This window comes from Lichenostomus cassidix, chromosome 1 (genome assembly GCF_008360975.1).
Source record: "Lichenostomus cassidix isolate B80296 chromosome 1, HeHo_3.0, whole genome shotgun sequence".
Lineage (NCBI taxonomy): Eukaryota > Metazoa > Chordata > Aves > Passeriformes > Meliphagidae > Lichenostomus > Lichenostomus cassidix.
In genome coordinates, this window is record NC_139479.1 from 4,342,550 (window position 1) to 4,466,958 (window position 124,409).

Sequence of the window (124,409 nt, forward strand, 5' to 3'; positions counted from 1 at the left end):
CTTGATGTCTTCAAGGATTGCATTGGCGAAACAGTGCTGTGAGAGCTCTTCACAAGCTGAAGGTGTTTTGGGATGGAGCAGACAGAGAGCAAGAGAGGTCTCTGCCACCTCAACAAAAAGCTGCTTGCAACAGTTCCTGGAAGGGAAAACCCATCTGGGCTTTTAAAACCCCCAAAATATCACACTTGGTTCATGAATTCCGAGTCTGGAACAGCCAGCAGCTGGGAGAACACTTGAAGTGGACACTTGCCCTCTTCTGGTGGCCAGGGCTGTCCAGGGCTTAGCTTTGCCCTTCCACACTTGCCAAGGAGGTGGCACTGGCTCAACCTTCCCCACTTTCATACCAAGTCCTATCTCAGATCTTCAGGGCAAAGTGAGAGCTAAAGCCAGACAAACCCTTTGGTAATGAGAACATAAAGCCAGTTCAGTGTAAATAGGAAAGCAATCAAATTTGGATGATGGAAGGTTTTGTTCACATTTTCTGTATATGTCACACAGACAGTGCAGTAGCCCAAGAGGGCTCTCATGCTCAATCACTGGTTTAAATCTGTCATTTGTAGCACAATAAAGTGAATTGTCAAACATATTTCTGTCCACAGTAGCAAAACAGCAATTAATCCATGCCCATAAATACAGAGGGGGAAATGCTAATATTGCAGTAAATCAAGCTGCTTCCCTCTCTAACATATTTTGCTTTTCATAAATGAGACCTGAATTCTCAATGTCTCTCTGCTAATGGGAAAATTCTTAACACCTAATTAAAAAGTCTCTATTCAATGGGCTGTGGAGAATTTATAGCAGTGAAACTGCCTGTGTCAGACAGATAGGCTACTGATAGTCCTGTGGGAGCTAATGATGAAGGGACTGCAAACAAGAAGGGAGAGAAAAAGGAAAAAGGAAAGAAAAAGGAACTGGGCAGCAGGCTGGCATTGTTTCAGACAGCTGTGGTGGTGTGTGGGGAGGCTGGGGAAGGGACAGGGCTGGGGACAGGCTGGTGTCAGCCCCAAAAAAGTGCTGGTGAGATCCAGTGACTGTGGGAAAAGCCACTGGAGCTTCTGGAAGGGCAACTGCAACAACACCTGTGAGGGAAAACACTTGTGCTGAGAGCAGGCTTTGCCACTGATGGACTCCATGCAAACCTGATGGATTTCAGGGGGAGCTCATGGTGCTTCTCATTCCACCAGCAACAGAACCAACACTGCTTTTCTCCCAAAGTAAAACCAGTTTGGCTGAAGCAGGAACAAGCTTTTGCCCAGCATTACAGGCATGTTCCTGCCAGGCAGGTAAATAAAGGAGAGCAGCTTAGTTCTCTCACCAGCCCTGCCCCTCAAAAACGCTGAATTGGTGGCAAATGTCCCCATGCTGCACCTTTAGAGACACACAGGGTCACAGCCTGAGGCACAGAGCACTTTGCAGGCAAGGGTCTCTCACTGGAGATATTCCAGAAGCTTCTGGACACAATGCTGTGCTCTGGGATGGCCCTGCTGGGGCAGGGAGGCGGCACCAGATGACCCAGGGTGATCCCTTCCAGCCTGAGCCATCCTGTGAAGGGCTTTGCAGTGGCAGCACCCATTGCTGAAGGGAGGCTAAATTGTGGTTAAATTGGTTATAAAATGAACTATGAATTTCTGGAACCCACTGCTCCTCTGTTCCACAAATGCTGTTTCTGGGTTTTAGTCCCAGCCTGGTTGGACTTTGTTTGGAGAGGTTCAAAACCTCTTTATTCACCTCCTCGATAACAAAGGAGAGGTTTGGAAATGTGGAGAACATGAGGCCCCTGTGCAAAAGGGACTGAGTTCTGAAGAACCCAGGCACCCTTCCCTGCCTGCCAAATATCCTCCTCATTAGGCAACAGGAGCAGCCACTTTCCCCTAATGCCCATTTAATTGTTTGCATTAAGAAGGGCCACATGCAAGGGGAGAAGCTGAGAGGGGAATTATGTGAGTCAGAAGGAAGTTGGGAGCCCCAGCCAGGTGCCTTCACCTGAAGGTTTCAGGGTTGAGGCTTTTCCTCTCATTCTCTCCTCCAGCCTGGACTGGAGGTAAATCCCTGGCTCAGTCACTTTGCCCCTTAAAATACTTTTACTTAGTGAAATTGTGTTAGCAGTGAGAAAAAACTCCTGCCAACAGTTTAATTTAAATTATTTGTTGCCAACTTTACAGGCCCTGCTGTTTGTGCTGGGATCTGTTCAGGGTAGCTGTTATTTAGTAAATGCTTTGTTTGCTATTCCTAAGAGTAGTTTTATACAAACTCTGATTAAACTGTTCCCTACCAGTTATGGGAGTGAACACACTGGTCAGGAATTTTCAGGAACTAAACTTGGCCATTGTAACTGCATGAGGTAACAAAACGATTGTGACTGCAAAGCCTAATTTGGTGAATTTTTCAGTATGACATATTTCACGTGGAAAGCAAATAATCCCTAATCCTGGCCTTTGGGAAACAGAGAGCTGCAGATAGTGTGAAATTATTAGATACCCTCAGCTGAAATGCTCCTGAAAAATAGCTGTCAAACAGATTTCAGGTGAGAGGACAGCTGGGAAGTTCTTTAAAGGGCAACCTTGGCAATGAGGTTCTCTCCCTTTTCGAAGAAGCCTGAGCAGACATGGGAAGGTGAAATTCATTTTTAGATGTCACTGAGCTCAGGGCTTCAGCCTGGCATGAACTTTATGCTCCCATTCACACTGGATGGGTCATCCTAATGCCAACAGGACTTTTTGGGACTGTCCTGACCTCGTTGACATCACCTTTTAGCAGAAAGAAAGAAAGAAAACAAGTTTCCTTGTGTCCCTGAAGAAACCAATTCCTGTGCCATGATCACAGCCAAATGGGTGAATGGGGACAGGATGAGGACAAATGGCTTTGTGTGCTCCAACTGTCATCTTTGTGCTCCTCTAGGATATATAAAAATGAGTCATCTATCTGTAGGACTGATAGGGAGAAAATAAACTCTTAAATATTCTCTTTCTCTTCCTCTCTTTCTCCCTCTTTTTAGTTGGTTAAATCAAAGAGGCTCTGTGCATAGACCTCTACAGAGCAGATGTGCTTTAAATCCTGTGCTTTACAAATGTTTGGGCCATTCCTGTCCTTTTTCCTCACAGGACAGAGTCAGCAATCCCTCTCCTCATAAAGGAGCAGGATGAAGGCAAGTTCAGCAGGTTCTTTGCTTCTCCCCCTTCCCATCCAGCTAAACTTAGGTGTCTTTCCCCTCAGGTCCTCCATAACAAGCATCCTGGCACAAAAGTTAGCAAAACTGGTTTTGAAATCACCAATCAATTAGGTTGGAAAAGTCCTCTGAGGTCATGGAGTCCAAAAAACTCTCTTCCACGTGCTGTGGGGTGTGGTTGATTATTCAGAGTTGAAGTCATGGGAGTAAAACCTGCCTGAAATGCAAGATCCCTGCAGGAGATGGGGAGGGATGAAGTCACAGCCCAGCACTTTTTGCCCCACTTTCCCTGAAATCCCAAGTATTCAGGGATAAAGCAGCAGGAATTCAGCTTTAACTGGGCCACAGGGAGGGCAGAAGCTGCACCAGCCATGGCTGGATCCTGCTTGTCCCTGAGCTCATCCCTGACCCCAGGGAGCCTCACTGCCAGTCCTGAGGGCTGCCTGGGAAGGGCTGGAGATTGCAAACAACATGTTTTCCTCCAGCTTTTCTTCAGCAATATTGGGACAGGAAATAAAGAGGGACTCATGTTTTTTATTTTTTCTTTACAAATTGAGCATGTTTGGGCGTGCCAGAGTCCCAGAGTGCTCTTCCTCAGGGCTCAGTTTGGTTTTCTGCCCCCTCAGCCCCACTTGCAATAGCCCATGGCATCTGCAGCACTCCTGAGAGATGGGGAATTTGCGCTGGGGCACCCAAATTCCTGCTGTGAGCATCCCAATCCACCTCTCAGCCTCTCTTCCCTGCCATGGCTCCTGTGCACTGACAATCCTGTGCTGCTTGTCTAAAAGATTCCCACAATCCAGGGATGCTGAGGGGTGCTGTTCCTCCTTTCCCTCCCTTCCTCCACCAGGAGCTGAGCACATCCAGGCCTGAGCTGCTGCAGGAGAAAGGAATCGATTGTTCCTGGTTAATTTATGTACTTAATGACCTCAAGATAGAGTTTTCCTTTGGCTCTAGCCAGCAGCAGGATTACCCTGAGCTCCTCCTAGCCCTTGTTCTTGTTCCCTAGTTGTGCTCAGAGGAGGAGATCTCTGCTATCAGCACACAGCAGCATTTGCCTCCCTGGTAATTCCCAAGTGCCACAGAATCATGCATTGGTTTGGGTTGGAAAGAACCTTAGGGATCATCCAGATCCAACCCCTGCCATGTCCCAGGGTCCTGTGTCAGCCCCTCCTTGGTCCCTCCATTCATGTCAGGGCCACACCTGCCCTTCTAAAATAGCCACAAGCTCAAGACTGCACTTCCACTATAAATAGCCCTGGCACAGGTCAGTCCTCTAAGCAAAGGGCTGCTGAGAAGTAGGTTATGGTGCTGGCCTGCTGTCAGAGCAGAATATGTTAATCTTCTCATTTTAAATTGTTTTTTTTCCTAGTCATATCAGTCCCTGGCCCCTCTCTGTGCCTGCAGCCACAAAGTTGCTGTGCAGGCTGGTGTGGCCCTGAACACCACCCAGAGGAGCCTCTGAGGGGTGACACTGCCTTTCCCTGGGGGAGCAGAGTGCTGGCAGAGCTGGGAGCTGCCAACGTCAGCTGTTCAAAGGTGTAAACACAGGGGATGGCTTTGGTGTGGTGTGAGTGATGCCAGGAGACTGTGGGCAGTGCCAGGGATGCTCTGTGTGACAAGGGATGCTCTGTGTGACAAAGGGATGCTCCAGTGACAAGCAGAGGGCTCCAGCCAAACCCCTCAGCTCCAGTGGGGCAGTGAGGATGGCTTTGATCAGTAGGGTGGCTTCCTTCAGATTTTTCCCAGGCAAAAGCAGGTCTTTTCCCTCCATCCTCTGGGAATGCTGTGCCACAACCCCCTCGGTGAGGATGCTCCAGAGTTCTGCAGTGTCACAGCTTGTCCCACCCTGCCTGGGCACAACCACCCTCAGCACAAATCCTTCATCCTGTCTGGTGGAGTTTTGCCCAAACAACACCTGAGAGACTCTGGCTGACCCTGTGCCTCTCCTACTCCTCCTTTTCCAGGGCAGTTAAAGGCACCTCCATCAGGAACATTTCTGAGCTTTGTACAGCAAGGATTATACAGGATGATGCCATAGAAACTTACTTAAATAAATCTTACACTATTAGCAGATTAACTAAACATTTAGAAAATCTCTTTTCCTTTCTGAATGTTAGCTTATTTTTGTTCATTTATCTTGGAGAATGAAAATGGATTATATCTTTTGTAACACAGTCCTTGGGGTGTGTCCTCATTGCCACTTTATTTTTCCTGGTGGCACGCACACAGCAGAGTGAGAGGCACCCCTACAAAATCTGTGACACAGCTTTACTCCCCGATTCTCTGCTGGTAGAATGGGGCTGCTCCCTTTGAGCTGCTGAATGGCTTAAGTCCAAAGTAAAATCAGCTTTTCAGCAACTCAAGGAAGAAAGAAAGAAGCTGCAATAATTCCTGATCTGATTCAGAAAAATGTTATTTTTGAGCTGCTCAAAAAGCAGCGCTGCTGGGAAAGCAGATCTGTGTGTGTGACTGTGCTGTCACAGCTAAGAGAAACAAATTATTGGTATCCCAACCTTTACCTTCCCTCCTTTTCACAGGAACAATGCTGAATATGTCTTTATTTGTTGTGTCCATCATGTCCATCATGACCTCCCAGCGAGTTATATTTTACCTCTGCACATAACTTTATACCTATGAACATAATATTCACTTAATATTTAGTAATTCTTGATAGTGAAACAAGCTCCCTTTGAGGGGCTATGTAGCAGCCCAGGCTAGTTTCAGATGGTGCATTTGACAGTTTCTGGATGCTGATAGAGAAATTGCTGAGCTTTGTGTCTGGGTCACTGCTGCCCCACAGCAGGGAGGTGATCAGGACTCAGGATAATGTCTGTCTGCAGGCTTTAGGCAGGATGTGTCTCCAGAGGAAACAGTCCCTTTTCAGGCTTTTATTTCACATTGGTTGTGTTTATTTAAACACACTGATTTTTACTGTGGAGCTTCTTGACTGTTTCAATTCTTTTACTCACTATTGATTAACGTGTTTTTAGCACATTTGAAGCAGGCAGGTGGCTGATCCTGGCCCAAGGGAAGTTCAACCATCAAACTGGGCATTCCCACCAGCCTGGCTCTCCTTAATCACTGGGTGTGTGTTCTGCCAGTTGCTAAATAAGTTATCCTCAACACAGTGAATCACCAAGTCAATGCTTTTATATGTGTGTCCTGCAATATTTTATATTTACTTCTTAAATTATGCAGGTGATGAGGAGCCTTCAAGCCATTCTCAGTCCAAGGAACAAAATTAAGAAGTGCTGGGAAATAAAGGTAGAAATGGGTTTTTTTCTTTAGTGAGGCAGTAGATGCAGACCCAAATGAGACAGGATGTGCAGAGGGGCTGTTCTTATTCCTCCTTTCTTTTATCAGTGTTTGGTAGGTTTGTGCTTCCAGGCAAAAGCCAGGGCAGTGGTGCAATCCCTCCACTCCAGGCTCTCACTGCTTTGCTGGATAATGTGCACAGGTTGGGGAGAACTGGGGAAATTTGGATTATGGGGCTGGTGGAGCTGTACTTCTTCCTGCTGCAAAATCATAGCTGGCAAAAAAGTCTGGAAGAAGTCAGGTTTCTGTGTGTGCCTCTGGTTTCTGCTGCTTCCCAGGAACTTCCACTAAAGAGAGGTCATGAAATGTTACACTCATTGCAGCAATTGCTATCCATAAGGACTGATAAAGGCTCAGCCAACATTGCAGAGCTGGTGACGTCAGTGGGGTACAAAAGGTGACACTGCTGCCTGCCAAGCTTTGGGGTGGAGGGGTTACCAGGCAGGCACCAGCTGGGTGCAGGCAGCCCTTGGGAACAGTCAGCCTTGGGGATCAGGCAGCTCTTGGGATCAGGCAGCCCTCAGGAGCAGAGAGCCCTTGCAGGATTTCAGGAGCCCTTCCTGGGGAGAAGGATGCCATGTGGGATGGGATCACTCCCCTATGACTCCCCTATCCCCTGGGATGGCTCTGGCTCTGTCCCTGCACTGCTGCAGTCCTCACACTTCAGTTGTGTGTGTGATTTGTGTGATTTATGTGATTGATATGATTTGTGTGATTCATGTGATTCTCAGGAGTGACAAATCCCCCGTGCCATGCAGGTCCCTGTGAGCACAGCTATCACAATGACACCCTTGGTGTCTCACAATGTGATGCTGGCAGCACCCAGATGGCTGTCAGGAGCAGCAGTCACCACCCTCCTCTCCAGCAAATCCATAGCTCAGGCAGGGACCAGGAATTTTGGGTCCCAGAGTCAGCATTTGCAATGGGGAGGGGATTAATTAGTCATCTGGAGCAACATTTCTGAGTCTCCAGTCCCAATCTGTCAGTGCCCAGAGCTGTTGCTGCTCAGCTGCCAAAAAATGAAAAGAAACAGAAAGAACTTTATAAATATGAACACATGTCCATGCATTCAGGTGGGTGAACATGAAAAGGGAAGTCACATAAATAAAGAAGCATCTCTAGTTGTAAATAAAAAGTCATTTGGTTTCATGGTGGAGGATGGTCCCTGACTGTTAAAAATGACTGTGGCCCTGGAATTGAGAAAGCTGGGAAGGGCTGATCCCAGTGCAGCACATCTGGCACTGCACAGCAGGCTGGGCTGCCAGGGGTAAAGTCCTGGCATTTGTCAGCACTTAAACTGGGATGCTCCCAGTTTGCTCTCCCTGCTGCTGGCACAGAGGGAAACAGCTCTGAGTCCCCACAGCCCCCAAGGGGGTGAGATGTGCTCTGCAGCCCCTGACCTGGGCTTGAATTTCTCTGTGGAGCCCAATCTGCACCAAACACACCCTTTTGAGTACTCCTGGACTGTGAAAGAAGGGTAGCAGGTCCTGGAGAGATATTGGTAATGAACCACAAATGTAAAACACTTTAACTTTTCCAAGACACTTTTTCTTTTTTTTTTTTTTTTGCTTTCTGGTTTATGTTTCTTTTCAAGCCCATCTGCATTTTGAGGTTTCATCCCTTTCTCTGCACCATTCCTTTCTCTGCAAACACCCAGGGGTGAGGAGTTGAGGAAGAGGAGAGGCTGCTGCCTTTGGAAGGGAATGAAGGCTTAAAGTTATACCTGTGAGGTTCTGCCTGTTTCTTGCAAGCAGGAAGCACATCTGCCCTCCTCCCTCTTGGCTTCCCAGTTCCCTAATTACTCCTTGCCCTGGTTTTGGCTGGGATAGAGTTAACTTTCTTCTCAGTAGCTGGTACAGTGCTGTGGTTTGGGTTTAGCAGGAGAATAATGTTGATAACACACGGATGTTTTGGTTGTTGCTAAGTAGTGCTCACCTTAAAACAAGGACTTTTCAGTCTCCCATGCTCTGCCAGTGAGAAGCTGCACAAGAAGCCACAAGGGACAGGAGAGGTGACCTGAAATGGCCAAAGGGATATTCCATACCATGGAACATCATCCTCAGTGGATAAACTGGGGGAAGATATCTGTGAGGGGCTGGGCTGGGCATTGGTCAGTGGGTGCTGAGCATTGGGCATCACTAATTTGTCTTGGGTTTTATTTCTCTCCCTCTCTCCTTTTCACTGTTGTTGTTATTTTTTATTATTTTCAGTTATTAAACTGTCCTTATCTCAACCCACAAGGTTCACCTTTTCTTTCTGGTTCTCCCCACTGTGGCAGGGAGGGGAATGAGGCAGCTGTGTGGGATTGGAGTTAAACCTCAACACTGCTGAACCTGTTGGACAGAATTTCAGGGAGAAACTACAGGAGAAACCATTGAAACAGTCGTACCAACTTCTGACAAGTTCTGTGCAAATTTGTGAATGTTCCCACTTGAGGGAAAAGCAGGGATGTTCCAGGCTTTGGCTGGGCTGAATTTTTGGTGCTGTCCTGCCTCCTGGCCAGCCAAATGCCATGGGCGGGGGACAGGAGGGACAGCCAGGGGAGTTGGCTATTTAGTTGGGTATTTAGGGATATAGACGTGTGGAGAAAGCAAAAGGGCTTGTGAGGCAAGAAGGACTTTGAGAGGCGGAGAGGATCTGGGGTATTGCAGAGGAGGAACTATAAAAATCAGGGATTATCGTGGCGTGGGTGGATGTGGGGATGCAGAGCCACGAGGGGCAGGGAAACAGAGCATCTCCAGCTGCCATGGACGTGTTTGTTTTCTTCCTTCTGCAGGGAGAAGCAGGAGGAGGAGGTGAAGGAAATCTGAAATTGGTGTCACCTTTCTCTTCCCTCTTCACTCCAGCCATGGTGTGATGAAGTATTTTGTTTATGGAGAAGTTTAGCTTCCACTTCCCTACCAGCTTTAAGAGTTTCTTAAAATTATCTGTACATGGCTGGGAGTGTCTAGCACTGGGTACCTGTACAGAAATATTTTTATGTGATGGTCTTATTTTTGCCCTGAGGGCTGTAAGCTGTGATCCCATCCTAGTCCTAGTAAAAGTGCTTATAAAAAGGAATATTGCTAAACCTCTAAATAAACTTTTCTTTTCTTTCTTCCATTGGTGAGTGGCAAAATAATTTGTAAGGAGAAGGTTCATTTTTGCTGTTAATGTCCAATTATAAATTCAGTCTCTGCTGGGAATAGACAGGTATTTAGGGACATGGATTACAAATTGCTCAACAAATCTCTTTGGATCAAAGCCAGCTCTGCAGTGACATCTATTCCACTGCCATTTTCTAGTATTTAAAAATAACAGCATATCAAGGCATGAGGAATCCTGAGGCTGTGATTTCCAGGGCATCCCACAGCATGAGGAGCCAGCAGCACTAGCGGACAGCAGTCACCCAATTTGGGGATTTAGGACCAGCAGCCACCAGAGGAGACCTGGGCAGGTTGGTGGATGCTCTGAGCTCATTCCTCCTCTACTAGGGGAGCTGCATCTCCTCAGGAACAGCCAAGAATGTGACAAGTGCTGTAACTGCATTTGCAGTGTCCACTTCTGGACAGTGGCACAAACTGTTCAGTGTTTATTTATTTATTTTTCTGCAGAGGATGGAGGCAAAACTTTGCTGTATGCTGCCATCTGCTGTGGGCTTCATGTGATTATGAGCATTTCAGATTTGTTTCTGGTAGAGATAATGCTGCTTAGAGTAAAGGTGACCAAATGAATGACACGTGGAGTTGTATGAAAAGGATCTAAAACCCCCTTCCACTTGACCCTCTGTGCAAAATGTCCTTCAAACAGTGAGAAACCTGTAGGAAGGAATTATGATTTACTGATTATTTTAAAGTGCAAATATTTTCCTCTCTGTGCTTCATGCTGTGGTGCTTCAAGACATTCTCGTTCCTTTCCCTTCTCATTTTTCCCTCCTTCTCTCACCTGGAAGCTCCAGGGGGACAATATTTATATTTATGGCTGGCAGCCTCAGAGCAGAGCTCTGATGTGAGTTCCTGTGGCAAGGCCATGTTCCTCTCCCAGCTGCCAGCCCTGTGCCTGCATTTACCTTGTGTAAATACACTCAATTAGGAGGTGGGAAAACCATTATTTTTTTCCACTTGCCCATTGCATTTTACAATTACAGTCCTCACGCTGGCAGCTACCAAAGCTCTCTTCAGGGAAATGGACTGGTGATGGATTTTTCCAGTTTTCTTTTGATCTGGAAATTTGGTCTGGTGATATTTTGACAACCCAAAAGATTGGTGCATTTTTACCTCTCCCCTGCCAAAAAATGATGCAAACTATTCAAAAACTTACCTCATGTACCTGGTGTGGGTACTGGGGCCACAACCTGCTGTCCTCTACTGGGGCTGGAGCTCCAGCAGCAAGAAAACGTGTGACAAAAGCAACAAAACAAACTTGGAAGCCTCTGCTCGTGTTAAATACATCAAAAGAGAGATTAAAGGCAATGATCGAGTGTGCTCTTTCAGCCCAGATAAGAAACACTTCCTTTTACCTTCCCTAAAGTCAAACACACCTAGCAAGCTCCTTTCTTACTGTGCTTTATGTAATCTCAGGCTCTTGGTGCCCATAATTCTGATACTGCTGCTCACAGAGCTTTTTGTTGAAGGAAGCAAATTTGGCCTGCAGATCTTAAATCAGCTCTGCACTCACAGAGATGCTGAAGTGATTCCTTTTCATAGATCAAACCAGGCTGGAACCAGGACCAGCAGGATGCACAGTGCAGCACTTAGAATAAAAGCTTTCAACCTGCTGTGTTTGGGTACTGAAGACACCCTAAAAAGTGAAGAGCCAGACCTGATTTGTTTTTTAAAGCCTGATGTACAGTTCTTAAATTTGCATTTACAGATTTACTTGAATCTTGCCCTAAGAGCAGAGCTGGGCAGATCCCCATTATTTTGATTTAGCATGTCAAAAGCATGTTAAATGCATGTCACCTCTCAGAAGGCACTTTGGCTTCCTCAGACACTAAGCTTATGCACTTGTTTTTAGTCTTATCTCTGCCTCTTTACAGAAATTTCCTGGTAATTTGTACCTCTCAAGAGAGGAGGGAAAAAAGTTTGGATTGGCCAAAGGAGGGTTCATCCATGTGATGTTTCTCAGAAGGTCTGGGAAAACTGCATGATGAATAAAAGTCACTTGTGGTTCATCCAAACTTACCAGCTTTGTCTCAATTTCCACACTAAACCGCCAGGGTGACAAGAACAGATGATGAATGACAAAGGAATTTTTCTTCACATGCTGGAATTTTCTTGCAAAGTCCAGCATGTGAAGAACATTGGATTAATTTCCACTGCTGCTGCAAGGCTGTGCCCACAGCAGGTTGTGTTCCTAAGGGAACCATGGTTGTAATTTAACCCTTAATTTAAGCTTCACCAGTGATCTGAGCTCACAAACCTGAGGCTGTTTCATCAGCCTCTTTAATAACCTGGCAAATATACACACCCCTAATATAAAGGTGTTAAACACTCCCGAGGTGTTTGCTATGAAACCCCTAATCAGGATTAGTTAAACCAGAGCTGCCTTCAGCCCCACCTGGTTTGGCAGCACCCTGTTGCTGCACATGTGGTGTAGAAAATTATTGTCATTGAATAAAGAGAAAAAATCCCAGGGAAAATAAGGGTTTGGTAACCTGCCTTAAAAAACTCTTTGAAAAGTTATTTTTTCTGAGCACCAGTTCATCCCAGCTGTAATACTGGTGACCAGTTCATCAGCCTCACCTCTCTGAATAAAACACAACACCCATCTCTGTACAAAACACCTCCCACAGCAAATGTCCTAAACCCCCAGGTATCTTCACCTGGCTTAACATCAAGAATTATGCTAATATTGTGATTATATTAATTTTTAAAACCTCTAGCATGAAGGTTAATGGGATAAGACTGGGGAGGAAAATCCAGCTTTAGGGAGTGACTCTTTTATATGGCAAAGGGGTTGGAGCTGGATGATATAAAGTAGCTTCCAACCCAAATCATTCCATGATTCTATGATTCTATATCCTGCCTGTGCATAATTCAGACACCACAGCAAGGGGTCTAACAGAAATGAGAAGGAAGGCAGAAGGAAGATTTGCAGGCTCACTGGCTAGTTCTACCCAAAAGTGACATTGATCTGGAGGTCAATGTGGCTTCTGGTTGGCTGGGTTTCAGCAGCTTTCCACATTTTACACTGGATTTCTCATTCATATCAAACCAGACCACAATGGATACTTATCATACAGTCTTTTTATGGGAGCAGAAGGGTTCAAAAGGAATTTCCAGGGCTCCTTTCAGAAATATGGAATCACAGCACTGTCAGCTCCAAGAGCAGCACCCTCATCTCCAGACTGCTGATTGTACCAAAATATCAGCCATGTTGGGCTGTGAAGATGTCATGATAACAAGCAATGAACGTTAAAACTCTTCTGAAAATGTCTCAGCTACACAAGGGTTCAACATGCTTTGTTGTAATTCTGTCATGATTCTGTCAGTTGAAATTAATTCCAGTTTTGGTGTCAGCTTTGCAATGATTCCCTTTTCTTTTTAACAACATGCTGGCCTGGGAAGTGCTGTTTCCATTGCAGTGCAGTTTCTTCAGTCAGGGTGAAAGGTTTTGGTGCAGTGTCCTGTGGTATCAAGGTTTGTATCCACAGAACAATGTGGAAGTTGACAGTTTATGAGGTTTTGCTGTTTTCTCTCAAATTTGACCTGATACGTTGCAGCAAAAATTAAGTTTTGATTCTGCCAGCTCATTCTTACAGCAGTGGTGATGCAAATATTGATTTAGAAGCACACAGCCTGCATCCAAAACCACATCTCAGGCAGATCACCAGCACTTGATCAGATGATAAGATTAATTTTGGCTGATATTGGAAAGCTCTGACAATATTATCCATTATTCAGCCCACACCATCCTCGGTGATCAATTTTAGAACTGATGACTTTCAACCACAGGATTTTTACAAAGGGCAAATGTCAAACAATCAGGCATTTTCCAGCCTAAAAATAGCTGAGACTGTTGTATTAAAATGGAAATCAGGAAACCACAGCAGCACTTCAGATGCTTTGTCCCTTGTCTGGCTGGCATCAGTCCATCCACACACTGATGTCACCAAGAGGCTCAAAAATGAGGGACCTATCTTGTCCCATCAGCAGGGAAAGGGAGGGAAAGCAGGGCAGAAAGAAGCTCCTCTTCCACTGAAGTTCAGTAATCTCAGCTCTTTCCAGTCAAGTTACAGCTTGTTGCTGTTTCAGAGCCATTTACTCTGGGAAAACACCTAAGAATTCAATTTTAAGGAACTTCGTTCGCAGCCACATGATAATATATTTGAATCCAGACATTATTTTTTCTGAAGTTGAACATACTTGTCAAAAGTGCCAACTTTCTGCCTCCTGCTTGCTTTATGGCTTCAAAGAAAGCTGCTGCTGCCTGTGCAACAGAGCATGGACCTCTTGTGGATCTATATGAACACTTTCAGGAAAAGAGAAGTATTTTTGTAGTGTGGTTCTTAGAAGGTAAGTACTAAAATGACAGTAAGCAACCTGATCTAAAGTTGTTCTAGTCTTTTTCTGCAACACTTTATCATGACAGCATTCAGGGTTATCAGTCTTAGCTTTTTTTCCACGTGTAAAATTTGTGGCTGACAGCAAAAACACATTCTCATCATCCATCATCCATCTACCTCTTCCATCCAAAACAGGCTGAACATGCAGCAGTTTGCATCAAGCACAGTTGCCAGCAACAAAATTAAATGGTGAAAGGTGTTCTGTGAAGGTCCAGAGCTCAGAGGAGCAGGATGGGTCCTTCTGCAGGGCTGCAGTGTGGTGTGGGTTTCCAGGAGCCCAGAGCACAGCCACTCTCCTCAGGTCTGCAGTTCTCTCTGGGGAAAAAACCAGTTATGCACCTGTTGGAAATATTCACTGAACTCTGGAAGGGTTTTCCCACTGCACTCAGGTCACCAAGGGGGCTGAGGGGCTGCTGGAGCCAGTCCTGCCCATGGAATTGTAGAAACATGGAATGGCTTGGGTTGGCAGAGACCTTAAAGAGCATCTTGTTCCAACCCTCTGCCCTGGGCAGGGACATCTTCCACTGTCCCAGGTTGCTCAGAGCCTCAGCCTGCCTGGCCATGGATACTTCCAGGGATCCAGGGGCATCCACAGCTTCTCTGGGCACCCTGGATCAGGGCCTCACCACCCTCACAGGGAACAATTCCTTCCTAATATCCAATCTAAACCTACTCTCTTTCAATCTGTGCCCATTGCCCCTGTCCTGTCACTACAGGTCCTGACGAAAAGTCCCTCTCCAGCTTCACAGGTCCCTTCAAATTCTGGAAGGTGCTGTGAGGTCTCCACACAACCTTCACTTCTCCAGGCTGAACACCCCAACTTTCTCAGCTTTGTGGAGGTTCTCCAGTCCTCTTAGCAGCTTTGCCCTTCTCTGGACTTGCTCCAACAGTCCCTTCTCCTCCCTATATTGGAGCACCAGAACTGTGCGCAGTATTGTCCCCTATAATCCCTTTCCTTGAGCCCCATCTCCTGACTCAGCCCTTCCACACCTCCCTGCTCTGCTCCAGTCCCCCTCCCCAGTGATTCCCACTCACATGGATGTGCTGTCCTCTCCTCTCTGCCCCTGTGGGGTTCTCCCAGCCCCTCACCAAACCCCTGCACCCTGCTCTGCCCCAGGACATTCCCTGATCCCCAAACACCCCCTCGAGTTTCTCATGTCCATCCAACACAACTCAGCTCTGAACCCTGCGTGGCACAGCAGGAGCAAAGTGACAGCCAGAGGAGAAGGAACAGGGCAAAGCCAGACCTCCATCTGCTCGTGGATCCAGTCCAGGAAGGAAGTGGTTCTGCTGTAGACACCTGGCTTGTTCTTCTCTGCACAGCCCACGCCAAAGCTGGTGGTCCCCACCAGCTTCCAGATACTCATATCTTCACATGCCAAAGGCCCCCCGCTGTCTCCCTGAGGGACAAAGGATTAAAACTAATGTCAGTGTCCCAGAAAAGGCGGGAAATGTCTTTTTGGGAAGGTAGGGGGAGAGGCATAATCCAGTAAATCAAGATCTCTTGATTCTGCTCTGGGAAAAGCATGTTACAGCAGGACTTGGAGACTTAAGAGATGTGTATTAGATATTTTTCTTTCCCTGTCTCCTGACTTGGAGACTTAAGAGATGTGTATTAGATATTTTTCTTTCCCTGTCTCCTGGCTATTGAGCTGAGCTGAACCCAAGGCTGTAACACCAAACTCACATCTCACCTCCTTCCCTGCCTGCTCCTGCCTGCTTTTCCAATCCTTCCCAGACACTTTGCTAAGCAGATTCAACTCAATGGACTCACATTTAAGTACTGAAAACTCTCCATTTCTTTTTTGCTGGGGCAGCTTCCTGCCCTACGACCATCAGAGCCAGCACAGCAACTGGAAACAAGGGAATTTGGAATAAGCCTGTCCTGCTGGTGAGCAGAGCTCCTCCTGTCACGTGGAGCTGTGTGCTGAGCACGCTGCCTTCGGGTAGCTCTCCCAGGCAGGTGCCTTGTTGGGGGACTGGTGTGCAAAAAAGGGATGAAATGCAGATATGTGCATCCCCTGCCTTTGCTTTATTTTGTCCCAGGTGTGGCTGGAATGGAGCAAACCTGGAAATCATGAAGTTCACAGAATCATGGAGATGTTTGGGTTGGAAGGGATGCTGAAGTTCATGTAGTTCCAAGCCCCCTGCTATGGGCAGGGACACCTTCCTCTAGGAATTCCTCCCCAGCCCTATTTGACTGCTTTTCACCATGGGTTTTCTGCTCCTTGCAGATCTCTGGAGCTGCTCACAGTGCAGGGAGCTGCAGTTCAGTGCAGTGCTGAGGCCACAGCCAAGGTACGGGAAGGATGGCACCGTGCTGAAGCACATGCAGCAAATCAAAATATGTCTTAAGCAAATTTGGCTTCAGAAGTAACAGATAAGGCCCAGGGATGAAGTATAAAAAGGAAATTGTAGCGTGTGAATGCACATGGTCAGTGAGTGATAATCGTGGTGAGCAGAATAAATGGCACAAACCCAAATGTTTGACCAAGAAAAGCCTGGGAGTGCCTTCTGATAACTTATCACTCATGTTTTTCCATTTCCAATGAGCACAGTTGCAGTTTGGAAACTTCCATACCTGGCAGGTGTCCACCCCTCCCTTTAGGAAACCAGCACAGAGCATTGAAGAGGTTATGATCCCACCATAGACATCCCTGTGGTTGCAAATTGCATTGGAAATCAGAGGAACACCTGCATAATTCATGGTGTCGGATGTGTCACCTGTTAAAGAAACAGCAAAAAACAGGAAAAACCTTCCTGTCCTTGAAAATAATCTCCATTTATGAACAGGGAATGTTTTATACACAAAGAACTGGCAAGGAAGGATGAAAGAAATATGGTTAAATGGCAACACACAGGTAAGGCAACTTGGTGTCTCATCATTTACAGAATAATTATCCATTCTGTAGAGATGTGTATTAACACAGGGCATAAAATAACAATAAAATCTGGACATTGTATGTCTCTAAACTAGACAATCAATGACACCAATGAACTAAAAAACTGGTTGAACATTGTGTTCAGTACTAGTGCCAAAACCTGTTCTGAATTTATCACCCGTTCTGTTAGTCAACAAAGCATCTGCAAACATCTGATTTGCTGTATAAATATTTACTTTATTTCATTCTGAGCCTGAACGGATCCTTTCTACAAGTGGGAGTATTTGCACACTGCTATTGTCAATTTAGAGCTGACTTTTTCATGTGGCAACCCTTGCTTTTATTTTCTCCCTGCCTTTGGCTGTTATCTGTGGGTCAGGTAATGTTCTGTTCTTGTTCTCTGTATAGCAGGAACACGTTCAAAGACATGAATGAGGGGTGATAAAAAACAATTACCTGACAATTCACACATTTTCACTGAAGGTGGTTCAGTTTATATTATTGATTAACATGACCTGTGAGTCACGGTAAAAAAAAAAAAAAAAAGGTAAAAAAAGTTCCCTTTTCTTTCTGACATTGTTTCATCCCATTTCTACATCACCCAGCCTGCCTGAAAATACATGTGTACTTTCTCTAAAAAAAGGGATGGTTGATTCTTGCATTCATGCTGTACTTTCTGTGCTTGGAGTTCTTAAGGGCACAGCTTGTTTGACTGAGGCTGAGTACAACACTGGACATTTTATATGTATCATTTTCAACTGTTTCAGAGGATATCCATCCATTCCTTGTGATAAGAGTTTGTACAGCACTTTTGCAGTTCAGGGTCTGCATAAAATTTAAGAATATATCTTCTCCCACCCCCCATCAAATATTCCAGAAAATTTAGTGTTTAACAGCACCCCAACCAAAGCCTGTATTTACTGTAAGTAAGATGTGTGCCTGTAGTGAAATCATCAGCAGACCATTTAAAATACCTCCTTCCACTGTTGCTCCCCATCCTGATACCCAACACATTTTCCCTGCTGGGAAATGTTCACCAAAATTGGGCAGACAGATCGGTTCAATGTGACCTATTTAAAAAAAAAAAAAAAAGGGAGAGAGAGAAGAGAGAATCAAAATTTAGCAAAAAAAAGTTTCTGTGTTTTGGAAAAACTTGAAGATTTGGCTTGCAGTGAACTTGTGATGAACACCACCCACTCCCCACATAAATAGCCTGGCAGTTTTCTGCAGGTTTTTTGTCTTTTGGGCGGCAGGATGGGTTTGAGACAAACACCCACAGCAGCCCAAATGAGTTCTGGGTATGAAGCAAGAGAAGGAGGTGTCAGCAGGTCAATAAATTGAAGAAAGAGCAAACAAGAAGTGCAGCTGATGGGCAGATCAGAGGTCTTGGGGCTGCTGGGGTGAGACAAGGGGCTGGCTGTGCTCATCTCTGGAAGGGCAAAAAGGATTCCTGGAGGGCTCTAGGCTTCTCACCCATCAGTTCAGAGTTTCAGTGCCTCTGTGCTCTGGGACATGGAATTTCATGTGATAAAGTCAGTGCTTGATGCTTGCAGGGACAAAAAGGTGCTGAGTAAAGGGAGGGAAAATACAAAATAGAACTGGGGAGCTCCCAGTGGTTCAGTTCTCCACAGTGCATCAAGCTCCAAGCACGGAACACAGTGTGTGTCTCACTCAGGTTCAGAGCTGTTCCTGACAGTCTTCCAAAGCTATTCCTGAGCGAAAGAAATCAGCAGTAGCTGGGATGCAAAACAGAACAATGTCAAGTTTAAATCTCATTAAAAGGGAGTTTAAATCATTACAAGAGAATTGATTTCAGAAATGCCAATCTAGATTGAGTGTGAGAGTGCCAGCTGCCCTTTGCAGAGAGCTCACAGTGATTAGGAGGTATTGGCAGGCGAGAATTTAAATTCACACAATATTATTATATATTATTTCAACTCATTGGGTTAGCTGCATGTAGAATCCTGCCAAGAAAATAAAAGTATTTTAATTTGGAAAATCATTATATTCAAATTGCCTTTCCTTCTGTTTGAAATTGAAGCTTGATTTTCAGCTTTAGACACCTCTAGATGCCCTGATACTCAAGAAATGACATGATAAAAATCTCTGTGACCTCCAAGTAGAACGAGGTAGGTCGTTTATTTTAGATACGAAGAATATTTAGAAAGAATAAAGTTAATGTTTGCCTGTTAGTAAATGCTTCCAGTAAATCAATACCAGAGCCACTGGGAACATTCTGCTGCACGTTGTCACTGTCCATGCCTGGATATGGAGTGCAAACATCTGATTTACTTTATAAATATTTATATATTTCTATATAAATTAATATATAGAAAAATATATTTATATGTTAATTTATATATAAATATGTAATTATATTATATATTTTATATATTTATATTATTATAAATATATATATATTTTTATATATATATATATAAGGAGCTCACACTGAGGCTAGGGTTTTCTGCTAGTGTTGGGTGCACAGAGATGCTTTTAGCTGGGAAGGTGAGAAAATCAAGCAAAAACTTTTGGAGATAATTACCATTGAGAGCAAGAGGTGCTGCCAGTTTCATCAGCGCTATGTCATTCCCCATGGTCTTGGGTTTATAATTCCGATGGTAAATGATTTTTTCCACGGAATATGGATGCACCTGGGTGTCCTGCTGAGTCACAAAACCCACCTGAACACTCCAGGAGCTCGGCAGGTACAGACTGGAACAGAGAGGTAGAAAAGAGTTCAAACCTCCAGGAAAACCCTCAGATTTTTCTAATTGCCCTTTGAACTTACAGACCACATGAACTCAACAGGTAAATAACTCCAGTCTGCTGTACTGGTTTACCTCTCTATCAATATTGGCAAAATTTTGCACCTAATTTTTAAAAAATGTAGGAAGGGTGACCAATCTTATTAACACATTGGATCACTGATATATGATCTGTGCAATTATCTGTGTCTTTCTACAAATAGATGAGATTTTTGCATCAGCCCAGCTGTCTGTGCTCCTGTGAGACCCACAGCTGCTGCCTGGCACTCCTGCACTCAGCCAGACCTCAGTGGCACTCGAGGCAAGGCATTTTCAAGGAGAAGCTTCCCTTCTGGATGGCGTTTCTGCCCCCAAGGACAAAAGTTCTAAAATGCTGAATCCCTAAGTAATTCTTTTGTAGCAACACATGGCTCTAAATAGGAAGCAGTAATGGGATTTGTCTGTCCCATCTCTTCTCTCTGCTGGGTATAAAAGCATCCTACAAAAACTTAGGCAACCATGTTGCAGGTGCTTAAAAGTGGTCAGACAAATCCCATTTTAGCTGTATAAATGTCTGGTGAAAGTGGCCTGGAGTTTGTAAGAGCAAGAAGAGCTCCCCTGCTCTATTACCATCAAACAAGACTGCAGAAGCAGGCAGCTCATTATAAATATGAGAGAGGGCTGTGTTTGTAATTACACAAAGAAGAAGAGTTCAAATAACTATTTAGCATCTACTTACAGCTCGAAGACCTCCTCAACTGCATAAAAAGGAGGAGTGAGTATGTGGCAAAGGGCTTTAAGTAAAGCTGACTAACAACCACTGATTTATTCTGTCAGCCTGAAAAGGATCCTGTAATTTATTCTGGAGCTCCAGCAGAGCCAAATACAGATTCTGTATATGCAGGTTGGGATGCCTAAAATCTAACACTTAAATGTTGTTATAAGGTGATTCCCCAGGGAGCTGGGAGTGGCCAGAACATCTGGAAACTGGGACTGTGTCTTTGGGCCACCTCTTGGGGAGGCTTTTTTCCAATAAAAACTCATGCAAAGAGAGAGAAAAACAGCTCAAATACGGGTGAGGCAGCCTGCCCTGCAGTTTATTTTCCAGAGCAAAGCAGAGTGGAGAGGAGCTGACACTGAGGCAGGGGGATTTGGGGACTCACTCGTAGACGCAGTGGGCGGCAGTGACGATCCAGCGGGGGGTGATGACAGAGCCCCCGCACAGGTGGTGGCCCTGGAACTGCAGGCTGACCTGCCAGGGCCACTGCCGGGGGGACGAGGCGTTGCCCCCCACGATCCTTGGCCCGTAGCTGGCCCGAGTGCCACACGCTGCCAGGAAGCAAAGGTTACTCTCCAGAGAGAAACACAGCCCTGGTTGGGTCATGTAAATCCCTTTTCTCCCTGATTTCTCCCAGCTGGACCATCCCCATCCCCATGGTCACATCCCAGGGGTTTCTCCTTCTCCCTCCCATCCCTGCAGCATCACTGGGTCTCTGGGGGCTGTGGGGCTCATGTTTCTCCCCTGCAGGTGTTCAGCTGAGCTGTAAAATCCCCTGCTCTGCCCTCCTTCCATGCCCAGGGTACCACACAGGCAGGTTCAAGCATCTCCTCTCCCCTCCTGATGGCTCTGCTGTTGTATTTTGATTTTTCATATCCCGGTCTGAAAACCAGCTGGCATGGAGAAGTGTGACATGAAAATTGAATTAAGGCAGAATTTCCCTTTCCCTTCAAAGATGCCAAGGAGTTGGAATTACAGTATGACTCCATGGGCTCCACATACAGTCCTTAAATATCTACTTCCTACTGGGATTCTCACTGAAATGCTCTTGCTATCTGACAGTCCCTATCTGCCCTCCCAGCCTATTTTCACTTTCTGAAATTCTTTCAACTTTTACATAGAAAAATACCATTTTTCTTTGGTGTGATAAACTGATAGTATAGTATGCCCTGAGTGCACAATTCCTCCCAGATCTTGCCATGCAGTGAATAAAGGATTGTTTCTGAATTTATTTTCGCTTTTTCTGATTCTTACCCAAACACTTCAAGATGATCACATTGCCAGAAGTGCATTCCTCCCTGAGATGAGAAGACAGTGCAGAATTAGTTCCAATTCACAAATACTGATTGGTGGGGGCTTTCTTTCAATATTTTGCCATTTTTCCATGCACATAAATACAAGTAATTCATATGTTGAAAGAGGTGCAAAGACATGAACTCATCCAATCTAATTAGGGCATTTAGCTGAAGTAGTGAAGTCAGGAGCTTACTTCCTTCTCAGTGGAAGGCAACTAAGAAAAATGAGCATTCATCAGGAGGAAGGAATGGACCATAAAGGGTTCATAAACCCACTGGGAAATGGATAAGGATCTGCAAACCGAAACAAACTGCTTCATAATGGAAAAAAAGATAAGTGCCTGGTGCCTATCCATTTGCAAAAATGGCATCATGGGACAAACAGCTATTTCAAACAGCTCATTTGAAAGCCTTTGTTGATTTTAATGGGTCTTGGATCAGACTCTTAATTCATATTCCAGCAAGACTGATGCTGAACCTCAGTCTGGGATACCACCAATCAATGATTGTACTACTACACACCTAAAAAACCAGCAACAATCCCAAACAATCAGTAATTCCCCTTCCAGAGATTGCTCTCCTTCTGTCAGGATGCAGCAGCTGAGGCATACCTGAGGTAGGTGGCATTGTGCAGGGATGTCACTTGATCAGCTGAGAACCAGTGGCTGAGGGACACGAAGTGTCTTTGGAACTGTTTTTCGACTGCATCCACGGGGAGGTAACCTGAGCTCACATAACTGCAAATAAACCATAAACACAGCTTCCCCAGACAGCGCTGCAGCAAGCTGCTTAAATAATTCAGCACTTCTGCTAATGAAAACCACAATAATCAGATTCTGACACTCGATAAAGGAATTCTATCCTCCCCCCTATGCTTCTTACCACACTTGTGTATTTTTGACATAACTGTGTGTGGAAGCCACATATGCTGAGAGGCATTTTACTGGCAGAGAAAGTAAATTTTAATTGTAGTATTACAATAAGGCTTTTCATTTTAAGTGGTTGGCACAATTCCTGAGTCACTAACAAGCTCATTGTCTCCTTTTTCTAGAGTTAAGTTTTGCAGCAGGGAGGATGAATAATTTTAAATTTTTTCTTGTCTTCTTTGTTGAACAATTGAGATGTATTTTATCCTATCTTGTTGCCTAAAGGCAACAAGAATTTATTCAAAAAGGCTTTATACTGCTAACGGTAATGTTCAGAAATCAGAATGATGCCATTTTAAGAAATAACAGAGCATCATGGCAAATCACAACTTCAAATTCTTTATCAATTTTGTGTAAATTTGTGAAAGAAATGGTGCTTTTTCAGGAATGGGATCAATCCAATAAGAACTTCCTTGCTGTGTTCTTCTCTCATTGTGAGGTGGATACCTCAAATCCCAACAGATGTCATGACATTAATTGTATATACAGTTTACCTACAGAGGAAGTAAAAGAAATGGGAAATACTGTTTTTAGTGCCTCTCTGATAGGCTATTAGAGTGACAAATAGGATCTGGGCATCTGCACTCTGTAGGGAAGATTTAGCCAAGCCATTCTATTCAGCCAGCATGCAGCATTTGTAGCAGTAATAAAAGGTATTTACCATGTACAAGTACTCAGGACTATTTCCCACCTCATCTCAAATCTCCTCCATCATATCACTCACAAACGTGGATTGTTAAGTCATTTTTAAAGCCCAAACTAACACAATGTTTCACTGAAAACCTCCGAGTTTGTTCAAAGTGCCAAATAAATTTCAGGTGTTCGGTGTGCATACCTGGAGAAGCCCAGGTGCTTGCAGGTGGTGTTGCCATACTCTGCTCTCCAGTCATCAGAGCAGACTGTTCTCCAGGAGCCAGAGGTGAACACTTGCAGCACTGCCCTCTTCCCACTCAGCCTGACTTTGAGATTCAGGGGGAGAAAAGCCTCAGTGAGTCGGGAGGATGAACATCAGGACCACAACAGCCACAGAACAGTGCCAAGGCACCACTGTGCTGTCTGTGATTTCTGGCTTGCTGAGTTTTTACTGCTTGTCTTTTTCATACTTGGATTCTTTGACAGAATTTTTCTGTGCTTTTTCCCCCCCTCCCACTATTAAAGAAGGGAACAAAGGTACTCTGAGATAGGACAGCCAGGAGAAAAAATCTTTTGGGAATGTCAGCTCTAATACAGGTGGAGGAGCTGCCTGGCTCTCCAGCCAGCTTTAAACAAGTCCTGCTGATTGCAGTGGGTTGGAGCTGCAGATGCTTTGCCCCCAGGACAGCTGTGGTCAGGTAAGGCAGGGAAGGTGGTTGGCACCTCCTGTGTCAGAGCTGGATGCACTTGTGCCCAGCTGCCCTGGCCCTGGGAAAGGCACATCTGAGTGGTTTTTCAAGGGAGAAAGGAGGCCATGCATGTGGTCACTGCTGAACTAGCCTTTCCCACATGTGCCCACAAGCCAGGGGTATGGAATTGCACAGGAAGACAGGGAGAGCAGAGGTATTGCCAGAGGCCTTATCTCCCTGGGGAAAACACTCCAAAGTTGGACATATTGTGCAGGGTTAGCTGGGACCAAAAGCTTGTGGTTCTTGTCATTCCTCATATTGCACAGGTGGAAAGCTGTGCTGCCTCCTCTCCTGTAGGTACAGGAGCCAGGGTTACAAGTTATTCTGTTTATTAATATCAGAGTCCTTTCCCTCCAGTGGCTGTGAACACCACAGTCACCTTCCACAGCACAGAACGGGGAGGGACCATTTAAAATATCCCTGTGATTCCCAAAACCCCCACAAAGGGAAAATCAGACAGAGGTTATACATCTCACACGTGAAGCAGCGAGCTCTGTAGCACTGAATGCTGATTTCTGGCTGATTTCTCCCATTCCCACATCTTTTAAGATAATATCAGGCTTTTGCAATCTTCAAAACTGACACAGTGCAATGGTGTGCCAGTGAGAGTTCTGTATTTACACACCATAATGCAGAGAGGTTATACCTTGCAGGCAGAGGAAATGAGAACAGTCAAAAAGCATCTGGACTTTTAATAGAGAAAGATGAATGAAATGGCAGTAGCAATATTCAGCAATCATCACATTTATCTTAAGAGCAGTTTGATTTTTCATAAACTGTAAATCAGCACCTCAGAGATATTGTTCTTCTGAAGTGGTGATTTAGATATTCCATTGGTCTCTATCTTTCTTGTCTCACCCAAACTCTTTACAAGAAGCATTCCTTGATAACGTGCCAATTCTACAGGAGGAGGTAGGAGGGATTTAAAATCAAATTTAAATTACCACATCTGTACTCATCCTCCCCTTCTTTGCAGTTGAAGACACCATTGCACCTGGCTGATTTCTGGATACACTTAAAGGACGATCGACAGCGAAACTTCCCAATGCAGTTGTACTGGACTAAAAAGAATGAAAGAAAACAAGGCAATGAAAACACATTTGGATATTAATTTAACAGTTCTGAATTCCGTCATCTGTCCAGATTTCAGTCTTGCTAAGGAAAAGCCAACTCCTGTACTCTAGGAACTTTTGAAATACAACCTGGAGGTGGCTACATGGCACTGTTAAACTCATTTATTAGTAATGACTCACAGGAGGGTCAGCCCTGCTGTGTGTGCTGTGTGTGCTGACTCCTTCCCAGCTCCTTCTACCCAGTTTAATTTCACTCAAGGGTGAGTTCCTGCCTGGTGCCTCAGACCCTCAGCAGCAAATTAGGGAGACTCTTGAAAAACACATCCAGTGCTCTCTCTTCCCAAGGGGATGCCTCAGTCTCCCAGGGGTAGAGACACATCATTTTTGGCACCTCAGCCTGGGCAGGTTACACTTCCCAGCCACAACTAAAATGATTCTGAATTTTCTTTTCATTTGTAGAAGTTGTTTTTGATAGGGGAAAGTTCTTTAATTCTTTGTAAGCAAACTTGAGAAGTGAATTAAAAGACAAAAATATGGTGTGGGCTACCTGCAGGGTTTTATTTTTATCCCCAGTCTCTAAACTCAGCTCATTGCCAGAGGGGAGCTGGCAAAATTTTACTAGAGAAAGGTTTCCTGAAGCTGCAGTTTCCCCAGTATTGTAAATATTACACCAATTCTCTCAGGAGTGCCAGACCTATTTTATCCCTACATGTAAATAAAATTTAAAGCCATCACATCAACACGATTTTTTACTTCCGCAAACAAGCCACAGTAGCAGTTTAATTCCATTCTCAGTAAAAGGCTCATGAAAAATTAAGCATTTGAATGGTTAAGTGAGAACTTAATGAATAACTAATGGTACTCACCACCCAGGCCAATGGCAACTGCTAGGATTACTGCAAGGAATAAACCAAAGACATATGGGAAGTATTTTAGGGAGACAAGAGCATGGCACATTGAAGGTGGTTCAATATCTCCTGGAAAACAAACAGAGGGAACAGCTTTGTGAGGTTAAATCAGCTGAGTTTGCAATGAAAAGGATTTATCTAACACTAACCTAGAAGTCATCAGCAACTCCTGCATATACTTTATGAGCTGACCTCACCTGGAGGGGTTTGGATCTGCTGTTTCAGGGACTGGGAAAGTTCCAGTTGCTTTGGAATTGTGTCCCTGCAGAGCACCTGGCCTGTCCTCAATGCAATCAACAATACAAACTCCAAATTTTCATTTTCATGGGCTACTTCACACCGTGATCTTTTCAAGTATATGAACACATCTGCTGAAAACATGAGTCCCTGGATGAAAATGAAATTCAGACCTGTTTTGTCTGTGTAAACAAACCTGAGTGCAGCTCATAAACAGAAGTTCAAGACAAGAAGGAGGGAAGTCACTGGTCCTTCTGGACTTGGAAGCAAGGTTAACTGAAATGATAGAAAGCCAAATTTGCAAAAAAGCAGGAGCCCCTAACTAGTCTTGAAAACTGTGAAAAAGTGATCTGTTCAATATTTGGCTATAAGGGCAAGCAGAGAACTGAGTGATGGCTCAAGGCTGACTCTTGAGTTTTCAAGTACCAAAGATGCATCTAAAGTTAAAATATACATCAGTGGTTATTGCAGAACACATTTCATGAGCTGGACCTGTTCACCAACCACTGACCTCCAGAGCTGACCTCAGGTTAGTGGTATTGCCAGTCTGGAAGATAACAAGAGATTCTGCTGAAAATAATGAATGGTTCACTTGTTTCAAATTTATTCTGATACACCAAGGGCAAACTGTGGGGAAGCAGCAAACACAGCTGGGTCATGGGTGCACACAGGAACTGGCAGAACCTTGTCTTTAATTTTAGTTCATACAGCTCTTCATTTCCCCATTCCTCAGGCTTTGAAATTGAGATTGGCAGACACAATCAGTCAAGGACAAGGAGTGTCTCCAAGGGTGTTTAGACTCTCTAGTAAATCCCAGCTTCCTCAGACTTTCTCAGCAGCACATGAATAACTAGTTTGGCGATGGAGTTGGTGTCTGGTATGCCAAAAATCTTAGAGAGCTGTAGCAGCTAATGGACTAGAAAATTAAATTGCTCTGTTTTCATTCTGGAAGCTCAGCCTGCCTTTCCTGAAGCCAGTGGTTATTTCGAAACCTTTGGGAAGCAGCAAACAGACATGCAAATCCTCTAAGGCTGCTGCATTGTATATTCCAGTTTTTTAATGGCCCTGTTTCCAGGCTGGCAAAATTCCAAACAAGCCATTCAAAAACCTGTCTGAAAAGTGTGGGGAAATGTTTTCTTGTGTGTGAATAATCTGGCTGGGAAAAAAGTTTGTGTGTGCAAGTCGACACAAGATGTCATCACAGTACTGAGGTGGCAAACCTCACACCTGGGGGAGGCAGGTGGTGCTCCTTCCTCCTCTGTGTGATTTCCTGCTCTGAGTGGGAAACACAGTTTTGCACACAGTGGCCATTTGGATTGCACAGGTCAGACAGGATGGTCCCTACCTGATCCATCTGCGCTCGGGTCCACTCTTGCTTGTGGTATGAAGAAAAATCTTTTGAAGGTAAACTGAATTTGTGGTACTGGCGGCTCGTCTTCTGTGACGGAGATGATTTCAAGACTTCCAGCAGTGGGATTTGTCTCTTGAGCCTGACTCCACAGGAGAAAAGAAAAGAAAAAAGGAAGAAAATCATCAGAATAATGTTGTCATGCCACAGAATGGTTTGGGGTTGGAAGGGACCTTAAAGATCATTCCACCTCCTGCCATGGCAGGGACACCTTCCCCTGTCCCAGGTTGCTCCAAACCCTGTCCAGCCTGGCCTTGGAGACTGCCAGGGATCCAGGGGCAGCCACAGCTTCTCTGGGCACCCTGTGCCAGGGCCTCACACCCTCACAGTCAAGAGTTTCTTCAAAATACCTTATCTAAACCTTCTTGTAGCTCCCTCTAGATGCTGGAAGGTCACAATAGTGTCTCTGGAGCCTTCTCCAGAATGAACAACCTCAACTCTCCCAGCCTTTTCTCCAGCCTTTCCTCCTTTCTTCCTGATTTCCTCTGGACTCTCTCCAGCAGGGTCCATGTCCTTCCCATGCTGAGGACTCCAGAGCTGGACACAATACATTGTTATGCACTTAATTTTCATGAGAGGAGCACTTATAATTAATTTACCAGCAAACTACTGAGGTTATTTTTTGTTCAGATTTGTCTAAGCACTGTATCTACTTCTAATAACTTGCTCTGGGGGTGTGAATCCATCCCCTGCTCTGTAATTGCAACAGGAAACAAGAGAAAGACTAAAATGCATGGGACACCAGCACAGCACCTGACAGGATCCTTGTTCAGGGGAATTTTACTCCACTAAACTTTTGATGACTTATTACACAGTGAAAAAACAATTAAAGTTAGCTACACTATAATTCTGGCTAAATAAATTTGAGATGCTAATTTATTACTCTGGTTCTGCACAATAGCAAAAGGAATCAGATTTTTTAACTCAGAGTGGTGTGAAATAGGCCCAGGTTTGTTAAAGACAGTGGAGGTGGTAAGCTGTAAAAGCAGCATATTTGCAGCATTTTGTCACTCCCAGAAAATGCTTACAATCACACATTTTAGGCAAAGAATACATGTTTTATCTGTGGCACTACATTTTTAAGTCACCTGGAATATTTTTCCTCCTTTCAGCATAAGGTTTATGCTCTTTCATTTGGTAAAATTTCACCTATGTTTCAATGAACACAAATTAAACTTTGTAGATAACCTGCTAACATAACTGTTAAATATTAAAACCAAAAAGCCTTCTAGCTGGTGCATAATTTGCCCATCAGGAAACAAAACAGCTCTGTAAAGCAAATTACACGCAAGCTGAACACTGACATATCTCTTATTTAGAGGCTATCACATGCTCCCAAAACCTCACTCACCTCTTCCTGAGAAGTCATAGTTAAAAGCAAAACTGTTTTCCTTCTTCATCATCAAAAGCAACCCACAGGAGGTTGGGAGTTTGCTGAGCTGCTCTGCTCCAGGAGGGTTTCCAGCCGGCCGTGGCTCGCGGCATCGCGGCTGCAGCCTGTGTAACCCAACCTGGACAGAGGTATCGGGTGGCCCCGGATGGCATGGCTACGGAAAGGGGGAGATAAAAATTCAGCAGGCTTTTTAATTAGCCTAAGGACACCAGGCAGTGCTGTAGTATTTGTAAACCTTCCCGTAACCCCTTAGCAAATGAGTCCCATGAATGCCACATGAGCGTTTGCTCATTCTTGGTCAGAGTGTCACCAAAACTGCGGGAAAAACAAAAACCCTCCAACAACATTTTTAATGCTAGAGAGTCAAGGCATTACTTTATTATCTGGCCAGGATGTTGTTCTGGCCAGGATGTACCACAGAAATCATCTCATCCACACATAGCCCGGGTGTGCAGGGAGAATCATTCCATGACACATGACTTTTACTAGATTCTTTAGATATTTTACACAGTAAAAATATATAGACAAGTATTGGGTCAGTGTTCATCAGTCCAAAGTTGAGCAAACCCCTAGTTTCCCATCCGTTTCCCATTGGATCTGAATCTCTTTGCCTCTGATGTTAATTCGATTTTTCATTCTTCAATTTTCCTATCAGTCCTTTCCAGACCAGATGTCTTCACCCCGTCTGGAGGTGGTCTGGGGTAGCTGTTTGTAGATAGCCACTGATGTCCTGCTGATGTTCTGCTGATAGCTCTTTATCTTTTGGGTTACTCCCAGTCTGTTGATATGTTGAGTTTATCAGACCTCACCTGGTAGAACAATGCCCTGGAAAGAAACCTAAAATTCCTTTTCTCGGGGTAAAGACAAACAGAACCCTTTGACTAAAGTTATACAAAATTTTTTAACTCGTATATTTTCTAACCAGAGGATGTCAGAGGGCAGCAGGCCCAGGGCTTCATCTCTTCAGCACACAAAGCTCAAGGACTCACCTTGCTCTTCCTTCACTTGGTTTAGCCTTTGAGAAATAGTTTTTTAAAAAAGCAACGTCTTGTGTTTCTGAAGGATTGACTCAGTTGTGCTCTGGGATTTGGAAAATGGAAATGTGAGTTCAGCTGCAATGAATGCTCACAAGAAGTAATAATTTGGCTTGGTTGTTTTCAGGAAGAAGAGAGATTCATGATAGAGGAAAGGGTGGAGAGAAGAAGGAGGAGAAAAGACGACATGAAAAGCCACAGGAGTGTAAGTGAAACAAGGCTCCTGAGAGGCCAGGAAGGAAATTAAAGCTTTCCATGATAAACCCATGTCCCTGGAGCATGGCTGAGATGAAAGGAGCTGTTCAGTCCCTTTGCTGTGCATGATGGAAACTGGCACTTCCAAAGGAGAGGATGCCATGTCACAGTCTTGTTAACTTAAGCCATGACATCAAGAATCCTTTGTCATCTCCTCTGTCACTCTTTCAACAGCCTTCCCTGGAAATGGGGACATTCTCCCCACCAGGCTCCAGATAGTTCAGATGGTTCTCCAAATGGTTGGAGGACCAGCTCAACCTGGCCAGGTGTCCCAAAGGGACTTTAGCCAAGGTGGGGAAAACATGAGGGCTCATTTCAGGAGATCAGCAGCTCAGGTGATCATTTCAGTCCACAGTCCACGGGGTGAGGTGTCCTGTCCTCCACAGGGAACACTGATCCCTGCAATGAGGACAGAAAAAACTGTCTCCAACCAATTCACCCACTCTGGCCATGATGGAAAGTCTGGGTGATGCCTTAAATGCTGGTAAAAATATGAGGCAGACACAGCAGTATAGGAGGAAAGGGTATTCCCTTGGTTTTAATAGGATCCTAGGTGCACAACTTGTCAAAGGTGGAAACACGCCGAGGAGCACTCTCCATGTACAACACGTATACGATTTTATGGACCTCACAAATTAGCATATCTACCTAAAATCTCTAATAAGAGACTTAATAAATGAAGTAATTGTCCACCTATTCTAATTAACCTCCCCCCAAATGCAACTACAGCCTAGTTCATAAAAATATGTTCCAGGGAGGAGGCTCTGTCCAAGGCTGGAGCCTCTAGTTTTGAGATAGTTATGAATGTTTCATCTTCCCCCCTGGAGAACCCCCAAACTAAGCTAAATATTAGACTTACAAGAGTTATAAACATGTAGGACTAAAGTAGAAGGAGTGTTTGTGAAGGGTACAAGGAAAGGGAAGGGGTATAAAAATGTATAAAAAGGGTATAAAAGGAAAGGACAAAAAGTCATCAGGCATCATGGGGACCAGCCAGGGCAGCTCTGCAAAGGCTGCCACAGTGGGACTGGCAGCACTGGAAAGGACAAGTTCTCCATTCTTCCACCCTGAGCTGCTCCAAGCTCAGCCTCAGGCTGTGATGTCTAGATTGGACATTGGGTTTGATCTTCCACAGTTGGAGTGCTCATTGCCTTTGGCTGAGGACAAAGCAGGAGCCACGTGTGATATGGACCGGAGGACATTAAACTGAGCCCAAAAGGAAAGAATTTGGCCTCCAAACTAACTTCTTACATGCTGCAGGACAGCCCCACCTGCCTCCCCCACAGTGCAGCCTGAGGTGGATTTCTTGGCTTGCAGGAGACAATTTAAAGTGAAAAGGTGAAAGATTCCACCTCAGCCCCTCCAGCAAGTCCACTCTGACTGTGGTGGTCCCCTTTGGGCTTCTCATCTTGTTCTGCCAGGATGGATAGGAAAACCTTTTGCTTTCTCAGCCACCCTACAACAAAAATTCAGAGACGCAGATTCTGTGAAAACAGGATGTCGGCTTTTGTCAGAAAAGATCACAAGAGGTTTGAGGGTTTGGGGTTTTTTTTTTTAAATTTTATCTGCCTCTCTCTCTCTCTCTTTCTTTCATTTTGTGACTCCCTCCTCCCTCCCTTGCACCTCCTCCCAGATTCTGCCAGCGCTGAGCACACGGAGAGGGAGGACGGAGGAGATGGCTGAGGCACAGCTGTATGCAAAGGTGTCCAACAAGCACAGGAGCAGAAACACCTCTGCACTCCTCGAGCCTCTCCTGGCCAAAGGATTCCCAGCCCATATCGCGTGAGTAGTTTGCTCAGCTGCCTTTGCACAGTGGGATTTATTTAAGATATGAGGTGTTTCCCAATAAAGGCAGCTCGGGTTTTCGATCAGGAGAACGTGCTGCTCCCCTTCCCCTCCTCCCTGTCTTGCTCTGAATTTCATATAGGGCAGTGGTGTATTGTCCATATAGCAAAACCAACCTGCTCAATATCCAGGGGTTATTTTTAATACTGTGTAAATCTAACGATTCACACCCTTCCACATCCTAACTTTGAGAGGCTTCTCAATGAGTTGAGAAGTTGACCATAGTTTGCTCGTGGGATGCATCCTCTTTCATTTTTTTTCTCCTTATTACTCTTATTATAAGGGAATTAAACATGGATGTAATTTCCAGCCAAAGATTTTTTCAGGCCTGGCAAAAATCTCCTGCTGGATGGTGACACTGGAATTGTTTTAAAGCTTTCCTTAACAAGATGCCCCAAAAGTCTGTCAATTTTTCTTCCTGTATTTAATCAGGATCTTGCTACAAAAATCATGTCCTACCTAGAAAATGTAATAGTAAAGAATGAGGCACTATTCTTGGAAACCCCAGTGAATGAGAGAGTAACTGGTGGCAGATACACAAATTTAAAAAAAATAAAAGTGCTGGTCACTCCTCCCCTAAACATCTCTCCTGTTGGACAGGCAAGTTTTGGGGAGCATTTTCCAACCTCTGCAGGGTAAGTATGGACATTTTTGGTTCAAACTGTTAAAAAAAAATCTTATTATTTAGATATCAAAGGACCCTTCAAAAAAAAATATTTTAGAAAGAAGAGCAATCTCTCTCTCCCTTTTGACTGAAAATTAAGCAATTGGAAAAGGCTCCATTTGAAAGTGCTGTGCTGTTTTTTGGGAACATTTATGGTAGCAATGAAGGTCAGACATGATGGACATAGCTTGCAAGGGAACTGAGAATTCCTTGTTCCCAGTGATGCACAGTGGAATTTTGGCTGTGGGCTGAAAATATGGTTCATCATTTCTCTAGTAATACTGTAAGCTTGGTTACCCCAAAGTAATAGCTACTTTTTGCAATTTTTTCTGCTTTATGTGATGTTTTTAAAATCCCCCTTAAAACACTTTCTCCTGCTACTGAGATGATTTTGTGCCTCCCAGTTCAAAATCAAGAAGCAGCAGCAGAAACACTGTGCAAATTGACAGAAGATAACAAAATCTCCAAAAGCTATTTTTAAAAATTTCATTTCCTATTATTGACTTTAAGATCCTTCAAAATTTTGATTGTGTTTTTATAAAACCTTTTAGATGTCTCTCCTGTCCCTCAATTAAACCATTATTGGAAGTGCTGAAGAGTTTCTTTTGAGATGTCCTGGCCTGAGAAATATGAGGTGGGATGGAAGTATAACAAAATCTTTCATCATGTAGAACCAACAGGCCAAAGCAACATTTCCCAAAAAATGAAGCTCAAATATGTGAGGGTCAAGTCTAGCATAAGATAAACAAATTTACACAAGAAACTGTACCAGCAGTTTCTGTTTTAGGGAAGAGCCAGCTTATTCTCACTGCAAATTTATTTTTCATCTATTTTCAGCGCAGATTTTCAATGGTTTATTCCTACTGTCTACCTGAGAAAAATTGATATATGCAGAATTTATTCTTTGCATTACTTTTCAATTTTCACTTTTCATCTTGGAAGTGCAGGATTAGTCACAACCCAATGCACCCCTAGTGCTAAGGGCTCTCTAAACCCTGCTGGAAATCATCCTACAGCCAACATCTGTGATGAGAAAAAGGTGGGCACAGGTATGGAGAGAAACACAAGAGAACAACAAGATAAGACTGAGCAGGATGACAGATCTGAGTGCCTCAGGTCTCACTTGTCTCATGACATTTAAATCTGAAGTCCCCATGGTAAAGAAAAGCAGGAGCCAAGCCCTGGTTTTGTCTCAGGGCTGTTTGCACAGAGTTTGTCCGCAGCTGGGAGGAGCAGCATGGAAAGAAGTGGTAAAACACTCACTTTGAGGTGCAGTGAGTGGATAACAAAGCCTGGCAGCATTGGCACTGACACTTCCACAAGGCACAGCAGGAAGGGCTGTGTGAAGAGAGGGACAGAAACACAGCTGGTTGTGTTTGGTGTGATGGAGAAGGAGGGCTCAGCAGGGGTATGGAAAGGAAATATGCAGGATTCAGTCACAGAGGACACAGGCTGGATTTAGACCTCGTGGTGTTGCCTTTTGGCTGGTCTTAGAATGATGAGGCAGACATGGTTAGAGGGATAAAAGGGTTTTACCTCGGTATTTTAATAGGATCCTAGGTGAACAGCTCTTCAAAGGTGGAGCACACCAAGATGCACACACAGTATAACACATATACTTTTTATAGACCTTGCAAATTAGAATATCTGTTTAGGATTCCCCAATAAGAAGCTTAATAAATGAAGTAATGTCCCCCTATTCTAAAGAACCTCCCACACCCAAGTTTACAAAATATGTTCCAGATAGAAGGTTTCAACCAAGCTTGAAACCTCAAGTTGTTGATAGCATAGAGATCTCTTGCCTCCTACTGTGAATGTTTGGTCTTTCTGCCTTGCAGAACCCCAAAACTAGAACATCAGACTACAAAAATGACAAGAATATCAGGCTACAGAAAATATATAGTGTATGGAAATATATAAAAGGGTGTATAAAATATATAAAAAAGAAAAGGCAAAAATCATCAGGCATCAGTGGCTGTGCATTGGTCTGGCCACAGGAGTTGATTTACTTAATGGAGAAGACAGAAGGTAAAGATCGAGTGGAAAGGCTCACATTTATCCTTACCCATGTTGAGCCCCACAAAAAAGTCAGGCACAGGTGTATATAAATGTTATTAAGAAGCCCATGTGTAGTTTCTACACCAAAGAGAAGACAGAAGATTAGGAAGGAACATCAAGGAGGAGCCTGAGTCCTGCAGCTCAAGGCACTCGTTGCACTGCTGGTGTGTGTTCGGGTGTTATGGGGATGGATGAAGGACAAAAATGGGAGCAGACAACACAATTCAGTGCCCTCAGGACCCAGTGGCCAGAAAGAATGGCCTCAAGAAAGAAGGAAAGACATCAGCAGATGCCAAGTAATTCAGTAGTTTTTTTTCCAACATCCTCTGTCTCTACTTCCCCTTCATGTTTCTTCTGAGAAGTTTGTAGGTGAGTTTCAGGGGTGGAAATGGGGTTCATGGGTGCAGCTTCTGCTCGAACACTGGAATCCTTCCCCCATCACCAGTATTTAGCCACGAAGATTTGCTCATGTGAAACACATAGCTGGCATTTTGAGAGCTTTTCTAGAGAAAAGGAAATGTGAATCAAATCCAACCCCAGAGAACGGAAATTGTGTTAAGAGAGAAACAAGAGGTTTTGTCCCTCATCTTGTGCTGAGCTGCTGGCTGTGGGGGATCCTCCATCCAGATTTCAAAACCCAATGTAAGCAGGTTTTGCTTTGGTTGTATGTATAGGCTTGGGCCTGGCTGTTGCAGTTTTGGAGGATGTTACAGCAGACTTTACCCTAGAGCTTCTCTACCCAGCCCGGTTCAGCGCCTCAGTGCTCCAAACCCTCTGTCCCAGGGCCGGACACTGCGCTCTCACCGGCCGGGGAGCCATAAGGCTAGCTTTGGTTCGTCTGCTTCCACAACCGGCGGTGATAAAGGAGGCGAGGAGGGTCTATGCGTTGTGTCCATGGAAGATGTTTATTCGCATGGTGCAGCAGAGGCCAACGACCTCCCCGAGGCAGAGATGCCTCGAGGGCGAAGGCCTCACATGCACAGCCACATGTGGTGCATAGACACACGTGGAGCATAGACACACGTGGAGCATAGACAGCAAGATGGCGGAGGGTAAGGGGTTTTATAGGGAAACAGAGAGGGGCAGGGACAGCACACAGGCCCAGTGACCTCTGGGCACAGGGGAGGTACAGGGGCGGAGTTAGGAGTACAGGAACCAATAGGGGAAACCCGAGGGAGTGGCCAGGGCCACGTGGGGTTAGGGTACAGGAACCAATAGGGAAAACTGGGGGCGTGGCTAGGACTATGTGGAGTAGGGAAGGTAGGACAATAGGTGACAAGTACAGTCGTTAAGAAAGGGGTGTGGGGAACTTGCAGCCATTATCCCAATATTTCCCCATTTTTTACTAAATTAAAGAAGGAAAGGCTTTTCCTAAAAGCTTTCATAGCAAATTTTTAAACAACAGGAAAATGGTAAAACAACATAATGTAAAGCAATGACAAAATTAGTTTTGTTGTGAGTATGGGGAAAACGATGATACAGCTGGCTGATTTTGATGTTGGAATTCAGTACAGGCTGAATTTTCGGACTGCAGTCATGTTTCTAGTCTGTTTTTCTTTTGCTGGGGCTGCTAAGATGAAGGCAGGGTTTGCAGCAGCAACGGGGTTGTCACCGAAGTCTTTCTCAGCTTAGGAGAGGGAGAAAACTTTGGACGCAGCGCAGCTCCACTGGGTGACACACAGCTCTTCCCTGCTGTGGCTCTGCTGGGTCTGGAACAGTTCTACTAGGTTTCAGCATGGCTGGACAGCAGCACAGCTTCAGGGACTGCTCTGGCGCAGCTCCACTAGGCTCCGGGGGCAGTGTCTGCCGCGGGGAGCTAGAGGTGCAGCTCCACTGGCTCCTCCGAGCCTGCTGCGGGCAACTCGAGGTGCGGCTCCGCTCTCGGCCAGGCCATAGCTGCTTCTGGCTGAGAGGGAACACCTGGGAGGATGGGAGGAGGGGCCCGCACCAAAGAGAAATACTCAGATGGGGAAGGATCTGTAACCGAAGGGAGCGCCCACCGACGCGGGGGGAGGGGCTACAACGGAACACGAGGGATGCAGGGGGTGGAGCTTCGGCAAGCTTGGGAAAATTTTAAGGGGAAGAAGGCAACATGGCGTGTCTGACCATGCGGCCGGCGCCATATTGGAAAACACGTGGAGTCAGCTCGGCTGAGGTTTGGGGCACAGGAAAGGAGGTTAGCAGGGATCTCGAGTTAGAGTGGCCAGTTCTAACCCGGGAAAGGGACAGGAGAGGCTGAAAAGCGTACGATCAGCTCTCTCCTGAGGGACAGAGGGGGAGCACGAGCTGGTGGAGGAGGGGGTGCTACCAACACATGGCTGGCACCATGTTGGGGGATACATGCAGGGGAAGGTGCTTATTAGGGAGAGAACAAGGGTTTTTCACTGCCAGATAACTAAATAAAACAAAACACAGATTAGTTTACTTTATCTCTCGCGCGCAAAAGCTTCCTACATAACAGCTGATTCCCCACTCCTTATAAAAAATGTCTAATTTTATAAGAAAAACTTCTCCCAAAATGGGGGCACAAAACTTAGGTCTCCCCTTGTTAGAAGTGGGTTTTTTCTTGTCGAGATTTCGCATGGAGCGCGACTCCCTTCACCTCGACAAGACACCACCTCTAACCCTCCACCCACCCCGAGGCAAAAAGAACAAACTAAAAAGAAAAAAGGGACCCCCGTACCAAACCGACCAGGCCTTCACCGGCTCCCCTCCCAAGGGGCTTTCTAGAGGGCTTACCACGCACGGAGAATCAAAAAAAAGCACTCGGGATGGTCCACCGCCATTCAGCTGACCTCCTTGAAAAGCGCGACTTTTTTCCAGAGGCTACCGGCCGCCCCTTCGGTCTTCTCGTTGAATGCAAGCTTCTCGTCGGGGAAATGGCTTCCCAAATGCGACTACTCCCCTGCCGCAGTTGCGGCTGCAGGGGGACGCTTTCCAGGGTGGCTTCTGCCCCACGTTGGGCGCCATTTGTTGCAGTTTGGAGGATGTTGCAGCAGCTCTACCCAGAGCTCTACCCAGCCCAGTTCAGCGCCTCAGTGCTCCAAACCCTCTGTCCCAGGGCTGGACACTGCGCTCTCACCGGCCGGGGAGACATAAGGCTAGCTCTGGTCCGTCTGCTTCCACAACCAGCGATGATAAAGGAGACGAGGAGGGTCTATGCGTTGTGTCCATGGAAGATGTTTATTCGCATGGTGCAGCAGAGGCCAACGACCTCCCCGAGGCAGAGGTGCCTCGAGGGCGAAGGCCTCACATGCACAGCCACACGTGGAGCATAGACACACGTGGAGCATAGACGGCAAGATGGCGGAGGGTAAGGGGTTTTATAGGGAAACAGAGAGGGGCAGGGACAGCACACAGGCCCAGTGACCTCTGGGCACAGGGGAGGTACAGGGGCGGAGTTAGGAGTACAGGAACCAATAGGGGAAACCCGAGGGAGTGGCCAGGGCCACGTGGGGTTAGGGTACAGGAACCAATAGGGAAAACTGGGGGCGTGGCTAGGACTATGTGGAGTAGGGAAGGTAGGACAATAGGTGACAAGTACAGTCGTTAAGAAAGGGGTGTGGGGAACTTGCAGCCATTATCCCAATACCTGGCATCTTGGATCAGGACTTTTTTCCTATGAACCAAGAAAACTCTGCTCTTCCAGTGCACGGATTGAGAGTTTATCTAACCCCAAGGAAATCCAAATAGTCAGTAGGGCTGCTAAGGAAAAATCTCTAGAACATCAGAACACAAAGGATAGGATCCTGTGGGGAGGACAGGGTATCAATCTTCAAGGAATTAAAGACTTGCAGTGGAAAAAAACTGTCTGGAGGGCTTCAAGAGGGTTAATATTTGCCAGGAAAAACCTCCTTGTTAAAGATCCTGCCTGTGCTGGACAGTAGGCTTGGTGACCAAAGTCACTAAATGCCTTTCCTTTACAGGATTTTTCTTTCTGTTATTCTGAGGAACCAATTTTGTGCTTTTTCTAGGCAAAAAGCCTTGGTTGCTACTGGACAAAAGACAATAGAAGATGCAGCAAAGTGGTAAGTACCTGTGATTTCTAAGGTGTGCCTTCACATTAAACCTGCCTAAAAACTCTTGTTGATGTGCTGATCCTGTCACTGAATTCGAAGTTAGATGCCATAAAAAAACCCAAAACCTGCATTTGAGGGTTTTTTTTTATTATTTATTTCACTCATAAGAGAAATATTTGTACTTGTACTTATTGTGGGAAGCAAGGTTACTTGCAGAAGGTCCAAGGTAAATTAAAAAGATGCAGCTATTTTTATTTTACTAGTTGTCAGTTCTTGGGACCAGCTGGTCTGGGCAGAAAATCCTCCCCAGCCTTGAATCTCCTGAGGGAAAGGAGCAAGGAAAGAGGGAAAATTTTTGTAAACCCATGACTGCACTTTCAAACAAATGCAGAAACAACAGTTATGGCTGAAAGGCTCATCACAAAGTAAGCTGAAAGGCTGATAGTCAGAGGGAGATATTATAATTAAACCACTTGTTACTTTTGAATGCACAAAGATTTTCCTCTCTATGAAAACTCTCACAGAGTTTATTTATGTCATTCATGTCCTGATAATTGATTTTTTTTCACCTTCAAATTAAATTCAGTCTTTACTTGCACTTTCTTTTGGGTTTTGTTTTGCTTTCTTTTCCCCAATGGTTCAGTTGCTATGTTATTTTTTCTTCTTTTTTTCTTCTCTTTTGTGAAAAGATAGAAGAGGCATTTTAGAATGGCATGTTCTTTCCAAATAATTTTTTTCAGGGATGCTACCACACTTCCCAACAACCACTCCCAGTCCAACAGCTGCAAAGACAAACACACAGCATGCAAAGGACATGCTGAACAATATCATCCCATGGCATATTATTTTCTGACCTTTGCTTGTGCATTTCTGATTTGTCTTGTTTGCTTTTCTTAGGGCTGAATAAAAAGGCTCTTTTTGGGTGTTTTTTTAATCTTCAGTTAATTTTAATCTTGTCATTCTTCAACGTGTTCTGCCCATTGCCTTTTTCCTCCTCCAGTCCTCTGTTTCCAGTCATGAAAAGCAGGAAAAACCCCAAACTTCCAAAAAAGTATTTTTTGCTTTTCCTCATTTTCAGACAACAAATTAGTAAGAAATTAGTAATAAGTAAGTAATTTCATCAGTAAGAAAATAATAAAATTGCATTTCCTTTTTCCGATCTCTGCTCTGGAGCCCTTCAGCCGCAGGAAACAAGAGCCAGCGGAGCACAAGCTCACTCTCAGTGATTTGCTCTTGATTTCAGGCTGCATTCCCACTGCAACGACCCCTCCCTGGATGACCCAATCCCTCAGGAATATGCTCTTTACTTGTGCCCCACGGGTCGCCTGCAGAGCCGCCTGCAGGACTTCTGGAAGGAGAGCAAGCGCCAGTGCGGGAAGAACAGAGCCCACGAGGTGTTCCCACACATCACCCTCTGCGACTTCTTCACGGTGAGGCATGGCAGGGTCAAGTGTCAGCTGGGTGAGATTTGGTGAAACTGGGCCACCTGATGGTGTCTGACACCAGAACTTGGTGGGGATTGAATGGCATGACCCAGGGCCAGGCACAATGCTTAATGTCTGAGTGATGCTTAATGTTTGAGGGATGCTTGATGTTTGAGTGATGCTTGGTGTTTGAGTGGGATGTTTTGGGGTAGCTGATCCATCTAGAGCAGCCATGTACAGTCCAGGCTGCTGTGAGGCTTCCATGTGTCCATTGCTACATGGATTTAGGGTGATAAACCTTCCCAGCCAGGGCAGCAGTGCAGCAGGGACGATGTTATCATAGGATGCAGACAACTTTGGTATCAAGTCTGTGGGAATCTTAGGGAAACCTCTGCCCTCCCCAGCAAGCCCCATCAGCAGGTCACTGCTATGGTGGCATGTCCCAAATTTTAATGTTTCTGTAGAAGCTGTGTTACAGAGCAGAAAGGCCTTGCAAAGTGAGGGCCTTGCTGCCCTTGTAAAATCCTTGCTCACTTCTGGTACTTTAGCTAACTAGAAAAGCATTCTGGGAATGACTCAGCTAAACTAGAGGTGAAATAAAAGTTCCATAATTGTAAAACAATTATTAGAACCAATCAGTGCTTACACCATGGGGCTGTGGTTGGTTACACCTGATGCTGTTCCACCTGTCTGTGGTGGTTGCTGAAGCACATTTGTTGTGCCTCACAGGTATGTAAACTCATCACAAACTAACAGTTTAAGAACCCTGGATTTTCTCAATAAAGTGTCTTTGCCATACCATCGTGGAGATCATGTGTTTAATGCCACAAAGCTGGATCCTGGAATCCACTTCTAGCACGTTGATGGTGCAGCATGTAAACAGCTGGGATGTGCTGAAACAGGCTTGAGCCAGAGCAACTGGACAAAAATTACTTTGTTCATCGTACTTTTATGTTAAAACATGAAGTGCTTCCTTCCCCTCGAGGGTGGGTCAGCACAACCATGCCAAGAAGTATTGACAGTGAAAATTAAATAATTTTTTTGCAAAATATTGGATGGTACTCTGCGGCCACTAAAGACAATTATACAGAACAAAAATCATTAATTAATAACAAATGCCAAGCTCTTGGGAGGCGTCAAGTTTAAAGGCCTGTCTGGAAGAGACAACTGCATTGCAACCCTCACCTTGCACATCGCAGCAAAGGACTGTAGGATAAAAACAACACAAATTCTTACTTAGAACTGAAGAGGGAAATCATGATCCCTGCCTCGTTTCAGACTGGTTATTGCACACCTGTCAGATGGTAAAATATTTTGGCTTTTTCCTACCTAGGCTAGATACACCTCAGTTTGAAGGCTCCATCTCCTGTTATAGGATCAGGACATTCTGCTGATCCAACTGCCCATTATTACTTGGTTTAATGTCAGGAGTTTCAGGCAAATTCCTCAATATTTTTGTGTTTGTCAGGAAGTTCATAGCCCCACAGTTTTCTGGCAGTGCTGTATGACAGAGCCTCCAACACTGGCTGTAAGCTGGTGCATAAAACCTACTCCTCCTCTGTTTCCTTTCAGTGTGAAGACCAGAAAGTGGAATTATTGTACGACGTCTTAAAGAGAGTTGGTGACAGCTTTTCTCAGAGCTTTCCACCATCCATTTCCCTGACACTACATGCATCCCCCAGCTACCTTGGCTTCTTCATTGATGACAGCCAGGCAAACATCCTCAAAGAGTTTGCTGTGGCATTCTCATCAGAGGCTTCAGCCTTGGCAGGTAGGACCAACACCAGAGGGAAAATGGGTGGGTTGTAGCTCAGATATGTAGGCACAGCACTGGAAACTTTCCTTGTGTCTCCAGGGGAGCTTAGCTGATGTTCTCCTCCCAGCTAGGACCCTTTCCTCCTGCAGATTAGGAAGCAGAGTGGCCAGAGGAGCTGAAATTATTATCCATGCAACTTGGCAGGCCATGGAACAGGATATCCAAGATGGGCAGGGACATAGCAATCCCTGTTCCCAGATCTCCACCCCATGGTGCTATGGCCCAGCTTGATGGCCTCACTGCATCCCTGGGAATAGGGCCCAATACCCTTCCCAAGGGAAACTGCATCACCAGTGGAGACTGAAGGGGTACAGCCCCAGCACACCTTTGTCCGGGAGAAATGAGTTCAATATGTGTCAGACTGGGAGAGGAATTCAAGCCCTGTAATTTTTTTTTCCTCCCAAATGAAGCCAGGAAGCAAATCCAGTCCAGATTTTGGCATGATTAAAAGCATGGTACTCTTCAAAACCCATTACTCAGTAGTTCTACTCTACCACTAGCTGCTATATTTCCTGCATTGTCCTAAGTGTGTAAAATAAAACAAGAGGAGCTTTAAATGACCTTAGTTTCTATGTTGTGACGTGATTGTTTCATCCCTAGACTGCCACATAAAGCCCTCCTTGAAGCAGTTCCACCTCACCTTGGCTCACAAGTTTTATCCTCACCATCAGAAGACTTTGGAGCAATTGGCCAAATGCATTAACCCCAGGGAGCCCTGCCAGTGGGTTGCTGCTCTCTATTCACGGGACATGCGTTTTGTGCATTACCAGGTACTGCAATCAGATTTATTTCATTTCATTTCCTGCGCCCTTGATTTTCTTTGCTACAGTCATCCTGCCTTTTCCATCCTGAAGAAAATCAGTGCCTGCTCAGCACAGTGTTTCAAAGAGCATCGTTGTGTCCATTTTGGGTTGAAAAACTGCACTCCTGAATCAGTAAATAATACATTTATGGTACATTGCTTGACCTGCATGTCTCAAAATCTAATTCCAAAATCCAGCAGAAGAAACTAATCTTACCATGACATGAGAAAATAGAAGAGACAGAAAATCATGATCCTTTCATGTTGGCTAGGATTTGTCAGTTTAGAGCTTCGCAGTAAAAATCCATTCAGCAAAATTAGTTTTCTTGATTGTTTCAGCCATAATGAAAACTGCACCAGTGAGCAGGGCTCAGTTCTTGCTGATGATTTTCTCCTTAGTAGTCTCTTAGTTAAAACCAGTCAACATTCCTTCAGTTCTCATTTCCAAATTTAAATTATGGAATGATCAACAGCTTTTTGCCAGATCAGTAAATCACCTTGTCACAGGCCTAATATTGGATTTTAGTCACACTCAGGAGAGCAGAAAGCAATCACAAAAATAGGTCAGATCTACATTTGCTTTCAAGTAAGTCTGTACTGGTTATAGGCAGGAAAAAAGTATTTTTGTGAAAACCAAGTGCCTGTTTTTGTATTGTAACATTGTAAATGTGGTAGTGTCTGTGTTTTCCTCTGCTGAAGTGCCATTGAAGAGCAGGTTGCAGAGTGGAGAACAGAATTGGCTCTGTGTCCAGGAGAGGTGAACAAGCATCCCCTGAGCTGCTGCAGCCCAGGGAACACCCTGACCCTGCTGTGTCCCCCCAGAGGCTGAGAGCCCTGTTCCAGTACAAGCCCCAGAACATTGATGAGCTCATGATCAATACTGGAGACCTGATCTACGTGGACCCCACTCATCAGGGCGAGGTGAGCGAGGGCTGGGTGATCGGCACCTCCCACCGCACCGGCTGCAGGGGCTTCCTGCCCGAAAACTACACCGAGAGAGCCCACGAGTCAGACACCTGGGTCAAGCACAGGTAAGCTGGGATTTCATGGGTGCTGCTTTCCATCAGCCCCTTTTCCTGCTGGGGAGCTGTTCCAGTGTTCCTCCCTGACATCTTCTGAGAGGAAAAGGACAGGACACACAGCCGCAGACACCCCGAGTTCACAAGTTCAGCTGCTCCAGGGATGACCCCTGTGTGCTCCTGAACAACCTGAACACCCTAATGAATTTTAAAAGAGCACATTCTGCCAGGGCAGGCTAAGCCTTCAGCCTAGCTCTCTTCTTTCTTCTTTTTTCTCATTTTGAGAGCTTGTAAAATTAGCTTGAAATGAAACCACACACAGTTTTCTCCACCACCCTGGCACCACTCTCATCTTGCTGATGTGTCTTGCATCAGAAGGCACCTGCCTGGCTTCCTGCACTTCATTCTGCAGCTGACAGCACAGCTGATGCTACTTGTAGATTAGAGTTGATTTTTCTAAGCAAGGTGGTTTTGCGTATTTCTTGATGTCTCAGAGACAGGGAGGAGGCCGCCAGGTAGTATTTCCTGCTTGGAGGTGCTGCTTTAGAAGGGTTACACCCAATATACACCATCAGTTCATGAAATTTTAACCTTATTTTTATGGGGCATATTCTAAATGAATAGCAAAGTGATGAGGTGGACTGGAAGTGTGCAAAATGTGTTGAATGGAACATGAATCCTGACGTACTGATCCTGTAAACAAAATTGTGACTCAAAAATCTCTTCTATTTGTGTGTGTGCCTGTATGTTTGTGTGTGTTGTTTCTGCTTTTTCTACAGGGAATATGTTTTTGTGACAGCTTCAAAGTACTTCCCCCAAGCTGAAAAGGAACCCAATGTAAAACTGAATGGGGAAGCCCATAATCTCAATATGTCCAGGAGTGTAACCAATGTACTTTCTCTTCTGGTAATTATATTTCCATTTCTTCTCTTTGCCACATGCTTTGGCAGGTATACTATTAATTAATGGCATTTAGTAAATTTAGTAGTGTCTTCCTTTTCCTCCCTCAAATTTTCATGTTTTGCTGTACATTTACACACATTGTTTTATTTATTATGTTTTACATTTATAGACACTCTCTTGTATAATATCTCATAACTTTTTTGTAATGTATATGATGTACATCACACTTGGCTTTCATAAAACTTTCCTTGTTCCTGTCACAACAGCACAACACATGAGTTCTCTGCTCAGGTTTGTCTGAGCACAGCCTCAGTGGGTATGGAGACAATTCTGACTGGAGAGACAGTGAGTCCCTATATCAGAATTAGGCTCACTGCTCATGACTGCTCTTATGCCCACATTCTATGGATGTTGTCTTGGAGGTTTCCATGGTCACAGATCACATTTAAATGTTCCATTTCCTTCTTTATGTTTAGATATGTAGCTAATGCAAACAACTGCACAGAACAACTAGCTGGAATGGTTAACAGCACTGGTAGGATCATGTTTTTGTCTCAGGTTCAAAACCAACAGGTTTCAATTTTTCCTGTGTTTTCTACGGGTCTTCTGGCAGGAAGGGCAAAGCAAATAAGGACTCTGATTTTTTTCCTACAGCACATTTGCACCTGCATTGCCTTTTTGGCTCTCTCAGGGATGCCAAGATGCATTTTCAGCACAGACATGCCTCAGAAAGCCCTTTGGCTTGCTGGCCCCACAGCCTCTCTTCCTGCTGTGCTGGGCAGTGACCCTGAGCTGGTTTGTGTCAACATCAGAGAAACTGAGGCACCTTGAGGGAACTTCCATCCTGAGGCCTCCAGGACACCAAGTACATGACTGTCAGACAGAAATTTCTGAACCAGTCTCATGTCCTTCCTCTGGCTCTTGGCTGTCCTTGGCCTCTCTTATCTGGGTCTGATCTGTGGCAGAGCCAAGGCTTGGCCTGAGGAACATGTTTTGCAGATGGGCACATCTCCAGTCTAGAGCTACCTTGCCCTCTGGGTTCCCCTCAAGCAAAAGAGGAAGACCACAAAGCTTTGGGTTTATACTCTGATCGTGTGGCAGTTGATAGGTGTTTCATGGCAGAAATGCAAGTTGTTAATAGAATGCACAAATATCAACCTCAAACCACTTCTTAAGAGTTCCCTTCTCTGTTGCTGAAGATGCCAAGCATGTAACTCAGTGCTGTGGCAGTAATGCTGTTTTAAAGTTTTAAAACCTTTGACCTGTTTCTTCTCATCTGTATTTAATGTGCATTGTATACTAACCCCAAGCTACTTAGAATTTATTTGAATTCCAAGCAGTCTAAGTAAAAAAAGTGGCCTTGTAGCTGATCAGGGTTCACTGTTGACTTTGCCACACTGTTATGAAAATGTAGAAGTAGTATTTTCATTAGAAAAAGAAGGAAAAGCTTGGTGTAGAACAGGGCATTACCATTTAAATCTTAGGTAGTTTTCCTTTTTTTGTTTATATCCATGTGATATAAATTACAGTTATGATTCCTTCCCACCCTGAGATTAAAAGATCTGTTACCAGCACTATCTTTCACTAGTGCTAACACAGAATTAAAACCTGTAACCCATGAGGGTCAGGGATGTGACCTTTGACAAGACAAGAGGAAATGGCCTTAAGCTGCACCAGGGGAGGTTCAGGCTGGATATCAGGAAGAATTTCTTCACTGAATGGGTGAAACATTGGGACAGACTGTCCAGGGAGGTGGTGGAGTCACCCAGCCTGGAAGTGTAAAAGAAACTTCTGGATGTGGCACTCAGTGCTCTGGTCTGGTTGACAAGGCAGGGATCAGGCACAGATTGGACTCATTGATCTTGAAGATCTTTTCCAATCTAAATGATTCTGTGATTCTCTCTCTTTCATTCACCTTAAGGAGAACCAGTCAGTCTTATCACTGTCCTAAAAATAGGCACCTATTACAGCAACTCCTCTCCAGTAATCCAGACTTTCCCTGCAGGTTAGAGATAACACCCTAATGAAATCCCCTTTTTCTCCAGCTGTCCCAGAACGCTGCCCTGCGGAGAGGAGTGCTGGTGATGCGCCACGGGGAAACAGTGGATCAAGTCTTTGGCAAATCTTGGCTCCAGCAGTGCCTGACTGCAGATGGTGAGTAAGGTAACAACGTGAGGATCTTCAAAAACCAGCACCAGAACCAATTAACCCCAGTAAAGGGTAGAAGAGATTCCATTTTCTGTGTGTAAATGTAAACACTGGCACACAGGAGTGATAACAGCACTGCTCTGACCTGCACACAGCCAGGTCACAATGTCCAAAAGTCCTTCACATTTTTGCCTGATCAACTCTGCAGACAACCTCACTCCTGTGCTGCTGATGGAAGTGTGTCTCTGATAGATGAACAAATCACAGGAGCACACTCATCACCTCTCATTATGCAAGGTGGTGGTTGCCAGACCCCTCCACCTTTCTGTGCCTGAGTCAGAATCGTGGGCTGTTGATCAGAGTCACACTGCTTCACTGATCCAACCTGGGGGATCTGTGGTGGAAATGAAACGTCAGCACTGACATAAATTAAAATCTGAATTTCCTCTCTCTCAAAAAAAAGAAAAAAAATTAAAAGGTATGTTTTCAGGTGAAGAAAACTGATAAAAAACAGGGAAATGTGTGTCAGGAGGAAGGAGAGGAACAAGAAGGTGGGAGTTCACAGAGAGCTTTATGCTGAAAGTCTGCCTTGCTATGCTGGAGATTCCTTATATTTAGTGCATGAAATTCACAGCAGATAAGGAGAGTGGTACCTTCTGGCTGCATAATCAATGCATTCGTTTCATTTTGATTCAGTGGAAATATTTGGTGGTTTTTGTCATTTTGGCAATTTTAAAAGAGTATAGATAGGGAGTGGATTTTGGTTTCTCTTGAGCCCCACAAAGCCAAATTCTCACGATTTCATGTTCTCTCTCCTCTTCCCTATTTGCTCCTTCTTAGCTTGCAGGGGAGGGGCTATTCTGTTAGGATAGGTGATTTCCCAAGCCAGTGTTGTGACCTTAAAACATGATCCCTTTAAGGTAATAGCACTGGCTGTTTTTCATCAGTGACACTGACTCTGTCTGTAATACAAACATAACACAGCTGCTGTCTCCCCTGTGCCACAGAAAAATGTCCTGCCTTGTTTCAGGAAAATACTACAGAGCAGATCTGAACTTCCCCTCCTCCCTGCCAAAGCGGAAAGACAGCATGAAGCAGTTTGAATGTGATCCTCCTTTATCTTGCTGTGGTATTTTCCAGTCAAGGCTTACAGGTAAGCTGGATATTATCCTCCTGCAAATGTAAGGGTTTGGGAAGCAGGCTTTCATCATCTGCCAAAGCTCATGCTGGCTTTGCAGCAGCAAAATTTCCCACCAGCACTCACTGTGGTGACAACTCTGCAGGCAACCACTGCAAGATCTTCTTAAATAGTAAAACAGGGAACACAGCTGGTTACTTTGTCTTTGGGAAAGTTAAAAGGAAGAAGCCAGAACAGTACCTGTGCCCTGCTGCTTGTCTGCAAAGAATGGATGCCTTAAGCAGCTGTCCCTGAATGGGCAGTGAGGAGAGAGGGGGCTGGCTGGAGGCAGCAGCTCCATGGTCAGCAGAGTGTGGTCACCTCGCTGCAGGAGGATGGGTGGTGTGGGTTAGGCTGGCTCAATGCACTCACCAGATGAAGTTGTTTGTGCTCTCTGAGCAAGAGGCCTGACTGTGACAGTGCTGGTCTGCTGCAAATGCTTGTCTCTGATGGTTCAGATAAATGGAGACAGCCTAATGCCCAACTGCTGTTTGCAGATTTGGAGTGAATCTTCTGTAATTATCTTTCCAACGCTCATTTAAAACTTGATGTTTCCACCAGAATGAGCTCTCTAATGAGCTCAATCAGCAGACAGTGTGAAAAAAATTAATAGAAAGGGACTGGCAATGTTTCCCACGTTGATAAAATCGCACAGCTCCGAGCTGTTCTTTTGCAGAAAGTATTTTATAGTCGTTTCTCATCTGTCACCCTTTGCTGTTGCCATCCAGGGGAAGCTCTGCTGGACCAGGAGGTGACAGTCAGCTATGTGTACTCATCACCTGCCCTGCGCTGCGTGCAGACAGCTCAGCACCTACTGCAGGGTAAGGCAGCAAAACCTGCCAGCTGCTTCTGCCACACTGGAAACATCTTCACCAAACCTCTCTGAAGTCTCTGACATGAGCAATTAAGAAGATGTACGACTTTGTGGTTATTTGTGGTTGTATTTCAGCAGGGAAGACGAGGTGGTTTTGAGTGCTGGTAATGCAGGCAGCAGCAAACCTCCTGGGTGTGTACAGTCTGTGGGATATGATGGTATTAACATTGGTCCTTAACAGTTAAAATGGAATCTAATGTTATATGAAACAGGGCTGTTTCACATCTGCTTGAATTCAAATTAGTAGCTGCTCATCAAATCACCACTGCCACCTCTTCCAGAAAATATTTTGAGCTCAAAAGCAGATGTTTTCAGTGCTCTGAAGTATCTCTGTGTGAATCAGGGAAAACTGCTTTCATGTTTTCTTTTGCAAGCCAAACTGCTTTAATTCTTCATATTGCAGAACCTCTTTCCCTTCTTTTCCTCTCCCTCTCTTCTTTTTTCATCTCCTGTCCCTTGCAGCAACTTCATAGTTCATTAGCATGTTTACATCAGAATGCATTTGCTGCCTCTCCTGAGAATACTCAAATAGTAATGTTTCTTTTGACAAGAGAATTCCATTTCTAATTCAGGACAATTCGGACAATTTACTTGCCCCATTGAAGATCACTGAGCAAAATACTATATAAAATAGGTAAAAACATTTCCTGTCTGAAGTTTGCTCAGAGTGCAACATTACTGAGGCTTTTTCTTCTAGCAGAGCATCACAAGAGAGCTTCAAAAATTATGATTCTGATAATAATAATGATGATAATAATTCTCAGTCTCTCAATCAGACAAGAATATAATGGTGGCTTCCTTTAATAAATTGTTTGACAATAAGTAATGAATTTTCATCAATAAAAGTACAACAGCAAACAAGGGAGAATGTACAGCCTGAATGTAGCCCTTTGAATGTACCTTTCTCTTAAGATCTATTTCTTGTCTTGCAGGGCTTAGATTAAATCAGAAAGTCAAAATCAGGGTGGAACCAGGTCTGTTTGAATGGACCAAATGGGAAGCAAGCAGAGTAATCCCTAAATTCATGACTGTGGCAGAACTGGCAGAGGCATCTTACGATGTAGAGACAAATTACAGGTAATTGCTCTGTGTCTGGCTGATAAAGCTGTGGGGTTTTCCCCTGAGGTATCTTTTCCTTTTATGTGTTATAAGTCATTAAAAACACTGCAAAGACGGGGTGATTCTGGTCAAATTCAGATCAGAATAAGATATCAAAATAAGATATGCTGTCATCAACACAAGAGTCCCCTCACAAAAATATTCCATGTGGAACCAGCCCTGCTCTGGTGTTGCTTTAGAGCTGCTGGCTCAGGCCCACAGCTGGACAGGTACCATCATAGCTGCATTATGGGCATTATGTCAGGTGCCAGGAGCTTTGTTTTTACCTTTGGTCCATGTGAAAAACACTTTAGAAATGTGAAGAACCGTCTAATTTTCAGCGACAAAGAAATGTGGCATTACGTAAGGTAAGTCAGCCCTTTGCTGAGGGTCTGCAGGACAGCAGTAAGAGGTTTTGGGGACAGGATAACAGCATTTCACTACTATTGCTATTTGTGGCATTGTTTTAAGTTGCTCAAAGATTAATACTGTGCTCAGCAAGGACTTTTTGGAGTCCTCATAACTTGCCAGGGTGAGGGTTGTTGCCTTTTCTGAGCACTTGCAAACCACAGCCCAGCAGGAAATGAGAAGCCTCCAATTCAACCTAGCTCCTCATCTTGCTCACAAACCAAGCTGCTCAGGGTTTGCAGTGCACAGCCAGACCTAGGAAGTTACTCAGCTGTCACTGGGATTTCCCACATATTCAAGAAAGGGGGAAAGGAAAGATCTCATGTCATAATGCATTCCTTACAGCCAAGCAAGTGTACATTTCTTTGTTCGAGGTTGCATGAAAGAGTTGCCATGATTCACAGCAGTTTGAAGGTCTAGCTCCTAGGCTCTGCCTGAAGAGCCCTGGTATACAAAAGAAAGTAGAATTCCTGGTTTCAGCAGAAGTGTTCAGATACTTGGGAGTGATGCATTGTGATTATTGTCCCGGGAAACACTTTTTTTTAAACTCTAGCAGTTAAAGTCTTTATTATCCGCTTGACCAGCAACACAGATAAGCCTCGTTTGCTGTAAATTTTTATTTACTTGGTTTATTGAGGAGTTAATGCTGAGGCACCAAATCTTGCAAGAATTCACATCATCAGTGTCTCTCCTTGGCTTGAACTTGGTCAGGATTGAGAGAACTGGGCAGCCCCACCAGTCTCCAGCCCATGTCTGGGCAGTGGTCCTTGCTGGCAGAAATGCTCAAAGCTTAAGCTTTTCATAGGCATAAATCCTGCTTTTAATAATCTCCACTGTAAACTACAAGTTGTATTGAAGCATGGTTTTCCCTGCATCTGATGCTTTATGAGCAATGAGATTTAGCCATGAGATTTAATGAAATTACTCAGAGGGAAGCTAATGCTCCAGACAAGCTGAGGTAACAGTGTGTCAGACAAGTCAGTAGATAAACCTTTTAACTAAGTGCCTTTTCTCTGCTATAGTCATTCAGTGGTGCTAAGACATATATTTAACATATATTTGTGTTTTTTTTGTCAGGGGTAACTTCCCACTGTCTTCCCTGGTGCCATCGGAAAGTTATGAAGACTATGTCAGCAGAAGCTCTGCGGTTATAAAACAGATCACCACTGCCTGCCCCAGCAAAGGTAAAGGTTTCAGGGCTTTGTATATTCTGTCAGGCACTTGCAGTAACAGGAACTGGCAGCGATTTGCCAACAGAAGCACATTTAATGTCAGTTGCTGGCACTGCATGGAGCTTAAGGTAGACTCAGTGCTTCTCCTGGGATGCACTGAAGTAAAATACATGCAATTTATGGGATAGAAATGAAAAAAGTAAAATAAAATAGAGACAGTGGAGTACTGAATTGCAAGAGTATATGCTTTTCTTTGTCTTTCTGCATTGGGATGTAGCTCAGCAAAAGATAATATGCTTTCCTGGGAAGCTTTTTTCTCTTTCCCTAGCAAATGCTGTCTCTCTCACTAGCTGGCATGCTCAACACACCAGCTTTTTCCTGCCCAACACAATACACCCTGCCACATTAGCAAAAGGGTCTGCAAAGATGAACAGCCCCAAAGCCACCTCATACCCATCTGCTGATGGGGAAGCTGGCAGTGCTGCAGCTCCCTTAGCACCTCTTTGCTTTTCCTGGTGTGCCAGGTGTCATCCTCATCGTGGGCCACGGCTCCTCCTTGGCATCTCTCACTCGACCACTCACAGGGCTCCCCAGCAGAGACAGCAGTGACTTTGCCCAGATGGTACGGAAGGTAAGAGGATTTTCTTTCATCAGGAAGCTTTTGGTTTGTTTCGTTTCATTATACTTCTAATAAGGAAAGTACTTTTGCAGCAAAAGGTGCGTAACTTCATGCCAACGCCAATGACATCAGCTTTATCATTCCAAAGGCAATCTCATGCAATTTTAGCAAAGTGCTGGGGGTAAAGAGAAGGATTTCATTCTCTGGCTTTGCATGCGACTAGCAGCTAAGTCTGTTGAGAAGATTTTCACCTGGAAAGTCGATGCCATGTAACACTTACAGTCAAGAGGCATATTTGGAAACCTCTCCACCTGGGGTTAGTCCCCTTCCTTCCAGCCTGGAGAAGAGAAGGCTTTGGGGTGACCTAATTGTAGCCTTCCAGTCCCTGAAGGGAGCAGACGGGAAAGATGGACATTTACAAGGGTGTGTAGTGACATGGCAAGAGGGAATAGCTTCACATTGACAGAATAGGTACAGGAAGGTATTAGGAAGAAATTACTGACTGTGAGGGTGGTGAGGCACTGGAAGAGGTGGTGAGGCACTGGAAGAGGTTGCCAAGAGCTGTGGTTGCTCCATCCCTGGAAGTGTTCAGGGCCAGGCTGGATGGAGCTCTGAGCAACCTCATCTAGTGTAAAGTGTCACTGCCCATGGGTAGGGGGCGGGAATGTGATGATCTTTAAGGTCCCTTCCAACCCAAACCATTCCATGATTCTGTGATTCTTTAGAAACAGGGCTAAGAGCCTTCCCTCTCCTGCCCATGGTGCTGTCAGTGTAACCTGCAGTTACAGCCAGTGAGTCACTCTTTAGGAAGCTGTGTGTTTTCCATGGCACTGTAAGCTCTCCACCTCAGTGCTCAGCCACAGAAAGAAGGGGAGATGGGTTTTCTTGCCAGCTTTATAAGTGGGGCTTGTGCTTGGGACTTGGTTTTTTGTTTGCTTTGTGTCTTTCACCAGTGGCAGAATTCATCAGCCCAGTTTTCCTCACCATCTGCCCCTTGATATGACCAACCAGAGAATTCAGTCTTTAGATCTATTTTTGCTACCACTGTTGATGCACAAGAGAGGGTGAATCTATTTTGATCATCAAACCCTAATAAGGATGTGAAGTGATGACACAAGTTCAGCTTTCAACCCTCAGGCTTCCAGTCTGGTTTTAGTTCATTTCAGAAGTGATAGAGTATTACTTTGCTCTTTTCTATTGCAAAGCTCCCTTTCATTTCAAAGCAATGACCCTGCTGGTAACTTCTTTCCTAGATCCCTTCCCTGGGCATGTGTTTCTGTGAAGAGCTGAAAGAGGAGAACAAATGGCAGATGGTCAACCCACCAGTGAAGACATTAACTCATGGAGCAAACGCAGCCTTTAACTGGATAAATACAATCATGGAAGGTTAAAAGGTCATCTCACTTATCAAAAAGGAGCCAAAGGCAGGTTATGGTTCATCACAGTCCAGTGATTCACCCAGAAAACACACAGAGGGTGGCAAATGCCCTCTCTGAGATGTCAAAGCACAGAAAAACACTTCTGAGTTTGGTGCCTGAATTTTGTTTTTATTTTGGTGACTGGGAAGAATGAACTTATGACCTGGCGTTCAAGTGAGAAAAAACACTTCTGGTGGTGGCGAGGAAAGGGCCTCTAACCCTTTTCTGAGAACACAAATGTTTAATAAATATGGATGTAACTACCTAATTATAAATTCTGCTCCAAAAGACACTGAAGAGGACAATGTTGTATTTTTAGGACCAAACTACATCCAGCAAGAATTCCTGGTTTGTTTGTTTGTTTGTTTTTCTTCTTCAGTCACTTGGATATTTTCAGACAACAGGAAAATCTGGGACTGGAAAAAAGTCAACCCCTACCTGAAGACGGGACCTAAAGCCACCATGTTTCCTGTTCACTCCATCAGTTCTGTGAGAGCAAATACCACACTGGCTCTTTATTTACCTCTGCTTTGAAGGGAGTCCATTTGCTAGCACACCAGCTCCTCATCCAGGAATTCTCAAGTGATGCATATTGCAAAAGGGTCTAAATTATTCCTTTTTGAAGGAAACTAAACAGATTGCTGGGGCAAAGAAAGATGCCCTGTGTTACTGTACTGGTGACAAAACCATGACATGAGCAACTCTAACTCTGAACCCTTCCTGAGATGGCACTTGCAGTACAACAGCTTTGCTTTGTGCTGTTTTGTGCCAAATTTATAAATGGTGACCCATCTCCCCAGTGGGTCACCTGAAAGGTTCCTGTAGCTCTTCTCTGAGTAATGTGTTTGATTAAGGGAATGTAGCCCTGAAATATTATGCACAAACAGGAATATGCTTTTGCACAGTCTGTTTTTCTTCTGATTTTCCTTTCGGGTTATCAGATAACTACCTCCAGGAAAGTACAAATGTTTCTGTCAATGAAAGGAAAAAATGAAAATGTTTCTCTCAGATCTTGACTAAAAATATTTTCATTTTCATTCCTCGCTACGTGCTCCTGTGTGACATCTCCCTGCATGCCATTAGCCATCAGGGCATGCAGTAGAGCCCATCCAACATTCTGGCTTTGGGGTTGAGAAGTGTCTGACAAGCACCTTTATCTGTGGGTGTAGAGATTTTGTTATCTCAGTTGTGCAGCTGAAATGATTCATTCTGACTTTCCAGCTCTGGTGGAAAGCTTGAGCTCTCAGTTTTCTGACAGTTCTGCAATTTTACAGTGAAAGTCAAATGCCCCAGGGCCAAGACAGGAGTTCTTTAAGGAGCAAGTGATGCAAGAAGAGGCACAGGACTCAAGCTTGGGAGATGGGTGGGTTCAGCTGCAGTCCCAGAAAAAGATAAAAACACTGAGTGTTACCACAACTTTGTCTTAGTCAGGGGAAGCAGGATGCCACTGCAGTGCTGAAAGGACTGTGACTTGGCTACTTCTCCACATCTCACCCCAACACACACTTGCTGTCACCAAGAGGGGCAGGTGTGGTGAGGGATGATTTTCCTCTGAACCCTGAAGGCTCTGGCCAGGCTCCTCTGTGGTCAGCACGAGGGCAGTGAGTCACAGGCCTGGCTGAGAAAGGGATGTATAATACAAAAAATCAGCACATGGGGGAAGAGCAAGGTGATGAGGGTGGGAACATCCCTGCCTTGCACTGATCCATGTGAGCAGCCACCAGCAAGGGCCTCCCACTGCAACATCTGCTCCCTCAGGCTGGGCTCAGCCCTGGACACGAGGGCAACCTGACCCTGGGTTGGTGAAAAGCAGCCCCTTTGGGTGCCCTGTCTCCTCATCAAGGAATGTGTTCAAGGGGAAAAGAAGGAGGAAATGGGGCAAGGGCCTGGCCCTGGTCATGGCACAGCTCTTCTTGCTCTCAGGAGGTTTGAGCTCCATGCCTATGGAGAAGTGAGTTACCACCTCGCAGTGTTCCCACAGAGGCTCCCTTTCTCAGGAAACTGTTGCTTTTAGTGTGATTTGCCTGGATTTTATCAATCAACTTCAAGCCATAGGACAGGTGTCACCTGGGAAGTTGTCCCACACTGAAACCCCAATGTGGGAGATGGCCCCAGCTCTGAGCTGGGGGGTGTGTGGTACCAGGGCTGTGCAGACATTGGTGTGTTTCTGGACTGAACTTCTGCCAGGGATACAGCTCTGGATAGGAACCTGGCTCTGTTCTAACAGGTGCTAGTGGCTGTACTTGACCATCCTGGTTTTGTCTCTCATCACTGAAAAGTTGCATTTTGAGACAGCTTTTGCAGGCTGTGTCCCAGGTTTCAGCCCTTTGAGTTGCTCCAACCTTGGGACTGATCCCTCCACTCTATATGAGAAGAAATGCAGACAAGTTGCAGGGAACCCTTTCTTGTCCCATGGGGCATCTGTCTGTGCAACCTTGGTGGCCCAGGCTTGAGGGCTGGTTGGAACAAAAGCCCAAGTGATGAGCAGGATGGGTGGGAGCAACTGTCTCCATCAGTGGAGATATTCCAGAGCTGGCTGGACACAGTCCTGTGCCATGTGCTCTGGGATGACCCTGCTGGAGCAGAGAGGTGAGGCCAGGTGACCCACTGTGGTCCCTTCCAGCCTGACCTATCCTGTGATTCTCTAACAGTGGTGCTCCAGGCTCATGTGGGAAGGGAAAATGTGGGCTGAGAACAAGGCATGAGGGCACCCTGCCCACCTAGGGGTGCAGCCAGAGGCAGTGAGACCTGTGCTCTCCTTCTTGCGTGACCCACCTGCCTGAGAGGTACAGAGTTGGCACTAACAGACTAGAAAGAGAAAAAAAGGAAACTTCCTTCAGGGTCAGGATTCTTCAAAGCCACTTAAAAGTTAATTTTTAAAGGACTTGTGATATAAAATTACAAGTACTTTCATGACAAATTTTCTTCTACCTATGTAGAAATAACATGGAGGTTTTTTCCATAATGCTCTTATGTGTTAATCCTAGATTGTACTGCAAGCAACCAGTTTGGGTTAAGCATCTGTGTCTTCCTTTAAAATACCAAAATAAAATACCAAGTGACATCTCTCCCTTCACCCAATGGCATCAAATATATTGTCAGGGTGGGTCTGTTGTGAAAAGCAACCTGTAAGAACAGCATCATCTCATTTCTTTAACAGCATGAGCTGCTTGCTTTGACAGCTTTCCTACACTGCTACCACTGTGTATAACATAAAAGTGAAATTCTTCTTTTTGCTTTTCAGTCTTTTTGGTCTGCAGAAATAATGTTGCTAAAAGCCAATTAATGGCACTCTAATGCTGTTACTGTCCATCCAGCTCCTATCCTTAATGAGTGTGTGCAGCTCCCAAGAGGCAGGTGACAGGAGGGGAGAAGGACACAGCTGGGGGAAGTGTCTGTCTGTCTGTCTGTCTGTCTGTCTCTTACAGAGAAAGGATTTAACTGCCTCACCCAATCTTGGCATCTAATGAAATGCCCACAGTGCATGGACAACACTATTGACAAGCTAAATATACTTAAAGATAGATTCCTAAAACACTTGAACCAAAATCCCACTGTGCTTTTCTTTTATTCTCAATACAGATGCATTCCAATGAATTTTACTTTGGTGAAAGCAACAAATTAAACTTCATAGCATGTGGGAAAGAAGGTCTGGGGACTTAAATTTTCTCTTGTGATGGTTTCTAATCCAGACACCACAGTGCTAAGCAGGTGAGGACAAATACTTAGCCACAAAATACTGCATTAAACTTATAAAGACTTCTGCAATTGTTAAGTTCAATTGAACAGAAAGAACATGAGCAGAAAGAACAGGCAGCACACACAGGAACCCATTGAAACTATCTCAGTCTTAATAATGAAAGGGCAAGGAAAAGCTCTTCTATTCACAAGGACCCAGCTTCTGGCTTTCCTGGGACCCCATGTGAGCACAGATTCAACTCTTAACACGTTTTTAGATCAGAACTGAAATTATGTCTGTAACATACAAGGTTTCTTGGTTGTACAATCTGGTGCTTAGGAGAGAGAGAGAGAATTCCTAATGTGATGTGTACACAGCATGAGACTAATCACTAAACACAGGTGAAATGAAGAAAATGTCCTTGGAAGCTTCCAAGCTGTTTTTGTAGTAAGCAAAAAAAAAAAGAAATCCTTTTCCAGTTAATTGGGTTTTGTTGTTTGTTTGCTTGTTTTTAATGCAGCTTCTAAAATTAGTTGTTTCTTTACTCCATGGAAGTTTTCTTTAACTGGATCCATTTAATTACAAAGTTATGTACTTTAGTAGACACTTCTAGTACTGCCTTGAGAATCTGAATGTTATCTTTGGATCTTAAAAAGTGAGAACAGAAATTCTTTTCGTGAAGACCTGCAGTGAAGCTGATCTGTGGTGACCCCTTGTGGGAAAACACAACCTCAGATTTACATTACTAAATCCAGTCTGGTGTGATTGAGGATAAGAGAAGGAAGAGCAGCAATTTTTTTATTCTTTGTTTTTAGCAACAATGCTCCTTCCATACCTTTTGAGAGCATAGTAACATCAAAATCTATTATGTTTGGGACTACTTTTAGGCAGAGGAGCTTGGAGAGACACTTGAGTCAAATTCTTCTGAAAAGTGAAATAAAGCATGCTATGAATGTTGTGATGCTGATTTTTCCCAAGCTTTTTCCTTGTGCCAGCACTAATACTGGGGCAAGGAATATGCACCATTCTGCTGAGTCAGAGAAGTAGATATTTGTATTCACTTTGCACAATTATAAGTCACAGGTGGGGAGTACAACAGTTGAGTGGATTTTTTTACTTCTCCAACAAAAACACTAGTGGTCTCCAAAGGGAGCAAGTCCTGATCTCAGGAGCAACCTGTACCACATTAGAGATTTCCTGATGTTCTTGGCTTTCCTTGATTGTATTCCAGACAGGATGCTTTTTATTTTTTCAGGAATACCACTGGAGGTCACTCATGTACTAACAAACAGTGCTGCAGGGAAAAAAGTAATCTGAACTATCCAAGAATGAAGCTTGACTTGAAGATGAGATTAAAATGGAAGTGAGTTTGGAAATATGTTGTGCAGATATTCCTCAAATTTACAGTAGACTACAATAAAAGTAGCAAGTAAACAAATGATCTTAATTTCCTTATGAAAAGACTAAAAAAAACCCACAAAAAACCCCACAACATTAGGAAACCAAGTTAGCTTTGATCTAGCTACAGTAATAATGGAAATGCAGCACAACTCTGTCAATAAAAGCAAAAAGAGGAAAAGAGAACCCATCTGAAAATGCTCACTGGGGTCACATCTCTTGACAAGAAATTGCAAACAAAATGTAAGAAAGGAGAGGAAAGATTGCATGAGAATTTTCTCACTACGATATTTCTGATAGCAGAAAAATTGCAAGGAAGAAGTAATAAACTCTATTTATTTCATATTACTCGTCTCCCTATCTCCACTTTCTCTCAATCCATTTTTATCACTAACTTTCATACTTTCAGATACAGTTTTGCTGGAATTCTGAGTTGTAGAGAAAAGGAAATTGTTGAAATGTTTTTCCTCTTTCTGCTAAGGTAAAGATTTTATATTGATTTCTTGCTCTGAGGTGAAAAATTAGGAAATGTAAGTCCTTTTTCAGCAATATCAGTACAATATCTCATCCCAAATGAGCCCAAACTCATTGTTTTACTTCAAAAGCAAACTGCTCCTGGCTGCCAATTCTCTACCTCATGCTCTAGGCCCATCAACATTCATAACAAAACTCCCACAGTGTGAGAGAGCCAATTAAAACCAGACAGATATTAATAATAATTAAGGTATTGCTTCCAAATCATCAGGGAAAAAAGTTTCAGAGTAGCTTTATTCACCTACAGAAAGAGAGAAAAAGATCTGTCCATGGCATTTAGTGCTTGTACGACATTTTGTGCAGCTCTGCCTTGCTCTGTACTTTTAATTTGCTATTTATATCTTGACATTTGATTCTGGAAGCTTCTAGGAGGGTTCTGCAGCTGCTGTGTCCATCAGTCACTTCCTGATTGACAGGTTTTTGATTTCAAAATAGCTGCATGTTCAGTACTTATCTGCCTGCTGATAGGGAGTGCTGAACTGGGCTTTGTCTGCTCTGTAAGGATGCTTCTTCCACTGGGAGATGGGAGCAGAGCAAGCAGAGCTTTTGGTAATTTGTGTGAGTGCAGGGGAATGGCAGAAGGTCTGCCCTTCCTGGAGGGGCTGGAATGTCTGGAGCTGCAGCTGGTGATGGCACCAAAGAGCCCCTGGGGAAGGACTGAGGGACAAACAAATGATGCAGGGGTCACAGAATCACAGATTCACAAGCAGAATTTTGGTTAACCCCTTTGCACATCTGACAGCTTTACAACACAGACTGGAGAATTGCATCAAACCACAGATATTTACACAGCAATTGCTCCAGTCAGGGGTTCAGGTTTTTGGTTTGTTTCAAAAAGTCAGTGACCTTGTACAGAAATCAGGAAATGTAACAGTGCTCCTGCACTGGAAGATTCAACTGTTCCATGTAATCATATCCAGTAGATGGATGTTTTGTTCATACCAGAAATTAACTCAAGAGCATCCCTCAAGAGAGATGGTAGAGGCTCTAATATAATCTAAAATCATCTATCCCCAGGAGTGGGTGGGAGGATGGCAGGAAAATAAAGGAGAAAGTTGTGGCATGTTCAGTAGTGCTGCATCTCATGATCACAAAAATAAGGGCAACCACAGGACCATGTACCCTCTCCATAGCTGAGCTGGGCTCATGTCTGGCCATGAATAAGAAAGCCCACGTGGTTACTTAGTTGGGATTTTTACCTGCAGTAAATCTAACATCCTGAGCCTTCAAAATAGATTTTCTAGAGACAATGAATAGAAAGAAAAGTATATAACATCTCCCATATGCCAGTTTAGCACAGAATACTGCACCAAAACTACTTCATCCAAAAGTGACATTTCTTTACCTAAAGTGACCATACTTCTGGACATCTGTTAGAGAATACTGTGCATGATCATTGTGGGAGGCTGCTCCTGGCTACCCATCTGGGACAACACCAACAAATGTTTCTTTAAGGAACCAAGGGACACCTCCAAATCAGCCGCCCTTGTCCTTGTGGAGGAATTCACCTTGCTGGGTGTTCACTGGGAACACCACACAGCTGCTCCAAACAGCTCCAGGAGATTCCCAAAACACCTGGACAACTTCTTGGTACAGGGACTTGGGGAGCTGACTCGGAGAGGAGCTCTCTGTGATTTGTTGCTTCTTCCCAGAGAGGCTCTCGTGGCTGCCCTGGGGATTGTCTTGGCCACAGTGACAGTGCAGCCATCGAGTTTCAGATCTCAGCTGCTTTGCTGCACCTGCCTGGCTCCTGAGATGGACCAGGCACAGGTGAGCATGGCTGGAAAAGCAGATTCTTTTATTCATGTGTCCATGGCAAAGCCATTGTCCCCCAAACTGATTCTTTCACCCCATCTGCAAGAAGCCAATCCCTACACAGAGTTCAGGTATTTCCTTTATTTACAGTTCTGTACAGAAAGAGGTGCTGGCTGGCAAATCCACAAAGCCAGCATAGTGACTATAAAACTACTCAATATTTACACATTTTAGCAAACATTTTAGCATACATTTTAGTATTGCTATTAATTGGCTACAATTTGTTTGGTTCTCTTATTTAATATATTGATAATTTGATTATTTATTAACCTTTTTATTATTTGAATATTTTATAATAATCTTCTATTTTATTGTTTACTAAAATCCTAATTTAATATCTTAATTAGTATTCTTTTTTCACTTGGCTAAAAGATTCCCTTGCCTCTTATGCTAACTAGTCTTTCTCTGTTCTCAGTCTCTTCTTGTGAAGAGTTTCCTTTTTTCTTGCTGGGTTTCTGTGGTCACTGGGCTGGGAATCAGTGGTCATTGTCTCCCTGTGCCAGAAGTACCTTTTCCCCAGTCAGAGCCAATTTCAGCACAATTGCTGAGTTGGCTTTATGAGTTTCTTCCTCATCTGGGGAATTCTGTCAAATGTCCTTGTGGTCTGTCAATGCTGCATCCTTGGTGTCTCCTCTGAGCAGGAGCTCCTTCTCCCCAGGCTTTGTTCCCCTGCCCTGAGCTCTGACATCACTAGTGCCTCTCAAGCCCTGAGCCTAGCCAGCCCATTCTCCCGACAAGGAATTGATGTCCCTGACACCTGGACATCAAAGGCAGCCCGTGTGGCTCCCTCAGGACACCGGACAGACTCCTGGCCAGCTGCACCTGCAGGGCTGGCCTGGCGCTGGCAGCAGGGCTACTCGTCCGGCTGAGCCCTCAGGTAGGAGCAGCGGAACAGGCTGAGCAGAGCCTGCAGCACCCGCCTGAAGCGGGACAGGGGCTTCTGAGGGACAGCTGGCTGCTGCCCGAGGGCCTGGGCTCCCTGCTGGGGAGCTGAGGGAGCACCAGGGGCTGTCAGGGTCCTGCAGGAGCTGGGGGAGCTTGGGGTTGACCCAGATGGTGCGGATGGTGATCTGTTGCCCATCCTCCTGCAGATCCTCTTCATTGCTGTCACCTGCGGCTTCTGACAATTCTGGCTCTGGTCTGACTTCCCCTTCAGAGAGCTCCCAGTCACTGGAGAGAATTACAAAACACTGCACCAGTGTGCTAGGATAAAAAAAGTCCGTTTGGGTTCAAACTGGCAAGGGAAGATTTCAGGCAACAAGAAGAGCTTCTACAGATGCAAGGACAACAGCAAAATAAACAAGGAAAATGTAGGCCTGGAATGGTGGCCTAGTGACAGGGAAAATGGCAAGAGCTGGGAAAGCCCAGTGTTGCTTTTGCCTTCACCAGCAAGACCCCCAGGTCTCTGTGCCCAGAGGCAGGGCTCAAGAAAGACAACAACTACCAGTAGTAGGAGAAGATTAAGTTGTGAGGACAAAGCTTCATGGCTTCATGAATGCAGAATAATCCAGAATAATTCCACACTGAATTCAACACCTGATTACTGGTCACATGGAATAAACAAAGTTGCTGTGAGACTCTGAGATTATAAAAGGTCCAAAGACACACATTCCAGAGAGAACGGTGATAGAAATGTTTATTTGAAACATCTAACTCAACCTTTTACAAATAAAAATATTGCAGGCTCACAACACTAAATCAGCTACGGTGAAATTTCTTTTTTTTGGGTCTTTTCCTTTAGTTGTATTCAATTCCTTTGTTTCCTCCGGTTCATCCTCCTAATTCAGTAATTACTATGGAGTAGAAGGAAAGACAGGGTATAGAGATGAATTTCATTATAAAACACTGGAAAATAATCCCAGCAACCTAAAACATGACTCTAGGACTCAGCTGTCCATCTCAGTCCTCCTCACCCCCTAGCTTTCAATGCCAATACTTGAATTTAAGTAGTTTACATTGTTTGTCAGCTGGCAGACAGACTCAGTACACCCACACTGACTGCCAGCCAGCCCATATGTAACTCTGCAACAGCCAAAGAACGTCTCCTAGTTAGATGATATCATAAGGAATGCAGAAATAGGATGGAATTTCTGTGTGGAAAAAGAATGATGGTAAAGGGGCAGGGAATACCAGGCTGCAAGAAAACAGATTTTGTTACATCTGCTCTTCACAGAATGCGTATTTTCTTCAAATAATTCCCTCTTTCTATAGCTTTATCTTGCTAAACAAAAAGACAAGGGGAAAAATACGTTGCATCATAAATTATGGATGGAAATCTGTGCTGAAAAAATGTTTAAAATCATCCAACTCTTTGATTCTGGAAATAAAGAGTTGGAAGGAACTTTGAGAACATCTATCACTTTCCTATGTTTTCAGGCATTGGCATCTCCCTCTGTGCTATACCTGACAGATACCTGGGCTCATTTGTTCTCAAAATCACTCTACAAAAGCCACGGGGAAAAACAGAACTGCTTTGTTGTGGTGGGCCAGGAAATTTATTAGAATCAAGTTCAGTCCAAATGGTTCTTTGAGTCCAAGGATCTTTGAGATAAACCAGGCTCAATGCACTTTTGCCAAATCCAAAAGAGAGCTACAACCTGCTGAGATTTCTGCTGGATTTGACCCAAGCCCAGGGATCCTCTAAGCTGTCAGTCCTACAGATCAGGTCAGCCAGCTGCCTGCTCTGCCCTGAAGCTGGAGAGCACCTTCAGAGGTGAAAATTGACAGCAAATAAACTAAGAAAACTGCAAGAGCTGACCTAAATGGCTAGTGTATACCTCCAGGCATTTTCATATGGTTTAAGAGATTTTCTAATCCTGAAAGACAGTGGTTTATTGTAAAATGGATTTATTGTAAAAATAAATTTATTGTAAAATGCTTGGGTTTATTGTAAAATGGACTGACTACAAATGGATACATTTATCTGATATTTTCACACATCAGATAGGCAAGCTTGTAAATTTTAAGAATAAATACAAACAACACAATTGGGTGGAGGCCTATAAACTAAACATGAGTAAAAATGGATGCATCCCTGCTGCTTCTTGTAATTCTGTACTTAAAGCAGGCTTCTGAACTGCCTGGAGAAAACCTGAGCATCTGAATTTCAAATGTCTTTGGTTTGTAGGAGAAACAAACCAACCAGGGAATATTCAAACCATAATGCACAACACCACCTAAAATTTGTTTCTTTGTATTTGTTTTGCCTGCTTTTGAACTACAATTGAGAGAATTAAGAATACACAGTTGCATTCATTAGAGAAAAGTGAAGTGCTCAAAACTCCTTGAACTTTCCAGGGTCTGACATTGTCTCTCATTTTAGTAAAAAAAAAAAAACCAAAGCCCAACAGTTTGGAAATGCAATCTCTTACCAATTCAGGTGTGCAAATGCTGTCAGCTGTACATGCACAGAAGTGTCTCTTTTAATTTGTACAGCTGCAGTATGTGAATTTGACTTTTCATGGTTTACCTCTCCAGAGGACTGCCCTCCTTATGAAAGGTAGAGATTCCCATGGTCTCCCAGCAGCAGCACGGCTTCAGCTGATTGACATCCACCATTTCAAACCCTGACTGCTAATTAAAGAATGAGCACACATGCCCCATTCCTCACCTTGATCCTCCATACCTTCATTTATTTCTTCCTCTCTTCCTCCCTCACCTCCCCCTCCATTATCACTTGCTGGCTTATCACCTCCCCACCTTCCTCAGTGACTGAAATATGAGAAATTAGAAATACCAAAGAAAACCAGTTTCACAAATTTGCATTCAGCCTTTGTTTTCATGTAATAGCTGTCAGATCCTACTGAAGGCTGCAGTTGTTGTTCACATGAGAAATCCCACAAAATCTTCTCTATTTATAGTCAAGTTTGTATAATAAGCCATCATATAGACTAAAATGACTTACAGGCTTCCCAAGAAAGCTGTATCTCATACTATGTGAAATAAAACAGATACATACATATTATGCAGTTTATGCATGGACTTGGAAGTTCTGAATATTCAATACACGGAAAATCATAGGAAAACCAAAACAAAACACAAAAACCCTCTCACACCACTTGGTACCAAACCTGTAAAACCATGGTCACCATAGTCAAACCATGGAGCTTCCAGATCTTTCCAGAACAAACCTATACCTGATGGAATTTTCCACTCTTCTCCTGCTGTCTCTGCTGCTTCTCTCACCTCATCATGGGGAGACCAGGATGTTAATGTAGTAATTTCTGACGCTTTCCATTGGGGTTCAACAGGTACTGGAGTTTCCTCCTCTTCATCCTCCTCTTTTTCCTAGAAGAGAGCTCATGAAATCCAGTACCTCATCCTACAGAGAGTAACTAAGATGATGGCTTAGCCTATAAAACCTCCTTATCTGAGATCAAAATGGCAATGAGCTTCAAAATATTTACAGGTGGAGGAACTTCAGCAGCTACAAATTTTGGAGAAAAACTACACTTTGAACTTTGATGAAGTCACTTGACTGTTACTGATGATTGATATCCAATGCTCTGTCTGGTAGATGCTGCACTGTCTGTCTCACACAGAAACAGACTGAAAAACAGCTGTTTCTGCCTCAATTTTTGCCTAGGGAGGGCCTTTGAAAGGATCTAGGAAGCAATAAGGTAGTGCACAAAACCTATGGTTTAGAAATTTTAAGAAAATTTTTAACATTTAAAATAATCATGCTTTTTCTCCAGATATGGAGGAATCGTAGCAATTGAATTGTTACCTGTATTGTTAGCTAATTTTCCTGTTTTTTTAATGGGCTTTGTTCTGCAATTACTTCAATTAAAGCAAAAGGGGAAAATTTAATCTTATTTAAGTGACAGCGCTGTCCCTTGCTTTACAAAGCTCATCCACGAATTCCCAACTGAACTAAGGAAATACAAAGTACTTTGGATATGCCTATGAATCTGATACCTAATTTGAGGATCTCTTGTCTTTAGAAAAAATTTAAAAAGGCAAAACAGTCTCCAAGCTTTGCAAATCTGTATCACAATTGATAGGATTTGGATTATTATTATTTTATCTTTCAGAAATGATTGCTGCATCAGAGAATTTTCAGAGTGTGTAATGAGAACTAATGTGACAGACAGCAGAGGCAGCAAACTAAGCTAAAAAGTGGCAATTTTTCTTGAAATCAAACAGTAACACTAAAATGTATTTCTTACTTCTGTAGCTATTTTTGCACCATATAAATCAGAAACATTGCAAAACACTCATGCATAAAGGAAAAGGGAAAACAGACTTTGATCCAAGCCACTCTCTATTAATTATTAGAAGCCATGGATATTAAGCTCCAAAAGGACCAGGACAAAAATAGGACATATTTCCCAATCATAAATCTGCTGGAAATTATCATTTGTACATATAGCACCAAGCAGTTCAGAAATGCAAGAAATATTGTTCATTGTTTCCTGATGCTCAAAAGAAAATGCATTAGAGGCTGAATGTGCAAATATATCTGTATTCCACTGTGCTTTGAAACTTCAAATGTTGGGGGAAGGTTCTGATTCCTTTTAAGCGGAAAGGATTCCTGTCTGTAATCAGTGCAAAATCACATCTTGTACTTTTCAAAGGGTACACAGTAGAGAATGTTAAAAAAAAAAGCAAAATGAAACATCATTTAGCTCTTAAGAATGCACAGGTTTCCACCCTTTTTGACTCCTAAGATCCAATTTAACATCACTGCCTATAAGGCATTTCATATATTCCTCAACAATAAAGCTGACTTACTGAGTTCTCTGATACTCACTACAACTTGCACTATTTCTTTTACCTGCACTGGTTCTATGTATTCACCATGCTGCTCACATCCAATATCAAAGATGAATTTGGCACGACCTAAAGGCTGCATAAAGACACAAAAACATCAGCAGAACTGAACAGTTAATCCATTCTAAGCACAGAAATGTAAAATATCCTTTACTACAAATTCCATACAAACTTGGCATTGTGTCCTACAGATTAATTCATTTTCATGTGTTACACTTATGGTACAAAAAGTACTACAAAAGATCAGAAGCCTAGCTACTTATTTTAAGTGGAAATAGGTCATATTAAGGCAATTCCATGCTAACTGTCCAGATGAATAGAAAGTGTTCCTGCACACTCACCTTTCCATTGACAAACCTGCCCACAAATCTGTGGTTTAGGTGGATAAGTTCAGCTGGTCCTTCCTGGACTCCATTTACCCAATGACCTACATACTTAGATCCTGTGTCTTTATAGACATATGTGCCTTGCCCGTGCCTAAGGAGAAAATAATAATTTTGTTTTATATCACTGAGTATTAAGAATTTAGGATGTTGTTATATTTAAGGTATTAAAACCGTATTAATTAAGCAGCTGAAATCACTCAAGCTGGACTAAATTGCCAAGGTCACCCCTGGACTTCATTTGCTGCAGTCAGACATGCTCTGAAAATAATCTTTGCATTTGAATGCCATTGGGTGACTTGAAACATCCCTGTGAGAATGAAACAAACCTCTTGTTGTTACACCATTCTCCAGTATAGATGTCTCCATTTGCATACAGATATTCTCCCTGGCCCTGTCTCTGGTCATTCTCCCAGTCTCCTTTAATGACAAAATAATAAAAGCAGCATTAGATAAGGTTTATTTCACTGTGAGATATAGTGGCCAGTTTGTAAAGTTATCCTACAATTATTAAAGAAGGAAAAGAAAGCTATGACACCATTGGGATTCCTCACTATTCTTTACATCACTCCTCACTCTAAAGCAGAATCCTTTGCTCTTTTTTCATCAATCTGCTCCTCTCCACATGTATTTATGCTGCTGCCTGACCTCCCCTTCCATTTTTCCATCATTATCTGTCTCCATTATCACTCTTTATTACCATTATGAACACATAACAACCCAGCTCTACCTTTAAATTGAGTAATGTACTACAGTTGCATTAGATAATGTGACATTTCCACATAAATTTAAAGAGAAATTACTTTAATTTGACTCATTTGCTAAAGTTGTCATGTCAGTCATGGAGCACCTACACTCAGAAGGATGTTAGATTGTGTGTCTTAATTATTCTTCTATTCAAACTTTAAAAAAAATCACACTGCATATGTTCCTGCAAGGCAAGATTGGGGTGTTCTTTTTGTTCTCAGCTTTTAGCCCTCACAATGTGAACATCTTTTCTTTCTTAGCTTAGAAAGGGGAGGGGGAAATACTGTCTCTTGAAGCTTAACTGATATTCTGAGTGTTTCAGGTACTCTCCAGCAAGCAGGAAAACTCTGAATTTCAATTTCTTCAAACTCCAGAGGTGTCCCAAGCTCTGAGAAGGTGCTCTAATAAGCAGCCTATTTTTTTAGAGATAGAGCTGATAAATATCCCAACATAAATCCCCATAAATAAACACAAAGATTCTCAGAACTATTACTAAAAAAGGAGTAAGATGAAAGTATCTTGTAGCAAATGTATCTTCTTAAAAAAAGACAGTCTCCAATTCACTATCTCTTTTTTGGGGGGAGGGAAGAAGAATGAGGGGGGAATGTGTCCTTTTCGCTACAGAAATCCTCGCAACTGTGTTCAGTGCTTTACCTGCATATTTTGATCCATCGGGATAAAAAAAAACACCTTTGCCATGCTTTTTGTTTTGATGATAGTTCCCGGTGTAGAGAGCCCCGTTTTTAAACCTGTAGGTCCCCTGAAACACATTCGGCACAGATGAACCACCTGTCAGTTCTCACCCTTGGTTCAATAAAGTACCCAAATAACAGAACTGTGGAAGCAAAACCACAACCAGGGTTTGTGTCTTACACGTCCATTCCTCAAACCACGCTCGTAGTCCCCTTCGTAGGTGTCACCATTGGGCAGCACCGCCTTCCCAAATCCATGCCGCTCCCCTTCGGAATTGCGATCGCCGTCATACTCCTGAAAAACACGGAGGGGAAATGCTCTAAGGGCTGACTGAACCCAACCTCAGCAGACACGGGCAAACCGGTGTTTGAGGCAAGCCGCTCCAGCTCGGCTTCAGTCACACCCTGGCACCCCCAGGCTTATGGCACCCAGCTGGAAGGCGCGGATGCGATGTTTGAAACCCAGGGAAAGAGCCGGGCAGCTCCCAGCTGGAATGGCACAGCCGCACCCCGAGAGCGCCGTGCCCGGGGCTGCCCAGGGGATCTCCCCCGGCACAGCCCGGGGCACCCAGCGCCTCATCCCCGGGGATGTTCCCTGTTCCCCATCCATTCCCCGCTGCCCGCCCGCTCCTCCCCGGGCCCCCGCCGACCCCGATGCCTCTCTGGCCCTCCCCGGCCTCGGAGCCCTCGTCGGAGTCGGCGTCCGACATGGCTGCGGCGTCGCCGTCGCTGTGACAACCGAGACAGAGACAGAGAGGGGGAGAGAGAGAGGGAGAGGGAGAGAGAGAGCCCGGCGGGGCTGGACTGACCCTGAGCGCGGAGACACAGAGCTCACAATGTGGAAAGGAACTGTCCAACCTGCTTGGTAGAAAGCCGAGATTAGTTAGTTGTTAATTAATATTAAATAATTATTAAAATTATAATTATTTCTATAATTTCTATTGTACAAGTAATTATATATATTATATACTACATAACATATACTATATACTATATACTACATACTACATAATATAACATAACAATACAAAATCTAGAAAATATATGATCTAGAAAATACATATTCTAGAAAATATATGTATAATTGTGTATAATGTGTATAATTATATGTACAATATTTATATTATTTATAATAAATATAAACAAATAATAAATAAATGATTTAATATGAATTAGTTGTTCCCCCAGTGCTGAAGGAACATGCGGATAGCTCCCCAGAACGTGCATGTCAGTCATCAAATTTTTGACTCTTTATACATTTCAGCAAAGAGATAAGTGTTCATTGGCTTACAATGTATGTCATTCTCATTAATTAATATTTTATCTTCTATGTGTTAGTGACTTCTCACTTCTCATGCTAATTATTCTGCATTTTTCAGTCTTTTTATCATCTTTTTCCCAGATGGGGCACCTCTGCTTTGTGTAATGTGGTGGTTTATAAATTCTGTTCAGTTCTCAAGAATAAATTTCTCTCCCAGGCTTTGTTAACTTCCTCTTCCAGGTTCGAGAGCACTAAAGTATGCCAAGTCCTAAACTTCTAGTTTGTTTTTCTAACACATGGACCCAGAGCTTGTCCATAAACCATCACCTATTTCATGGATTAAAGCTCTTCTCAAAATTTTCTCTCCACTTCTGCACAGGCTCCTTTTAAAACAACTACAACTTGTTTGGTAAAAGTGCCACACTCTTCCTGGGTGGTGCCCAGCATCAGGGTGAGGAGCAATGGCCATAAAATAAATCACAAGAAGTTCCACCTCAACGTGAGGAAGAACATCTCTCCATGGAGGGTGCAGAGCTCTGGAACAGCTGCCCTGGTTGGACGCAATGTTCCCTCTCTGGAGACATTCCAAAGCCACCTGAGCACATTCCTGTGTCACCTGCTCTGGGTGGCAGGGGGTTGGATTGGTTGATCTCCAAAGGTCACTCCAACCCTCTGCCTCTTCCCCTCAGCTTTTCCCAGCCAGTGCCTTTTGTGTGTTGAAACTGGTGACATCTGGGATGTGACCTGAGACCCCTCAGCCTTCTGAGAGCTCCCAGTAATTCAGCTGCTCTGGCCTGAAAACATTTTAGATTTTAAACCATTCCTTCACCTAGGTTCTTTTATTTTTGGGCACCCTGCACAGTAATTTAATGGCCAAGGATTCACAAGAGGAGCCAAGCAAGGATATGACTGGTGAAAAGCAGTGAGCTAGACAAGCACTGGGCAGAGCAGGTGATGATTCTGAGGTAGGCAGGATTGGCAAGTGGCTGGAAAATGTGGTGGAGGTCACCTTATGCCCTAAATCAAAGCTTCACCACCCAAACCAGAAGAAAAACAGGGTCATTGCTATGCAAAGATACACCATATTCAGGCAAGTTTCTTCCTTTTCAAAAGCAGGAATCTAAACACCCAGTGTTTAGATAACAAATGAATAGTAATAAGGTATCCCTTCTGAGGCAAGTGTCTTTTTGTTTTCAGTTGCATAAAGATGAAAAAGGAAGAGACTATTGCTAAATACCTCCAGGCTTCTGAGTTAACATCCAGTTACTAATTTGAGAGCACTTTCCCTTTGAAATAGTCAAGAACACGGAAATTAAATTTTGTTAGCTGGCTAGAGCATTAAGAAGCTATATATTTATTGCCTCAAAACTGTATGGTTATTTCTCTTTCCTGCACATTCCCAGCATTTGACTAGGAAAGCCTAATTTGCATAATGTACTGTTAATCAGCAATTGCAGAATATGCAAACTACTGCTCTGACTGCTCAGCCCCTGCAGAACTGACATCAGTGCACATTATCTGAAGCACAGTCTGTGCAGCTCCTTCTTTTTTACTCTGGATGATGCCTCTGTTTCTCCTTGCACCTAAGATTGGCTACATTCTTTTATCTACGATGAGGTAATGTCGCTAATTATAAAACTGCTCACTTGGTCTGTGAGTGGCATATTCATCCTAAGCAGACACTGCGGCTCAGAGTGATAAGGGAATTTACGTTTGGAATGCATAGGGAGGTGCTCCCTGTAAAGCTTGATGACAGAAATAACCAGACGTGTCTTTTGGCCTGGAAGGTGACATGGCTCAAGGAACAGCTGTGACACAAACAGGAAGCACTGACAAGACATCAGAGTCACTCTCCTGGACAGCCACTAATAACGATCATTAACTGCTCTTGCTTATTGTTTCAGAGTTCTGAAGGAGCAAAAGGGTCTGAAGGAGCAATAGCTCAGTTTTCTAGGGAAGCAGCTAAGAACTGTCTCTTTATAAAAGTTAAACTCTTCAGCACCCAGCAGTGGCAGATAGAATAAATGTCTGTATGTCAGGATCGTTTTATTTAAATGAGGGAGGCATCATTTAAAGTTTTCTATACCTTGAAACTGTGTTGTGAGCACAACTTCAGCTTATAAGGATAGTTATAAGTAATGACTAGAAGAATTTATCATGTATTTTCTTGTCTTCCAGTTGAATTTGGGTGTGATTCAATTTCAGATGAAACTTAAGGTTCACGTATGCCACTGTTGAAAGGAGTGCAGCTATTATCCTTATTTTCCTGTTCTTTTCCCTTTTCCATCAGAGGGCCAACATGATACCATAAATATTGTTAAGGTCCTGCTGATCTTGTATACAAATTTCATTTCTCCAAAGTCCCGAGAGGGTCATTTGTGTTGAGATCTGCTCTGCCCTTGCTGCTGGCTGAGCTGGCAGCTGCCAGCACCAACTGCCAGTCACCCTGGCAGGGACAGCAGAAGGTGCCACAGCTGAGTGGCCCTGGGGAAGTTCCTGGTTGGAGTTTGACAGAAGCCCCACAGGGAGCCAGAGCTCCACTAAAGCCCAAAGCCATTGCTGCCAGAGGTGCTTAAAAACAGAGAAAGAAAATTCCATAGGGAAGCAAAATGCTGCTGGGAACAAGACCCCAGAAGGTGTCTCCTGCAGGAGAGGACAGCCCTGGATGTCCTTTTATCCTGCCTTGCAGGTCCTCACTTTGATTTTAACCAGTGAGCTCCTCTGCAGAGAGAAATGGCCAAAAAGCACTTTTAAGGCCAGCTATGCTCTTGTCTCTCCTTGGACTTCACCCTCTGTCAGGAAGGGGAGCATTTTGGCAGTACAGGGGCTTTGCAGGGAAAATGCTGCTCTGCTAGGCCTGTATAGAGTACAAATGCCTCCTTCCAGCACTAACCAAGCTCTGAAAACACACATTGCACAGTGAACATTACAAATGACAGGACGATTTGTTGACCTCTCTGTCTCCATCAGTGTCTTTCTTCCAAGGGGTGATGAAAATACAGCAGGGTGCACACATGGCCTGTGATGTGGTAAAGGCAGCACGCTGCTGAATTCCCACTCAGTGCACTTTGGAATTCCTGCCCTCCAGGAGCTCACTGCTCTCTGCCCCTGTCCTAGCATGGCACCTTCTTCCAGGGGCAATGCCTCTGTGAGCCAGCTTCTCTCCATCCTGCCAGCAATGCAGCTCCAGGAAATTGCCTTTTCATCTTCTGCCATCAAAATTAACAGGACGGGTGGAGATAATCTGCCTGACTCACAGGTTGGTTTCCTCACTTGAATGATTACTCAGTCCTTACTGACAGAGTTGGTTGCTCTGGGACAGCCAGTCCTTGGCACTCGAGTCAGTGTGAGTTTTTCTCTGGGCTCGATTGGAGATGCAAGTGATCCTTCACTGCTCTTGGTAGGGCAGACCTGGGCAGGATTATGTCTTTTGACAAGACTTTAAAGAACAGAAATCTGCAAGGAAATATTTTGTTATCTCTTAGTAGACAGTAATTTATATCTTTTTCCTTATAAAAGTGTAATGCATGGCTGGTAACATTGACTAGCAAAGTGTAAACAGGAGTGGGCAGGAAAAACTTAATGAAATCAGCTCTGTTCCTCCTGAAACTTAAATATAAACCAGGTTGTTTTCACCAGCCTTTCGGAGGGAAAATGTGGGATTAGGGAATTGAAATAATATCCTAAGGGAGTTCTTGTTTGGGAATACACATTTCAGGTCGTTTTAATATTCTGCAATATCATCAGAAACACTTTAAATATTTTCTGAGATTATGGGAACAAACAGTGGACAAAGTGGAATTTACTGTCACCAACTTCCATCTATTTAGTTGTTTTCATCCAGTTCAGAATTAAGCAAGATTCTGAAATGTCAAAATCCTTTGCAAAAGGGGAACTTCTCTCCACACAGCTCTTTTTAAGCTCTTTACTGGCAAAATGAAATCTGCTTACTCTGTGTGTATGCCAAGTGAAGATAGCCTCTTTTTGTGCTCATAACTAAGTCAAAAAACCAAGCAAATGACCTTTCTAGCCACTCAGTTTACAACTACCTCCTCCAAGTACAATTAACATTGGATATCCTGAAGGCAAGATGATTCAAAAAGCTAAGTTTGTGTGAAAGCCATTCTTGAAATACAGATAATGCTTTTTTTGTCTCTTGGCTAAATATGACCTTTCAGCTCCCTCCAGATTATCCAAGGGAAAGTGTTCTGCTGTATTTATATCCTGCCTCCATTTCTCTGACCTCACTGCTCAATTTGAAGTACAGGCTGCATTCCATTCTTCAGACATCTGGGAAAATATTCAGGTTTTCCCTTTTACCTAAGGGGTCTCCCTTCCCACTAAAGTGCCACAGGGACAAACAGAAGTCACTTTGGTTCCATTTAGGCAGTTGTTGATGTATTTTTTCAAGACTTTGGTGACAATCAAGTTTACCAGTGATACCTAGAAAGCAGTCGGCATACATGAGATAAAAAAAAAATCTTATGGTCACTGTAAGAATAAAGCAGCATCAATACTACATTTTTCTCTACTTTTCTTTGGAAGTTTTTTTTTTTTCCATTAAATAAAACCCCAAGCCTAAGCCTCTGTATTCAGGCAGAGCTGGTAACGACATAAAGCTCCAGCAGCCCAATCCTTTTGTCTATACCCCCTGAAGTCCTAACCTGGTAATTAAAAATTAATTCAATGGAAAATAATGAAATAATTGAGGTAGGTGGGACTAATTTGGTGCCTCCTCATTTCTGCCAGCTCAAACACCTTTGTACTGCATCTTCTTATTCAAGACTTGCAAGGCAATTGCTTTAGTGCAAGCTCTCTGCTCTGGTCTGCTTTTTATTTTAGCATGCTTCTGGTATTTGATTTCTACTACAATATGCCTCAGTCCTCCCTTCTCATATAACTACCCTCCAGTGATCAAGTCTGCAAGCAAGGAGAAAGGAAAACTGTCAGAAGCCTACCTGCCTAATTCACTCTGTTTACTCCTCAATAATTTTTTGTAGCCATATCTTGCACTTCCACCCAGTTCTCCAGGAAATTTAAGAGTAGAAATAATGGCAAAATAACAAGGGAAACTATCCCATTTCCTGCTGGAAGCAGAATTAAATTCCTCAAGATAAGTTCCTCAAAATAGATTTCTATTTTGTAGTGGAGGATGGTTGCATATTATTTCACAGATTCCATCTATAGTAATACGGCCTGGTTGTCTTTTGGTTTTGTTTCTGGTTTTGCTGATTTTTGGTTTTGGGTTGGGTTTTTTTTGGTTGGTTCATTTTTGTTTATTTCTTCGTTTTTTGGATTTTGGTTTTGGGGGTTTTTTTGTTTGTTTTTTTTGGTTGGTTGGTTGGTTGGTTTTGGTTTTGTTTTTTGAATTCTGCATCCCCAGAACATTGTTGTTCATTTTTCTGTGAGCAGGTGGCTGAAGGTGTGAGAGGTGCTCCAGGGAACCTCCATCCCTGCTACAGGAGCCACTGATCCCACGAGCAACAGCTCTGCCCAGGACTCCCTTCAGCAAATCCCACCCCAAAACACACCCCTGCTGCTACAGCCACTTTTTAAACAGCTCTTTCCTCAGACAGCATGAGGTGATTTAACCATCCCACTCTCCAGCCCTCTGGAAAGCCCTGGGGAGAGTCAGAGCAGGCAGAGTCTGATAGCCAACTCACAGGTTTCAAATAAATGCCATTATTTCTAAATGTCTCCTGCAGGCTGATCAATGTCTATCTTTATGTAGGCAGCCTGGAGGCAGTTTCACTGCTCTTCCCTCTCCATGTTCCACATGTTTTGGGGTGTTTTCTTCATGAGTAACCTTTAGTACTCAGGTACTGCCCTGCTCTTCCTGGGGAAAACCTGTGCTGGTCCAGTGGTCTTTTCTGCTGGTCTCTTTTCCTAAAGCTACCAGCTGGTGATTCTCACTGGCTTTCCAGCAAGATATGTGCAATGAAAGTACCAGTGTGGAAATTCTGTGGTCATATTAGTGTGGCACTGAGCCAGCACTAAAAATTTCTCCTCAACGGGCAGGACATAATGTACTAACTCAGCTCAACAGTTTCCAGCCCCTCCAAGTGCCCATCTACTCCCAAACACACAGGCACAGCCTTCAAGCCTTTCTTTTTTTGGTTCTTTTGGATATTATTTTTTGTCTGCTAAGGCTTGATGGCAGGTTATATTTGGATTGCATCCAATGCTGATGTGAATTGCTTATACAATAATCCAGCTGCTCTGTTGGGAAAACAACGAGTGTGAAACTAATAAAGGCAACCAAAAGCAGTGATTATATCAGTCCTGAGAATCCTGCTATCATGGGGAATAAAGTCCAAGTAAATATCGATTTTTAGATAGTAAAACACTATTTAATAGCCCATTATTATGTAAATAAGTTATGAATTTTTCTGTTCCTGTAAGACAAAGCAATTACTCTGTGGCCAAACGCATTAGTCTTTTTCATCTGTGCAATTACAAATCATAAAAGATAATTTTTGGTATAATTTACTGGAAGGAAAATAAATATTTTAATCAGCTAAGGGAGGTAATAGTTGGCATCCAGACCTCTGCTCAGCCAGCATCACCTATTCAGTGAAGGAAAGATGACGCTGACATCCACTGACTTCAAACTGTGTTGGTTTGTCTGGACTTGCCGAGTTCAGAGCACCACTTGTGACAGTAAAATTTAACTGTCAACCAGGAAATTAGATTATCTTTTTTGAGAGAACCACACTCAGAAGCATATATAAGCATCTGCTAATGCATACACCTTTACTTCTGTTTGCTTTTGCAGACAAGAACTCGTCCTTTTCTATTTCCTCTGGTATGAACATTGCCAGAGGCTTAAAAAGCCAAACCGCTGCCACACTTTCTACCCAACACAACAATTTACTGGACCAAATCCTTAATTTGTGTTTCCTTCTGGAAAGCAACTGACAAAGTGTGATTTCTATTTGTTTTCCTTTGAGCCTCTAGATTACACGTTATTTTAAAATGTGTGTGTGTATGTTCTGGTTTTTTAAGCACCTACTCCTGGCTGTAAATCACCTTTTATCTCTGCCCGACCTCTGGCCCCACTTTGATGCTCTACACCAGCAGGCTATTGTGCAACCAGCAGCACCAGCTCCTGCTGCTCCTTTTCCCTGTATTCCTGCTTTTTTGATGGCTTCTGGCAATTGTAGCTGCTGGTGACCCACACTGGCACAGCAGAGACAGCAGCTGTGCCAAGTGTGGCAGCCAGCAGGTTTCAGTGATGCCAGAGGAATGGATTACAGGAAATATTTATTTGAATGGGAGATGCAGTTTCTACTTTAAGTGGGAAAAATATCAGGGTTTTCTGGGTTGTTTGGCTCGTGCTTTTTGCAAGCTGCTTGTAACTGAGAATAGTAAGATGCTCAAACAAGGTTAAATTCTTTGAGGAATTTTAAAAGGGCCACGGCAACAGCAATTAAAAAAAAATGAGTATTCCACATGATGATGAATAGATGTTGTGATAATTTGGGATGGTTAACCATGTATACAAATGCACTGTGATGTGTCTGACCTTTTCTGCTGCAAAAAGACAAATCTTTTTTCTTGTGTGTGTGTCTGTGCACCAGTCAGAATAGACAGTGCCTGATTTTCTTCTGGTGCTGGTTCAAAAGTGCAGCCACATGATTCATGCAAATCACCTCTTCAGAAGATAAGATTGGTGATAAGCAAGAGCAGTGCATTAGCTTTCCAAGTAGGACATTTGTAGCATTTGGGGGAATGATTTTTTTTAACCTTTGATTCACTACTTACAAATCTCAGCCAGAAAGATGCAATCAACATCTGCCACCAACAACCTTTAAAGCAGCAGATTTTACAGCACCCACCTGCATTTGCAGTGGTTCAGGTGCAACTCTGAGACCCCAGTTCTGCAAATTTGAATATAAGGGTGGAAGGCTCCTTTACTGACTGGGAGAAGGTGAAGGAAAGATGCCCTGGGATCATGGAGCAAAGCTGAGCACGTGCCAAAGTATTTGACATGGGGGACCTAAGTAACATCACACTGGGAGTCAGAGTTTCTTTTATTGATATTACCAGCACAGGTAGTTCAGGATGAGGCAAAACAGAACAAAATTGGACACTTCAGTGAGTGCCTTAAGTGGGTCGCTCGTGCCAGGCACGGGGTGCTCTGCAAGGGACAGAGTTCTCCTTACTCAAAGGTAAACTTAAACTTGCATGAGGTAAGATTAGCAGCTATTCAGTCTTGGATGAAGAAAATAGTGCAGGCTTTTTTTGCACTGGTGAGGTGGCCATGATGAAGAAATACACCTGCAGCAGGAAGTGTGCATTTATTTAAACTGAGTATATCTATATATCTCTATATATTTATGGTTTTTGAAACACGCTGCAGGATCAGGAAACCAGGAGACAACTAAAATAAATACACTCTTTTTTAATGAAGCACTGCTGAATGTTTCCCTCAGCTTTCAGATGACCTGCTGTGTGATCTGTGAACATTTGGCATCTGGAACACCTTCATGTATGTCTGACAGTGCTGCAGTGAAGCACCTGTGCACACCTGCCCAGCCTGGGGATGCCCCTGTCGATGGTGGGCAGTGCAGAGGGGTCAGGCCACCACTCTGGAACACCTGGAGTGGAAGCGTGTCACCCTGCTGGGGTGACAGATGGGGACAGCAGGCACAAGGGAGCAGCTTTTCCCTCGCTGGCAGGACAGGGGTGAGCTGGGGCACTTCCAGAGGCCAGGGCCAGCAGCTCACAGTCACAGAATGAGTCAGGCTGGAAGGGACCACAGTGGGTCACCAGGTCCAATCTCCCAGCTCCAGCAGGGCCATCACAGAGCACATGGCACAGGATTATGTCCAGATGGGTCTGGAATATCTCCAGTAAGGGAGACTCCACACCCTCTCTGGACAATCTGTTCCAGTGCTCGGTCACTGCACAATGAAGAAGTTTTTCCTCGTGTTCAGGTGGAATGTCCTGGGCATCAGCTCCTGCCCATTGCTTCTTGTCCTGCTGCTGAGCACCACCGAGCAGAGCCTGGTCCGTCCTCTTGGCACCCTTCTTCAGATATTTACGCACATTAATAAGCTCCCCTCTCAGCTGTCTCCTCTGGAGGCTGAACAGCCCCAGCTCCCTCTGCCCTTCCTCGTCACAGAGATGCTCCAGTCCCTCCACCTTCGCATCCTCCGCCGGACCCGCTCCAGGAGCTCCACACCTCTCTCATCCCGAGGAGCCCAGACCTGGACGCGGCACACCAGCCGAGCCTCACCAGGTCCAGACAGAGGAGCAGCATCACCTCCCGGCCCTGCTGGCACCGCTCTTCCTAAAGCGGGTTCCCTCGGCAGGCTCCTCCTCCGCGCAGGGAGGGGCCGAGGCCGCCGGGTCCCGCCGCGCAGCTCCGGCGGCGGGCGGCGATCCGCAGCCGCGCTGGCCCCGGCCGCTCGGCTCGGCTGGCAGGCAGGCAGGACGAGGAGACGGAGGAAGGAGGGAGCAGGGAGCAGCGGCGCCGGGAGCAGCTGCCCAGGGTAGGCTGTGCGGCGGGAGCGGCCGCGCACCTGCCGAGCCCGGGGCGGAGCGGAGCGGGGGCGGCTCCTGGGCCGCGGGGCCGCTCGGGAGCGCCGGCTGGGCCGGGCCGGCCGGGTCGGGGTGCCGAGGAACGCCTTACCGTACCCTGCTGGCCGCCAGAGCTCCGCCGCCTTTTGTCTCCGTTTCTCCCGTTTATTTTTCCCCCATCCTGCCGGACGAGGCGCCCCTCGGTCCGGGGGTGGCACGGCAGGTTGGTGCTCTGGAGGCGCGGGGCTGCCGGCGGGACAGAGACAGAGCCCTGCCCTGCCCTGCCCTGCCCTGCCCTGCCCGACACCTGTGCTGGCAGTGTCCTGGGGCTGGCGGTGTCTGTCCCTTCCCCCGGCTCGGCTCCCGCTGCCCGTGTCCTTTGGGATGGCCGGAGCCGCCCTGGTCAGTCGCTCGGGGCCGCAGAGCACCGTGTGCTCACAGGGCTTGGGGTCCTCTGCGGCTAAGCCACCATGAGCCCTTTTTTCTCCTGTATTAAATAAAAGGAACGCGGCTATTTAAGGCCCCGGAGTGAAGGATTTGGCAGGTCCTGGCTCAGGTGCGGAGCTGCGGGTGTTAAGCACAATATGCATTTGATCCGTGTGTGTGCGAAGGCGTTTTGAGCCCTTAAGGACACCCCGGGGAGGGAGGGTTTGGTTACTCGGTGTCTGCAGACACGGAATTAATCTCAGCCCCGGGGGAGCTGTGCTGTGGCCAGGCAGGACCTTCCCTGTGCCTCTCCAGCTCAGCTGATCCAGGGTTTGCCGTGCTGGCAGAGGGGAAAAGCCACTCACCAGTGCCTGTTTTCCTAGAACAGGGAGGAAGGTATGCTTCAGCCGCTGCAGCGAAGGAGCAGTACCAAGTTTGGAAGGTAAATATGGAGTAAATAGCAGAATATCGCTTTGTATGTTGCAGCACAGCACGGAGGAAGTGGAGGGTTGGTTTCTGTGTCGGCAAAAATAGTTGCTGAAAATGAAAGAACATAAAACCAGTTTGAGTGATTGAATGGGGCATTGTCCTTGGGCTTCATCAGTAAATCTGAAATATAAAAAATGTATTGATAAACTGTGATGTGTTGTAGCCTATTAATGTAATTTCTGAAGTACAGCTTGGTTTTAAAAATCTAGTTTAGTCTATAGCAGAGTGTGATATTTACAACCTTTACAATCCACAAGTTTTATTGCCACCGGTTTCTTTGCTTATGTGGAGGACATTCTTTATGTTTATTTAAAAGCGCATGAATGTCAAAGGAACTTATGCATGTGTGGAGATAGAGATAAGTTGTTGACAAGTAAATGAGAACTCAGGTGTTTGTGCCTGCAGTACATGAAATAAAATCAACCCCTGTCAAATAGAGTTAGGCTGCAGTTCTCTCTGTGCTGCTCACAGTCCAGTCATTTTTGCTGGGAAATGAATGGGATCCTTGTGATGGGATTTACAGCAAGGATACTCAGTTAGGAGGTGGTGTAGGATCTGTGCAGCAGGTGCACAGATGCACAACCTTGCATGACCAGTGAAACCTTTTGTCAGATGTGTGAAGTCTTTTCCTGCTTGCACTAAAGCTGTTAAACAGTAACCTGTTAAACAATTGCTTTGCTATAATGATAATTGCCCTGTCCCATTATACTATAAGAGAACTGTTTAAGGAAGTGTTTGATCTCAGGTGTTTGTTCTTTGCTGGCTCCTCAGGTTTTTTCCTGTAGGTATTTCTGTGTGGTCAGTGAAATAATAGTTTTGGTCTTTGAGACAACTGTGAGAGAGGAGAAATGGGGTTTAGGATCACCCTGAAATGGATCTGTTACTGCTGGAAGAAAAATTCGCTCCTGCTTCGAGCTGCTTGTGCCAACCTCTTTTTCTCCTTACCTTTTTTCTCCCACGTGGAGCTCTCTGCAGCTCATTTCAACCAAACGCAGAATACTGGTTGGTTTGAAATTGAAATTCTGAAATCTGACCTAACTAGCCAGCTGTGACTGTAAGGGGCAATGCCACCTTCAGTCCCTGCCTTAGTGCTCCTGCTGCATTGGATTCATCAGTTTTGTGGCCACGGAATGAGTTAATATTCTTAATATTGGATCAGCTGTATTTCAGGGCAGGATGTCTGATGGATCAGCCACCTGTACTGTGGCTTTGGGACTGCAAGGTCTGACACAGAGGGAGGCAGGAAGGGGAGGTGGGAGAGAGGAGGAGGGGTTGCACTTTCCCTAACCTCTGCAGCCTCAGAGAGGAGGTAAGAAACTCGTGTTGGGTGGGAATGATTCTTGGGTTTGATTAATTGCACAATCTGATTCAGGGCCAGGGAGGGGGTGGAACATGCCAAACAAGATTAGCAAGTCAATTCACTTTTAGGGTAGGGAGGTGGCAGGCTGAACCAGGATGCTGTGGAAAAAAAAAAGGTATGACAAAAATGTGTTAGCATAAAGGAGCAGAGCCTTGATTTTTGGTGGGATACTCTGTTATGTAAAGAGGAGGTAGTGTTCTCCCATTCCTGGGGAGAAAGGCTGTTTGGATGGGGAAGCTTTCAAGGTGACAGCTTGGACATGGCAGATCCTGTTTGTTGTCACTCACCTGGCTGAGGAGGAGCAGTTTTGATACCTGGAGTAAGATGGTGCAATGAAGATGAGAGGAGAGAGTCTCCCACCTTTGCCTGCCCTGCAGTAGCCCCTAAAATTCTCAGGTGAACACCAACCTGTGGGTTTGGCAGTTGTGCTTTCTTGCTTTTGCTCGGCTCCCATTGTTTACCAGGAGAGCTGATCCTCAATCCCACCAGCTTCCCATCAGGAGCATGCCAGTGGCTTGTGCTGACATTAACCAGGGCTGCCAGGAGGGTGGTGGGCAGGTTGCAGACCCTGGAGTGTCCCCTGGCACCCTGGGGTGGCTCGGTTTGCACGCATGAATTACGGTCACACCTTTTGCCTACAGCTCCTTTTGCCATCTGACTCAGCAGCTGCCAGGTAACAGTGCAGCCAGTTCCTGTTGCAGTGCCTGCAATAAAGTGTGGGGTTTTTTGTTGTTGAGGGGCTTCAGCCCGTGTTGGAACAAACAGGAGGAACTTTGTGAAACTTTAAACCAAACTGCCACATCTCGCTCTTTCCTGCATGTTGTGGACACACGTGATCCTGCCTTCTCCCTTGTGCTGGTGTGGGCAGCTCAAGGGGTGAAAAAAATCCTTTGTTTTCCTTTTCCAATGTTTCCTGACGGCGTGGAGCTTTGTGCAGTACTGATACTGGGTCAGGGAAATGGGGTGGAAGAGGGAGTGGAGTGCTGGTCAAGCCTCGCTGGCAGCATTGTTCAGCAGCACCCAGTCTCAAGCTGGAGGAGTCTCTTATTCCAGGCTGCAAACACTACAGCCATTTTTGAACAAATTGCAAGCTCATGAATGTTTCTGATGTGCTCAAGCAGATCTTTGTGTGCTGGGGAATTGCCTATTTGTAGTCTTTCAGGGACAAAAGCAGAGTGTTTTGATGTAAGCTGGCTTTGGATCAAGTTCTGAGTGCATCTTTCCTTTGTGTCTTCACTGTTTTGTACTATGCCGAGCTCTAAAAATATATAAATTATAAAAATCAGAGAAGGCTGCAATTTATATTGGCTTAAAATTCTCCACTGTGTTTTTGCTGTGAAGGTTAGTGATGTTAATTACTTGCCTCTGAAATAGACAATTGCTGATTCAACTGTTTTGATTAGAAAATATCCCAATAACTCGACCAGACTATTTACTTACCAGCTTCTCTTATTTGAAGATCAGCAGTAAACAAAGGCTGAGTGAAGAATTTGCCACGTCGTGACTGAAGGTAGAAGAAAAAAAAAAACCAAACCTACAGGGAGGTCTGTCCAGCAGCAGATATTCCACATTTGTGAAATCCAAAGGCTTTGGGGTGATCTTTGTTGTCCATTCAGAAGAGCAGAAAAAGCTGTCACACGTCCATAACTGTGTCACCTAAAATCTGGTATCAGCTGTAGTGTAGATGGCTCAGCTTCCTCCTGGGATTCGTTTCATCACTTCATTTTCACGAGATCAGTGGTAAGTGTTGAAGTGTTGGTGGTGATCCTTGCTGTGGACAGTGTGAGTTTGTTTCTGTTGCCTCACTCTATTTTTGTTTCTTCATTGCTTAATATGTACAGAAAGTTGTATAATACAGTCAGTTGTATAATAAATATTGCTGACATGTAGAAAGTGAGATACTTTGTTGAGAAACCCAGACAAACCTTTGCTAGTCAAGTGTGATAGAGAATAAAGCTTTTTGTCCTTTTCTTTGCAAGGTATGTATTTGAAAAGATAAAATTGCATTTTCAAGCTCCTAGGTGGGAGGAGTGCTCAAGATTAGCTTTCTTTTCTTAGCCAGAAGTGTTTTTTCTCCCCAGTAATTTGCTGTGTGATACAGACTTGTACAATTGCAGTTTTAATTTTTGCTACTGCAATATTAAAAAAAAAAAAAACCCAACAAAAAAACTTCCCATAAACCAAAAAACCCAGCAAAAATCCTCAGCAAAACCAAACAAAAATCAAATTCTTGCTTTAGGAAAATTAATCCTGCAAGTTTTATGGCATGCATTCATGTGCTTTCTGAGATAGAATACTGAGTCAATTGTGTGTGAATAGCAAAAAAATAACAAATGTGAAAGACTAAGCACTTTCCATTAGAGCAATTTTATCATGTGTTTTCTCTAGAAGAGCAACAGGAACAAAGTAATTTCAGTTTTATCCCTTGTGAGGATGTTTTCAGTTATGAGGGTGAATAACTCTGCTTGTGGGATGACTCTTTTTTAATGTTGCTGTGAATATGCCCGAATTATAAAACAAGAACCTGGTTATGTAAAAGTTCATAAGGCAAATAAATGATTGAAAAAGATTAATTAAAAATCAGGAACTATAGCAGTCAGTATGATATCAGATATTTGTATGTATATATTGTACTTTCATTTGAGATCAGGGCTAGAAGGAGCCAGTAGACACACTAGGACTCTGAGTACTTCTAAAAAATCCACAAAATGCTCTCCCTGAACAACTGAAATTGCAGATAGAGAATAGAATAGATCAGATTATTATCTTTGTTTCATTCTTGCAGTCAGAGTGACTTCTGTAGAGAAAGTCCCAAGGATGCCAATGAGGCACAAAGGAGAATTCCTTCCCAATCCCAAAGCTGCTCAATTCATATTCTCCAGTGTCAGTCCCATTGTCCACCTCTAGAAATGACTGATTTCTATTGTTAGAGGAAGGCAAAAGCAAAGTAAAACTCCTAAAAGCAGTAAGAAAAGAAGGAATTATCCAAACTGACAGTTGAGAGAGTCATCACTTATGTCCTTATCATACCAGAAAATGCAACAAGACAGGGAGGTGTGGAATCTGATTACCAGCTGGTGTTTAATGTTGAACTGATATTTAATAGCCCCCAAAGGAGTGTTGCAAACAAGGCACATCAGCTCTGTGGGTTCAGAGCACTGCCACGTTGTCCTGCCTGTTCCCCTGGGCCACCAGGCTCCCTCCCAAAGCCACACCACAGCAGGTGGAAAGCAGCATAACTGGGTGGGTGGTTCTTCAGGCTGCTGCAGAACTAAAAAAAAATGTTTTCCAGTATTCCAGTATTATCAATGACTTGTGTAATGTTTTTGTGTAACTTGGTGCTAAAAGAAAATCTAAATAAATTAATTTCAAAATCTTTTTTTGTCATATTGTAGGTATAGAGCTTTCATTTTCTCTCTCACTTTCCTGCTGTATGCCAGCTTCCATCTGTCAAGGAAACCTATCAGTATAGTGAAGGTAAGAGAGGTTGTGTCCTTGTTTAAACATCCTCCTGCTCCTGTCAAACAGGGAAATCGCTGTCTTTTTCAGTGTTTCCCATTGTGAAAGGCAGGTTTAAACTTTAACTTGGAGTGCCTTCAAGATGAAACACTGATAAAGCTGGTACACAGTGATATTTGCTTGATAAACTTCAATGAGACCACACCTAGAATATTGCATACAGGTCTGGGTTTTGGGCTCAGAGCACAAACCAGCCATGCCTATGCTTAATTGATGTGAATTAATGTAATTAGAGGTACTTGAGAGGTTTACAGTCTTGTGTTTGAGGAAAATTGCTCATAACTGATGAGTTGAACATTCCAGTGGCATTTCCAAGAGTGTTCCCAGCACTGTTGAGCATCACAGTCACAGTTGCCTTGTGACTGTAGTCTGCCTTGTGACTGTTCCCAGTGAAACTGGTGGTGCAAATTCTGTAATTCTGGGTTTGTTAGTTCAATCTTTAGTGTTTATAACTTGGCAAACACAAACCAAATCCCCCAGTGCTGTATTGTGTGAAGCTGATGAGTAACAGTGGGCAAAGTACTTGATGTTACTGCAGAATTTCAAAGCTGTTCCCTGTTAGAAACACCAGTTTACCGTAGAATGCTTTTTCTAACCGTGTAATTACTATTTCATGTACTGGTGGCTTCAGCCAGCAAAATACCAAGCAATTAATAATGGCCAACAGTTTTACTGATTTTTGGTGGGCTTGACACAGGTGCATATAAATCTAGATTTGTAAAATTTCTTGCTGTAGGAGAATTATCAGTCCCCAGTTTGCAAGTGAACTTTCCATTTTCAAATGTCCCTTCTGTTTCAGGGAGAGCTGCATAAGCATTGTGCTGCTTCACATGAAGTTGAGCTGGATTCCTACAGAGAATATGCTCCACAGATTCAGCCTGTTAAAAAGCCATTTAATGGCTCTCAGTGTGGTTGGGAGCCATTTGGTAAGGCTTGGGATTTTTTGGTTTTGTGCTTTAATTTCTTAATAATGAGCTGATATTCATAATTAGATTATTTGCTTCTGGCTGTTTCTTCACGTGTAGAGGGATGTGCATGGAAGGGGTGTTTTATTTATCGTGTTCTCACTGATTTCTCCACAGAAAACAAGGTTGTGACTTACATTATGATGTCTTTCCTGCTTAAAGTCACTTAAACATTCTAATTACAGCCAGGAGATGGTTTCATTAGATCAATTTTTCAGTCAGAAAAAATGGGATTTGTCTTTAACGTGTCTATTAAGGGTAAAAAGGGTGAAGAATAAAATCAATCATTATCATTTTCTGCTTGTTTAATTCAAGGTCCAGCAGTCTTTTAAGTGAAATTACTTGGTGCTTATCTAAATTGGAACTTTTCAGAGTCCTTATCTGCCTGAAAGAATTTTTTTTTCCTCGATTTTAATGAAGAAAAAGGGGAGAATTTATTGCAGAAGAGACTTGACAACTTACTGCATAGCTTATGAACCTGGCCTTTCACTTGAGTTGAAAAAAAATATTTGCCTACTGAACAATTAAATTTTAATTTAATCGTATTTGACTTTAAATGAGACTTTGAATCATTCCTTGACACTTTTATTGCTATGAGGAACATCAGTGAAACAGATTAGTCCATTCTGTCGATGTGCCAGTCCACCCCAGTCTGTGTAGCCATACATTCTAATTAGTCTTTAATTAGCAATTAAAAAAAAAAAAGTCCTACTCTCTTCAAAGATAATTAAAGATCTGAGCTCTGGGTTTTCTGTGGACAAAATCCAGTGTATTAACTGCCTGCTGCAGGGTCTGCTGAAAATATTTGATCCCCCAAGTTTGCAAATGCATTGGGTGGAATGCAGTTAAACCTGCAGAGTGTTTCTTGTCCCTAGACCGAGGGAGGGGGTTGAGGTTTTTTGTCTGAAATATTGACTTTTTTAAAGGAGACTTCTGAGCCCAAAAGTCTTCCTTGTCCCATGAGCATTAATCCCAAGCTGCCCCTTTGGAATGGCACTCCAGACTTGTTCTTTCAGCTGTTTTTCTGGCAAAGCTTGGGGTGACACTGAAGAAAGGAATCTGCTGTAATATCTGTGACTTCATGCTCAAAGCCAATGGCAATTGTGGCAATTTATTGGAGATAAATACACAAACTGTCTGTCTTGGGATGAGCTCAGGTCTCTTGAGGGTTGACTTGGTGTTTCCATCTGGGTGGAGCTCTTTCTGCTCCCTCCATCCTGTCTGCAGGATTAGGTGTGATTATGCTTGTTTGCTGTACAGGGCAGAGCTCTGAGGGGGTTTTTTAAGCAAAACTTCTCTGTGCCTTTTTGGGAAAAGTTGGGAAATGAAATGCAAAAGGCTTTAGCCATTTAAAAAAAATGTATTAAGCTAATTCCTTAAAAACCTCTATGATGATGGAATTCTCTTTTAGCCATTTTTACTCTTAGGATCTCACACTTTGGCAACTATTCTTTCCACTTTTAATCAAGTCTGTTAAATTGGATTTTGGATTTTCTTTTGCCTAAGGGGGGATAAGAAAAGGGCACCTTGCTAATAACTGAAGTTTCTTCTCTTCCAAAATGCTGTTTTGAATAAGGTAGAATTTAGGATTGGCCTACCAATATTTTCCTTATATGTTAGAGGCAGAAAAACTTTTTTGTTGTTAAACATTTGCAAAATATTTGTTAAAGTCCAAAAGTGCCTGCTGAAAATTAAATGTCAGTGCACATTCACTAACATTTTTCTTGTTATATGTAAAAATGGTTGGGAAGTAATTAGTACATTTAAACTAATAATTTGTTTTGAAAATTATTCCTAGATAAGAACAACTACAAACAGTTACTGGGAGCACTGGATTACTCATTTTTGTGTGCATATGCAGTTGGAATGTATTTAAGGTAAAACCTCACTCTCTTTACTGTTTATTTATGAGGCTGTGTGACTCCTGAGTTATTGTGCTTTTCTGCTGCAGAGTTTCTGATGGAGAGTGAGAAATTGCTGAGGGGAAAAAACCTCACACCATTCTGAGTCCCAGTGGTATCAATGTCTGTTGATACACAGAAAGCTTTTTACCTGCACCCATCCCTTGTGCAGGAAGATTTTCCAGGTTGAAGCCCAGCCTGTCTTTTTTTAATCTGGAGTACAAAGGAACAATCAGTGGAATGTATGTCCTCAAATTTCATTAGTCTCCAAATTGTACTGAGTGGTTAAAATGGTTGTCCTGGCTTTCTTTGGAGTCAAAGAATGGAACAGACACCTCCTAAAAATAACACCAAACCCATCTTTTAAGTGTGCAGTATTAGCTGCTGTCTGGAAATGCTTTTTATTGACCAAACCCAGAACCTTCACGACTTGGATTGTTAGCAAGGGAGACAAATCTCCCTTCATATGGCTGAAGAGACATAATTTGGAAAATGACTCTGTAAGTAAATGACTCTGAATGTGCTCCAGATGAGTATCTCCCTGAAAGGTGCTTGTGCAGATGTCAGAATTTAGCATTTAATGAACTTGAAATGTTTTGTTGGGATTTTTCCCCCCGTCAAGTGCTAAAAATTGCTCCTTCACTGCTGCAAAGGCAGCCAGCAGTTACAGTTTCTCCTCAACCAGAATTAAACAACACAAAATATTCTTCATTTGTGAAGGCTTTTGGGGTGTGATCTCATTTTTAATTATTGCTTTTCTCTTTATTTCCTTCCCTGTTCCAAGTGGACTCATAGGAGAGCGGCTGCCCATCCGGTACTATCTGACAGGGGGGATGCTGGCCAGTGGACTCTTCACTGCAATGTTTGGATTGGGTTATTTCTATAATGTGCATAATCTGTGGTTTTACATAATGGCCCAGGTAGGCACAGTGTTATTTAGACACTCAGAGTTCCCATGGTGCTGTTTAGGGTAATATTGGGGATTTTTCACTTGCGCACAGTGATGAGTGGTTGGGTGGGAGGATGTAAATGCTGGAAAATGTTGATGATGACAGGCAGAAAGTGACAGAATGGATACCCCCAGGCTTTATTTTTGAATTTTGTTTTTTAGTGAAAGCAATCTTTGAAAGCAAATTAGTGTCTTTCACTCTGTGTCAAATCAGTGATCAAATCTTTGCAAGCTGAAATGTGAGTTTTAAAACAAGCGTGTTTACTTCTGTCAGTCTGCCAAGACCTGAGTGACACATCCTGGCTTTATCTGCAGGAAAAATACATTTACACTGCTAATGATGAACAGCCTCCCACACTGGTGTGGCTGGGAACAGGCAGCTTATATAACAAGATTCACTGTGGGGGATTTTTCAGAGCTCTGATCAGGTGTCACAAGAATTTTTGCCAGTGGCCTGAAATGGAATTTAGGTCAGGGTCAGGGTAGGGTTGGCACTGGGGCCATTTTGGACAGGTCTGCACCTTCCTCTGCTGCTTTCTGTGTGTTGTTGCAATAGCACTCACCTCTGGCACATCTGCATGGCACTGGGCAAGGTGGCATGCAGAGATACTAACCTTGTCACCAATTAATCTGTGTCACCCTGTCACTGTCTCTGCCCTGTGGGATGGGGTCAGTGAGCCCTGGAATTCCAAGGATGTCTCACACCACCAGCCCCACTGGTTTTTGTTGGGTAGGGTGAGGTTGGTTTTTGTGGCACTTTCAAATACTCATTGCACAGGTGAGGTGTTGCACTGTGATATTTGTGTTATGCTGCAATTGTAGAGAGGGAACCTTTTAGGAGTTGAGATGAGTTAAAGTTCTGTGCAGTGTGGAGGCTGAAACAGTTCTTACTTCACCCTGAATGTATTAAATTAAGTTCCTCCTCTCAGTTTATTTACAGGTGTCTGTTAAGCATTTTAAAGTTACCCAGTCTCCCCTAAAGCTGTCTTTTTTTCTGCTTTATTTGATTGCAAACATGCTTTGCCATATGCTCAAGCTGAGATAAGTGTTAGGCTGCTGGTTGAGTGTGGGGAATTCACTTCTCTGTTCAGCTCAGAGCAATGTGATTTTTGGTAAGCATGTGACTGAATTACAGCATTCTGTGATTTAAATCACCAGCTAATTATAGAGATGTAGGTAGAGAGAAGAATATCTGCAAAACTTTGTAACTTTTTTATTTTTGAGAGAAAAAAATGTTTTCAAACCCTCCCCACCCCTAAATTTCTAAATTCATTCGTGTAGACTTCCTTTTCCCAATGCAGCACTCGGCAGGAATTGTGTAGGAACTGATTTATGACAGGGAATGTTTATTTAATTGTTATTTTTATATAATTTCAGATAGCTAATGGGTTGGTGCAAACCACTGGCTGGCCGAGTGTCGTTACATGTATTGGCAACTGGTTTGGAAAAGGAAGGTAAATGATACATAATCCAGAGTTTTGAAAGTACAGCACAATGTATTCTGGGCTGTGATAGTATAATCCATTTAAATATCTTTCTTTGGCTTCTGTGGGGGTTTTTTGGGGGGATGAAACAAGCAGTTAGGTAGAATTTTGCAAGGAGTTTCTTTTGTTATGCTGATTAATTTATATATGGATTTGAAATAGTCTCCCTTGTGTCAAAACAGTGTTCTGTGGTAGATCTTTTTCAGATTATTTCAGAATTATGTTAGAATAATTCTTGCAAATATAAACAGTCTAGAACTACTCTGAGTAAAGGCTGTTTTTATGCCATTTTAACTTGGAATTTCCTGTGTTTTCATTTGGGTTTCAAAACAGTTGTCAGGGTGTAACTGTAAAAAATACCTTCATGCAGTGTCTTTTTTTTCTAACACACTTACATAAACTCAAAAATTTAATTTAAAAGACAAAATACATATGGCGACTGATTTAACCTTTCTTTTATCACCTTCTCTAAATCATCTGCTTGGGGTTTTTTATCTTAATCCTGCACAGGGATCACTCATGATGTTTATTTCATCACACCATACAGTCATTTTCTATTAATTTTGCAAGAGCTGCATGCTAAATCCACTGGCTCTGATAATAATTGATGCATGTAGCATATAATAATGCTACTGTAATACCATGCTTTGTATATGTAGAGTGTTAATCAGTTCCAGAGAAGGATACACTGAAATTCAGTATTTGATTTTTATGTAAACCACAGGATAGTGAAGGAGATTTAAGCTCAAACTAATTTCCCATTAGGAAATGCAGAGAATGATAACTGTCATACAATACTGAACAAAATCAGCGAGTCTGTGCAAAATAACTACTTTCAGTCAGGCTTTGCTTTGTGCAAAAGCAACATCCTTTACTTCTAAGATGCCACACAGTGGGAAAGGCTCTGGTTTGAATGTCTGACCTGGCTCTTGTTTTCATTTTGCTATAAATTCCATGAAGCATGAGCAGACCTCTTAGGTCATATCTGCAGACCATGGAAAAGATTCGGGTTTCTTCAAGTTAGGTAAAATCCTGATGAGAGCAAGGCAGTTTTCCCACAACTTTTGAACTTTTAAATCCCTGCTGTCATGACTCCAGTGGGATTTTTGTGGTTTACCTTAGCTCAGCTGGAGCTGATGTGCAGCAGCTTTAATCTGGCATTTCCAGGCAGACAGGAGCCTGATGTGTGTTTTAGACAAGCTTGTGCAGATGTCATCTTCTGCCAGAGCCCAGCAAGCCCAGAATGGGATCAGAAAATACTGAATTTGCTCCACGTATCATGTACAGGTTGTTTTCTTCTGCATGATAAGTCTGACACATCCTGAGAGCATCAGATCATCAGTGCAATGTGTTTGCAGGAGGATTTTTATTCCCAAAAGCAACTGACTTGGTGTCCAGATGCTGCACAACATCTGCATACTTGTTTTAATCGAAGAAACTATCCAGAAATATGCAAGCCCCAGTGGTGTTTTTAAGTGCAGGATGAATTCTGGCATGCAGAGTATTTACAACAGTATTTAGGTGCCTTGAAATTGCCAGATGGAGGTTGTAGCATAAATAAATGATCAGTTAAAGAATTGTAAGAGTGCAGATATTTCACTGACACCACAGATAAACAGCCATTTTGATACACTTTTCTCAAGAGATTAATGCTTATAGTAAGAAATGTTTGTGAATTTGTCTGTTTTGTTTGTTTTTTTAATACAGGAGAGGTTTGATCATGGGAGTCTGGAATTCGCACACTTCAGTGGGGAATATCTTGGGATCCTTGATTGCTGCTTACTGGGTGTCCACGTGCTGGGGTCTCTCCTTTGTGGTGCCTGGGGTCATCGTGGCTCTCATGGGGGTTGTTTGTTTCCTGTTCCTCATTGAACGTGAGTGATTTAATGGGATAAAACCATGGAGAGCTCAAATTCCTCAAGCTTAGGGAACTTCTTCCCTCAACACTTGGTGGAGAAGAGCCTGTGTGCCTTTAAAGAGCTTAAACACTCAGAATCACAGAATCATTGAGGTTGGAAATCCTTTCAGCTGGAAAAGACCTTTAAGGTCATTAAATCCAAGCTGTGCCCCATCCCCACCTTGTCACCCAGCCCAGAGCACTGAGTGCCACATCCAGACATTGCTTGGACACCTCCAGGGTGACTCCATCACCTCCCTGGGCAGCACATTGCAATACTTCAAATGAGAAATTATAGAGGAATTCTCCATCTTATCCCATGCAGACTCAGAGATGTGAATGCTTGTTTTACTGTAATTGTCCTTTTCTCACGAAGTTCTGCAGATATGGTGAGAATTCTGTCATGAGCTGCACTGCCAGAGTAGCACTTTTTATCTGTATTGTCAGCAAATTACACTATTTGAAAGTGTTTTGGGAGATCTTTCTTAGGCTTGTTTTCACTATTAACTCTGTGTGGTATTTTATTTCAGATCCTAAAGATGTCAGTTGCTCCTGCACACCGTCCAGTGTAAGTGAATGCATTTTCCTTTCTGATTTTTGCCTCCCAATGCACATGTTTGTTAAGATAGTTCTGGAAATCAGGTTGTCTGTGTGGCCATTTTGTGCCAGGCTGTTATAAGTGATCCTATACTTGAGGCAGTGATGGTCTTCTGTGCTTCACTGGTAAACCAGGAGCTTATTTTCTCTCAAAGCAAGTGAATCAAGAGGTGAATTAATATGTTTTAAATAAAGTTCTGGAACAGTTGATCTTATGGCAGTAAACCAAGTAAAGACTGTTCATCTCTTTTTTTTGTTTTTTCTTGAGTTTTCTTACTGAGCATCTTCCTAGGGTGTTATGTGTGCTCAGAATTAAGTATTTTAGAAAGTTGTGTCAGTGGTGGAAAAGTGGAAATCTTGAGTTACAATGTGAGAAGATGGTTTCTTTTTTTGCCTCCTGTAGCTGTGACCCAGGAGGAGGGAGGCAATCCAAATGGAATTGGAGAAAAGTAAAAAGCAAGGAAAGGGAACAAAGAGAGCATTAGAAAGACCAGCTGTGTTTAAGTTCCCATAACAGAATGTCATTCCTAATATTTTCAGATATATGGAATTTTATGTTTTAAGTGCTCTTGAATAGGGACTGAAGGCAACTTTTCTAGTCTGTGTTCTCTCTTCTTTACCATTTAATGGGTTTTTTCTTTTCATATGAAGCACTTCTGATAAAGCTTCAGAATGGTTTTAATGGTCTGAAGAACTCCTATTCTTAGTTTATTCCTGTAAGACAAGGTGGGCTCACACTGTGTTCTGTATTTTTCATTCACTTCTCTTTCATTTCTTAGAAGTTACTCTTGTAAAGTGTGGGAGTATTTTAAGTGACTCTCATTGCCTGCTGTTAGGAGTCCCATTTTTCCTTAGCTTTTATGTAGTTCAGAGCATATTTTTTAAAAAATATCCAGTTAAACCTTATGGAAGTAAATATTTATTTGCTTCAAATACACTTCAACTGGAAAACATAACTAAAGAGTTCTGCACATTATGTTGCTCATACATCTCAGTGAGCTGGTATGGAAAATTTTGGCATGGAATATTTATTTGCCATGATATTTTTAACAAAAATTCAGTGCTTTAGAAGCTATTTCCCCCAGCTGCAGAAAAGGACAAGCATTTGACTCACTCTTGTCCAGTGCAGCAGCAAGGTCACTGCTCCAGGCTCACTCTCTCTGTGTGGGATGCATTTGACCTTCTGTTTCCCTGGAAACCTCACTCTGCAGAGCCAAAGGCATCCCTTCTTCCTTCCCTATTCCCGTTTCACATCTGGAAGTCTGGTAGGAGTTTGTAACAGGGCTTCCCCACCTGCCTTGGACCTTTCTCAGAGTGAGATTTGCTTTGTCCTGGGAAGCTTTATGTCCTTGGAACTGCTCAGATGCTTCAGTCCTCAGTGGTCTGCAAGGATTCTAAACCCCTGTGGAAGAGCTGGCAGCTTCTGTGCACTGCAGGAGGGTGGCCTTAGAAATAAAGGGAATTAATTAGGTAAGAGTAGAAGTTCAAGATGTCCAAATGCAGATGTGGTAATGACAGTTTCTGACTATGAAGTGAGTGCTAATTGAAGGAAGGTTCATGTAGTAAAATAGGGGGAAATATTCCATCTGTGTTGTACAAGGGGTAGAATTTGACAGGCATAAAACACTTGTTGTCATTTTTTTTATTAATTCAGTGACAACCTGAACAACCCATGTGGTTTTGCAAATAGTTAGAAATCTCTCTTTTTTTTTTGAGGCATTACACACACACTTGTTTTTCTCATAAGGCTCAGGTCATTATGGCCAGATGTCCTGGCTAGATTCAGGCAGCTCCACTGGCTGGTGCTAAAAACTAAATCTCATTGTGGAAGAATGAGGCCAGTTAAATTTAAGCACCACTAAAATAAGTGCTCAGCACGAGAGGGAAGGACTTAAGGTTTCTATTAAGGTTCAGAGCTCAGGTTCCTCTCTGTGTGATGTCACTGTCTTGGATGAATTTGGTCTACTGTTTATTTGCAGCATGGTGGTGAGCCCAATATTTCTGCAGAGTTTGTAGTGGTGAGTAATCTGATTTCACTGAGCTCTCCAAAACCACAGATGGAGAGTCAGGCACAGAGCCTTGAACGTGTGGTTCTTTCTCTTTATTCTCTGGTTTCCTGGGCTGTGCTTCATGGGCCTGTATTCATCTTGGCTCTGATTTATCCATCTGAAATTTGTTTCCAAATAAATACTCGAGGACAATAAAGTGCTTTTAAATGCTGGCATTGGAGGCTTAATCTTGATTTGCTGAAGGGTTGTACCTCTGATAAATGTGAGTGAGAAGTCAGTGGGCTTTATTCAGCATTGGTGCACTTCCTTTATGAAGGGTAAAGAGGAGATTTAACCTTTTTTTTTTTCCCCTTTGGGAAATGTGGTGATTTGGAACTGGTTTTATTACTTTTCATCTTTTCTCCTTGTACCTTTTTTTTTTTCCATAGTTACATCATGTTCATACAGACCTGTCTTTATTCTCTAGGAACTTCTTTATCTTGACTTTGCATTCCCAGACAACTTCCCTCCAAAAACTTCTGTTGCAAAGTGCTTGTGCATTTAAAAATTACCAGGCTGCAATTTTTATCCCCTGAACAGGAAAAAGAAGTTAAAAAATTAAATGTGCAGCCTCTCAGTCCAGTCCTTTTCCCTAGACATTTTCTCCTTACCACAGTAAATCTTATTTTTTGACAGTCAAATGGAAAAGTCATTTATTTTTCCTCTGCTGAGCTGCTGATTAAAGATGTAGATGACTTGTCTCTAGGTAATGGATTTTCTTCCCTGGGGATTATTGTAAATCACATTTTTTACAAGAGCCAGCTTTTCTATAAGACAAAACTTAAAAATCTGTTTTATCAATCCCCTGGGGGGTTGACTGTTGTTTTATTTTGAGGAATTCATGCCCAAGGCTGCTTGTACCTCAGCTCTGTACTGAGCAGCAGAAATACTACAGTTTATCCTCAGATGTATTTTGCCTTCTTAGAAGGATTTGATTGATGAAGGGCAATTTGTCTGAAAAATACTGAAATACATACCCTTGGATTTTTTTGTTAGGAAAGAATTACCTAATGATTGATTTTGAGCTGGATTGTTCAGTGAGGATTTGCATTCTTTTTTTTATTTGTGGCAGTGAGCTTGAGGTGGGGTTTATTTGGGCAGAGTTTGTGGGGGGCTTTTATTGTTTTGTTTTGTAGAGTTTGTTGTTTTTTCTTTTTTAATGTGGCACCCAGAGTGTGATTAGACACTTAAAAATCTCATCCCTGAGAAATGCACAGTGCTTCTTTTGGACACAGCAATAGGTTGTGCATACCTGCCTGCAAACCTGCTTTAGAGCTGTATATTTAATTCTGCAGACAAACCTGCATGTCCCTGGTAAATCTTTTTAGACTAAAGAGCTCAGAGTGGTGTTTTCCAATGAACGCAGTTTGGGTGTGAACTGACACACAAGTGCACTTTTCAATAAGTAAGGATAAAGAGCAAGTCCATCTGGTGCCTAAAATGTAGCTTTTTGTCTCATTTTTTTCTTCTGGAACTTGCTGGAGGGGCTCAGACTCTTCATTAACACTCCTGTCCATGAGAATGCAGTGCATTTCTGGGCTGAAAAAAATATAATGTTATAGAATATAAGCTAAAGGGATGAACTTTTATCTTAAAGGGGTTCAAAAAGTGAAAAATCAAGGTTTTCATGAAACAAATCAACTTCTGCAGTTGCTGCTGGAATCGTCTGCGTAAGAGCAAAAATTAAGTTTGCAATGTCAGTAAGTTCAGTAGAGGAAAAAGCAGCTAAAGATGTTAAGAAGGGCATGATTTTGCTCTGAATTCAGCTGCTTCTGTATAAATCCAGTCTGAAATTAGCCTTCAGATCAATTTGTGTGTGCATTTTATGTCCATTGCCAAAGGTCTGCATAAAAACTTGAAAATCTCAAAATACTTAGTCCTCAAATCAAAGATGCTCCATTTGGGGTTATGTTTATGTTACAATGCACAAAAACTTGTTCCAGAGAGATGATTGACACTAATGTAATCCTTAAAAAAAACAAGCACCAAAAATATGGAGTTTGTTTTATTTTCTTTTTTTAGAGTTCTAAGACCTTCCTGAATGGTGCCTCTCGGTGCAGAATCCAGATGCCAACCTTGAATGCTAAGGAAAATGGCAAACCTCAGGTAGAATGTAAAATATTGCTGTAAAATGGCATGGAAGACTTCTTAAGGCTCACTCACATGGAACATTTACTGTTTGTAAAGATTCCTCCCCTTTTTTTGATGCTGATATCTGCTTCCATCTCCACACATAAATGTAACTTCAGATGAGGGAACTAAGCATTACCTGCCATAAATAATGAAAACTGAACTGAATGAAATTACATGCTTGCCCAGTTTCTCTTTATTGTTATCTTTGCACAATTCCAGAAAAAAAATGCACTGCAAAATATTTTAAAGATAACCCATTTGAAATATTTAAATTATGTCTATTGTGTCCCATCCTTGCAGTCTCACTTCTCTTCCTTTTCCATTCAAAAGCTGTCTGCACTTACAAGATTATATGGGGAGATGGAGAGTTCTAAATATAAGCAATTATTCACAAAAATCTTGCTTAAAACTTGTAACCATAAGTGCTGACAATTTGCAGTAGAAGCTGAATTCTGGACTTGCCCATTTTGAGGGCAAAAAGATACTTTATCTTGGATGGACATGAACTGAAAATTTCCACTTGAAATTTTGTATTTGTATTCAGTACACTTGGCACATTGTATCCTGAGAGGATAACTTTTTTTTTTTTTTTAACTTCTTTCAGACTTTTCCAGGAAAATAGAAACTTCCTGTTCTCTTCATCCTGTGCCCATAGAATAATAATGAGCATTCACAGGGTACAATAATCAGGGTTGGTGCAAAGGTTTTGAAATTTTTTGCTGAGGAAACACTTCAATCCAGCTAAACCCCCTTTGTACTGTACTAATTTTTCTTTTGAGCTGCCCAAGAACAGTCTCCAGCCCAGAAACCAGAATATCCAGTGGTATTTCACAACCAGCTGGAAGACAAGGGGAGATGTGAGATTATCACCAGGTGTCTTTAGACAAGGTGGAATTAACAGAAGGAATTCTTTTAAATTTGTGGAAGAAGAGGTAGTGAGGCAATGGAACAAGTGGTACAGAGAAGCTGTGGCTGCCCCTGGATCCCTGAAAGTGTCCAAGGCCAGACTGGATGAGGTTTGGAGTGACTTGGGATAGTGGAAAGTGTCCCTGGACATGGCAGGGGTTGGAACAAAATGATCTTTAAGGTCCCTTCCAACCCGAATCATTTTATGATTCTCAGTCATGATGACAAAGCTAAAAAATACAGTCAGCAAATGAGTAAACCAAGATTTCTCTTTTAACTCTGCTGGTGCCTCTGCTGACACCCTGTGAAGGGTTTGCCCAGCAAAGGGTGAGGAAAATGTGTCCCTCTGCCACTGGCTGGTGTCCCTTGGGAGCAGGACAGAGGGACAACATGGGCAATAATCCTGGCAATATTCCTCCCCTTCTCTCCACCCTGCCAGCTGGGTGGTGTTGGTAATACAGAGTCTTAACAAGGTTTAAAAGGAAATGAATTAAATCATTAAAAACCCTTGTGTGTCACTGTTTGTGACTTCCTGATTTTCTGCCAATGACAGAAGAGCATATTTTTCCTGTCAGAGCAAAGCTGAACATCTTCCCTTTTTTACAGGAGTTGCAGTTATTTGGAGCTGATTTTCACAGTCAGCTTTTGAGCCTCTACAAACAGCAGATGTTTTGCATTTATGAGTTGGTCTCCAAGCACACTGGAATGGCAGCTTTTACTGGGTTTTCATTGACCTCTGCAATTGCTGTAAAAAGAAAGCAACGACTCAGGATCTGCAGTGATTGAAAGCAGAATGTGTTTTTGGCTGCGTGACCTGAATACCTCTGTGCCTTCATTGCTGCTTATGTTAGGTTGGCCTCTTAAAAATTACACAAAATTGAGGGATAATGAATCCTTCCCCAGAGATCAGGAGTGTGCCATATGCCTAATCATGCTCTGAGACAAGCTGGCATGGCTGTAAAATGTCATCTCTGCCAAGCACAAACTGCTGATTTTATTTATCCTTTAGCTGTGTGCAGTATAAAAACCCCCATACCATTGACAAAAGTTTCCAGCCTCAGTTTAAATAAGTTATTTGGACTTTGGTCACCTCTGCTGCAATATTTACCCACCCTTTCAAAACAGATTTAGAGTGACTTGTCTGGGAAATGAGCAGCATGGCCTCAGACAATCCTGCCTGGGTTTGCTGTGCAAATTGTGCAGGAAATACTCAGACACCATCTAGAATCCAGCTTCACTGCTTAAACCCTTCTTTTTTCCTCTATTTTTTTCCTCTCTTTCTCATTTAAAAAAAATATTATAGCTTATGGTTTGCATTTCTGCTGTTAAAATAGTTCAGGTTTTGAAGTTGCACCAGTAATTCAGAAGATAAATACTTATTATGGTGATGGAGTGACTCCTGGGCCATGACACAGGTTTGCAGTGCCATGTCAAAAGTCCCCAGATGTTTTTTCTGTCTTCTGGTTAATGCTTTATCACCTGAGGCCAGACACTGGGCTCCTGTAAGTCCTGCATCCCATCTAACACTCATGGACAGAATTTTGGATGCTGCATGGCAGCTTCTAAAGCTATGCTGTGTCTGGGCTCAGGTGTCCAGATGGTTCCCTGGTGCCCTCTCCTAAATGATGCTCTTTAAAAACAGAATTTATTTAGAATCACTGAGTGTAAAACAGCAGAATTGAATTTTTCCAGCACTTTTTTTTTTCCTTCCTCCATCAGCTTAGCAAATATTAATCAAAGTTTTCATCTTTGCAATAACCACTGGAAAGGGAACAGCCTGCTGTTAGATCCTTTCTAGCCTACAGTCAAATATATATTTGAGGCTTAATTCTTCACTGAGGCTTTGTTCAAATGCTGAAGAATTAGGAGAAAGAAGACAGTGTGTAGAATACATAACTAGGAGAAGTACACAGCTTGGTAAAGCCTCTCAGCAAGCAGGTAAAAGTGAGAATAGCTACATCCCATCCTTTTTCCTGAGCTGAAAAAGAAGTATTGAAGACTATTTATACCTGAAATTTCCTTTTTCTGTGTACAGCTTTGGATGTAAATTTCCAGTTCTTTTCTGAGGGTTCATTTCAGTCTGGTGGAGGAATAAAAATAACATAAACCCTGCTGGCTACACTGGGATGGCTTGTTCTTGTGGGGTGGTGATGTGCTCCACAAGTATTCTTAGCAGCCAGTGGAATTCTTGGAATAAAATCCTTCCCAGTACTAGAGAAGAGCTCAGAATTCACAACTTAGGCAATACTGGTGAACTCTGGCCTTTTATAATTCAATGATTACAATGCTCAAATGAAATTGAAACAAGAAGTGATGGCTTAACATAAAGCACTCGGTATCCATAATTCATGTGGAAAGATGGGCTGGATTTAAATCAGTAAGATGATGTTGTAGAATCTGAAAAATGGGTTTAATATTTGTACAGAAAGAAGATAATACATGGTTTTATACAAAAATGTATTCTTTTAGAAATCTCTTGTATACAAAGGACTCACTAGCATGTCAATTTTAATTAGACCACATTTATGTAGTGGGGTGAGGAAGGAATGGGAACTGTTTTATTCCACTGAATGTACTCTAATGTGTGGGGTTTTTTCAACTTGAAATTGTTCCTCAGTAGAACAGAAACTTGGTTCTATTATGGACTGTATGCACTCAGACATATACAACCTGACATATTCACCTGATATTCTGAATACAGTCTCTGCTCCATGTACTCTGTATATCCAAACCAAGCCATTTTTAAAAGCTGTAACTTTCTGTGATAAAACAGCTACTTGTTTTTTTAATTATTTTGGATCTGTATGATTTCTTGATCCATATTTTGCTTCTTTGTTCTTTTTTCTCTCTCTGCTCTGTTGCTGGGGGACGTTTCAGGACCAGGAGATGCAGCATTTACTCACTGACAGTGAGAACTGCAGTGTGGCACTGAGCTCCAGCACTGTGGCCACGGGGGAAGGAAGGCATGGAACATCAGCCATCAGCTTCCTTGGGGCCCTGAGGATACCTGTGAGTGCCTGTGCTGCTCCTCTTCAGTATGAGGTTTTGCCTCAGAATTCCTATTTCCATGAAGTTCCAGGTGGAGGGGTGGAGGGTGTTAGCTTTGCATCACCATCTTGGAATGCTGAGGACTTTGGGCTTGGTTTGTTTGGAGGAAAGGAGGCTGTGAGGGAACCTCACTGCTCTCTGCAGCTTCCTGAGGTGGGGAAGTGGAGAGAGAGCTGCTGATCTCTCTCTGCCAGTGTTCAAGAGGCATTTGGATAATGACTTTTACAACATGCTTCAATTTGTGTCAGCCCTGCAGGGGTCAAACACCTGGACTGGGTGGTTGCTGTAGGTCCCTTCTGACTGAAATAGTTCATTCTATCCTAAAGTCTATTCTAAGAGCTGACTGGACCTAATGACATGTAGGTATGGAATAGCAAACTGAGTCCATAACCACTTCTCTGTGTCAGAACTTCCTTCTGTGGCTCCCCTTTTTACATTTCTCAGCATTGTTTTTAGAAGCTTTTAAAAGAAAATCTCTTGTATGAGAAGTTTCAGGCAGCCCAAACACTTGGACTGCTAGTAAAGGAAGTTCCCTTGATGTCAGAACCTGTCATTTTTGATTGCCTAAAAGTGTCAGTAGGATGCCAAAGTAGGGTTATTTGCAAATTGATTTGAATCACAGGTAGAGATAGAGGGAAGAACCCCCTTTACCCGACCACTGTATTTCTGCATCTTCCCATCCTGTTCCATCTGGTCTTGTTTCTCCTGTGGCAAAGTGGAAGCAGTGGATAGAAAAACTGCTGCTGCCACCACATGGAATCTCTGAAACCCTGTGGTGTTTGTCCTGCCTGTTGTTGGGAAGGGTCACAGCTGCATGTGGAGTGTTGTACTGTTCCTTAGGATAACTAAGGATAAGGATATTCCATACCAGGGATTTAAGAAATCTGGTTTCAAACAAAAAGTTATCAGGTGGTGAGGGGAACGAAGATGGGTTCATTTGGCAGTTTAGTTGCAGCTCTGTGTGGGAAATACACTTTTATGTGCCCAGTAGGGAAGAGGATGGAGCAAGTGAGAGCTTTAAACAGGCCATTGCCCAGTCTGTGGTGTGCTCTTACCACATTGTAATTTGAACTGTCATAGTGGCTTTTTGTAAAGAGCTCAACAATAAGGGAGAAATGTTGGACCCATCTGAAGTAAGGAACTGAAGAGCACACAAAGATGCCAGTTTCTCTGGAACACTCCAAACCTGCTGTAATGCTATGTAACAACTCTTTAAATGAGGGAAATAAGTGATGCAGGTGTTCCAAACAGTATCAAATCCTTCACGTTCAATTCAGTGTTCTCTGCTCAGGTTATTCTGTACCATTTGAGTGTTCTCTCTTCAGGCAGTTCAGTACAATTGAAAGAAAACATGTAAGTAAAATACCACAGTCTGCTCAGAGTGCAAGCTTTGTGCTCTCAGGGGAAGAATGCTTCTTGGGAATTGTTGAGAGAAAAATAAAAGCCTAAATGCTTCCTAGAAACCATTTTCATAATGGTCTGTGAAAACAAATAGCTCTGTCAAGATACTAACTCCCTGTTTTCTTTATTCCCTCAGGGAGTTGTGGAGTTCTCCCTTTGTCTCCTGTTTGCAAAGCTGGTGAGCTACACGTTCCTCTTCTGGCTTCCCCTCTACATCACAAATGTGGGTGAGTATCACGGGAAAGGGATACAGAATTATGGCTACAAACTGTCTGCAAATACGAGCTTGGAATAAATAAGAAAATAAATGTTACTGCTTCTGAAAGAGGCTTTCTCTGCTGAAGTAGCAGGGGAGTTATGAGTCACCAACCAGCATATTTCTCAGGTTTATGAATTCAGTATTATGAGAGGGCATTTTCAAAACAAACTTAAGTATCTGGTTTATCTTCAGTAATTCCAGACATAAGTGCCATGTCTTTGGCTCTTCCAAACAAATCAGAAAGTCTTACTTTCTAACAATATTTTTCATGATTGAAGAGTGGTTAAAATCTATACAAAATAATCTACATGAGTTTCTTTATCTGTTCAATACTGCTGTTTTGTTTTTTTTATACTTTTGAGTGCAAGATGGACCAGATTTTTAGCAGAGTGTATTGCAATAGGACAAGGGGTAATGATTTTACCCTAAAAGAGGGTTGATTTAGACTAGAAATAAAGAAGAAATTTTTTTTCTATGAGGGTGGTGAAATGCTGCAACAAGTTGCCCAGAGAGCTGGTGGATGCCCCATCACTTGAAAACATTAAAGCTCAGGTTGGATGTAGCTCTGAGCAACCTGATCCAGTTGAAGATGTCCCTGTTCATGGCAGAGGGGTTGGGCTGGATGACCTTTAAAGATCACTTCCAGCCCAGACCATTCTGCAATTCTGTGATTATAAAAGTGGGGAAGTGTCTCTTGCCGTGCGAGTAATTGCATTCCAATGTCTGTATTGTTGAATACCTACTCAAGTTCTTACTTCTTTTCCACAATGTCACCTTATTGTAGCTTATTCTGAATAAACAACTCTGCTGTAAGGTGCTTTTACCCTGGCATTACAAGACTGATGAGATGTCCATGTTTTATATCTTAGAAATGAGACCAATGTTTTCCTTCTCTCCCCAGAGCATCTTGATGCCAAAAGAGCTGGGGACCTTTCTACACTGTTTGACGTGGGTGGAATCTTTGGTAAGTTTTCATATTATTTGACTCCTAATCACATGAGTTCAGCAAAGGCTCTGCTACACACAGCTTACATACGTGTAGGTGACACCTTTCAGGAGCATCTTACTCTGCTGTGAACACAGGCTGAACAACCTGTCAGTGCTGCTTGGATCTCTGGCATTTATCTTTAAATTCCAGTTGGATGGGAGTGATTTGGAGATGGGCAGCTGGGAAGGGAGGGGCAGGCCCAGCAGGATTTAGGAATCTGGAAAATCCAGAGAACTTCCTTCTCCCTATTCAAGATCCCTTAATACAATTTTGATAGATCCTTCCTCCAGCCCCCATCGGTGCTCCCATCGGTTCTTCTGTGTACAGTTGTTGGAAAACACAAAAAATAAGGGAAGTTAAAGAGCCTGGATGGACTGCCTGGAGAGAAAACCAAGGATTTCATTTGCCCCAGGATCTAAAATAGCTCATTTCCCCTGGCTGCAGTGGGACATGGACAGAGAACCAAGTTTTCTATTGCGTGTGAGGAGTTAAGAGAGCAGTGAGTGGATTCCAAAACTCCAGCAGTGGGGCCAAGTGGCACCTGGGAAAAGGCTTTTTGCCTTGGATATTTGGAATAAACAATGAGGAGGAACAACTGTCTGCTTTTCAGGTCAAAACTGGTTGGGTTAACAAGGATGTTGCTGTGTGAATTGTGTTGCCAGGTTCAAATGCTATGTAACTGTGCACTAAAAGCCACTGGGTTGTGTTTCATGAAATCAAACTGATGCCTTTTGTGTAAAACACACACTGACTGTTTTCCTCACTCACCTGTGTCCTCTTTCAGGTGGGATTTTGGCAGGTCTCATTTCAGACAGGCTGGAGAAGAGAGCATCCACCTGCGGAATGATGCTGCTGCTTGCAGCGCCCACAGTAAGTCTGCTCCTCTCTCACAGCCATGGCTGAGGCTGTGACACCTCACAGCTCTGCAGGCAGCATCTCCTGGCCTTCATTTAAAGAGTTCAGATGAAAAACTGGCATGAAAAGTTGAGCAAATACAAATATTGAGGCTAAACAGGCTAACAAGCTTGTTTACTAAACAAACAAAAAAGTCTTACATAATTTTGTTACAGGATACATGAAAAGTTTCACACTCTTGTAAAATGTGATGATCAGTTCTTAGCCAGCATTTTAGCTGCTCAGAGGCTAAAATTTCTGATCTACAACTGTTGGAAAACAGCCAGATGGACATGAGAGATGCATTTTTATTTGATTTTTTCATGAGCTGTGTTCCGTGCTGTGTTGAAGCTGCAGTTGGAGAGTTTAAAATTGAGTGATCTCATAACACAGCCCTTCTTTCTGAAAGGACATAGAGGAATGGGATCCTACCCCTTATCTGCCTCCTGTGTCCTATCAAACAATCATTCTGCTGCGGCCAAAAACAGTTTAGTAAAACTGGAACTAGCTTTTATGTAATAACAACTAAGGTATCTTGTAGTTTACATGGGGCAAATGGGGAACCTGGGCTTAGTCCATATGTTAGTATTCAGAATGCTTATTTATCATCTTTACAGCTGTACATGTTCTCTGCAGTCAGTAAAATGGGCCTTGAGGCTACTGTAGGTGAGTACTTTTAAACTACTCTACTGAGGTTTCTGTGAACTTTTCACTTATGATCCTTGATGCTCTTTCATTGTTAGTTTTTTTTCTATTTTATCTTTTCCTGTAGCGGAGGAAGTATGGAATCAAATTGTCTTGTAGACTTTTCACAGGTTTAAGTGAGGAGGCAGGGAATGAGTAAGGAGTGGCAAGGGAGCGGTGATTTAGTTAATATCATTACTCATTCTGGAGCTTGTTGCGTCAGCATGGACTTTTTTGTATCCCTTGTGCCAAGTGTCAGAGGTGTTTAAAGATTGCCTGTAGTACTTTTGACAGCAGCATTAGCTTTACTTGAATAGGCTGAATTCACTTGTGGCTTTCTATCTGTTACCTCAAACCAGAAATTAAAACAAAAGTGCTGACACTGGTGTCTCATCTACCTAGAAGCCTCATTCAGTTTTAGGTCCTCTGGTGCTGTACAAGCAAAGAAGGGATTTATGGGTATATCTTGTGAGTAACCCCTGCCCTCGTGGTCAGTTTGGTCAAATATTCCTCCTTCTCTCAGCTACCAGGATTAGTAAAGATCCTGGGAAGTGCTTTTTGCCTCAGCTCCATCTCCTGGTAGGTTTGAGAATTCACATCATGGAGTGAGCAGTGAAAAGAGAGAGGAATGTATGTTGGTTTTCTTCCTGTCCCAGTTCTGTAATGCAGCCAGGGGAGCCAAGGATGATTAAACCATTTGGGAACCATAGGCTGTGATGCCTCCTCTTATTATGGTGAACAGTCTTTCAGGCAACTCACACTTTCCTTTTTTTTTTTTTAACTTGGAACAGTGATGCTGCTTATCAGTGGTGCCCTGGTGAATGGCCCTTATGCCCTGATCACCACTGCTGTCTCTGCTGACTTGGTGAGTTTGGCTTCCCTGCAGCAATTTGGCTTCCAGAGAGAGCTCTTTGAGCTCTGCAGGGTCATCAGGGAAGGGGCTGCAGTGCCCCAAAGCAAAGGAATAAGGAGCTGGAAAGGCAGTGCTGAACTCAGCCACTGAGACTGTCATAGAGTTTGTGTTTTAGTATGAATGGGTGTCATGCTTGCAGGAGGTTTCTAAATTATTCTGGACCACTCAAGCCAGACCAAAGAGAATCTGAAGGTTGCATGCAAAGCCAGGCCTCTGTATAGGTGCCTTGTCCCCTTTGATATTTTGCATTTTTTAATGACTGGAGGAGCTGTACCTGTGTGAGGGGTGAGCCAGGGACTCCATTCCCATCAGTGCAAGAGCTGTACCTGGCACAGACCTTTACAGAGCTAAAGGTCTGTGAAAATAAAACATCCAGGTACACAGGCTGCCCTGTGCCCTGCAGTTACTGTGGCTGCCAGCACTTCCAGCAGGATCAGTGCAGCATTCAAACACATGATTTCCACAATGGTGTGGCGAAGACATTTTATTGCAAAAATCCAGGGTGATTAAAGTGTTAGTTTGTTCTGAGTTCACATACTTGTGAGGCACAACAAATGTGCTTAAGCAACCACCACAGACCACAATAGGAACAGGCCTCAGTTGTAACCCATCACCATCCCCATGGTGTGAGCACTTCTTGGTTCTAATAATTGTTTTACAATTATGGAACTTGTTCTTCACCTCTAGTTTAGCTGAGTCATTCCCAGAATGCTTTTCTAGTTAGCCAAAGTAACAGAAGTAAGCAAGGATTTTACAAGGGCAGCAAGGCCCTCACTTTGCAAGGCCTTTCTGCTCTGCAGCACATCAGGTCAGCCAAGTCACAAATTCAGTGTGAAAACATTAACACTGCTCGTCAGGGAGACGCTGCAAGTTTGCTTTGTAAGGTGCTGGTTCCTTAAGGCACTGAGCAAGAGGCAGAAGCCCTCTAACAAATGTGCTAAATACAGGAAAAGCAGCGTGGCAGAAATCTCCAGACATGCTCTGGAGCTCTGTCTGGGCCTGGAGGTGTTGGCAAGACCGAGGTGACCACCAGGCTTTGCCCATTTCATCCTTCACCCTGTTGAAGGAGCTGACACCACAAGGTATTTAAGGCATCTCCACAACACGGATTGGATATGGAGGGGTGTGAGATAGATGATGTTGTCAGGACTTTCTCAGAGTTCAGCTCAGGAAGGGTCTGAGCCATCTCTGTCCCTCCAGGGAACCCACAAAAGCCTGAAAGGGAACGCGAGAGCTTTGTCCACCGTGACAGCGATCATCGACGGGACAGGATCTGTGGGTAAGCCAAAGCCACCTGCCTCACCTGGGCCAGCTTCAAACAAAGGGTTTTTGAAAATCTGGGCTGTCCTAGGCTCATTTTGCCAGGACTCACAGCAGCTGTGGAAATAGGGAGTGCTGCAAACTTCTCCTGAGGGTGGGAGGAAGAGGGAGGATCACTGACACTGAGCACAGACAGCAAAAGAAGATGCCAGGCTGCCCCTGGGACCAGAATTATTTTAATTATGCCCTTCATGTGGAAGGGGAAATGGAGTAAGATTGAGCTCAGTACTGGATGGGCATTTCATTGAGCCAAAGGCAGATGTTTATCACACATCCAGTCTGCCAGCTTCCCTCTGTTAGCTTTCCCTTTGGGTTGCATCTGTACCAGGAATGTTTTGCTCTTCCTGGGACCTTCCAATACATAAAGTAATACTGTTTTAACTAGGTGAAAAAATTGATGCTCTAATTCAGAATTACTAGATTTCAGTGTAGTAAATCTTATATTGTACAGTTCTGACAATACATAATACAAAATACCAAAATATAATGCCAATATTATGTTTTAGGTGCAGCTTTGGGGCCTCTCCTGGCTGGCCTGATTTCCCCATCTGGTTGGAACAATGTGTTTTACATGCTCATGGTGGCAGATGCATGTGCCTTGCTAGTAAGTCTAAAAATTTAGTTGCTGTGTATTTCCTTGGTGCTAAACTATCCCAAAATGCAAATTGTCCTGTTGCCATTTCAATATTCTGTGTTGTATTAGATTTCTAGTTGTGTAGGAAGTTTTCAATCTAACAGCAAATTCACTAATTTTCAAGTTCTCATCTAATTTTAATCAAAAGTGCAAATTAATTCAGATTAATTGCAAATTGCAAATTTGCTTCAGTTCCTGAGCAAATACCCAGCTGTTAATTGCTGGCTGAGCAGCTTAGAGCAGGCATAATTGCAAGTAAAACTTCATATCTAGACCTGGAAGTTGCCTCAGATTCCACCCATGAAAGAATCCCTTCTGTTTTATTTAAAGCCAGTTTGGCAAAACTGTTAACAAACGTTTTCCTACATTGCTGTATCACCAAAATCACTGTGATAATGAGGCTATTGAACATTAATACATCACATTTTCCAGATGGGCCCTGAAACTGCTGCACTAAGTCAGGTGAAAAACTGCCATCCTGGCGTTTGACAGTGACCAGGAGCAAATGTTTAGGGAAAAAAGAGCCCACAGGTGGTGGCTTGGTGCAAAACACTGAGCTCTGGGCTCCTGCAGAGGAGCTGAGAGTGTCAGGCCATTCCCTTGCTGACACAAGACAAGCAGAAAATCTTTGAGTTACAATTGAGGCTTTTTTTTTTTTAAATTCAAATTAAATCCCAAATTTAAAAGTAATTTTTTCACATTTAAGAGTAAATCTCTGAAAATTAAATAAATAAATTAGATAAGGTAATAATTGAAGTGTTGCCACTGACAGTCAGCAGCTTTATAAATCCTGGCTTGTGCTGGTTTCAGTATTTGGTATTTCATGCTGCAGAGTGAGGCCTGGGAGGTTATCATGTTTTTGTCAGATAAAGTTATTGTTTTTCTCTTACATTTATTGATTAAAATTTTTAAAATGCTACATTTCTTTGCAGAATCACTTAAAATTTGTTTGCAAAGCCCTGGTTTTGAGAGGTTTGACTCTGCAGTTCTAATAAATCCTTTTTTGCATTACTCTTCTGCTTTTCCTGGTTTTTGCAGTGCAGCATATGGATGCCTGTGTTCAAATATTATTTCTTCAAGGATACCTGGAGGAGCTTTAGCCTCCTGTGTGGTATTCAGTTCTCTCATTCTTGGCCACTTCTGTGCCTCTGAAATATTAGGTGTAACTTCTTAAAACATTAATACTTATAACAGTGAAGAAACTTCCACTTACAACAGTGAGACTTTGAGGGTAACATAACCTGGAATAGTAAGGAACCCTGAAAGCTCCAATTCTGTCTTTAATGGACATGAGAACCATGAAATTTTATTTGTAAAATCACTTTCCTGCTACTATCTCAGTAATCCTTTTAAAGTACACTTGAAAGCCCTGATGCTGCACAGACAAGCAAACGAGACTGTCTGTTCTCTCCTTGACTAATTGTGGGATTAAAGCTTTGCACACACACAGTTGTTTTTCCAAGTAGCAGCTAAAATACTTCTATGCTCCAAAATTTCTTTCTTGTAGCCTCTGGGTCCCTCTGCTGGTTTCTTTACACATTTGCTGGTAAAGTAACCAGAGAACCTTTCAAATTTTTGTGGAGAGGTTGATCTCTCAGTTGCAAAAAGGAAGCTATTTTCCTCTTGCCTGTTCATTTTGAAAATTCCCCTTTCAAACGTTAACTGAGCATCTGTAAATCTTTAATTTTTTTTTGTTTTAACTGAGTTCAGCATTACAGGGTAATGTTTCAAATGAGAAACTCTCCAAACAACAGTGAGCATCTTACCCTGAAATAAGTTTCTCAGCTTATTCGTTTATCTGTGTAAATACTAACAGAGATTCTGGGATTGTTTTTGCAGCTCTTACTCCGTCTTATCCAGAAGGAACTTCAGTGCCATGCAGATCACACCCTGTAAGTGTTTTGCATGGTTTCTGCTCTTTAATAACAATTTAATAACAATTTGAAAACAGGTTACTAAGCTTTTCGTATATAATCATATAATCATTAAGGCTGGAAAAGACTCCCAAGGTGAAGTCCAACCTTTGCCCCATAATACCTAAATGCAGACTGGATGTGTTAAGGTTTATGTATATCCATTTCTGTTTTAATTCTCCTTCAAAAGAGTAACCTCAGTTTAATGTTTTCAAACCATGGACATTTTCCTTTAGAGCATCTTTTTTTGAAAAATACCTGAAAACACACCTCTGTCACAGTCTCTTGTTTGTGGTTTGTTTTTTTCCCCTAATATCTGATCCTCCTGGGTTTCGTTATGCAGATGGGAAATTGCCTGTTCTGTGTTTAATAATAGATAAAAATGTAGCATTTTCCAAAAGTTCTCCTTAAAGAAAAGGATGACTCTGAATTTACAGCATTTTGAATTGAGAAAAAAAAAAATCCACAGAATTCACACACAAAATCCAAATTCAGCCCCCTTGGTTGTAATTCTGAAGAAGTAAAATGGAGACAACAGAAAAATGCATGGCAAGGGCTGGATCTTGCATTTTGATGTCTGTTATCCTCACGCCTCAGCTTTTCCTGCCTGGTTCCTGTTTTTCCCCAGGTTTAAAGAGCACTGAGCTACAAGACCAGAGGTGGGATGAGGAGTGTGCCAGCAGCCAGAGCTCTTCCCTGAAAACCAAACTCCACGGGACACCTTATCCTGTATTGAAGAGTTTCTGTTTGGTGAAGAGCTTTGCACATTTACTGGGAGCAATGTGAGAAACAAAAATCCCTGAAGCTCTGATTTTTGCACATGAATAAGTACCTCAGGATGGCAACTGTTCATCAGATGAAGGGATGGGGACTTTGGGAAGGTTTCAGCAGCACGCCTCAACTGAGCCAAAGACAAATACCAAGTGCCTTTTTTAATTTCTTTTGATAGGATGTTTTTAATTGCAACTACGAACTGTGGATTTGCCAAAAATCAAGGCAGAGCTAGAGCAGGAGGAAGTTGAGATTTTAGCAGTCTGTCAGTGAGCAAAGCATGTGTCTCTTTTGTCATCTTGTGTGTGTTGAGAGCATCACTTTATAGAGGACAATATCAGCTGGTTATTAAGTTGTGCTGCTGTTAGTGTTTGAAGCTGCTCAGACAATAATCACCCCACTGTATTATTGGGTTTTGGCTACAGTACTACTTCCCAAGGACAGCATCCAGCCTTTTGGTAGGTTATAAAATAGAATTTCCTCTTGCTGTGTACTGCAGTTAGCAGTTTTCACGGATTCTCTGGATGGATGTTAGTCCTCCATTAGGATTGTGCAAAAAAAAAAAGGAGTCCTAGGCAACAAAAAGCAGTTTGTGAGTCAGAATTTCCAGTGGGGGCTCTAATGATTTTTCAGGGCATTATAAACTGGTTGTGCAAACGTCACGGAATTGTGCTGCTCTGCTGGGCTGGGCTGACATGAGAGGTGGTTTTTTTGGCTGGCAGAGAGCTGTGAACTGTCCTGTGCTTCAGCACCCCAGGGCTGAGCAGATGGAGCTGCTTTGGTGCCCACTGGCACAGGGATCTCTGGGGCACTCCTGGTTTCAATGCTGTTGTGTGCACATGGAAATCGTCGTGAGATCAGGGCCTTAATATCCACAAGTCTCTCTCAAGTGACTCCTTTCAAGTGGCTCTGGGTTTCAGATTTGGAGCCAAAATATCAGAGAAGAAAAATTACCTAGGTGGGTGGCAGTTTATGAGAGAACATTTGAGTACTACCCAGAAAATAGATGGTTTCATGTCTTCAGAACATATCATTTCTTGGTACAGCTTCCTGCTTTGCAAACAGAATGTTTCTGTGATTTTTTTTTTTATGGTGTACAAAGTGAAAAGAAATCTTTTTTTGTATGGGGTGCTTAGACTTAGATCACAAAGATTAGGTAATTTAAACTGTGTGTTGTCCTTAACTGTATTTATTAAAGCTCTAGGCCTTTGTCTTGTTCTGTGCTCTAAGTTCTGTGAGACAGGGCAGTAATCTTTACTCTTGAATAGCAAAACACTCTGAAAGCCCTGCAAAAACGTGCAGGAATGTCCCATCAGCTGCTGGTGTTGTGCTCCACGTGTGGCACCACTCTCAATTTCCAGGGCTGTTGTGTAATTGCTCAGCCTTTGAGTTGCTTCTCTGGTTTGGTTCAGCACGTGCTTCATGCTTGACTTGAGCAGTGCCAGAATGTGCTCATTTTTAACTCTTTTGCTGAGCAGAGCTGCAGGGATGGCCTCAGACCCACAGGGGCTTGGGGAAGGTGCCAGGTCCTTGCAGAGAGCTCTAGGAGGGTCCTGTCCCTGCCCTTCCCTGGATGAAAGGTTGGCCTCATACATTTTGAGTAAACCAGGGGGAGATGCTCAACATGTGAGTTCAAAAATCTGTGCTGTGCTTGGGCTGTGGTTAAATGTGACAGAATTGTGCAGCAATGCTACTTGAAAGGACTTCCATCCTATCGGAATGGCAAACTGCTGCTGGAATTTCAACCTGCTCCCTGCTCAGCCAGGCTGAACCTGGGGCACTGCTGAAACAGCCTCTGGTGGGGCAAAAATGACATTGCAGCCCCAAAACTGCTGTCCTGGCACAGCTTCAGTGGCTGTGTGGGGAGGGAGGGATGGATATAGGACCACTTCAGCTGGGGATTCCATTCCCTTCCCCCAAAAATATGTGTAGAGCTTTATGCTTGTTTATTGAAACAATTCAAACTCTGCTGCACTCAGATTCTGATATTCTGTTCCCTGTGGGCTGAAGTCTGAGGTTAAAAAGCTTTTGGTTGTATTTCTAAAGATTTTTTTACTGTGTTTTGGGTTTTATTTGTTGGGGCTGCTGCTGTTATTTATTTATTTATTTGACTAGCTTTGCACTGCAGTGACTCGGGTATGGTTTAGTGACAAAGTTGGAGGTGCTGGGCTGATTCCTTCCCTTCCAGCCATTGTAGGGAGGAGTTGGAATTCTTGCCCTCATCTGTGCTACTTGCAGCATTTCAGTTTCTCCCAGCTACCAGTTCGTTGGACAAAAAGATAAAGATTTGGTTTTGTTTTTTAAAAAACCCTAAAGGTCCCCCAAACAGTGACTAAACTGTGTTTTGTTAGTATCATGTGTCTTTATCCATTAATGTGGAAATAGGCAAAATTGACAAAGTTTTGTATGTAAAAATGTGAGTGACCAGTCGGTACAGCCAAATCTAAATACAACTGCAGGGTTGGTTTGTTGGTTTTTTCAATGCTGATTATTGTGAATTTTTTCCGTTCACCATCCTGTGTTGAATAAAAATAGATTCTATTCTAAACAGAAATGTTGAGTACTTTATCTTTTACATCTCCCTGAAGAAATGATCCATTTATTGGTTGGAAGGACATCTGCCTGAGTCAGGGGTGACTGTGGCTCCTGTAGTGTAGTTTTAAGGTGACTTTTTTTGTTGTCTGCTTTGCTTTCTCTTCAATATATATAGAATTGAAATGGAAAAGCTTCTCCCTTTCTCCCTAGCTCTAATCATCTCAGATGTTTTTTTCTCTTGACTCTGTTATGATATTTGATGAGTGTTTTGTGGCTCTGCCTGAGATACAAATGTGCTGGGGAAAAACTGATTGGAAAGGAAAACAATTTCTGGTTACAGAATTTCTGATCAGAATGGGCCTGAAGTGTTCCCCAGGAATAGACAATAAATAGTTGGGGTGTCTTATAAAAGAAGGGAGACTCAAATCCCATTTTCTGTTCTGCCTGCTGGGGAGCAGGAGCCTCCCTTGTGAAAATCTTTGTAAAAGCCCTGGCTGGACATGCTGCAAGGGGAGTTTGTGTGTAGGAAGGGTTTGTAGGGTGAGAGGAAGGTAAATGAGTAGCAGGGAAGGTGGTGTCATGTTCACAAGTTGCTTTGAGACTCCTTTTGCTTCTAAATTAAACTCTGAACTCACTCCATGCACCAAGACTTAATCCTTTACGTTTCGCTAGTTAGGGAAATTCCAGAAGGGATTCTGCCATTTGTTTTGGGAGGTTTTGGATGTGCTTTTTGCAATTGCATGTGCTTCTGGCATAACATCCTTAGAATAACAGTGGGAATCCTCCACATGTGTTTGTGCCAGTACTGTGCTGCCTCAGACTCTGGCTGAACTCGTTGTGTTTACCCCTGAGGTTCTTCAGTTGCTGCCAGAAGGTTTCTCCAGTGACTGATGTGTGGAGTTGTTGATGGGAGAAGTGCTGCTCAGAATTAGGCAGGTGTAAGACAGTAAATGAAGGTAAATGAAAGTAAATGAAGGTAAATGAAATCAGAGGATGTTTAGAGCTTTTGGAAGCTGCTGGTTCTCATGTGGAATTAATTTGGGGAAGGTTGGTTACAATTCCATCAAATGACAAGGTCCAGGATTGGTAATGGAAGTGTTCTCTGGTCTGAACTAAATTTATGGCCTGCATATTATAGAAGTGGTTAGATTAGATTATTTCATGGTTTGTCCCAGCCTCTGATAGGAGGTTCTGATTGCTGATTACACCCCTTTCACCTTGGAGCAAGTCTGGTTTGGTTTTGTTTTGCTCTAGCTGAACCAGCCAGGGGATGATGGGGACATGTCCTGCCCTGTGTCACATCCTGCAGACCTCTCTGGGGGCTCTGTCTGCTGCTCTGGGGCTTTGGGAACCTTGAACTACATTTGCTGCCATGCTGAGTTAAAAATGGGACTGTCATCCTTATGGCTGGGGAGAGGGAAGAGGAGGATTTGACTACTGGTGTAATTCAGCCTCATGCCCAGTGACCTTAAATGCTGGATTTTGTGTCTCACTGCATAAGAGTTTAATAAACTGGGTTGTTACAAAATGTTAGTTGTTTCCTCCTTTGTCTCCCCTCTTTTAGTTCATTTGCAGTCTGGGATAAATAGATAATTAGTTGATGCTTGGGGTTTATTTTTGTTTTTCTTCCTCTGTAATTCCTCTGTACACAAGTTACCCTTTGGCTGCAGCAAGACATTTTGTGCTCTCTAAGCTGGGAATACAAGAGCCAAACTTTCTTTAGCTTATTTCAGGAAGCTGCTCATCTGCAGCAGGAGATCAGATGTAAAAATGTGTTCAAAGTTTCTTTTGATGCTGTATTGACCTAGAGGATTTTTCAGTAGAGTTTCTCTCTGCAGTTCTCATATAAAGCAGCTGAAAAATACCCACATTTCCACAACATTCCCTTTGGTCCAGCTGTTTGTTTCAGCAGAGGAGGACACGAAACTGACTTCCCAAGTACTGCCGTGTAAGTATAAACTTTGGAACGCTGTTACAAGGAGTTACTTTCAGTTTATCTGGTACCTAAATCCTAAACAGGTGCTCTGAATTTCATGGGTTATTCAGAAACCAGCAGCTGCTTCCAGCACTGAGGCCAGAACTCAAAGCAGCAGCCTGAGTTCATATGTTGAAATAAAGTGATGGATAATGTCTGAGTCCTCACCTTCTCTTCCCTGTGAGACAAAGGGTGATTGGTGTGGGCAGCCCATCACAGCTGAAGGACACAGGCAAAACCTTTGGAAGGGGTGAGTGCCCTCTGAATCTTCTGCCAAACACCCTGCTGTTATTTGTGCTGCAAGGACAGAGTGTTGTATTCAAGTCTGAGTCACCCACCTTCACCACAGGCCACATGAGGCTTCAGCTTAGTAAGTACAGCAGGTTCTGAATCTTAGTCTTAAATTGCTCAGATCATCTGGTTGGAAACAGCTGAATTTTGTGTCCTGTGGCAGGTTTAGTTTTATACTAAGAGGTAACAATGGGATTCAAAGTCTGTGTAAATCCCCCCTCTCCCTCTGGCTGCAGCTTTCCAGTTACATGAAAGGAATAAAATAAGGTAACAAAGAACAAAAGAAGTCACAAAAATGTCTCAAAAACATACTTTCTCTTCCAATTTTTGCTCACTGGCTTGGCACGGAGGGAGATCCACTGTCACAGCTGGTTTGTGTGTCTGCCTGTGAATCTGTGCAGTTGCTGAAAGCAGAGAAAAACAGAAACCTTCAGGCTTCCTTGCTCTGATTTTTACAGTGGCACTTCTCAAAATAGATGTCACCAGCCCAAAAAGGCAGAACCTGGGGGACTCACAAATCTGGGGTGCAGACAGAGAAGCCTAAAGAGGTTTGGTTTCGGACTGATACCTGTGTTAGAGCTACATTAGACAGACTAAATTGCCACACAAATCCCTGCCAGGCAAATCACGAGGCTCTAAACTTACCCCAGGTTTCAGCAAATAATCTTTTGAGGAGGGTGAAATCCATCACCAGCAAAGCACCTGGAAATGCTGCTGGAATAGATGAAATCCTGTGAACATCTGAAGCAGAACTAACACATGCATTTCTCAGAACAATTTTCACTGTCATTTGAAATGAGACCTCCTGGTAGAAAGGTTGCAGATGATGTAAGCCTTACAGTAACAGGGAAAACAAAGCTCCTCTGTTTGCCTGCTTGAAATCCTCTAATAAAATAATGCATCTGTCAAAGCAACATCTAAATGTCATTCCTGTGTGTCATCAAAAGAGAAATGTTATTCCAAAATGCTGACTGGTTCCTATACACAGTTTTTTTCAGACTTCCCAGACCCATAAAAGCAGTCAAAAGGGATGATTAGCAGCTCTGGTACATTCACCTTATGCATCTCTGTAAACATCAGGAGCTGCTTTCTGCATTGTTTTTGCTGTCTCTGTTTTTCAAGCACAGTTGAAATTGTCCACGTAAATGGGTTCTGCTTGGAACAACAACATCAAACACCCCCATGATAAACTGCCTTGCTGGTCTTATTTTTTAGGCAAAAAAAAAAAAAGATTTAATGCTGTGCAACTTCCCTGCAAGTTTAGTATTCTGTGGCATGAGTGTTTTCAAGCAAGTTTGTCCAAGCAATTACTTTGTGAATTACAGTTTTTTTCACCCAGAGTCAAATCCTGTGTTTTGGAGCAGCATTTCCTCTGCCTTTCCAGGTATCTGAGCTGCCTTGAGCAGCTCCTGCCTGTGCTGGAGGCTGGGCTGGGGTGCCAAGGGCAGGATGCTTTCACAAAGTCATCCTGAGTGATGAATTTTGTGCCTCAGGAGGACTTGATCGAGTTTAAACCTCCTCCCCTTTGGAATGAGAAGCAGAGCTGATTTCTGAAGCCAGCAGGCTCCCAAGGGCTCCTGGCCAAAGAAACACACAGCAGATGCACCCAGGGAGCAGCAGAGGCAGCAGTGGGGAGAAACTGCACTCCAAAGGCACAAGGAGAGTGTGGGGCTCCTCTTGGGTAGTGTTGGAATATCTTAATCTTGTTGGAGGTTTGTGTATCCTTGCAGAGCACTCAGTGGAAATTCCTAAAGTTAATATTCAGCAGGAACAGCTAATAATGGTGATGTTTGTTGCAACGTGATGCTGTAATACACCAGCAATATTTAATTCACGGAGTCACCACAGGTCTCAGGGATGTGTGTGTGTGTCTGAGGGGGAAGGAAGCTGCTCACAGTGCAGGTCATGCCTTAAAGCTTCACAGAGCTCTCCTAGATGTGGCTCTGCTCACAGCCCTGAGCCCAAACCAGCCACTGCACTGAACAGCAGCTCCTCTTCTTCAAACACAGCCCCAGCCTCAGCCTGGGAATGGGATGTGTTGGGGAGGGAGGAGGGGAGAGTGGTGTGGAGAAATCAGACCAAAAGCACCATTTTATTAAGAGAAACAAAGCCATGTGTTGCCTTTGGCTTTCTCCCTAGCGCCAGGGTCGGGAGCTCCAAAGTAAGCAGGGTTTGGGTTCCTCTGCAGGAATCCTGTTTGGTTGGTGAGGAATTCTGGCTCTGGGGCTTTGCTGCTGCTCCCGGGCACAATTCCTTGGGCAGAGGGAGGCAGAGAGCTGCTGGCTCTGCTGGCTGAAGGGCTGGATGGAAAATTGCACAGAGATTGCATCCCTTGGATGGAGTGGGGCAGGGGGAAGAGCATGGAGCTCCTTCCTCCCTGGCAGGTGAAGACAGTGGGGCAGAGAGTGGGAAGAAGAACAGTGGCCAGAGATGAGGATGATGGTGATGATGATGATGAAGATGTTGATGATGGAACAGCAGCAGGAGAAAACAAATGAGTAAAAGTGCAGGGAAAATGTGTGAGGTTTGAGAGATGAGCTGGGCACAGCATTGTGCCCTTTTTAGTGGAAGACTCCTGTGTTTTTACTTTGTTTCTCTGTGTTTATTTCTGGATGTTCTTGATCTCAGTTCCTTGATCTCAGTTTCTTGTTCCTCATCTCAGTTTCTTGTCTGAAAACCTCTTTGCTGCCTACAGGAAGCTTTTAGGCTGGGGCTAAGGTCTGAAGAGAGGAAAACCTTCACATCCAGTGTCCAGGTTGTGTGGAAGCAGCTGAGAGGATAGGATTTAGGGGGGAAAAAATACAAATCTGTGTGAATCCAGTGAAATGCACTGGAGGAAGAAGGAAAAAGAAGGAAGAAGGAAGAGGAGGATGAAGGAGCAGGAAGGAGACGTAGCTTCAGCTGTGTTGGAGTGTGACCAGAGAGGATCCAGCCCGTAAGAAAGCCCCACTGCAAGAAGCTTCTCACTAAAGGGTTTACCTGGGGCCACCTCTAAGGAAAGGAGGGTGCAGGATGGGAGGGAGGCATAGGCTGAGACCTTGGGGTGAAAACCTGGGCTGTGTCCAATCAAATGGAGGCTGGAGAAAGCAGGATGAAAGGTATTAAAGAAAAAAAAAATTCAAGTTTTTTTATGAGGCATTCCCTGCCCCCATAAACCACTTCCATTTCATTTTCTGCATTACTTCAGCGCTGCCCTCTCTCCTGACCATACCATTAATCCATGATGTTTGCTGTTTCCCCAGGAAATTGGATTGCCTTGCTGCATGAGAATCTCAGTTCAATTTTCCCTAGTGAGAGTTTCTGGCTCTCAAAGTTCTAGAGGGAAGCTTATGTCGCTGACATGGATGAACAGTCAGGTTCTGGAAAGAGGAGACAAGTGAAAGGAAGAGCTACAAATGTGTTATTTGAAGGCAGAGGCTAATGATTTCTCATCCAATCTTTGGAGTTGTTTTGGTCATGACCTGTGATTTTTGGAGATGGTGAGAACGCTCTGGAGAGACTTGTGACTCTCAGGAAAAGTGACATTCAAGTACACGTAATTTTGGGAACTTAGTTAAAAATGTCCCCGTTTCATGTTGGCTTCAAATGTTCTGGCAGAGAGGATCAGACAATTTCAGTGCTGCTGGAGGCTTTTGTCATCTTTTTAACATGGAGTTTTTTGTGGTGTTTTTTGGCCTCCCTCCCTAAAAGCTGAGACTCTTTAATCTCTTCTATTGAGAATATGTTCCTCTGCCCATTAATGGAAACAGCACTGGGTGAGCAGAACAAATACAAGAAAATACCTACATCACAGAAAAAGTGTTCTGTATCTGAGAGATCATCTGGCTGTTTATGAAGAGTGTTATTTTTAAAATGTTCACATAGAAAGTCTGGTTTTTAATGTCCTGCAAAGAGCTGTGCAAAATCCCCTTGACCCCCCAGGAATTCACATGGCTCACTCCAAGTGATGCATCTGAGAGACAAACTCCACTGAAAAGCAGCCCCAAGCAGTGAAACACTTTGCAGGCATTGCTGCTGCTGTGCTGATGTTGAGGGTGATCAGCGCTGCCAGGGATGAGTCAGGGATGCAGCAATGATCACCTGCAGCTCATGTTGGGTCTTTGACCCAGACCCCTCCCTGTGCCCATCCCTGAGCTGTGGGACAGATTGCATCAGGCTGGCACTGCTGTCAGCAACCCTTGATCTTTGGGATAATCTTTGGGTTGCCAAGGCTTTGGGGTTTCTGAGGTCTGCTCATCAGAGAGATGGAGGAGCTGATTTATGGTGAGTCACTGCAGGGCTCTGAGCTGCTCACACTGCAGCCTCCCAAAACAGGTCTGAAGGAACTTCACTTTCTGTGCCACAGAAAATGCCAGGCAGTTTTCTTCCAGTAAAGCCATATATCCTTCAATCTGGGATCATGGGCTGCAGCCCCTGCTCAGACATTCCTGCCAAGAGTGTGAGCCAACCTTGCCCTGTAGAGGGAATTGATTTTTCCACTTTTTGGCCATCATCCCTCCAAATGATCTAGTGGGTGACTCCAGGCTCACTTAATTTCATTTAATTTTTTTTCTCATCATCTGTTGAAAGTTCCAGTTGGGTCTCTTAATTTCTTCCATAACCTTATGAAAACACAGCTCTCAGAGCTGGTTTTTCCCAGCAGCTCTGCTCCAGGGATGCAGCAGAGTTATTAGCAGCCAGCTGGGACTCCTGCGTGTGTTTGGTTTGTTTTGTAAGCTCCACGTGCTGCAGCAGTGCCTGGGACAGGATTTTGGGGCACTCTGGGCTCTCTCCTACCTTAAATGACAGCCTAGGACCAGGCAGCTGGGTTGAGGAGATGGCAGTGCAGTGAGGAACAAACGGAAGAGGTAGGAAATGGAAAGCAGAGAGGGAAGGGAGGCTGGAAATCAAGCAGAGAGGTTGCAGTGGGAAGGAGGGTGGCCAAGGCTCTCTGCAGGCACACCATGGCACAGGGCATGGAGATTCCCAGGATCCTGTGGCTCCTGGGAGAGAAAAGGGTTCCCCTGGGGAGGGGATGGAAAGTGGAATAAGGATGGAGGGTGGGCTGTGCCAAGGAGCTGCTGCTGGAGCTGCAGCGAAAGGAAATGCTTGTGGAGAGTGAGCTCCTTGCACACCCAGCGGGCAAAAGCAAAGGCTCTGCACCACTGAGAGACCTTCAGGAAACCAACCTGGGACCTGCCAGGTGTTGAAAGTGCTCTAGAAAACAGGTCACCAAAAAATCACTTGCATAGAGCTGGAGAAAAAGGGGTTTTTCCCTCAACAGACCAAAGAGAAAAGCCAAGAAATGCCAGATGTTGTATAGGACAAGTGCTTTCATAAAATGGGAGGATTGCCCATGGCTTGAGTCTGCTCTTCCCCAAGCCAGCTCTGCCCTCATGGACAGATATTTGTGAGGTAACAGATTGCTGTTTTCACTTCCACAAGATCTCAGCCTCTGCACTGGCTCTGAGTGTTGAGACACAGCGAGAATTACTGGTAGTAGCCAGGATTTTCTCAATTGCAAAGAGAATAAAGGCAGTATTATCACTGAGGTGGCCAAGGCTGCTGGATTAAAGAGCAGAGCTGGCTCCCCAGTGAGCAATCCCACATCTCCCACCCACAGAGCTCTGTTGTGCACCCCAGTGCCCCAGACCAGCCACGTCAGATGTCACAGCTCCATTCCAGCCCACAGTGCTGGGGGTTTGCCATGGAAACCAGGATGATGGTGAGTGTGGCTGCACTGCATGGACTGGGAATGGGGCTGGGGTGAGCAACAGGACCCAAAAATGGGGCTGGAGCCAAGGGTGAAGTGCAGAGCTGTGCTGCTGTGAGGGGCCAAAGAGCACTTTCAGGTGTTTTCCAGTGCTGTGTGGACAAATCCTATAAAGGTCCCAATATTGTTAATCAATCATTCTCTAATTAACATTCACTATGATCACTTCCAGGACTGGTCCTGTGGAAATCTGGCAGTGTGTGAGAGAACTGTGCAAAGAAATGAGGTGAAATTTCCATGTGCAGAATGCCATGATCTTTCCTGAGGTTTATGGAGAGGAGTGAGAGCTGTGCTGGAAAGGTCAGAGGAGCTCTTGCTGTCACAGCCATCGTTTGGCTGCTAACAGCATAAATCAGAAAGTTCATTCCTGCAGGAAAAAGATCTGCGTGACTTCAGGTCTGTGGGGAAGAAACACCCAGAAGCAAAAATGGCAAAACACCAAAGAGGGAGAGAAGACTGAGCAAAGCAGGGAGAAGAGGAGCTGTGGGAGTGAAAGGGAAACCTTCCCAGCTCCAGGGGCAATCTGGAATTTTGGCAGGCTGGAGTGAAAGAGCATGGAGAGGTGAAGCAGCAGGAAAAGGCTCTGTGGGGACATGGAGACACAAACACATTCAAGGGACCTGCAGCTGAAGGAGGGGACCTGCAGGAGAAGGGATTAGTGGGCAGAAGCAGCACCTCAAAGGAAACAACCTTAGATATGTAGTAAGTAAGGAAAAAAAGCTGATTTTTTAAAAGAACATTATTCTCTGTTTTTTCTTCTTGGCAAACTTTGCTCAAAATATATTACTGCCCTAAAATACTTGGGTTGAGTTATGCCCATCACCTTCTCTGGCCAGGCTGTGCCTTCCCAGCCACAGTGGCCCAGGAGGCATTTCCAAATACAGCCTGAGAGCCTTACCAGGCTCCTCCAAGGACACCAAGTACTTTCTGTGCTCTGCACAAAGCCCAAGGTTTTCCCTCCCTCCCCTACAGGTGGGGTGAGACATTTGGTGCTGTGCCCAGCCCTGGGGCTCAAGGCAGGGGCAGGAATGGCACCTGGACACCTCATTTCATCCCAGGGGGTAAAGAGAGTCAGAGCACTGCAGGGAGTGAGGGAAGAGGGTTCAGCAGTGACATGTGGAAATACATTTTTCTGCGGAAAATCAAACAGATCTTTCACTGAAAAATTTAAATTATCTGGGTTTTTTCCCCCCACCCCCAAACTCAATCCCTTTGAGGATCCCTGCTCTGCACTCCCCAGGTCTGATGTGCACACAGCAGGTTGCAAGGGGCACTGACATTCTCGAGTGCAGCAGGAAAACCAATTTCCAGAGAGGCTGAGGGTTGTGCTCTGTCAGTGCCACCATGCCAGCAGTGACCTCAGGAGAAGGATAGAGATGGCAGGGATGGGAATGGAGCCATCCCACCCCAGGATGAGCGGCTTGGGCAGCTCTTTTCATCCCTAAAGCTTTTCCCTCACCCTCTGAGCAGGGTTTGCAGCAGGGGGAGATCTCAGCCCGTGCAAAGCCAGCATGGGTGAGTTGTGCCTCAACAGCAGCGAGTCTGAGGGAGATGAGGGATCTGAGCATCCTCTGGTTACACCTTGGAAACCATAATAAAGCTGCCTCTGATCCACACAGGGAGCAGACAGCAGGGCTGGGAGACAGAGGTGCCTTTTGCACTCCTTGGGAGCACCCTGGGGTAAGTGACACCTGGCTGGGGCACTGCCAGATCCAAAGCAGGCAAAGGCTGGAGCCCTGCAGCTCCTCCAAAGCCACAATCCAGGGTTTGAGTGTACAGAGTGAAGAGTGTTGGCCTCTGTAAACCGCTCAGGGAAGGCAAGGCAAAGCTTGATGTGCCACCTGTGCTCAGGGGGATGAGAGCCTGGTGCTGCCCCTAGCTGGGCAAAACATTCCTCTAAGGCAAATGATGAAAAATCAGTGTGTGGCACCGTAATGCCTGGAGCTGGCCCAGCTGATGAGCTCTTGAAGGGTTTGATGAGATGGGATAATGCTTCCCAACAGTTTTTGCCCCATGTTGCCCAGTGTATAATGAAATAGAGACTCAGGAAGGTGAAACCAACTGAAGGCAGGCAGTGATGTCCTGGAGCTGCACACCCTCTTTGATGAATGCTAACTTTCATCTCCTTTCAGGCATGGACTTGAACTGTGCCTTCGGTTGCATCAGGCTTTTGTTGTAATTTCTCAGCTTTTGAAGACTCACTTCTACACGAAAAGTTCTTGAAAAGAGCAATAGTCAGCGGCTTTACAACAAAGCAGTTTTTCCAACAAGTACTAATGTAATTAGGGAGAGGGGGGTGTGTGCTGAAGCTTAAAAACCAATTTTAAATACACAGGGACAGGACAAAGACAGTGGAGAGGCAGGGCTAGGATCATCACCTGGATTTCAGAGCCTGTCTTTTTGCTGGCTGGAGAAGCTGGTGACAGTTTTTAGAAAGAAATCAAAAAGCAGATTCTCACTGGTGTGAGACTGATCATTAGGTGTCTCAGTGAGGTGTGATCAAATCCTGCAATGCACCAGTGACCTTGGAGAGGGTGATCACAGGGGGAGAGCTCAGTCTCCTCCTCTACAATCCCAAATATCCATGTGCACCTCCCAGAGTGAGTGCTCTTGTCTCTTTCCAAATGGCTGCACTTTTGTCATCATGGCCATCTTCCTCAGGAACCTGCTGGGTCAATCAAGTCGCTCAGGACTGAATCATGGTAAAACAGGGTTAAAACAATGCTCAGCAGAGCAGAG

General features: G+C 43.7%; 4 protein-coding genes and 1 long non-coding RNA gene across 17 annotated transcripts; 3 read left to right on the forward strand and 2 right to left on the reverse strand.

The window, feature by feature from the left end:
• Nucleotides 1-6,528: 6,528 nt before the first annotated feature.
• On the reverse strand, nt 6,529-29,035 carry TMPRSS3 (transmembrane serine protease 3). The gene is made up of 13 exons (XM_085055631.1): nt 29,009-29,035; nt 27,604-27,748; nt 25,980-26,090; nt 24,985-25,101; nt 23,494-23,617; nt 22,344-22,469; nt 21,692-21,735; nt 20,823-20,988; nt 19,458-19,627; nt 17,887-17,982; nt 16,612-16,754; nt 15,278-15,430; nt 6,529-6,684 (listed from the first exon to the last, which is right to left on the reverse strand). Exons 1-13 carry the CDS (start codon nt 29,033-29,035, stop codon nt 6,529-6,531), a joined length of 1,578 nt encoding a protein of 525 aa, XP_084911757.1.
• Nucleotides 29,036-31,958: 2,923 nt separating this feature from the next.
• Nucleotides 31,959-56,880, forward strand: UBASH3A (ubiquitin associated and SH3 domain containing A). Of its 2 annotated transcripts, none has more exons than XM_085043034.1 (14): nt 31,959-32,130; nt 38,890-38,943; nt 40,178-40,364; nt 41,931-42,129; nt 42,775-42,944; nt 43,799-44,007; nt 44,775-44,901; nt 46,944-47,052; nt 48,077-48,199; nt 48,952-49,044; nt 50,030-50,174; nt 51,681-51,787; nt 52,300-52,406; nt 53,648-56,880. In XM_085043034.1, exons 1-14 carry the CDS (start codon nt 32,024-32,026, stop codon nt 53,783-53,785), a joined length of 1,875 nt encoding a protein of 624 aa, XP_084899160.1. In that variant the 5' UTR covers nt 31,959-32,023; the 3' UTR covers nt 53,786-56,880. The 2 variants fall into 2 exon arrangements, with proteins under 2 accessions (XP_084899160.1, XP_084899248.1); XM_085043122.1 differs by having other exon boundaries at nt 46,953-47,052.
• Nucleotides 56,881-62,857: 5,977 nt separating this feature from the next.
• RSPH1 (radial spoke head component 1) lies at nt 62,858-69,604 on the reverse strand. 2 transcript variants are annotated; one of them, XM_085043315.1, is made up of 8 exons: nt 69,483-69,604; nt 69,014-69,127; nt 68,795-68,900; nt 67,723-67,813; nt 67,352-67,487; nt 67,015-67,086; nt 65,424-65,525; nt 62,858-63,031 (listed from the first exon to the last, which is right to left on the reverse strand). In XM_085043315.1, exons 1-8 carry the CDS (start codon nt 69,540-69,542, stop codon nt 63,029-63,031), a joined length of 684 nt encoding a protein of 227 aa, XP_084899441.1. In that variant the 5' UTR covers nt 69,543-69,604; the 3' UTR covers nt 62,858-63,028. The 2 variants fall into 2 exon arrangements, with proteins under 2 accessions (XP_084899441.1, XP_084899362.1); XM_085043236.1 differs by having other exon boundaries at nt 65,375-65,525.
• A 3,536-nt stretch (nt 69,605-73,140) lies between these two features.
• On the forward strand, nt 73,141-77,178 carry LOC146444102 (uncharacterized). Its single transcript, XR_014850283.1, has 3 exons — nt 73,141-73,352; nt 75,506-75,675; nt 76,869-77,178. It is a non-coding gene; the product is annotated as an uncharacterized LOC146444102 (long non-coding RNA).
• Nucleotides 77,179-79,438: 2,260 nt separating this feature from the next.
• SLC37A1 (solute carrier family 37 member 1) lies at nt 79,439-113,671 on the forward strand. 11 transcript variants are annotated; one of them, XM_085043430.1, is made up of 22 exons: nt 79,439-79,590; nt 80,428-80,486; nt 83,337-83,633; nt 85,289-85,370; nt 86,212-86,338; nt 88,176-88,254; nt 89,063-89,198; nt 90,605-90,681; nt 92,419-92,585; nt 93,139-93,176; nt 95,185-95,223; nt 97,276-97,359; nt 101,170-101,301; nt 102,878-102,968; nt 103,902-103,964; nt 104,773-104,858; nt 105,500-105,548; nt 106,358-106,431; nt 107,680-107,758; nt 108,306-108,403; nt 110,273-110,325; nt 110,975-113,671. In XM_085043430.1, exons 3-22 carry the CDS (start codon nt 83,578-83,580, stop codon nt 110,988-110,990), a joined length of 1,626 nt encoding a protein of 541 aa, XP_084899556.1. In that variant the 5' UTR covers nt 79,439-79,590; nt 80,428-80,486; nt 83,337-83,577; the 3' UTR covers nt 110,991-113,671. The 11 variants fall into 11 exon arrangements, with proteins under 11 accessions (XP_084899556.1, XP_084899781.1, XP_084899863.1 ...); XM_085043655.1 differs by having other exon boundaries at nt 83,353-83,633; XM_085043737.1 differs by having other exon boundaries at nt 83,358-83,633.
• The last annotated feature ends 10,738 nt before the right edge of the window (nt 113,672-124,409 follow it).

What these genes read in the sequence shown, in the direction of transcription:
- TMPRSS3 (XM_085055631.1), bottom strand. Translation starts at nt 29,035, where the DNA reads ATGACTTCTCAGGAAGAGGTGAGTGAG. An exon ending in CCCGAGCGCAGATGGATCAG is followed by an intron (nt 26,091 to 27,603) that starts GTAGGGACCATC and finishes TTTGTTTTCCAG; the next exon opens with GAGATATTGAACCACCTTCA. An exon ending in GCCGCCCACTGCGTCTACGA is followed by an intron (nt 19,628 to 20,822) that starts GTGAGTCCCCAA and finishes TCTCTGTTCCAG; the next exon opens with TCTGTACCTGCCGAGCTCCT.
- UBASH3A (XM_085043034.1), top strand. Translation starts at nt 32,024, where the DNA reads ATGGCTGAGGCACAGCTGTATGCAAAGGTGTCCAACAAGCACAGGAGC. An exon ending in TGCGTTTTGTGCATTACCAG is followed by an intron (nt 42,945 to 43,798) that starts GTACTGCAATCA and finishes GTGTCCCCCCAG; the next exon opens with AGGCTGAGAGCCCTGTTCCA. An exon ending in AGCTCAGCACCTACTGCAGG is followed by an intron (nt 49,045 to 50,029) that starts GTAAGGCAGCAA and finishes CTTGTCTTGCAG; the next exon opens with GGCTTAGATTAAATCAGAAA.
- RSPH1 (XM_085043236.1), bottom strand. Translation starts at nt 69,542, where the DNA reads ATGTCGGACGCCGACTCCGACGAGGGCTCCGAGGCCGGGGAGGGCCAG. An exon ending in GCAGGTTTGTCAATGGAAAG is followed by an intron (nt 67,087 to 67,351) that starts GTGAGTGTGCAG and finishes GTCTTTATGCAG; the next exon opens with CCTTTAGGTCGTGCCAAATT. An exon ending in AATACATAGAACCAGTGCAG is followed by an intron (nt 65,526 to 67,014) that starts GTAAAAGAAATA and finishes GCTCTCTTCTAG; the next exon opens with GAAAAAGAGGAGGATGAAGA.
- SLC37A1 (XM_085043430.1), top strand. Translation starts at nt 83,578, where the DNA reads ATGGCTCAGCTTCCTCCTGGGATTCGTTTCATCACTTCATTTTCACGA. An exon ending in GGTTTTACATAATGGCCCAG is followed by an intron (nt 89,199 to 90,604) that starts GTAGGCACAGTG and finishes ATATAATTTCAG; the next exon opens with ATAGCTAATGGGTTGGTGCA. An exon ending in TTGGGGCCCTGAGGATACCT is followed by an intron (nt 101,302 to 102,877) that starts GTGAGTGCCTGT and finishes TTATTCCCTCAG; the next exon opens with GGAGTTGTGGAGTTCTCCCT.